Here is a 130,082-nt window from a genome sequence, read left to right on the forward strand (position 1 = left end):
ACGAGCATTGAAGGATATCTTCCAGACATCATCTGCCCCCACCTCAAACTTGTGCTACCCTGAGAGTCCCATAGGAGCCCAACAAACTGACATCAGGAACCTGGACTGGTGAGTTTTCTTTTTCCGGCAAAAAGGCTGGAATTAGTGCATAGGTCCCCCTTGGCTTGGGCGGGCACCTGACTGCAACAAATACGAACATCGACGGTTATCTACCAGACCCCAGCTGCCCCCACCTCAAAAATGTGCTGCCCTGAGAGTCCCATAGGAGCCCTACAAACTGACATCAGGAACCTGGACTGGTGAGTTTTCTTTCCCAGGGAAAAGGGCCGGAGTATGTGCTCAGGGATCCCTGGGCCTCAGCTTGCACCTGACTTCAAACAATCAAAACATCAAAGGATGTATCCAAGGACAAAGCTGACCCCACCTCAAACTTGCACTGCCCTGAGAGTCCCAATGGAGCCCAACAAATTGACATCAGGAATCTGGACTGCTGAGTTTTCTTTCCCAGGCAAAAAGGCTGGAATTAGCGCACAGGTCCCCCTGACCCCAGGTGGGCGGCTGACTGCAACAAATAGGAACATCGAAGAATATCTCCCAGATCGAAGCTGTCCTCACCTCAAACTTGTGCTGCCCTGACAGTGCCATGGGAGCAAGACAAACTGGCATCAGGAACCTGGACTGGTGAGTTTTCTTTCCCAAGGAAAAGGCTGGAGAATATGCCCAGGGGCCCCCGGCCCTGAGCTGCCACCTGACTGCAAAAACACCCAAACATCGAAGGATGTATCCCAGACCGAAGCTGTCCCCACCTCAAACGTGTCCTGCCCTGAGAGTCCCAAGGGAGCCCTACAAACTGACATCAACAACCTGGACTGGTGAGTTTTCTTTCCCAGGTAAAAGAGCTGGAATTTGCGCACAAGACCCTGTGGCCCTGGGCAGGCACCTCACTGCAACAAGGACGAACATCGAAGGATATCTCCCAGACCTCAGCTGCCACCACCTCAAACATGTGCTGCCCTGACAGTCCCAAGGGAGTCCTACAAACTGACATCAGGAACCTGGACTGGTGAGTTTTCTTTCCCAGGGAAAAGAGCCAGAGTAAGTGCCCAGGGGGTCCTGGCCCTGAGCTGGCGCCTGACTTCAAAACATCCAAACATCAAAGGATGCATCCCAGGACAAAGCTGTCCCCACCTCAGACTTGCACTGGCTTGAGAGTCCCAATGGAGCCCAACAAATTGACATCAGGAACCTGGACTGGTGAGTTTTCTTTCCCCGGCAAAAAGGCTGGAATAAGCACACAGGTCCCCCTGGCCCTGAGTGGGCACCTGACTGCATCAAATACGAACGCTGAAGAATATCTCCCAGACCCCAGCTGCCCCCACCTCAAACTTGTACTGCCCTGATAGTCCCAATGGAGCCCTACAAACTGACATCAGGAACCTGGACTGGTGAGTTTTCTTTCCCCGGCAAAAAGGCTGGAATTAGCGCACAGGTCCCCCTGGCTCTGGGCGGGCAGCTGACTGCATCAAATACGAACACTGAAGAATATCTCCCAGACCGAAGCTGTCCTCACCTCAAACTTGTCCTGCCCTGAAAGTCCAAAGGGAGTCTTACAAACTGACATCAAGAACCTGGACTGGTGTGTTTTCTTTCCCAGGGAAAAGAGCTGGAATTAGAGCACAGGACCCCCTGGCCTTGGGCAGGCCCTTGACCTCAACAAATAAGAGCATTGAAGTATATCTGCCAGACATCATCTGCCCCAACCTCAAACTTGTGCTGCCCTGACAGTCCCAAGGGTGTCCTACAAACTGACATCAGGAACCTGGACTGGTGAGTTTTCTTTCCCAGGGAAAAGGGCCGGAGTATGTGCTCAGGGATCCCTGGGCCTCAGCTTGCACCTGACTTCAAACAATCAAAACATCAAAGTATCTATCCAAGGACAAAGCTGACCCCACCTCAAACTTGCACTGCCCTGAGAGTCCCAATGGAGCCCAACAAATTGACATCAGGAATCTGGACTGCTGAGTTTTCTTTCCCAGGCAAAAAGGCTGGAATTAGCGCACAGGTCCCCCTGACCCCAGGTGGGCAGCTGACTGCAACAAATAGGAACATCGAAGAATATCTCCCAGACCGAAGCTGTCCCCACCTCAAACTTGTGCTGCCCTGACAGTGCCATGGGAGCACGACAAACTGGCATCAGGAACCTGGACTGGTGAGTTTTCTTTCCCAAGGAAAAGGCTGGAGAATATGCCCAGGGGCCCCCGGCCCTGAGCTGGCACCTGATTGCAAAAACTCCAAACATCGAAGGATGTATCCCAGACCGAAGCTGTCCCCACCTCATACGTGTCCTGCCCTGAGAGTCCCAAGGGAGCCCTACAAACTGACATCAGGAACCTGGACTGGTGAGTTTTCTTTCCCAGGGAAAAGAGCTGGAATTAGAGCACAAAACCCCCTGGCATTGGGCAGGCCCCTGATTGCAACAAATACGAGCATTGAAGGATATCTCCCAGACATCATCTGCCCCCACCTCAAACTTGTGCTGCCCTGAGAGTCCCATAGGAGCCCAACAAACTGACATCAGGAACCTGGACTGGTGAGTTTTCTTTTTCCGGCAAAAAGGCTGGAATTAGTGCATAGGTCCCCCTGGGCTTGGGCGGGCACCTGACTGCAACAAATACGAACATCGAAGGTTATCTACCAGACCCCAGCTGCCCCCAACTCAAAAATGTGCTGCCCTGAGAGTCCCATAGGAGCCCTACAAACTGACATCAGGAACCTGGACTGGTGAGTTTTCTTTCCCCGGCCAAAAGGCTGGAATTAGCGCACAGGTCCCCCTGGCCCTGGGCGGGTGGCTGACTGCATGAAATAGGAACGCTGAAGAATATCTCCCAGACCCCAGCTGCCACGACCTCAAACTTGTGCTGCCCTGATAGTCCCAAAGGAGCACTACAAACTGAAATCACGAACCTGGACTGGTGTGTTTTCTTTCCCAGGGAAAAGCGTTGGAATTAGAGCACATGAATCCCTGGCCCTGAGCTGGCACCTGACTGCAACAAATATGAATATCGAAGGATAACACCCAGACATCATCTGCCCCAACCTTAAATTTTGTGCTGCCCTGACAGTCCCAAGGGAGCCCTACAAACTGACATCAGGAACCTGGACTGGTGAGTTTTCTTTCCCAGGGAAAAGGGCCGGAGTATGTGCTCAGGGATCCCTGGGCCTGAGCTTGCACCTGACTTCAAACAATCAAAACATCAAAGGATGTATCCAAGGACAAAGCTGACCCCCCCTCAAACTTGCACTGCCCTGAGAGTCCCAATGGAGCCCAACAAATTGACATCAGGAATCTGGACTGCTGAGTTTTCTTTCCCAGGCAAAAAGGCTGGAATTAGCGCACAGGTCCCCCTGACCCCAGGTGGGCGGATGACTGCAACAAATAGGAACATCGAAGAATATCTCCCAGACCGAAGCTGTCTCCACCTCAAACTTGTGCTGCCCTGACAGTGCCATGGGAGCACGACAAACTGGCATCAGGAACCTGGACTGGTGAGTTTTCTTTCCCCGGCAAAAAGGCTGGAATAAGCACACAGGTCCCCCTGGCCCTGGGTGGGCACCTGACAGCATCAAATACGAACACTGAAGAATATCTCCCAGACCCCAGCTGCCCCCACCTCAAACTTGTACTGCCCTGATAGTCCCAATGGAGCCCTACAAACTGGCATCAGGAACCTGGACTGGTGAGTTTTCTTTCCCAAGGAAAAGGCTGGAGAATATGCCCAGGGGCCCCTGGCCCTGAGGTGGCACCTGACTGCAAAAACTCCAAACATCGAAGCATGTATCCCAGACAGAAGCTGTCCCCACCTCAAACGTGTCCTGCCCTGAGAGTCCCAAGGGAGCCCTAGAAACTGACATCAACAACCTGGACTGGTGAGTTTTCTTTCCCAGGGAAAAGAGCTGGAATTTGCGCACAAGACCCTGTGGCCCTGGGCAGGCACCTGACTGCAACAAGGACGAACATCGAAAGATAACTCCCAGACCTCAGCTGCCACCATCTCAAACTTGTGCTGCCCTGTTAGTCCCAAGGGAGTCCTACAAACTGACATCAGGAACCTGGACTGGTGAGTTTTCTTTCCCAGGGAAAAGAGCCAGAGTATGTGCCCAGGAGGACCTGGCCCTGAGCTGGCGCCTGACTTCAAAACATCCAAACATCAAAGGATGCATCCCAGGACAAAGCTGTCCCCACCTCAAACGTGTCCTGCCCTGAGAGTCCCAATGGAGCCCAACAAACTGACATCAGGAACCTGGACTGGTGAGTTTTCTTTTTCCGGCAAAAAGGCTGGAATTAGCGCACAGGTCCCCCTGGCCCTGGGCGGGTGGCTGACTGCATGAAATAGGAGCACTGAAGAATATCTCCCAGACCCCAGCTGCCACGACCTCAAACTTGTGCTGCCCTGATAGTCCCAGCGGAGCACTACAAACTGAAATCAAGAACCTGGACTGGTGTGTTTTCTGTCCCAGGGAAAAGCGCTGGTATTAGAGCACAGGACCCCCTGGCCCTGAGCTGGCGCCTGACTGCAACAAATACGAATATCGAAGGATAACACCCAGACATCATCTGCCCCAACCTTAAATTTTGTACTGCCCAGACAGTCCCAAGGGAACCCTACAAACTGACATCAGGAACCTGGACTGGTGAGTTTTCTTTCCCAGGGAAAAGGGCCGGAGTATGTGCTCAGGGATCCCTGGGCCTCAGCTTGCACCTGACTTCAAACAATCAAAACATCAAAGGATGTATCCAAGGACAAAGCTGACCCCACCTCAAACTTGCACTGCCCTGAGAGTCCCAATGGAGCCCAACAAATTGACATCAGGAATCTGGACTGCTGAGTTTTCTTTCCCAGGCAAAAAGCCTGGAATTAGCGCACAGGTCCCCCTGACCCCAGGTGGGCGGCTGACTGCAACAAATAGGAACATCGAAGAATATCTCCCAGACCGAAGCTGTCCTCACCTCAAACTTGTGCTGCCCTGACAGTGCCATGGGAGCAAGACAAACTGGCATCAGGAACCTGGACTGGTGAGTTTTCTTTCCCAAGGAAAAGGCTGGAGAATATGCCCAGGGGCCCCCGGCCCTGAGCTGCCACCTGACTGCAAACACACCCAAACATCGAAGGATGTATCCCAGACCAAAGCTGTCCCCACCTCAAACGTGTCCTGCCCTGAGAGTCCCAAGGGAGCCCTACAAACTGACATCAACAACCTGGACTGGTGAGTTTTCTTTCCCAGGGAAAAGAGCTGGAATTTGCGCACAAGACCCTGTGGCCCTGGGCAGGCACCTGACTGCAACAAGGACGAACATCGAAGGATATCTCCCAGACCTCAGCTGCCACCACCTCAAACATGTGCTGCCCTGACAGTCCCAAGGGAGTCCTACAAACTGACATCAGGAACCTGGACTGGTGAGTTTTCTTTCCCAGGGAAAAGAGCCAGAGTAAGTGCCCAGGGGGTCCTGGCCCTGAGCTGGCGCCTGACTTCAAAACATCCAAACATCAAAGGATGCATCCCAGGACAAAGCTGTCCCCACCTCAGACTTGCACTGGCTTGAGAGTCCCAATGGAGCCCAACAAATTGACATCAGGAACCTGGACTGGTGAGTTTTCTTTCCCCGGCAAAAAGGCTGGAATAAGCACACAGGTCCCCCTGGCCCTGAGTGGGCACCTGACTGCATCAAATACGAACGCTGAAGAATATCTCCCAGACCGCAGCTGCCCCCACCTCAAACTTGTACTGCCCTGATAGTCCCAATGGAGCCCTACAAACTGACATCAAGAACCTGGACTGGTGAGTTTTCTTTCCCCGGCAAAAAGGCTGGAATTAGCGCACAGGTCCCCCTGGCTCTGGGTGGGCAGCTGACTGCATCAAATACGAACACTGAAGAATATCTCCCAGACCGAAGCTGTCCTCACCTCAAACTTGTCCTGCCCTGAAAGTCCAAAGGGAGTCTTACAAACTGACATCAAGAACCTGGACTGGTGCGTTTTCTTTCCCAGGGAAAAGAGCTGGAATTAGAGCACAGGACCCCCTGGCCTTGGGCAGGCCCTTGACCTCAACAAATAAGAGCATTGAAGTATATCTGCCAGACATCATCTGCCCCAACCTCAAACTTGTGCTGCCCTGACAGTCCCAAGGGTGTCCTACAAACTGACATCAGGAACCTGGACTGGTGAGTTTTCTTTCCCAGGGAAAAGGGCCGGAGTATGTGCTCAGGGATCCCTGGGCCTCAGCTTGCACCTGACTTCAAACAATCAAAACATCAAAGTATCTATCCAAGGACAAAGCTGACCCCACCTCAAACTTGCACTGCCCTGAGAGTCCCAATGGAGCCCAACAAATTGACATCAGGAATCTGGACTGCTGAGTTTTCTTTCCCAGGCAAAAAGGCTGGAATTAGCGCACAGGTCCCCCTGACCCCAGGTGGGCGGCTGACTGCAACAAATAGGAACATCGAAGAATATCTCCCAGACCGAAGCTGTCCCCACCTCAAACTTGTGCTGCCCTGACAGTGCCATGGGAGCACGACAAACTGGCATCAGGAACCTGGACTGGTGAGTTTTCTTTCCCAAGGAATAGGCTGGAGAATATGCCCAGGGGCCCCTGGCCCTGAGCTGGCACCTGATTGCAAAAACTCCAAACATCGAAGGATGTATCCCAGACCGAAGCTGTCCCCACCTCAAACGTGTCCTGCCCTGAGAGTCCCAAGGGAGCCCTACAAACTGACATCAGGAACCTGGACTGGTGAGTTTTCTTTCCCAGGGAAAAGAGCTGGAATTAGAGCACAAAACCCCCTGGCATTGGGCAGGCCCCTGATTGCAACAAATACGAGCATTGAAGGATATCTCCCAGACATCATCTGCCCCCACCTCAAACTTGTGCTACCCTGAGAGTCCCATAGGAGCCCAACAAACTGACATCAGGAACCTGGACTGGTGAGTTTTCTTTTTCCGGCAAAAAGGCTGGAATTAGTGCATAGGTCCCCCTTGGCTTGGGCGGGCACCTGACTGCAACAAATACGAACATCGACGGTTATCTACCAGACCCCAGCTGCCCCCACCTCAAAAATGTGCTGCCCTGAGAGTCCCATAGGAGCCCTACAAACTGACATCAGGAACCTGGACTGGTGAGTTTTCTTTCCCAGGGAAAAGGGCCGGAGTATGTGCTCAGCGATCCCTGGGCCTCAGCTTGCACCTGACTTCAAACAATCAAAACATCAAAGGATGTATCCAAGGACAAAGCTGACCCCACCTTAAACTTGCACTGCCCTGAGAGTCCCAATGGAGCCCAACAAATTGACATCAGGAATCTGGACTGCTGAGTTTTCTTTCCCAGGCAAAAAGGCTGGAATTAGCGCACAGGTCCCCCTGACCCCAGGTGGGCGGCTGACTGCAACAAATAGGAACATCGAAGAATATCTCCCAGACCGAAGCTGTCCTCACCTCAAACTTGTGCTGCCCTGACAGTGCCATGGGAGCAAGACAAACTGGCATCAGGAACCTGGACTGGTGAGTTTTCTTTCCCAAGGAAAAGGCTGGAGAATATGCCCAGGGGCCCCCGGCCCTGAGCTGCCACCTGACTGCAAAAACACCCAAACATCGAAGGATGTATCCCAGACCGAAGCTGTCCCCACCTCAAACGTGTCCTGCCCTGAGAGTCCCAAGGGAGCCCTACAAACTGACATCAACAACCTGGACTGGTGAGTTTTCTTTCCCAGGTAAAAGAGCTGGAATTTGCGCACAAGACCCTGTGGCCCTGGGCAGGCACCTCACTGCAACAAGGACGAACATCGAAGGATATCTCCCAGACCTCAGCTGCCACCACCTCAAACATGTGCTGCCCTGACAGTCCCAAGGGAGTCCTACAAACTGACATCAGGAACCTGGACTGGTGAGTTTTCTTTCCCAGGGAAAAGAGCCAGAGTAAGTGCCCAGGGGGTCCTGGCCCTGAGCTGGCGCCTGACTTCAAAACATCCAAACATCAAAGGATGCATCCCAGGACAAAGCTGTCCCCACCTCAGACTTGCACTGGCTTGAGAGTCCCAATGGAGCCCAACAAATTGACATCAGGAACCTGGACTGGTGAGTTTTCTTTCCCCGGCAAAAAGGCTGGAATAAGCACACAGGTCCCCCTGGCCCTGAGTGGGCACCTGACTGCATCAAATACGAACGCTGAAGAATATCTCCCAGACCCCAGCTGCCCCCACCTCAAACTTGTACTGCCCTGATAGTCCCAATGGAGCCCTACAAACTGACATCAGGAACCTGGACTGGTGAGTTTTCTTTCCCCGGCAAAAAGGCTGGAATTAGCGCACAGGTCCCCCTGGCTCTGGGCGGGCAGCTGACTGCATCAAATACGAACACTGAAGAATATCTCCCAGACCGAAGCTGTCCTCACCTCAAACTTGTCCTGCCCTGAAAGTCCAAAGGGAGTCTTACAAACTGACATCAAGAACCTGGACTGGTGCGTTTTCTTTCCCAGGGAAAAGAGCTGGAATTAGAGCACAGGACCCCCTGGCCTTGGGCAGGCCCTTGACCTCAACAAATAAGAGCATTGAAGTATATCTGCCAGACATCATCTGCCCCAACCTCAAACTTGTGCTGCCCTGACAGTCCCAAGGGTGTCCTACAAACTGACATCAGGAACCTGGACTGGTGAGTTTTCTTTCCCAGGGAAAAGGGCCGGAGTATGTGCTCAGGGATCCCTGGGCCTCAGCTTGCACCTGACTTCAAACAATCAAAACATCAAAGTATCTATCCAAGGACAAAGCTGACCCCACCTCAAACTTGCACTGCCCTGAGAGTCCCAATGGAGCCCAACAAATTGACATCAGGAATCTGGACTGCTGAGTTTTCTTTCCCAGGCAAAAAGGCTGGAATTAGCGCACAGGTCCCCCTGACCCCAGGTGGGCGGCTGACTGCAACAAATAGGAACATCGAAGAATATCTCCCAGACCGAAGCTGTCCCCACCTCAAACTTGTGCTGCCCTGACAGTGCCATGGGAGCACGACAAACTGGCATCAGGAACCTGGACTGGTGAGTTTTCTTTCCCAAGGAATAGGCTGGAGAATATGCCCAGGGGCCCCTGGCCCTGAGCTGGCACCTGATTGCAAAAACTCCAAACATCGAAGGATGTATCCCAGACCGAAGCTGTCCCCACCTCAAACGTGTCCTGCCCTGAGAGTCCCAAGGGAGCCCTACAAACTGACATCAGGAACCTGGACTGGTGAGTTTTCTTTCCCAGGGAAAAGAGCTGGAATTAGAGCACAAAACCCCCTGGCATTGGGCAGGCCCCTGATTGCAACAAATACGAGCATTGAAGGATATCTCCCAGACATCATCTGCCCCCACCTCAAACTTGTGCTACCCTGAGAGTCCCATAGGAGCCCAACAAACTGACATCAGGAACCTGGACTGGTGTGCGGTGGTGTGTTTTTCTTTCATTTGATATTTGTTTAATATCTGTTTCCCCCCCCCAACCCCCCTTTCCCTGCCCCTTTCCCTAGAACCTTCCCTGTCATTCATTCTAGCCCCCTCCTCAGCTTCCAGATGTTAGTTCTGCCCTAAACTCCTCCCCTGCTATTCCCTCATTGGTTACTGTTCCTACACCCGTCCTCCTGAGTTCTGTATAAAACCTTTGCCCCCCCGCCCGCCGGGGTCTTGGGGCTCATGGAATAAAACCATCTCGTTCCCCCCCCAAGTCCCGTGTCGCCTTCGTCTGTCCCTGCGCGCCACGAACTGAAACTGCAGAGCTTGCGGGGGAAAGCGGCCGCCCGTTCTCTTCCCTCACCGCCCAGCACGGCTCGGAGTGCCGCGGCGAGGAGCGCATGCCGCGCCTCAACATATGGTAGCGAGAGGATGGTTCCCTCCTTCGTCTTGTAAAAAAAACGGGCAAATTTGTGGGGGCGCCCGCCTCACAGAAGAAGAAGGAAGGAAGAGGAACATCTACGGCCGTAAAAGCTCTGCCTGATGCTATGAGGAGCTGAGCGCCGAGCGAAAAAGATTGAGGCTCCGGGACCTCTTTGTTCTCGCCATCTTCCCGCCCGGGAGCAGCCGCGCTGCACGGGCAGCCGGGCTGCAGAGCTTTTTGGCGGGCAGACTTACCCGAGAACACAGAGGGCGGTTTTGGCAGCGGCTCGGGGGAGCCTGAAGAGGGGCTGACCGAGAAGAGGTTCATTCCTCGGTCAGCATCTGCAGCGAGACCACCGGAGGCTGATAGTAGCCGAAACCAAGGCTTCGGGGACGAGTCTTGGTTTAACGGGAACACCCAGGCTTCCGGAAGGGCCAAACCGAAAGAGAAGGAACATCCCCAGTTTTTAGCGCGACTTTTCCATCGAGTCGAGGAGAAGATTCAAGCCATCTCCGTCCGAGCCTGCAAGGTAAGGTAGGCTACACGGGGTGGGGGTCGCCCCGACAGGCGGCTGGGTCTGTCACTTTTTTTTTCTCGCGTTTTAACCCCCGTCTGCGCCCAGACTGGGGCTGTAGCCGTGCATGTCCCTGGCAAGCGGGTGGGTTTTCTTTTTCTGGGAGAAGCTAGCACTGAGTGCTATCCTTCGCCTAGTCTTCTGTGGGGACCTAGATTAGATCGCTTTTTCTTCTCCTCGAAAAAGTTGTCTTCTCTATCCTCCCCTCCCCATTCTGGGCTGGACGGAGGGGGTAGAAAAGACACCAGTAGGGATCAGCTAAGAAGACGACACGTTAGCTATAGGAGAGTTGTTAAAAGGGGCCCTTTACACCCACGCATTGCGCCGACATCCAGCTGCGTCGGGCGGCCCCCCCCCCCTCCTATAAATTTCCCCTTGTTGCTTCTGTGAAGCTCCCTATGCCCCCATCCCCTCGGACTTTCCTAAAACCCTTTCCTATCCTCCCTTGGGGATTGCTGTGGCCGAGCCGCCCCAAGTGCCCTGCCGGACACTGCTCAGGCCAAGTGCAGTGTGCCCGGCACCCCTCTCAAGATGGCGCTGGCCACGCCGCTCGGGACCCATTTCCCGCCTTGACCCTTCTTTTCCGCCCCTGGTTTCCCGCCAGTCCCATCTCTCCCCCAATAGCCCTGCACCGTCCCTGCACGAGGCTAGTCCCTGTTGGGGGAGGCGGGGTTGGATATTCCCCATCCTTCTTCGGGCTCGTCCTCCGGGGGGAGGGTCGGGAGGGATCTTCTCCCGAGGAAATGGAGCCGAAACCCGGGACTGAGGATCCGTCATTTTGTCTTCCCCCTGAAATGGCGGCGCCCCGGTCCACCCCTTACCGATACCCCCTGTTAATCATGGCAATCACTAATTAAGTGATTGTCTGATTCCCCTATCCTATTCCTTAATGTACCCTACCCAATACTCCTTTTTATTTAACTACGAATTCCTCTTTTTGCTTTTGATTATTTTTGAATAATCTGTTTGTTGAGTTATATTTTATAGAAAAAAAAAAAAATCATCCCAGTTAATTATTACTCAAGATATTATGCCCACCTCTCAAACGGACATTCAAATTGAACAAACCACATCGCTATCCGCTGACTCTGCTTTAAAACAAGCGCCGTTATCCGCTGACTCTGCTTTAAGAATTTAAGAAGCTGAACATCGCAAACGCCGCGACGCAGCAAATTCTAAATCAGATGAAGTCACAAATCCTGCTGTGCTTTGTACCCTTAATTTGGACTCTCATTTAAGACAATTTTATATACTCCAGATGAAGTTTTTATATGTTTCATATGTTATAATCACAATTAGTTTATCATTTTTTAATGTCTTTCAATTTATGTTTTTTTAATAATATGTAATGTTACAATTTGATTTTATATTAAGTTGTTTTGTTATAATTATAATTAATTCAGTCTTTTCTGATATTTTTTAACTTAAAGGCTGTGTTTAACCATTATTGCTACAGGAATCACTCAGCTACTATATCGCTTCAGGCTTGCTGCATTGCTGCGAAATTTAAAAATTTATTAGTTATATTTAGTTGATCTTTTATTATATTTAATTCCAATAATTCCATTTAATTATTTTATTCAAATTAGATAGTTATAATTTTAATCATTCTAATTAAATTTTTTAGTTTAATTTCTGTCAATTATTTCATTCTATTTCAATTATTTACATTATTTACATTATTTTAAATTGTTACTCAGAACAGCAAAACAGCAAGTTTTGTGCAGTCTTGTGTCTAATTTAAGCTGTTACTACTCTTCCTGCCCTATAAATGCAATAATGTGTCTTTCATGTCCTTTAAGTAATTTACAATGTTATCATATGATTTTATATTATTTGCATGTTTTATTAATTTGCTTAAACCACAAAATTCTCCTTCTTTTTGTAAAGTAAAAGAGGGAGATGCGGTGGTGTGTTTTTCTTTCATTTGATATTTGTTTAATATCTGTTTCCCCCCCCCAACCCCCCTTTCCCTGCCCCTTTCCCTAGAACCTTCCCTGTCATTCATTCTAGCCCCCTCCTCAGCTTCCAGATGTTAGTTCTGCCCTAAACTCCTCCCCTGCTATTCCCTCATTGGTTACTGTTCCTACACCCGTCCTCCTGAGTTCTGTATAAAACCTTTGCCCCCCCGCCCGCCGGGGTCTTGGGGCTCATGGAATAAAACCATCTCGTTCCCCCCCCAAGTCCCGTGTCGCCTTCGTCTGTCCCTGCGCGCCACGAACTGAAACTGCAGAGCTTGCGGGGGAAAGCGGCCGCCCGTTCTCTTCCCTCACCGCCCAGCACGGCTCGGAGTGCCGCGGCGAGGAGCGCATGCCGCGCCTCAACACTGGTGAGTTTTCTTTTTCCGGCAAAAAGGCTGGAATTAGTGCATAGGTCCCCCTTGGCTTGGGCGGGCACCTGACTGCAACAAATACGAACATCGACGGTTATCTACCAGACCCCAGCTGCCCCCACCTCAAAAATGTGCTGCCCTGAGAGTCCCATAGGAGCCCTACAAACTGACATCAGGAACCTGGACTGGTGAGTTTTCTTTCCCAGGGAAAAGGGCCGGAGTATGTGCTCAGGGATCCCTGGGCCTCAGCTTGCACCTGACTTCAAACAATCAAAACATCAAAGGATGTATCCAAGGACAAAGCTGACCCCACCTCAAACTTGCACTGCCCTGAGAGTCCCAATGGAGCCCAACAAATTGACATCAGGAATCTGGACTGCTGAGTTTTCTTTCCCAGGCAAAAAGGCTGGAATTAGCGCACAGGTCCCCCTGACCCCAGGTGGGCGGCTGACTGCAACAAATAGGAACATCGAAGAATATCTCCCAGACCGAAGCTGTCCTCACCTCAAACTTGTGCTGCCCTGACAGTGCCATGGGAGCAAGACAAACTGGCATCAGGAACCTGGACTGGTGAGTTTTCTTTCCCAAGGAAAAGGCTGGAGAATATGCCCAGGGGCCCCCGGCCCTGAGCTGCCACCTGACTGCAAAAACACCCAAACATCGAAGGATGTATCCCAGACCGAAGCTGTCCCCACCTCAAACGTGTCCTGCCCTGAGAGTCCCAAGGGAGCCCTACAAACTGACATCAACAACCTGGACTGGTGAGTTTTCTTTCCCAGGTAAAAGAGCTGGAATTTGCGCACAAGACCCTGTGGCCCTGGGCAGGCACCTCACTGCAACAAGGACGAACATCGAAGGATATCTCCCAGACCTCAGCTGCCACCACCTCAAACATGTGCTGCCCTGACAGTCCCAAGGGAGTCCTACAAACTGACATCAGGAACCTGGACTGGTGAGTTTTCTTTCCCAGGGAAAAGAGCCAGAGTAAGTGCCCAGGGGGTCCTGGCCCTGAGCTGGCGCCTGACTTCAAAACATCCAAACATCAAAGGATGCATCCCAGGACAAAGCTGTCCCCACCTCAGACTTGCACTGGCTTGAGAGTCCCAATGGAGCCCAACAAATTGACATCAGGAACCTGGACTGGTGAGTTTTCTTTCCCCGGCAAAAAGGCTGGAATAAGCACACAGGTCCCCCTGGCCCTGAGTGGGCACCTGACTGCATCAAATACGAACGCTGAAGAATATCTCCCAGACCCCAGCTGCCCCCACCTCAAACTTGTACTGCCCTGATAGTCCCAATGGAGCCCTACAAACTGACATCAGGAACCTGGACTGGTGAGTTTTCTTTCCCCGGCAAAAAGGCTGGAATTAGCGCACAGGTCCCCCTGGCTCTGGGCGGGCAGCTGACTGCATCAAATACGAACACTGAAGAATATCTCCCAGACCGAAGCTGTCCTCACCTCAAACTTGTCCTGCCCTGAAAGTCCAAAGGGAGTCTTACAAACTGACATCAAGAACCTGGACTGGTGTGTTTTCTTTCCCAGGGAAAAGAGCTGGAATTAGAGCACAGGACCCCCTGGCCTTGGGCAGGCCCTTGACCTCAACAAATAAGAGCATTGAAGTATATCTGCCAGACATCATCTGCCCCAACCTCAAACTTGTGCTGCCCTGACAGTCCCAAGGGTGTCCTACAAACTGACATCAGGAACCTGGACTGGTGAGTTTTCTTTCCCAGGGAAAAGGGCCGGAGTATGTGCTCAGGGATCCCTGGGCCTCAGCTTGCACCTGACTTCAAACAATCAAAACATCAAAGTATCTATCCAAGGACAAAGCTGACCCCACCTCAAACTTGCACTGCCCTGAGAGTCCCAATGGAGCCCAACAAATTGACATCAGGAATCTGGACTGCTGAGTTTTCTTTCCCAGGCAAAAAGGCTGGAATTAGCGCACAGGTCCCCCTGACCCCAGGTGGGCGGCTGACTGCAACAAATAGGAACATCGAAGAATATCTCCCAGACCGAAGCTGTCCCCACCTCAAACTTGTGCTGCCCTGACAGTGCCATGGGAGCACGACAAACTGGCATCAGGAACCTGGACTGGTGAGTTTTCTTTCCCAAGGAAAAGGCTGGAGAATATGCCCAGGGGCCCCCGGCCCTGAGCTGGCACCTGATTGCAAAAACTCCAAACATCGAAGGATGTATCCCAGACCGAAGCTGTCCCCACCTCATACGTGTCCTGCCCTGAGAGTCCCAAGGGAGCCCTACAAACTGACATCAGGAACCTGGACTGGTGAGTTTTCTTTCCCAGGGAAAAGAGCTGGAATTAGAGCACAAAACCCCCTGGCATTGGGCAGGCCCCTGATTGCAACAAATACGAGCATTGAAGGATATCTCCCAGACATCATCTGCCCCCACCTCAAACTTGTGCTGCCCTGAGAGTCCCATAGGAGCCCAACAAACTGACATCAGGAACCTGGACTGGTGAGTTTTCTTTTTCCGGCAAAAAGGCTGGAATTAGTGCATAGGTCCCCCTGGGCTTGGGCGGGCACCTGACTGCAACAAATACGAACATCGAAGGTTATCTACCAGACCCCAGCTGCCCCCAACTCAAAAATGTGCTGCCCTGAGAGTCCCATAGGAGCCCTACAAACTGACATCAGGAACCTGGACTGGTGAGTTTTCTTTCCCCGGCCAAAAGGCTGGAATTAGCGCACAGGTCCCCCTGGCCCTGGGCGGGTGGCTGACTGCATGAAATAGGAACGCTGAAGAATATCTCCCAGACCCCAGCTGCCACGACCTCAAACTTGTGCTGCCCTGATAGTCCCAAAGGAGCACTACAAACTGAAATCACGAACCTGGACTGGTGTGTTTTCTTTCCCAGGGAAAAGCGTTGGAATTAGAGCACATGAATCCCTGGCCCTGAGCTGGCACCTGACTGCAACAAATATGAATATCGAAGGATAACACCCAGACATCATCTGCCCCAACCTTAAATTTTGTGCTGCCCTGACAGTCCCAAGGGAGCCCTACAAACTGACATCAGGAACCTGGACTGGTGAGTTTTCTTTCCCAGGGAAAAGGGCCGGAGTATGTGCTCAGGGATCCCTGGGCCTGAGCTTGCACCTGACTTCAAACAATCAAAACATCAAAGGATGTATCCAAGGACAAAGCTGACCCCCCCTCAAACTTGCACTGCCCTGAGAGTCCCAATGGAGCCCAACAAATTGACATCAGGAATCTGGACTGCTGAGTTTTCTTTCCCAGGCAAAAAGGCTGGAATTAGCGCACAGGTCCCCCTGACCCCAGGTGGGCGGATGACTGCAACAAATAGGAACATCGAAGAATATCTCCCAGACCGAAGCTGTCTCCACCTCAAACTTGTGCTGCCCTGACAGTGCCATGGGAGCACGACAAACTGGCATCAGGAACCTGGACTGGTGAGTTTTCTTTCCCCGGCAAAAAGGCTGGAATAAGCACACAGGTCCCCCTGGCCCTGGGTGGGCACCTGACAGCATCAAATACGAACACTGAAGAATATCTCCCAGACCCCAGCTGCCCCCACCTCAAACTTGTACTGCCCTGATAGTCCCAATGGAGCCCTACAAACTGGCATCAGGAACCTGGACTGGTGAGTTTTCTTTCCCAAGGAAAAGGCTGGAGAATATGCCCAGGGGCCCCTGGCCCTGAGGTGGCACCTGACTGCAAAAACTCCAAACACTGAAGGATGTATCCCAGACCGAAGCTGTCCCCACCTCAAACGTGTCCTGCCCTGAGAGTCCCAAGGGAGCCCTACAAACTGACATCAGGAACCTGGACTGGTGCGTTTTCTTTCCCAGGGAAAAGAGCTGGAATTAGAGCACAAAACACCCTGGCATTGGGCAGGTCCCTGATTGCAACAAATGCGAGCATTGAAGGATATCTCCCAGACATCATCTGCCCCCACCTCAAACTTGTGCTGCCCTGACCATCCCAAGGGAGCACTACAAACTGACATCAGGAACCTGGACTGGTGAGTTTTCTTTCCCCGGCAAAAAGGCTGGAATTAGCGCACAGGTCCCCCTGGCTCTGGGCGGGCAGCTGACTGCATCAAATACGAACACTGAAGAATATCTCCCAGACCGAAGCTGTCCTCACCTCAAACTTGTCCTGCCCTGAAAGTCCAAAGGGAGTCTTACAAACTGACATCAAGAACCTGGACTGGTGCGTTTTCTTTCCCGGGGAAAAGAGCTGGAATTAGAGCACAGGACCCCCTGGCCTTGGGCAGGCCCTTGACCTCAACAAATAAGAGCATTGAAGTATATCTGCCAGACATCATCTGCCCCAACCTCAAACTTGTGCTGCCCTGACAGTCCCAAGGGTGTCCTACAAACTGACATCAGGAACCTGGACTGGTGAGTTTTCTTTCCCAGGGAAAAGGGCCGGAGTATGTGCTCAGGGATCCCTGGGCCTCAGCTTGCACCTGACTTCAAACAATCAAAACATCAAAGTATCTATCCAAGGACAAAGCTGACCCCACCTCAAACTTGCACTGCCCTGAGAGTCCCAATGGAGCCCAACAAATTGACATCAGGAATCTGGACTGCTGAGTTTTCTTTCCCAGGCAAAAAGCCTGGAATTAGCGCACAGGTCCCCCTGACCCCAGGTGGGCGGCTGACTGCAACAAATAGGAACATCGAAGAATATCTCCCAGACCGAAGCTGTCCCCACCTCAAACTTGTGCTGCCCTGACAGTGCCATGGGAGCACGACAAACTGGCATCAGGAACCTGGACTGGTGAGTTTTCTTTCCCAAGGAATAGGCTGGAGAATATGCCCAGGGGCCCCTGGCCCTGAGCTGGCACCTGATTGCAAAAACTCCAAACATCGAAGGATGTATCCCAGACCGAAGCTGTCCCCACCTCAAACGTGTCCTGCCCTGAGAGTCCCAAGGGAGCCCTACAAACTGACATCAGGAACCTGGACTGGTGAGTTTTCTTTCCCAGGGAAAAGAGCTGGAATTAGAGCACAAAACCCCCTGGCATTGGGCAGGCCCCTGATTGCAACAAATACGAGCATTGAAGGATATCTCCCAGACATCATCTGCCCCCACCTCAAACTTGTGCTACCCTGAGAGTCCCATAGGAGCCCAACAAACTGACATCAGGAACCTGGACTGGTGAGTTTTCTTTTTCCGGCAAAAAGGCTGGAATTAGTGCATAGGTCCCCCTGGGCTTGGGCGGGCACCTGACTGCAACAAATACGAACATCGACGGTTATCTACCAGACCCCAGCTGCCCCCACCTCAAAAATGTGCTGCCCTGAGAGTCCCATAGGAGCCCTACAAACTGACATCAGGAACCTGGACTGGTGAGTTTTCTTTCCCAGGGAAAAGGGCCGGAGTATGTGCTCAGGGATCCCTGGGCCTCAGCTTGCACCTGACTTCAAACAATCAAAACATCAAAGGATGTATCCAAGGACAAAGCTGACCCCACCTCAAACTTGCACTGCCCTGAGAGTCCCAATGGAGCCCAACAAATTGACATCAGGAATCTGGACTGCTGAGTTTTCTTTCCCAGGCAAAAAGGCTGGAATTAGCGCACAGGTCCCCCTGACCCCAGGTGGGTGGCTGACTGCAACAAATAGGAACATCGAAGAATATCTCCCAGACCGAAGCTGTCCTCACCTCAAACTTGTGCTGCCCTGACAGTGCCATGGGAGCAAGACAAACTGGCATCAGGAACCTGGACTGGTGAGTTTTCTTTCCCAAGGAAAAGGCTGGAGAATATGCCCAGGGGCCCCCGGCCCTGAGCTGCCACCTGACTGCAAAAACACCCAAACATCGAAGGATGTATCCCAGACCGAAGCTGTCCCCACCTCAAACGTGTCCTGCCCTGAGAGTCCCAAGGGAGCCCTACAAACTGACATCAACAACCTGGACTGGTGAGTTTTCTTTCCCAGGTAAAAGAGCTGGAATTTGCGCACAAGACCCTGTGGCCCTGGGCAGGCACCTGACTGCAACAAGGACGAACATCGAAGGATATCTCCCAGACCTCAGCTGCCACCACCTCAAACATGTGCTGCCCTGACAGTCCCAAGGGAGTCCTACAAACTGACATCAGGAACCTGGACTGGTGAGTTTTCTTTCCCAGGGAAAAGAGCCAGAGTAAGTGCCCAGGGGGTCCTGGCCCTGAGCTGGCGCCTGACTTCAAAACATCCAAACATCAAAGGATGCATCCCAGGACAAAGCTGTCCCCACCTCAGACTTGCACTGGCTTGAGAGTCCCAATGGAGCCCAACAAATTGACATCAGGAACCTGGACTGGTGAGTTTTCTTTCCCCGGCAAAAAGGCTGGAATAAGCACACAGGTCCCCCTGGCCCTGAGTGGGCACCTGACTGCATCAAATACGAACGCTGAAGAATATCTCCCAGACCCCAGCTGCCCCCACCTCAAACTTGTACTGCCCTGATAGTCCCAATGGAGCCCTACAAACTGACATCAGGAACCTGGACTGGTGAGTTTTCTTTCCCCGGCAAAAAGGCTGGAATTAGCGCACAGGTCCCCCTGGCTCTGGGCGGGCAGCTGACTGCATCAAATACGAACACTGAAGAATATCTCCCAGACCGAAGCTGTCCTCACCTCAAACTTGTCCTGCCCTGAAAGTCCAAAGGGAGTCTTACAAACTGACATCAAGAACCTGGACTGGTGTGTTTTCTTTCCCAGGGAAAAGAGCTGGAATTAGAGCACAGGACCCCCTGGCCTTGGGCAGGCCCTTGACCTCAACAAATAAGAGCATTGAAGTATATCTGCCAGACATCATCTGCCCCAACCTCAAACTTGTGCTGCCCTGACAGTCCCAAGGGTGTCCTACAAACTGACATCAGGAACCTGGACTGGTGAGTTTTCTTTCCCAGGGAAAAGGGCCGGAGTATGTGCTCAGGGATCCCTGGGCCTCAGCTTGCACCTGACTTCAAACAATCAAAACATCAAAGTATCTATCCAAGGACAAAGCTGACCCCACCTCAAACTTGCACTGCCCTGAGAGTCCCAATGGAGCCCAACAAATTGACATCAGGAATCTGGACTGCTGAGTTTTCTTTCCCAGGCAAAAAGGCTGGAATTAGCGCACAGGTCCCCCTGACCCCAGGTGGGCGGCTGACTGCAACAAATAGGAACATCGAAGAATATCTCCCAGACCGAAGCTGTCCCCACCTCAAACTTGTGCTGCCCTGACAGTGCCATGGGAGCACGACAAACTGGCATCAGGAACCTGGACTGGTGAGTTTTCTTTCCCAAGGAAAAGGCTGGAGAATATGCCCAGGGGCCCCCGGCCCTGAGCTGGCACCTGATTGCAAAAACTCCAAACATCGAAGGATGTATCCCAGACCGAAGCTGTCCCCACCTCATACGTGTCCTGCCCTGAGAGTCCCAAGGGAGCCCTACAAACTGACATCAGGAACCTGGACTGGTGAGTTTTCTTTCCCAGGGAAAAGAGCTGGAATTAGAGCACAAAACCCCCTGGCATTGGGCAGGCCCCTGATTGCAACAAATACGAGCATTGAAGGATATCTCCCAGACATCATCTGCCCCCACCTCAAACTTGTGCTACCCTGAGAGTCCCATAGGAGCCCAACAAACTGACATCAGGAACCTGGACTGGTGAGTTTTCTTTTTCCGGCAAAAAGGCTGGAATTAGTGCATAGGTCCCCCTTGGCTTGGGCGGGCACCTGACTGCAACAAATACGAACATCGACGGTTATCTACCAGACCCCAGCTGCCCCCACCTCAAAAATGTGCTGCCCTGAGAGTCCCATAGGAGCCCTACAAACTGACATCAGGAACCTGGACTGGTGAGTTTTCTTTCCCAGGGAAAAGGGCCGGAGTATGTGCTCAGGGATCCCTGGGCCTCAGCTTGCACCTGACTTCAAACAATCAAAACATCAAAGGATGTATCCAAGGACAAAGCTGACCCCACCTCAAACTTGCACTGCCCTGAGAGTCCCAATGGAGCCCAACAAATTGACATCAGGAATCTGGACTGCTGAGTTTTCTTTCCCAGGCAAAAAGGCTGGAATTAGCGCACAGGTCCCCCTGACCCCAGGTGGGCGGCTGACTGCAACAAATAGGAACATCGAAGAATATCTCCCAGACCGAAGCTGTCCTCACCTCAAACTTGTGCTGCCCTGACAGTGCCATGGGAGCAAGACAAACTGGCATCAGGAACCTGGACTGGTGAGTTTTCTTTCCCAAGGAAAAGGCTGGAGAATATGCCCAGGGGCCCCCGGCCCTGAGCTGCCACCTGACTGCAAAAACACCCAAACATCGAAGGATGTATCCCAGACCGAAGCTGTCCCCACCTCAAACGTGTCCTGCCCTGAGAGTCCCAAGGGAGCCCTACAAACTGACATCAACAACCTGGACTGGTGAGTTTTCTTTCCCAGGTAAAAGAGCTGGAATTTGCGCACAAGACCCTGTGGCCCTGGGCAGGCACCTCACTGCAACAAGGACGAACATCGAAGGATATCTCCCAGACCTCAGCTGCCACCACCTCAAACATGTGCTGCCCTGACAGTCCCAAGGGAGTCCTACAAACTGACATCAGGAACCTGGACTGGTGAGTTTTCTTTCCCAGGGAAAAGAGCCAGAGTAAGTGCCCAGGGGGTCCTGGCCCTGAGCTGGCGCCTGACTTCAAAACATCCAAACATCAAAGGATGCATCCCAGGACAAAGCTGTCCCCACCTCAGACTTGCACTGGCTTGAGAGTCCCAATGGAGCCCAACAAATTGACATCAGGAACCTGGACTGGTGAGTTTTCTTTCCCCGGCAAAAAGGCTGGAATAAGCACACAGGTCCCCCTGGCCCTGAGTGGGCACCTGACTGCATCAAATACGAACGCTGAAGAATATCTCCCAGACCCCAGCTGCCCCCACCTCAAACTTGTACTGCCCTGATAGTCCCAATGGAGCCCTACAAACTGACATCAGGAACCTGGACTGGTGAGTTTTCTTTCCCCGGCAAAAAGGCTGGAATTAGCGCACAGGTCCCCCTGGCTCTGGGCGGGCAGCTGACTGCATCAAATACGAACACTGAAGAATATCTCCCAGACCGAAGCTGTCCTCACCTCAAACTTGTCCTGCCCTGAAAGTCCAAAGGGAGTCTTACAAACTGACATCAAGAACCTGGACTGGTGTGTTTTCTTTCCCAGGGAAAAGAGCTGGAATTAGAGCACAGGACCCCCTGGCCTTGGGCAGGCCCTTGACCTCAACAAATAAGAGCATTGAAGTATATCTGCCAGACATCATCTGCCCCAACCTCAAACTTGTGCTGCCCTGACAGTCCCAAGGGTGTCCTACAAACTGACATCAGGAACCTGGACTGGTGAGTTTTCTTTCCCAGGGAAAAGGGCCGGAGTATGTGCTCAGGGATCCCTGGGCCTCAGCTTGCACCTGACTTCAAACAATCAAAACATCAAAGTATCTATCCAAGGACAAAGCTGACCCCACCTCAAACTTGCACTGCCCTGAGAGTCCCAATGGAGCCCAACAAATTGACATCAGGAATCTGGACTGCTGAGTTTTCTTTCCCAGGCAAAAAGGCTGGAATTAGCGCACAGGTCCCCCTGACCCCAGGTGGGCGGCTGACTGCAACAAATAGGAACATCGAAGAATATCTCCCAGACCGAAGCTGTCCCCACCTCAAACTTGTGCTGCCCTGACAGTGCCATGGGAGCACGACAAACTGGCATCAGGAACCTGGACTGGTGAGTTTTCTTTCCCAAGGAAAAGGCTGGAGAATATGCCCAGGGGCCCCCGGCCCTGAGCTGGCACCTGATTGCAAAAACTCCAAACATCGAAGGATGTATCCCAGACCGAAGCTGTCCCCACCTCATACGTGTCCTGCCCTGAGAGTCCCAAGGGAGCCCTACAAACTGACATCAGGAACCTGGACTGGTGAGTTTTCTTTCCCAGGGAAAAGAGCTGGAATTAGAGCACAAAACCCCCTGGCATTGGGCAGGCCCCTGATTGCAACAAATACGAGCATTGAAGGATATCTCCCAGACATCATCTGCCCCCACCTCAAACTTGTGCTGCCCTGAGAGTCCCATAGGAGCCCAACAAACTGACATCAGGAACCTGGACTGGTGAGTTTTCTTTTTCCGGCAAAAAGGCTGGAATTAGTGCATAGGTCCCCCTGGGCTTGGGCGGGCACCTGACTGCAACAAATACGAACATCGAAGGTTATCTACCAGACCCCAGCTGCCCCCAACTCAAAAATGTGCTGCCCTGAGAGTCCCATAGGAGCCCTACAAACTGACATCAGGAACCTGGACTGGTGAGTTTTCTTTCCCCGGCCAAAAGGCTGGAATTAGCGCACAGGTCCCCCTGGCCCTGGGCGGGTGGCTGACTGCATGAAATAGGAACGCTGAAGAATATCTCCCAGACCCCAGCTGCCACGACCTCAAACTTGTGCTGCCCTGATAGTCCCAAAGGAGCACTACAAACTGAAATCACGAACCTGGACTGGTGTGTTTTCTTTCCCAGGGAAAAGCGTTGGAATTAGAGCACATGAATCCCTGGCCCTGAGCTGGCACCTGACTGCAACAAATATGAATATCGAAGGATAACACCCAGACATCATCTGCCCCAACCTTAAATTTTGTGCTGCCCTGACAGTCCCAAGGGAGCCCTACAAACTGACATCAGGAACCTGGACTGGTGAGTTTTCTTTCCCAGGGAAAAGGGCCGGAGTATGTGCTCAGGGATCCCTGGGCCTGAGCTTGCACCTGACTTCAAACAATCAAAACATCAAAGGATGTATCCAAGGACAAAGCTGACCCCCCCTCAAACTTGCACTGCCCTGAGAGTCCCAATGGAGCCCAACAAATTGACATCAGGAATCTGGACTGCTGAGTTTTCTTTCCCAGGCAAAAAGGCTGGAATTAGCGCACAGGTCCCCCTGACCCCAGGTGGGCGGATGACTGCAACAAATAGGAACATCGAAGAATATCTCCCAGACCGAAGCTGTCTCCACCTCAAACTTGTGCTGCCCTGACAGTGCCATGGGAGCACGACAAACTGGCATCAGGAACCTGGACTGGTGAGTTTTCTTTCCCCGGCAAAAAGGCTGGAATAAGCACACAGGTCCCCCTGGCCCTGGGTGGGCACCTGACAGCATCAAATACGAACACTGAAGAATATCTCCCAGACCCCAGCTGCCCCCACCTCAAACTTGTACTGCCCTGATAGTCCCAATGGAGCCCTACAAACTGGCATCAGGAACCTGGACTGGTGAGTTTTCTTTCCCAAGGAAAAGGCTGGAGAATATGCCCAGGGGCCCCTGGCCCTGAGGTGGCACCTGACTGCAAAAACTCCAAACACTGAAGGATGTATCCCAGACCGAAGCTGTCCCCACCTCAAACGTGTCCTGCCCTGAGAGTCCCAAGGGAGCCCTACAAACTGACATCAGGAACCTGGACTGGTGCGTTTTCTTTCCCAGGGAAAAGAGCTGGAATTAGAGCACAAAACACCCTGGCATTGGGCAGGTCCCTGATTGCAACAAATGCGAGCATTGAAGGATATCTCCCAGACATCATCTGCCCCCACCTCAAACTTGTGCTGCCCTGACCATCCCAAGGGAGCACTACAAACTGACATCAGGAACCTGGACTGGTGAGTTTTCTTTCCCCGGCAAAAAGGCTGGAATTAGCGCACAGGTCCCCCTGGCTCTGGGCGGGCAGCTGACTGCATCAAATACGAACACTGAAGAATATCTCCCAGACCGAAGCTGTCCTCACCTCAAACTTGTCCTGCCCTGAAAGTCCAAAGGGAGTCTTACAAACTGACATCAAGAACCTGGACTGGTGTGTTTTCTTTCCCGGGGAAAAGAGCTGGAATTAGAGCACAGGACCCCCTGGCCTTGGGCAGGCCCTTGACCTCAACAAATAAGAGCATTGAAGTATATCTGCCAGACATCATCTGCCCCAACCTCAAACTTGTGCTGCCCTGACAGTCCCAAGGGTGTCCTACAAACTGACATCAGGAACCTGGACTGGTGAGTTTTCTTTCCCAGGGAAAAGGGCCGGAGTATGTGCTCAGGGATCCCTGGGCCTCAGCTTGCACCTGACTTCAAACAATCAAAACATCAAAGTATCTATCCAAGGACAAAGCTGACCCCACCTCAAACTTGCACTGCCCTGAGAGTCCCAATGGAGCCCAACAAATTGACATCAGGAATCTGGACTGCTGAGTTTTCTTTCCCAGGCAAAAAGGCTGGAATTAGCGCACAGGTCCCCCTGACCCCAGGTGGGCGGCTGACTGCAACAAATAGGAACATCGAAGAATATCTCCCAGACCGAAGCTGTCCCCACCTCAAACTTGTGCTGCCCTGACAGTGCCATGGGAGCACGACAAACTGGCATCAGGAACCTGGACTGGTGAGTTTTCTTTCCCAAGGAATAGGCTGGAGAATATGCCCAGGGGCCCCTGGCCCTGAGCTGGCACCTGATTGCAAAAACTCCAAACATCGAAGGATGTATCCCAGACCGAAGCTGTCCCCACCTCAAACGTGTCCTGCCCTGAGAGTCCCAAGGGAGCCCTACAAACTGACATCAGGAACCTGGACTGGTGAGTTTTCTTTCCCAGGGAAAAGAGCTGGAATTAGAGCACAAAACCCCCTGGCATTGGGCAGGCCCCTGATTGCAACAAATACGAGCATTGAAGGATATCTCCCAGACATCATCTGCCCCCACCTCAAACTTGTGCTACCCTGAGAGTCCCATAGGAGCCCAACAAACTGACATCAGGAACCTGGACTGGTGAGTTTTCTTTTTCCGGCAAAAAGGCTGGAATTAGTGCATAGGTCCCCCTGGGCTTGGGCGGGCACCTGACTGCAACAAATACGAACATCGACGGTTATCTACCAGACCCCAGCTGCCCCCACCTCAAAAATGTGCTGCCCTGAGAGTCCCATAGGAGCCCTACAAACTGACATCAGGAACCTGGACTGGTGAGTTTTCTTTCCCAGGGAAAAGGGCCGGAGTATGTGCTCAGGGATCCCTGGGCCTCAGCTTGCACCTGACTTCAAACAATCAAAACATCAAAGGATGTATCCAAGGACAAAGCTGACCCCACCTCAAACTTGCACTGCCCTGAGAGTCCCAATGGAGCCCAACAAATTGACATCAGGAATCTGGACTGCTGAGTTTTCTTTCCCAGGCAAAAAGGCTGGAATTAGCGCACAGGTCCCCCTGACCCCAGGTGGGTGGCTGACTGCAACAAATAGGAACATCGAAGAATATCTCCCAGACCGAAGCTGTCCTCACCTCAAACTTGTGCTGCCCTGACAGTGCCATGGGAGCAAGACAAACTGGCATCAGGAACCTGGACTGGTGAGTTTTCTTTCCCAAGGAAAAGGCTGGAGAATATGCCCAGGGGCCCCCGGCCCTGAGCTGCCACCTGACTGCAAAAACACCCAAACATCGAAGGATGTATCCCAGACCGAAGCTGTCCCCACCTCAAACGTGTCCTGCCCTGAGAGTCCCAAGGGAGCCCTACAAACTGACATCAACAACCTGGACTGGTGAGTTTTCTTTCCCAGGTAAAAGAGCTGGAATTTGCGCACAAGACCCTGTGGCCCTGGGCAGGCACCTGACTGCAACAAGGACGAACATCGAAGGATATCTCCCAGACCTCAGCTGCCACCACCTCAAACATGTGCTGCCCTGACAGTCCCAAGGGAGTCCTACAAACTGACATCAGGAACCTGGACTGGTGAGTTTTCTTTCCCAGGGAAAAGAGCCAGAGTAAGTGCCCAGGGGGTCCTGGCCCTGAGCTGGCGCCTGACTTCAAAACATCCAAACATCAAAGGATGCATCCCAGGACAAAGCTGTCCCCACCTCAGACTTGCACTGGCTTGAGAGTCCCAATGGAGCCCAACAAATTGACATCAGGAACCTGGACTGGTGAGTTTTCTTTCCCCGGCAAAAAGGCTGGAATAAGCACACAGGTCCCCCTGGCCCTGAGTGGGCACCTGACTGCATCAAATACGAACGCTGAAGAATATCTCCCAGACCCCAGCTGCCCCCACCTCAAACTTGTACTGCCCTGATAGTCCCAATGGAGCCCTACAAACTGACATCAGGAACCTGGACTGGTGAGTTTTCTTTCCCCGGCAAAAAGGCTGGAATTAGCGCACAGGTCCCCCTGGCTCTGGGCGGGCAGCTGACTGCATCAAATACGAACACTGAAGAATATCTCCCAGACCGAAGCTGTCCTCACCTCAAACTTGTCCTGCCCTGAAAGTCCAAAGGGAGTCTTACAAACTGACATCAAGAACCTGGACTGGTGTGTTTTCTTTCCCAGGGAAAAGAGCTGGAATTAGAGCACAGGACCCCCTGGCCTTGGGCAGGCCCTTGACCTCAACAAATAAGAGCATTGAAGTATATCTGCCAGACATCATCTGCCCCAACCTCAAACTTGTGCTGCCCTGACAGTCCCAAGGGTGTCCTACAAACTGACATCAGGAACCTGGACTGGTGAGTTTTCTTTCCCAGGGAAAAGGGCCGGAGTATGTGCTCAGGGATCCCTGGGCCTCAGCTTGCACCTGACTTCAAACAATCAAAACATCAAAGTATCTATCCAAGGACAAAGCTGACCCCACCTCAAACTTGCACTGCCCTGAGAGTCCCAATGGAGCCCAACAAATTGACATCAGGAATCTGGACTGCTGAGTTTTCTTTCCCAGGCAAAAAGGCTGGAATTAGCGCACAGGTCCCCCTGACCCCAGGTGGGCGGCTGACTGCAACAAATAGGAACATCGAAGAATATCTCCCAGACCGAAGCTGTCCCCACCTCAAACTTGTGCTGCCCTGACAGTGCCATGGGAGCACGACAAACTGGCATCAGGAACCTGGACTGGTGAGTTTTCTTTCCCAAGGAAAAGGCTGGAGAATATGCCCAGGGGCCCCCGGCCCTGAGCTGGCACCTGATTGCAAAAACTCCAAACATCGAAGGATGTATCCCAGACCGAAGCTGTCCCCACCTCATACGTGTCCTGCCCTGAGAGTCCCAAGGGAGCCCTACAAACTGACATCAGGAACCTGGACTGGTGAGTTTTCTTTCCCAGGGAAAAGAGCTGGAATTAGAGCACAAAACCCCCTGGCATTGGGCAGGCCCCTGATTGCAACAAATACGAGCATTGAAGGATATCTCCCAGACATCATCTGCCCCCACCTCAAACTTGTGCTGCCCTGAGAGTCCCATAGGAGCCCAACAAACTGACATCAGGAACCTGGACTGGTGAGTTTTCTTTTTCCGGCAAAAAGGCTGGAATTAGTGCATAGGTCCCCCTGGGCTTGGGCGGGCACCTGACTGCAACAAATACGAACATCGAAGGTTATCTACCAGACCCCAGCTGCCCCCAACTCAAAAATGTGCTGCCCTGAGAGTCCCATAGGAGCCCTACAAACTGACATCAGGAACCTGGACTGGTGTGTTTTCTTTCCCCGGCCAAAAGGCTGGAATTAGCGCACAGGTCCCCCTGGCCCTGGGCGGGTGGCTGACTGCATGAAATAGGAACGCTGAAGAATATCTCCCAGACCCCAGCTGCCACGACCTCAAACTTGTGCTGCCCTGATAGTCCCAAAGGAGCACTACAAACTGAAATCACGAACCTGGACTGGTGTGTTTTCTTTCCCAGGGAAAAGCGTTGGAATTAGAGCACATGAATCCCTGGCCCTGAGCTGGCACCTGACTGCAACAAATACGAATATCGAAGGATAACACCCAGACATCATCTGCCCCAACCTTAAATTTTGTGCTGCCCTGACAGTCCCAAGGGAGCCCTACAAACTGACATCAGGAACCTGGACTGGTGAGTTTTCTTTCCCAGGGAAAAGGGCCGGAGTATGTGCTCAGGGATCCCTGGGCCTGAGCTTGCACCTGACTTCAAACAATCAAAACATCAAAGGATGTATCCAAGGACAAAGCTGACCCCCCCTCAAACTTGCACTGCCCTGAGAGTCCCAATGGAGCCCAACAAATTGACATCAGGAATCTGGACTGCTGAGTTTTCTTTCCCAGGCAAAAAGGCTGGAATTAGCGCACAGGTCCCCCTGACCCCAGGTGGGCGGATGACTGCAACAAATAGGAACATCGAAGAATATCTCCCAGACCGAAGCTGTCTCCACCTCAAACTTGTGCTGCCCTGACAGTGCCATGGGAGCACGACAAACTGGCATCAGGAACCTGGACTGGTGAGTTTTCTTTCCCCGGCAAAAAGGCTGGAATAAGCACACAGGTCCCCCTGGCCCTGGGTGGGCACCTGACAGCATCAAATACGAACACTGAAGAATATCTCCCAGACCCCAGCTGCCCCCACCTCAAACTTGTACTGCCCTGATAGTCCCAATGGAGCCCTACAAACTGGCATCAGGAACCTGGACTGGTGAGTTTTCTTTCCCAAGGAAAAGGCTGGAGAATATGCCCAGGGGCCCCTGGCCCTGAGGTGGCACCTGACTGCAAAAACTCCAAACACTGAAGGATGTATCCCAGACCGAAGCTGTCCCCACCTCAAACGTGTCCTGCCCTGAGAGTCCCAAGGGAGCCCTACAAACTGACATCAGGAACCTGGACTGGTGCGTTTTCTTTCCCAGGGAAAAGAGCTGGAATTAGAGCACAAAACACCCTGGCATTGGGCAGGCCCCTGATTGCAACAAATGCGAGCATTGAAGGATATCTCCCAGACATCATCTGCCCCCACCTCAAACTTGTGCTGCCCTGACCATCCCAAGGGAGCACTACAAACTGACATCAGGAACCTGGACTGGTGAGTTTTCTTTCCCCGGCAAAAAGGCTGGAATTAGCGCACAGGTCCCCCTGGCTCTGGGCGGGCAGCTGACTGCATCAAATACGAACACTGAAGAATATCTCCCAGACCGAAGCTGTCCTCACCTCAAACTTGTCCTGCCCTGAAAGTCCAAAGGGAGTCTTACAAACTGACATCAAGAACCTGGACTGGTGTGTTTTCTTTCCCAGGGAAAAGAGCTGGAATTAGAGCACAGGACCCCCTGGCCTTGGGCAGGCCCTTGACCTCAACAAATAAGAGCATTGAAGTATATCTGCCAGACATCATCTGCCCCAACCTCAAACTTGTGCTGCCCTGACAGTCCCAAGGGTGTCCTACAAACTGACATCAGGAACCTGGACTGGTGAGTTTTCTTTCCCAGGGAAAAGGGCCGGAGTATGTGCTCAGGGATCCCTGGGCCTCAGCTTGCACCTGACTTCAAACAATCAAAACATCAAAGTATCTATCCAAGGACAAAGCTGACCCCACCTCAAACTTGCACTGCCCTGAGAGTCCCAATGGAGCCCAACAAATTGACATCAGGAATCTGGACTGCTGAGTTTTCTTTCCCAGGCAAAAAGGCTGGAATTAGCGCACAGGTCCCCCTGACCCCAGGTGGGCGGCTGACTGCAACAAATAGGAACATCGAAGAATATCTCCCAGACCGAAGCTGTCCCCACCTCAAACTTGTGCTGCCCTGACAGTGCCATGGGAGCACGACAAACTGGCATCAGGAACCTGGACTGGTGAGTTTTCTTTCCCAAGGAAAAGGCTGGAGAATATGCCCAGGGGCCCCCGGCCCTGAGCTGGCACCTGATTGCAAAAACTCCAAACATCGAAGGATGTATCCCAGACCGAAGCTGTCCCCACCTCATACGTGTCCTGCCCTGAGAGTCCCAAGGGAGCCCTACAAACTGACATCAGGAACCTGGACTGGTGAGTTTTCTTTCCCAGGGAAAAGAGCTGGAATTAGAGCACAAAACCCCCTGGCATTGGGCAGGCCCCTGATTGCAACAAATACGAGCATTGAAGGATATCTCCCAGACATCATCTGCCCCCACCTCAAACTTGTGCTACCCTGAGAGTCCCATAGGAGCCCAACAAACTGACATCAGGAACCTGGACTGGTGAGTTTTCTTTTTCCGGCAAAAAGGCTGGAATTAGTGCATAGGTCCCCCTTGGCTTGGGCGGGCACCTGACTGCAACAAATACGAACATCGACGGTTATCTACCAGACCCCAGCTGCCCCCACCTCAAAAATGTGCTGCCCTGAGAGTCCCATAGGAGCCCTACAAACTGACATCAGGAACCTGGACTGGTGAGTTTTCTTTCCCAGGGAAAAGGGCCGGAGTATGTGCTCAGGGATCCCTGGGCCTCAGCTTGCACCTGACTTCAAACAATCAAAACATCAAAGGATGTATCCAAGGACAAAGCTGACCCCACCTCAAACTTGCACTGCCCTGAGAGTCCCAATGGAGCCCAACAAATTGACATCAGGAATCTGGACTGCTGAGTTTTCTTTCCCAGGCAAAAAGGCTGGAATTAGCGCACAGGTCCCCCTGACCCCAGGTGGGCGGCTGACTGCAACAAATAGGAACATCGAAGAATATCTCCCAGACCGAAGCTGTCCTCACCTCAAACTTGTGCTGCCCTGACAGTGCCATGGGAGCAAGACAAACTGGCATCAGGAACCTGGACTGGTGAGTTTTCTTTCCCAAGGAAAAGGCTGGAGAATATGCCCAGGGGCCCCCGGCCCTGAGCTGCCACCTGACTGCAAAAACACCCAAACATCGAAGGATGTATCCCAGACCGAAGCTGTCCCCACCTCAAACGTGTCCTGCCCTGAGAGTCCCAAGGGAGCCCTACAAACTGACATCAACAACCTGGACTGGTGAGTTTTCTTTCCCAGGTAAAAGAGCTGGAATTTGCGCACAAGACCCTGTGGCCCTGGGCAGGCACCTCACTGCAACAAGGACGAACATCGAAGGATATCTCCCAGACCTCAGCTGCCACCACCTCAAACATGTGCTGCCCTGACAGTCCCAAGGGAGTCCTACAAACTGACATCAGGAACCTGGACTGGTGAGTTTTCTTTCCCAGGGAAAAGAGCCAGAGTAAGTGCCCAGGGGGTCCTGGCCCTGAGCTGGCGCCTGACTTCAAAACATCCAAACATCAAAGGATGCATCCCAGGACAAAGCTGTCCCCACCTCAGACTTGCACTGGCTTGAGAGTCCCAATGGAGCCCAACAAATTGACATCAGGAACCTGGACTGGTGAGTTTTCTTTCCCCGGCAAAAAGGCTGGAATAAGCACACAGGTCCCCCTGGCCCTGAGTGGGCACCTGACTGCATCAAATACGAACGCTGAAGAATATCTCCCAGACCCCAGCTGCCCCCACCTCAAACTTGTACTGCCCTGATAGTCCCAATGGAGCCCTACAAACTGACATCAGGAACCTGGACTGGTGAGTTTTCTTTCCCCGGCAAAAAGGCTGGAATTAGCGCACAGGTCCCCCTGGCTCTGGGCGGGCAGCTGACTGCATCAAATACGAACACTGAAGAATATCTCCCAGACCGAAGCTGTCCTCACCTCAAACTTGTCCTGCCCTGAAAGTCCAAAGGGAGTCTTACAAACTGACATCAAGAACCTGGACTGGTGTGTTTTCTTTCCCAGGGAAAAGAGCTGGAATTAGAGCACAGGACCCCCTGGCCTTGGGCAGGCCCTTGACCTCAACAAATAAGAGCATTGAAGTATATCTGCCAGACATCATCTGCCCCAACCTCAAACTTGTGCTGCCCTGACAGTCCCAAGGGTGTCCTACAAACTGACATCAGGAACCTGGACTGGTGAGTTTTCTTTCCCAGGGAAAAGGGCCGGAGTATGTGCTCAGGGATCCCTGGGCCTCAGCTTGCACCTGACTTCAAACAATCAAAACATCAAAGTATCTATCCAAGGACAAAGCTGACCCCACCTCAAACTTGCACTGCCCTGAGAGTCCCAATGGAGCCCAACAAATTGACATCAGGAATCTGGACTGCTGAGTTTTCTTTCCCAGGCAAAAAGGCTGGAATTAGCGCACAGGTCCCCCTGACCCCAGGTGGGCGGCTGACTGCAACAAATAGGAACATCGAAGAATATCTCCCAGACCGAAGCTGTCCCCACCTCAAACTTGTGCTGCCCTGACAGTGCCATGGGAGCACGACAAACTGGCATCAGGAACCTGGACTGGTGAGTTTTCTTTCCCAAGGAAAAGGCTGGAGAATATGCCCAGGGGCCCCCGGCCCTGAGCTGGCACCTGATTGCAAAAACTCCAAACATCGAAGGATGTATCCCAGACCGAAGCTGTCCCCACCTCATACGTGTCCTGCCCTGAGAGTCCCAAGGGAGCCCTACAAACTGACATCAGGAACCTGGACTGGTGAGTTTTCTTTCCCAGGGAAAAGAGCTGGAATTAGAGCACAAAACCCCCTGGCATTGGGCAGGCCCCTGATTGCAACAAATACGAGCATTGAAGGATATCTCCCAGACATCATCTGCCCCCACCTCAAACTTGTGCTGCCCTGAGAGTCCCATAGGAGCCCAACAAACTGACATCAGGAACCTGGACTGGTGAGTTTTCTTTTTCCGGCAAAAAGGCTGGAATTAGTGCATAGGTCCCCCTGGGCTTGGGCGGGCACCTGACTGCAACAAATACGAACATCGAAGGTTATCTACCAGACCCCAGCTGCCCCCAACTCAAAAATGTGCTGCCCTGAGAGTCCCATAGGAGCCCTACAAACTGACATCAGGAACCTGGACTGGTGAGTTTTCTTTCCCCGGCCAAAAGGCTGGAATTAGCGCACAGGTCCCCCTGGCCCTGGGCGGGTGGCTGACTGCATGAAATAGGAACGCTGAAGAATATCTCCCAGACCCCAGCTGCCACGACCTCAAACTTGTGCTGCCCTGATAGTCCCAAAGGAGCACTACAAACTGAAATCACGAACCTGGACTGGTGTGTTTTCTTTCCCAGGGAAAAGCGTTGGAATTAGAGCACATGAATCCCTGGCCCTGAGCTGGCACCTGACTGCAACAAATATGAATATCGAAGGATAACACCCAGACATCATCTGCCCCAACCTTAAATTTTGTGCTGCCCTGACAGTCCCAAGGGAGCCCTACAAACTGACATCAGGAACCTGGACTGGTGAGTTTTCTTTCCCAGGGAAAAGGGCCGGAGTATGTGCTCAGGGATCCCTGGGCCTGAGCTTGCACCTGACTTCAAACAATCAAAACATCAAAGGATGTATCCAAGGACAAAGCTGACCCCCCCTCAAACTTGCACTGCCCTGAGAGTCCCAATGGAGCCCAACAAATTGACATCAGGAATCTGGACTGCTGAGTTTTCTTTCCCAGGCAAAAAGGCTGGAATTAGCGCACAGGTCCCCCTGACCCCAGGTGGGCGGATGACTGCAACAAATAGGAACATCGAAGAATATCTCCCAGACCGAAGCTGTCTCCACCTCAAACTTGTGCTGCCCTGACAGTGCCATGGGAGCACGACAAACTGGCATCAGGAACCTGGACTGGTGAGTTTTCTTTCCCCGGCAAAAAGGCTGGAATAAGCACACAGGTCCCCCTGGCCCTGGGTGGGCACCTGACAGCATCAAATACGAACACTGAAGAATATCTCCCAGACCCCAGCTGCCCCCACCTCAAACTTGTACTGCCCTGATAGTCCCAATGGAGCCCTACAAACTGGCATCAGGAACCTGGACTGGTGAGTTTTCTTTCCCAAGGAAAAGGCTGGAGAATATGCCCAGGGGCCCCTGGCCCTGAGGTGGCACCTGACTGCAAAAACTCCAAACACTGAAGGATGTATCCCAGACCGAAGCTGTCCCCACCTCAAACGTGTCCTGCCCTGAGAGTCCCAAGGGAGCCCTACAAACTGACATCAGGAACCTGGACTGGTGCGTTTTCTTTCCCAGGGAAAAGAGCTGGAATTAGAGCACAAAACACCCTGGCATTGGGCAGGTCCCTGATTGCAACAAATGCGAGCATTGAAGGATATCTCCCAGACATCATCTGCCCCCACCTCAAACTTGTGCTGCCCTGACCATCCCAAGGGAGCACTACAAACTGACATCAGGAACCTGGACTGGTGAGTTTTCTTTCCCCGGCAAAAAGGCTGGAATTAGCGCACAGGTCCCCCTGGCTCTGGGCGGGCAGCTGACTGCATCAAATACGAACACTGAAGAATATCTCCCAGACCGAAGCTGTCCTCACCTCAAACTTGTCCTGCCCTGAAAGTCCAAAGGGAGTCTTACAAACTGACATCAAGAACCTGGACTGGTGTGTTTTCTTTCCCGGGGAAAAGAGCTGGAATTAGAGCACAGGACCCCCTGGCCTTGGGCAGGCCCTTGACCTCAACAAATAAGAGCATTGAAGTATATCTGCCAGACATCATCTGCCCCAACCTCAAACTTGTGCTGCCCTGACAGTCCCAAGGGTGTCCTACAAACTGACATCAGGAACCTGGACTGGTGAGTTTTCTTTCCCAGGGAAAAGGGCCGGAGTATGTGCTCAGGGATCCCTGGGCCTCAGCTTGCACCTGACTTCAAACAATCAAAACATCAAAGTATCTATCCAAGGACAAAGCTGACCCCACCTCAAACTTGCACTGCCCTGAGAGTCCCAATGGAGCCCAACAAATTGACATCAGGAATCTGGACTGCTGAGTTTTCTTTCCCAGGCAAAAAGGCTGGAATTAGCGCACAGGTCCCCCTGACCCCAGGTGGGCGGCTGACTGCAACAAATAGGAACATCGAAGAATATCTCCCAGACCGAAGCTGTCCCCACCTCAAACTTGTGCTGCCCTGACAGTGCCATGGGAGCACGACAAACTGGCATCAGGAACCTGGACTGGTGAGTTTTCTTTCCCAAGGAATAGGCTGGAGAATATGCCCAGGGGCCCCTGGCCCTGAGCTGGCACCTGATTGCAAAAACTCCAAACATCGAAGGATGTATCCCAGACCGAAGCTGTCCCCACCTCAAACGTGTCCTGCCCTGAGAGTCCCAAGGGAGCCCTACAAACTGACATCAGGAACCTGGACTGGTGAGTTTTCTTTCCCAGGGAAAAGAGCTGGAATTAGAGCACAAAACCCCCTGGCATTGGGCAGGCCCCTGATTGCAACAAATACGAGCATTGAAGGATATCTCCCAGACATCATCTGCCCCCACCTCAAACTTGTGCTACCCTGAGAGTCCCATAGGAGCCCAACAAACTGACATCAGGAACCTGGACTGGTGAGTTTTCTTTTTCCGGCAAAAAGGCTGGAATTAGTGCATAGGTCCCCCTGGGCTTGGGCGGGCACCTGACTGCAACAAATACGAACATCGACGGTTATCTACCAGACCCCAGCTGCCCCCACCTCAAAAATGTGCTGCCCTGAGAGTCCCATAGGAGCCCTACAAACTGACATCAGGAACCTGGACTGGTGAGTTTTCTTTCCCAGGGAAAAGGGCCGGAGTATGTGCTCAGGGATCCCTGGGCCTCAGCTTGCACCTGACTTCAAACAATCAAAACATCAAAGGATGTATCCAAGGACAAAGCTGACCCCACCTCAAACTTGCACTGCCCTGAGAGTCCCAATGGAGCCCAACAAATTGACATCAGGAATCTGGACTGCTGAGTTTTCTTTCCCAGGCAAAAAGGCTGGAATTAGCGCACAGGTCCCCCTGACCCCAGGTGGGTGGCTGACTGCAACAAATAGGAACATCGAAGAATATCTCCCAGACCGAAGCTGTCCTCACCTCAAACTTGTGCTGCCCTGACAGTGCCATGGGAGCAAGACAAACTGGCATCAGGAACCTGGACTGGTGAGTTTTCTTTCCCAAGGAAAAGGCTGGAGAATATGCCCAGGGGCCCCCGGCCCTGAGCTGCCACCTGACTGCAAAAACACCCAAACATCGAAGGATGTATCCCAGACCGAAGCTGTCCCCACCTCAAACGTGTCCTGCCCTGAGAGTCCCAAGGGAGCCCTACAAACTGACATCAACAACCTGGACTGGTGAGTTTTCTTTCCCAGGTAAAAGAGCTGGAATTTGCGCACAAGACCCTGTGGCCCTGGGCAGGCACCTGACTGCAACAAGGACGAACATCGAAGGATATCTCCCAGACCTCAGCTGCCACCACCTCAAACATGTGCTGCCCTGACAGTCCCAAGGGAGTCCTACAAACTGACATCAGGAACCTGGACTGGTGAGTTTTCTTTCCCAGGGAAAAGAGCCAGAGTAAGTGCCCAGGGGGTCCTGGCCCTGAGCTGGCGCCTGACTTCAAAACATCCAAACATCAAAGGATGCATCCCAGGACAAAGCTGTCCCCACCTCAGACTTGCACTGGCTTGAGAGTCCCAATGGAGCCCAACAAATTGACATCAGGAACCTGGACTGGTGAGTTTTCTTTCCCCGGCAAAAAGGCTGGAATAAGCACACAGGTCCCCCTGGCCCTGAGTGGGCACCTGACTGCATCAAATACGAACGCTGAAGAATATCTCCCAGACCCCAGCTGCCCCCACCTCAAACTTGTACTGCCCTGATAGTCCCAATGGAGCCCTACAAACTGACATCAGGAACCTGGACTGGTGAGTTTTCTTTCCCCGGCAAAAAGGCTGGAATTAGCGCACAGGTCCCCCTGGCTCTGGGCGGGCAGCTGACTGCATCAAATACGAACACTGAAGAATATCTCCCAGACCGAAGCTGTCCTCACCTCAAACTTGTCCTGCCCTGAAAGTCCAAAGGGAGTCTTACAAACTGACATCAAGAACCTGGACTGGTGTGTTTTCTTTCCCAGGGAAAAGAGCTGGAATTAGAGCACAGGACCCCCTGGCCTTGGGCAGGCCCTTGACCTCAACAAATAAGAGCATTGAAGTATATCTGCCAGACATCATCTGCCCCAACCTCAAACTTGTGCTGCCCTGACAGTCCCAAGGGTGTCCTACAAACTGACATCAGGAACCTGGACTGGTGAGTTTTCTTTCCCAGGGAAAAGGGCCGGAGTATGTGCTCAGGGATCCCTGGGCCTCAGCTTGCACCTGACTTCAAACAATCAAAACATCAAAGTATCTATCCAAGGACAAAGCTGACCCCACCTCAAACTTGCACTGCCCTGAGAGTCCCAATGGAGCCCAACAAATTGACATCAGGAATCTGGACTGCTGAGTTTTCTTTCCCAGGCAAAAAGGCTGGAATTAGCGCACAGGTCCCCCTGACCCCAGGTGGGCGGCTGACTGCAACAAATAGGAACATCGAAGAATATCTCCCAGACCGAAGCTGTCCCCACCTCAAACTTGTGCTGCCCTGACAGTGCCATGGGAGCACGACAAACTGGCATCAGGAACCTGGACTGGTGAGTTTTCTTTCCCAAGGAAAAGGCTGGAGAATATGCCCAGGGGCCCCCGGCCCTGAGCTGGCACCTGATTGCAAAAACTCCAAACATCGAAGGATGTATCCCAGACCGAAGCTGTCCCCACCTCATACGTGTCCTGCCCTGAGAGTCCCAAGGGAGCCCTACAAACTGACATCAGGAACCTGGACTGGTGAGTTTTCTTTCCCAGGGAAAAGAGCTGGAATTAGAGCACAAAACCCCCTGGCATTGGGCAGGCCCCTGATTGCAACAAATACGAGCATTGAAGGATATCTCCCAGACATCATCTGCCCCCACCTCAAACTTGTGCTGCCCTGAGAGTCCCATAGGAGCCCAACAAACTGACATCAGGAACCTGGACTGGTGAGTTTTCTTTTTCCGGCAAAAAGGCTGGAATTAGTGCATAGGTCCCCCTGGGCTTGGGCGGGCACCTGACTGCAACAAATACGAACATCGAAGGTTATCTACCAGACCCCAGCTGCCCCCAACTCAAAAATGTGCTGCCCTGAGAGTCCCATAGGAGCCCTACAAACTGACATCAGGAACCTGGACTGGTGTGTTTTCTTTCCCCGGCCAAAAGGCTGGAATTAGCGCACAGGTCCCCCTGGCCCTGGGCGGGTGGCTGACTGCATGAAATAGGAACGCTGAAGAATATCTCCCAGACCCCAGCTGCCACGACCTCAAACTTGTGCTGCCCTGATAGTCCCAAAGGAGCACTACAAACTGAAATCACGAACCTGGACTGGTGTGTTTTCTTTCCCAGGGAAAAGCGTTGGAATTAGAGCACATGAATCCCTGGCCCTGAGCTGGCACCTGACTGCAACAAATACGAATATCGAAGGATAACACCCAGACATCATCTGCCCCAACCTTAAATTTTGTGCTGCCCTGACAGTCCCAAGGGAGCCCTACAAACTGACATCAGGAACCTGGACTGGTGAGTTTTCTTTCCCAGGGAAAAGGGCCGGAGTATGTGCTCAGGGATCCCTGGGCCTGAGCTTGCACCTGACTTCAAACAATCAAAACATCAAAGGATGTATCCAAGGACAAAGCTGACCCCCCCTCAAACTTGCACTGCCCTGAGAGTCCCAATGGAGCCCAACAAATTGACATCAGGAATCTGGACTGCTGAGTTTTCTTTCCCAGGCAAAAAGGCTGGAATTAGCGCACAGGTCCCCCTGACCCCAGGTGGGCGGATGACTGCAACAAATAGGAACATCGAAGAATATCTCCCAGACCGAAGCTGTCTCCACCTCAAACTTGTGCTGCCCTGACAGTGCCATGGGAGCACGACAAACTGGCATCAGGAACCTGGACTGGTGAGTTTTCTTTCCCCGGCAAAAAGGCTGGAATAAGCACACAGGTCCCCCTGGCCCTGGGTGGGCACCTGACAGCATCAAATACGAACACTGAAGAATATCTCCCAGACCCCAGCTGCCCCCACCTCAAACTTGTACTGCCCTGATAGTCCCAATGGAGCCCTACAAACTGGCATCAGGAACCTGGACTGGTGAGTTTTCTTTCCCAAGGAAAAGGCTGGAGAATATGCCCAGGGGCCCCTGGCCCTGAGGTGGCACCTGACTGCAAAAACTCCAAACACTGAAGGATGTATCCCAGACCGAAGCTGTCCCCACCTCAAACGTGTCCTGCCCTGAGAGTCCCAAGGGAGCCCTACAAACTGACATCAGGAACCTGGACTGGTGCGTTTTCTTTCCCAGGGAAAAGAGCTGGAATTAGAGCACAAAACACCCTGGCATTGGGCAGGCCCCTGATTGCAACAAATGCGAGCATTGAAGGATATCTCCCAGACATCATCTGCCCCCACCTCAAACTTGTGCTGCCCTGACCATCCCAAGGGAGCACTACAAACTGACATCAGGAACCTGGACTGGTGAGTTTTCTTTCCCCGGCAAAAAGGCTGGAATTAGCGCACAGGTCCCCCTGGCTCTGGGCGGGCAGCTGACTGCATCAAATACGAACACTGAAGAATATCTCCCAGACCGAAGCTGTCCTCACCTCAAACTTGTCCTGCCCTGAAAGTCCAAAGGGAGTCTTACAAACTGACATCAAGAACCTGGACTGGTGTGTTTTCTTTCCCGGGGAAAAGAGCTGGAATTAGAGCACAGGACCCCCTGGCCTTGGGCAGGCCCTTGACCTCAACAAATAAGAGCATTGAAGTATATCTGCCAGACATCATCTGCCCCAACCTCAAACTTGTGCTGCCCTGACAGTCCCAAGGGTGTCCTACAAACTGACATCAGGAACCTGGACTGGTGAGTTTTCTTTCCCAGGGAAAAGGGCCGGAGTATGTGCTCAGGGATCCCTGGGCCTCAGCTTGCACCTGACTTCAAACAATCAAAACATCAAAGTATCTATCCAAGGACAAAGCTGACCCCACCTCAAACTTGCACTGCCCTGAGAGTCCCAATGGAGCCCAACAAATTGACATCAGGAATCTGGACTGCTGAGTTTTCTTTCCCAGGCAAAAAGGCTGGAATTAGCGCACAGGTCCCCCTGACCCCAGGTGGGCGGCTGACTGCAACAAATAGGAACATCGAAGAATATCTCCCAGACCGAAGCTGTCCCCACCTCAAACTTGTGCTGCCCTGACAGTGCCATGGGAGCACGACAAACTGGCATCAGGAACCTGGACTGGTGAGTTTTCTTTCCCAAGGAATAGGCTGGAGAATATGCCCAGGGGCCCCTGGCCCTGAGCTGGCACCTGATTGCAAAAACTCCAAACATCGAAGGATGTATCCCAGACCGAAGCTGTCCCCACCTCAAACGTGTCCTGCCCTGAGAGTCCCAAGGGAGCCCTACAAACTGACATCAGGAACCTGGACTGGTGAGTTTTCTTTCCCAGGGAAAAGAGCTGGAATTAGAGCACAAAACCCCCTGGCATTGGGCAGGCCCCTGATTGCAACAAATACGAGCATTGAAGGATATCTCCCAGACATCATCTGCCCCCACCTCAAACTTGTGCTACCCTGAGAGTCCCATAGGAGCCCAACAAACTGACATCAGGAACCTGGACTGGTGAGTTTTCTTTTTCCGGCAAAAAGGCTGGAATTAGTGCATAGGTCCCCCTGGGCTTGGGCGGGCACCTGACTGCAACAAATACGAACATCGACGGTTATCTACCAGACCCCAGCTGCCCCCACCTCAAAAATGTGCTGCCCTGAGAGTCCCATAGGAGCCCTACAAACTGACATCAGGAACCTGGACTGGTGAGTTTTCTTTCCCAGGGAAAAGGGCCGGAGTATGTGCTCAGGGATCCCTGGGCCTCAGCTTGCACCTGACTTCAAACAATCAAAACATCAAAGGATGTATCCAAGGACAAAGCTGACCCCACCTCAAACTTGCACTGCCCTGAGAGTCCCAATGGAGCCCAACAAATTGACATCAGGAATCTGGACTGCTGAGTTTTCTTTCCCAGGCAAAAAGGCTGGAATTAGCGCACAGGTCCCCCTGACCCCAGGTGGGTGGCTGACTGCAACAAATAGGAACATCGAAGAATATCTCCCAGACCGAAGCTGTCCTCACCTCAAACTTGTGCTGCCCTGACAGTGCCATGGGAGCAAGACAAACTGGCATCAGGAACCTGGACTGGTGAGTTTTCTTTCCCAAGGAAAAGGCTGGAGAATATGCCCAGGGGCCCCCGGCCCTGAGCTGCCACCTGACTGCAAAAACACCCAAACATCGAAGGATGTATCCCAGACCGAAGCTGTCCCCACCTCAAACGTGTCCTGCCCTGAGAGTCCCAAGGGAGCCCTACAAACTGACATCAACAACCTGGACTGGTGAGTTTTCTTTCCCAGGTAAAAGAGCTGGAATTTGCGCACAAGACCCTGTGGCCCTGGGCAGGCACCTGACTGCAACAAGGACGAACATCGAAGGATATCTCCCAGACCTCAGCTGCCACCACCTCAAACATGTGCTGCCCTGACAGTCCCAAGGGAGTCCTACAAACTGACATCAGGAACCTGGACTGGTGAGTTTTCTTTCCCAGGGAAAAGAGCCAGAGTAAGTGCCCAGGGGGTCCTGGCCCTGAGCTGGCGCCTGACTTCAAAACATCCAAACATCAAAGGATGCATCCCAGGACAAAGCTGTCCCCACCTCAGACTTGCACTGGCTTGAGAGTCCCAATGGAGCCCAACAAATTGACATCAGGAACCTGGACTGGTGAGTTTTCTTTCCCCGGCAAAAAGGCTGGAATAAGCACACAGGTCCCCCTGGCCCTGAGTGGGCACCTGACTGCATCAAATACGAACGCTGAAGAATATCTCCCAGACCCCAGCTGCCCCCACCTCAAACTTGTACTGCCCTGATAGTCCCAATGGAGCCCTACAAACTGACATCAGGAACCTGGACTGGTGAGTTTTCTTTCCCCGGCAAAAAGGCTGGAATTAGCGCACAGGTCCCCCTGGCTCTGGGCGGGCAGCTGACTGCATCAAATACGAACACTGAAGAATATCTCCCAGACCGAAGCTGTCCTCACCTCAAACTTGTCCTGCCCTGAAAGTCCAAAGGGAGTCTTACAAACTGACATCAAGAACCTGGACTGGTGTGTTTTCTTTCCCAGGGAAAAGAGCTGGAATTAGAGCACAGGACCCCCTGGCCTTGGGCAGGCCCTTGACCTCAACAAATAAGAGCATTGAAGTATATCTGCCAGACATCATCTGCCCCAACCTCAAACTTGTGCTGCCCTGACAGTCCCAAGGGTGTCCTACAAACTGACATCAGGAACCTGGACTGGTGAGTTTTCTTTCCCAGGGAAAAGGGCCGGAGTATGTGCTCAGGGATCCCTGGGCCTCAGCTTGCACCTGACTTCAAACAATCAAAACATCAAAGTATCTATCCAAGGACAAAGCTGACCCCACCTCAAACTTGCACTGCCCTGAGAGTCCCAATGGAGCCCAACAAATTGACATCAGGAATCTGGACTGCTGAGTTTTCTTTCCCAGGCAAAAAGGCTGGAATTAGCGCACAGGTCCCCCTGACCCCAGGTGGGCGGCTGACTGCAACAAATAGGAACATCGAAGAATATCTCCCAGACCGAAGCTGTCCCCACCTCAAACTTGTGCTGCCCTGACAGTGCCATGGGAGCACGACAAACTGGCATCAGGAACCTGGACTGGTGAGTTTTCTTTCCCAAGGAAAAGGCTGGAGAATATGCCCAGGGGCCCCCGGCCCTGAGCTGGCACCTGATTGCAAAAACTCCAAACATCGAAGGATGTATCCCAGACCGAAGCTGTCCCCACCTCATACGTGTCCTGCCCTGAGAGTCCCAAGGGAGCCCTACAAACTGACATCAGGAACCTGGACTGGTGAGTTTTCTTTCCCAGGGAAAAGAGCTGGAATTAGAGCACAAAACCCCCTGGCATTGGGCAGGCCCCTGATTGCAACAAATACGAGCATTGAAGGATATCTCCCAGACATCATCTGCCCCCACCTCAAACTTGTGCTGCCCTGAGAGTCCCATAGGAGCCCAACAAACTGACATCAGGAACCTGGACTGGTGAGTTTTCTTTTTCCGGCAAAAAGGCTGGAATTAGTGCATAGGTCCCCCTGGGCTTGGGCGGGCACCTGACTGCAACAAATACGAACATCGAAGGTTATCTACCAGACCCCAGCTGCCCCCAACTCAAAAATGTGCTGCCCTGAGAGTCCCATAGGAGCCCTACAAACTGACATCAGGAACCTGGACTGGTGTGTTTTCTTTCCCCGGCCAAAAGGCTGGAATTAGCGCACAGGTCCCCCTGGCCCTGGGCGGGTGGCTGACTGCATGAAATAGGAACGCTGAAGAATATCTCCCAGACCCCAGCTGCCACGACCTCAAACTTGTGCTGCCCTGATAGTCCCAAAGGAGCACTACAAACTGAAATCACGAACCTGGACTGGTGTGTTTTCTTTCCCAGGGAAAAGCGTTGGAATTAGAGCACATGAATCCCTGGCCCTGAGCTGGCACCTGACTGCAACAAATACGAATATCGAAGGATAACACCCAGACATCATCTGCCCCAACCTTAAATTTTGTGCTGCCCTGACAGTCCCAAGGGAGCCCTACAAACTGACATCAGGAACCTGGACTGGTGAGTTTTCTTTCCCAGGGAAAAGGGCCGGAGTATGTGCTCAGGGATCCCTGGGCCTGAGCTTGCACCTGACTTCAAACAATCAAAACATCAAAGGATGTATCCAAGGACAAAGCTGACCCCCCCTCAAACTTGCACTGCCCTGAGAGTCCCAATGGAGCCCAACAAATTGACATCAGGAATCTGGACTGCTGAGTTTTCTTTCCCAGGCAAAAAGGCTGGAATTAGCGCACAGGTCCCCCTGACCCCAGGTGGGCGGATGACTGCAACAAATAGGAACATCGAAGAATATCTCCCAGACCGAAGCTGTCTCCACCTCAAACTTGTGCTGCCCTGACAGTGCCATGGGAGCACGACAAACTGGCATCAGGAACCTGGACTGGTGAGTTTTCTTTCCCCGGCAAAAAGGCTGGAATAAGCACACAGGTCCCCCTGGCCCTGGGTGGGCACCTGACAGCATCAAATACGAACACTGAAGAATATCTCCCAGACCCCAGCTGCCCCCACCTCAAACTTGTACTGCCCTGATAGTCCCAATGGAGCCCTACAAACTGGCATCAGGAACCTGGACTGGTGAGTTTTCTTTCCCAAGGAAAAGGCTGGAGAATATGCCCAGGGGCCCCTGGCCCTGAGGTGGCACCTGACTGCAAAAACTCCAAACACTGAAGGATGTATCCCAGACCGAAGCTGTCCCCACCTCAAACGTGTCCTGCCCTGAGAGTCCCAAGGGAGCCCTACAAACTGACATCAGGAACCTGGACTGGTGCGTTTTCTTTCCCAGGGAAAAGAGCTGGAATTAGAGCACAAAACACCCTGGCATTGGGCAGGCCCCTGATTGCAACAAATGCGAGCATTGAAGGATATCTCCCAGACATCATCTGCCCCCACCTCAAACTTGTGCTGCCCTGACCATCCCAAGGGAGCACTACAAACTGACATCAGGAACCTGGACTGGTAAGTTTTCTTTCCTCAGACAAAAAGGCTGGAATTAGTGCATAGGTCCCCCTGGGCCTGGGCGGGCAGCTGACTGTATCAAATAAGAACACTGAAGAATATCTCCCAGACCCAAGCTGTCCTCACCTCAAACTTGTGCTGCCCTGAAAGTCCCAAGGGAGTCTTACAAACTGACATCAAGAACCTGGACTGGTGCATTTTCTTTCCCAGGCAAAAAGAGCTGGAATTAGAGCACAGGACCCCCTGGCCTTGGGCAGGCCCTTGACCTCAACAAATAAGAGCATTGAAGTATATCTGCCAGACATCATCTGCCCCAACCTCAAACTTGTGCTGCCCTGACAGTCCCAAGGGTGTCCTACAAACTGACATCAGGAACCTGGACTGGTGAGTTTTCTCTCCCAAGGAAAAGGCTGGAATTAGTACACAGGACCCCCTGGGCCTGGGCGGGCAGCTGACTGCTACAAATACAAACATCGAAGGTTATCTACCAGACCCCAGCGACCCCCACCTCAGACTTGTTCTGCCCTGATAGTCCCATAGGAGCCCTAAAAACTGACATCAGGAACCTGGACTGGTGAGTTTTCTTTCCCCGGCCAAAAGGCTGGAATTAGCGCACAGGTCCCCCTGGCCCTGGGCAGGTGGCTGACTGCATGAAATAAGAACACTGAAGAATATCTCCCAGACCCCAGCTGCCACGACCTCAAACTTGTGCTGCCCTGAAAGTCCCAAGGGAGTCTTACAAACTGACATCAAGAACCTGGACTGCTGCGTTTTCTTTCCCAGGGAAAAGAGCTGGAATTAGAGCACAGGAACCCCTGGCCTTGGGCAGGCCCTTGACCTCAACAAATAAGAGCATTGAAGTATATCTGCCAGACATCATCTGCCCCAGCCTCAAACTTGTGCTGCCCTGACAGTCCCAAGGGTGTCCTACAAACTGACATCAGGAACCTGGACTGGTGAGTTTTCTTTCCCAAGGAAAAGGCTGGAATTAGTACACAGGACCACCTGGGCCTGGGCGGGCAGCTGACTGCAACAAATACGAACATCGAAGGTTATCTAACAGACCCCAGCGGCCCCCACCTCAAACTTGTGCTGCCCTGACAGTCCCAAGGGAGCCCTACAAACTGACATCAGGAACCTGGACTGGTGAGTTTTCTTTCCCAGGGAAAAGGGCCGGAGTATGTGCTCAGGGATCCCTGGGCTTCAGCTTGCACCTGACTTCAAACAATCAAAACATCAAAGGATGTATCCAAGGACAAAGCTGACCCCCCCCCTCAAACTTGCACTGCCCTGAGAGTCCCAATGGAGCCCAACAAATTGACATCAGGAATCTGGACTGCTGAGTTTTCTTTCCCAGGCAAAAAGGCTGGAATTAGCGCACAGGTCCCCCTGACCCCAGGTGGGCGGCTGGCGGCAACAAATAGGAACATGGAAGAATATCTCCCAGACCGAAGCTGTCCTCACCGCAAACTTGTGCTGCCCTGACAGTGCCATGGGAGCACGACAAACTGGCATCAGGAACCTGGACTGGAGAGTTTTCTTTCCCAAGGAAAAGGCTGGAGAATATGCCCAGGGGCCCCCGGCCCTGAGCTGCCACCTGACTGCAAAAACACCCAAACATCGAAGGATGTATCCCAGACCGAAGCTGTCCCCACCTCAAACGTGTCCTGCCCTGAGAGTCCCAAGGGAGCCCAACAAACTGACATCAGGAACCTGGACTGGTTAGTTTTCTTTCCCAGGGAAAAGGCTGGAGAATGTGCCCAGGGGCCCCTGGCCCTGAGCTGGCGCCGGACTACAAAAACGCCAAACATCAAAGCATGTATGCCAGACCAAAGCTGTCTCCACCTCAAACTTGTGCTGCCCTGATTCTCCCAACAAAGCACTACAAACTGACATCAAGAACCTCGACTGGTGTGTTTTCTTTCCCAGGGAAAAGAGCTGGAATTAGAGCACAGGACCCCCTGGCCTTGGGCAGCCACCTGACTGCAACAAATACAAGCATTGAAGTATATCTGCCAGACCTCATCTGCCCTCACCTCAAACTTGTGCTGCCCTGACAGTCCCAAGGGAGCACTACAAACATACATCAGGAACCCGGACTGGTGAGTTTTCTTTCCCAGGGAAAAGAGCAAGAGTATATGCCCAGGGGGTCCTGGCCCTGAGCTTGTGCCTGACTTCAAGACATCCAAACATCAAAGGATGCATCCCAGGACAAAGCTGTCCCCACCTCAAACGTGTCCTGCCCTGAGAGTCCCAAGGGAGCCCTACAAACTGACATCAACAACCTGGACTGGTGAGTTTTCTTTCCCAGGGAAAAGAGCTGGAATTTGCGCACAAGACCCTGTGGCCCTGGGCAGGCACCTCACTGCAACAAGTACGAACATCAAAGGATATCTCCCAGACCTCAGTTGCCACCACCTCAAACTTGTGCTGCCCTCACAGTCCCAATGGAGCCCTACAAACTGACATCAGGAACCTGGACTGGTGTGTTTTCTTTCCCCAGGAAAATGGCTGAAATTATCGCACAGGTCCCCCTGGCCCTGGGCGGGTGTCTGACTGCATGAAATAGGAGCACTGAAGAATATCTCCCAGACCCCAGCTGCCACGACCTCAAACTTGTGCTGCCCTGATAGTCCCAACGGAGCACTACAAACTGAAATCAAGAACCTGGACTGGTGTGTTTTCTTTCCCAGGGAAAAGCGCTGGAATTAGAGCACATGACCCCCTGGCCCTGAGCTGGCACCTGACTGCAACAAATACGAATATCGAAGGATAACACCCAGACATCATTTGCCCCAACCTTAAATTTTGTGCCGCCCTGACAGTCCCAAGGGAGCCCTACAAACTGACATCAGGAACCTGGACTGGTGAGTTTTCTTTCCCCGGCCAAAAGGCTGGAAATAGCGCACAGGTCCCCTGGGCCCGGGGCGGGTGGCTGACTGCATGAAATAGGAACACTGAAGAATACCTCCCAGACCCCAGCTGCCACGACCTCAAACTTGTGCTGCCCTGATAGTCCCAACGGAGCACTACAAACTGACATCAGGAACCTGGACTGGTAAGTTTTCTTTCCTCAGACAAAAAGGCTGGAATTAGTGCCTAGGTCCCCCAGGGCCTGGGCGGGCAGCTGACTGCAACAAATACGAACATCGAAGGTTATCTACCAGACCCCAGCTGCCCCCACCTCAAACTTGTGCTGCCCTGATAGTCCCAACAGAGCACTACAAACTGAAATCAAGAACCTGGACTGGTGTGTTTTCTTTCCCAGGGAAAAGCGCTAGAATTATAGCACAGGACCCCCTGGCCCTGAGCTGGCACCTGACTGCAACAAATACGAATATCGAAGGATAACACCCAGACGTCATCTGCCCCAACCTTAAACTTTGTGCTGCCCTGACAGTCCCAAGGGAGCCCTACAAACTGACATCAGGAACCTGGACTGGTGAGTTTTCTTTCCCAGGGAAAAGGGCCGGAGTATGTGCTCAGGGATCCCTGGGCCTCAGCTTGCACCTGACTTCAAACAATCAAAACATCAAAGGATGTATCCAAGGACAAAGCGGACCCCACCTCAAACTTGCACTGCCCTGAGAGTCCCAATGGAGCCCAACAAATTGACATCAGAAATCTGGACTGCTGAGTTTTCTTTCCCAGGCAAAAAGGCTGGAATTAGCGCACAGGTCCCCCTGACCCCAGGTGGGCGGCTGACTGCAACAAATAGGAACATCGAAGAATATCTCCCAGACCGAAGCTGTCCCCACCTCAAACTTGTGCTGCCCTGACAGTGCCATGGGAGCACGACAAACTGGCATCAGGAACCTGGACTGGTGAGTTTTCTTTCCCAAGGAAAAGGCTGGAGAATATGCCCAGGGGCCTCCAGCCCTGAGCTGGCACCTGACTGCAAAAACACCCAAACATCGAAGGATGTATCCCAGACCGAAGCTGTCCCCACCTCAAACGTGTCCTGCCCTGAGAGTCCCAAGGGAGCCCTACAAACTGACATCAACAACCTGGACTGGTGAGATTTCTTTCCCAGGGAAAAGAGCTGGAATTTGCGCACAAGACCCTGTGGCCCTGGGCAGGCACCTCACTGCAACAAGTACGAACATCAAAGGATATCTCCCAGACCTCAGTTGCCACCACCTCAAACTTGTGCTGCCCTCACAGTCCCAATGGAGCCCTACAAACTGACATCAGGAACCTGGACTGGTGCGTTTTCTTTCCCAGGGAAAAGAGCTGGAATTAGAGCACAGGACCCCCTGGCCTTGGGCAGCCACCTGACTGCAACAAATACAAGCATTGAAGTATATCTGCCAGACCTCATCTGCCCCCACCTCAAATTTGTGCTGCCCTGACAGTCCCAAGGGAGCACTACAAACTGACATCAGGAACCTGGACTGGTAAATTTTCTTTCCTCAGACAAAAAGGCTGGAATTAGAGCACAGGTCCCCCTGGCCCTGGGTGGGCAGCTGACTGCATCAAATACGAACACTGAAGAATATCTCCCAGACCAAAGCTGTCCCCACTTCAAACTTGTGCTGCCCTGACAGTGCCATGGGAGCACGATAAACTGGCATCAGGAACCTGGACTGGTGAGTTTTCTTTCCCAAGGAAAAGGCTGGAGAATATGCCCAGGGGCCCCCGGCACTGAGCTGCCACCTGACTGCAAAAACTCCAAACATCGAAGGATGTATCCCAGACCGAAGCTGTCCCCACCTCAAACGTGTCCTGCCCTGAGAGTCCCAAGGGAGCCCTAAAAACTGACATCAGGAACCTGAACTGGTGAGTTTTCTTTCCCCCGGAAAATGGCTGAAATTATCGCTCAGGTCCCCCTGGCCCTGGGCGGGTGGCTGACTGCATGAAATAGGAACACTGAAGAATACCTCCCAGACCCCAGCTGCCACGACCTCAAACTTGTGCTGCCCTGATAGTCCCAACGGAGCACTACAAACTGACATCAGGAACCTGGACTGGTGAGTTTTCTTTCCCAGGGAAAAGCGCTGGAATTAGAGCACATGACCCCCTTGCCCTGAGCTGGCACCTGACTGCAACAAATACGAATATCGAAGGATAACACCCAGACATCATCTGCCCCAACCTTAAATTTTGTGCCGCCCTGACAGTCCCAAGGGAGCCCTAAAAACTGACATCAGGAACCTGGACTGGTGAGTTTTCTTTCCCCGGCCAAAAGGCTGGAAATAGCGCACAGGTCCCCTGGGCCCTGGGCGGGTGGCTGACTGCATGAAATAGGAACACTGAAGAATACCTCCCAGACCCCAGCTGCCACGACCTCAAACTTGTGCTGCCCTGATAGTCCCAACGGAGCACTACAAACTGACATCAGGAACCTGGACTGGTGAGTTTTCTTTCCCAGGGAAAAGAGCTGGAATTAGAGCACAAAACCCCCTGGCATTGGGCAGGCCCTTGACTGCAACAAATACGAGCATTGAAGGATATCTCCCAGACATCATCTGCCCCCACCTCAAACTTGTGCTGCCCTGACCGTCCCAAGGGAGCACTACAAACTGACATCAGGAACCTGGACTGGTAAGTTTTCTTTCCTCAGACAAAAAGGCTGGAATTAGTGCCTAAGTCCCCCTGGGCCTGGGCGGGCGGCTGACTGCAACAAATACGAACATCGAAGGTTATCTACCAGACCCCAGCTGCCCCCACCTCAAATTTGTGCTGCCCTGATAGTCCCAACGGAGCACTACAAACTGAAATCAAGAACCTGGACTGGTGTGTTTTCTTTCCCAGGGAAAAGCGCTAGAATTAGAGCACAGGACCCCCTGGCCCTGAGCTGGCACCTGACTGCAACAAATACGAATATCGAAGGATAACACCCAGACGTCATCTGCCCCAACCTTAAATTTTGTGCTGCCCTGACAGTCCCAAGGGAGCCCTACAAACTGACATCAGGAACCTGGACTGGTGAGTTTTCTTTCCCAGGGAAAAGGGCTGGAGTATGTGCTCAGGGATCCCTGGGCCTCAGCTTGCACCTGACTTCAAACAATCAAAACATCAAAGGATGTATCCAAGGACAAAGCTGACCCCACCTCAAACTTGCACTGCCCTGAGAGTCCCAATGGAGCCCAACAAATTGACATCAGAAATCTGGACTGCTGAGTTTTCTTTCCCAGGCAAAAAGGCCGGAATTAGCGCACAGGTCCCCCTGACCCCAGGTGGGCGGCTGGCGGCAACAAATAGGAACATCGAAGAATATCTCCCAGACCGAAGCTGTCCCCACCGCAAACTTGTGCTGCCCTGACAGTGCCATGGGAGCACGACAAACTGGCATCAGGAACCTGGACTGGTGAGTTTTCTTTCCCAAGGAAAAGGCTGGAGAATATGCCCAGGGGCCCCCGGCCCTCAGCTGGCACCTGACTGCAAAAACTCCAAACATCAAAGGATGTATCCCAGACCGAAGCTGTCCCCACCTCAAACGTGTCCTGCCCTGAGAGTCCCAAGGGAGCCCTACAAACTGACATCAACAACCTGGACTGGTGAGATTTCTTTCCCAGGGAAAAGAGCTGGAATTTGCGCACAAGACCCTGTGGCCCTGGGCAGGCACCTCACTGCAACAAGGACGAACTTTGAAGGGTATCTCCCAGAACCCAGCTGCCACCACCTCAAACTTGCGCTGCCCTGACAGTCCTAAGGGAGTCCTACAACCTGACATCAGGAACCTGGAATGGTGAGTTTTCTTTCCCAGGGAAAAGAACCAGAGTAAGTGCCCAGGGCGTCCTGGCCCTGAGCTAGCGCCTGACTTCAAAACATTCAAACATCAAAGGATGCATCCCAGGACAAAGCTGTCCCCACCTCAAACGTGTCCTGCCCTTAGAGTCCCAATGGAGCCCAACAAACTGACATCAGGAACCTGGACTGGTGAGTTTTCTTTCCCCGGCAAAAAGGCTGGAATTAGCGCACAGGTCCCCCTGGCCCTGGGTGGGCACCGGACTACATCAAATACAAACACTAAAGAATATCTCCCAGACACCAGCTGCCCCCACCTCAAACTTGTACTGCCCTGATAGTCCCAATGGAGCCGTACAAACTGACATCAGGAACCTGGACTGGTGAGTTTTCTTTCCCAGGGAAAAGGCTGGAGACTGTGCCCAGGGGCCCCTGGCCCTTAAGTGGCGCCGGACTACAAAAATGCCAAACATCAAAGGTTTATGCCAGACTGAAGCTGTCACCAACTCAAACTTGTGCTGCCCTGATACTCCCAAAAAAGCACTACAAGCTGACATCAACAACCTGGACTGGTGAGTTTTCTTTCCCAGGGAAAAGAGCTGGAATTAGAGCACAGGACGCCCTGGCCTTGGGCAGGTGCCTGACTGCAACAAATACGAGCATTGAAGGATATCTCCCAGACATCATCTGCCCCATCCTCTATCTTGTGCTTCCCTGACCGTCCCAAGGGAGCACTACAAACTGACATCAGGAACCTGGACTGGTGAGTTTTCTTTTTCCGGCAAAAAGGCTGGAATTAGCACATAGGTCCCCCTGGCCCTGGGCGGGTGGCTGACTGCATCAATTACGAACACTGAAGAATATCTCCCAGACCCCAGCTGCCCCCACCTCTAACTTGTGCTGTCCTAATAGTCCCAACGGAGCACTACAAACTGACATCAAGAACCTGGACTGGGGCATTTTCTTTCCCAGGGAAAAGAGCTGGAATTAGAGCACAAGACCCCCTGGCATGGGGCAGGCCATTGACTGCAACAAATACGAGCATTGAAGTATATCTGCCAGACATCATCTGCCCCCAGCTCAAACTAGTGCTGCCCTGACAGTCCCAAGGGAGTCTTAAAAACTGACATCAAGAACCTGGACTGGTGTGTTTTCTTTCCCCGGCAAAAAGGCTGGAATTAGTGCACAGGACCCCCTGGGCCTGGGCAGGCCCCTGACTGCAACAAATACGAACATTGAAGGTTATCTACCAGACCCCAGCTGCCGCCACCTCAAACTTGTGCTGCCCTGACAGTCCCATAGGAGCACTACAAACTGACATCAGGAACCTGGACTGGTGAGTTTTCTTTCCCCGGCCAAAAGGCTGGAATTAGCGCACAGGTCCCCCTGGCCCTGGGCGGGTGGCTGACTGCATGAAATAGGAACACTGAAGAATATCTCTCAGACCCCAGCTGCCACGACCTCAAACTTGTGCTGCCCTGATAGTCCCAACGGAGCACTACAAACTGACGTCAAGAACCTGGACTGGTGTGTTTTCTTTCCCAGGGAGAAGCGCTGGAATTAGAGCACAGGACCCCCTGGCCCTGAGCTGGCACCTGACTGCAACAAATACGAATATCGAAGGATAACACCCAGACATCATCTGCCCCAACCTTAAACTTTGTGCTGCCCTGAGAGTCCCAAGGGAGCCCTACAAACTGACATCAAGAACCTGGACTGGTGAGTTTTCTTTCCCAGGGAAAAGGGCCTGAGTATGTGCTCAGGGATCCCTGGGCCTGAGCTTGCACCTGACTTCAAACAATCAAAACATCAAAGGATGTATCCAAGGACAAAGCTGACCCCACCTCAAACTTGCACTGCCCTGAGAGTCCCAATGGAGCCCAACAAATTGACATCAGAAATCTGGACTGCTGAGTTTTCTTTCCCCGGCAAAAAGGCTGGAATTAGCGCACAGGTCCCCCTGACCCCAGGTGGGCGGCTGGCTGCAACAAATAGGAACATCGAAGAATATCTCCCAGACCAAAGCTGTCCTCATCGCAAACTTGTGCTGCCCTGACAGTGCCATGGGAGCACGACAAACTGGCATCAGGAACCTGGACTGGTGAGTTTTCTTTCCCAAGGAAAAGGCTGGAGAATATGCCCAGGGGCCCCCGGCCCTGAGCTGGCACCTGACTGCAAAACTTTCAAACATTGAAGGTTGTATCCCAGACCGAAGCTGTCCCCACCTCAAACGTGTCCTGCCCTGAGAGTCCCAAGGGAGCCCTACAAACTGACATCAACAACCTGGACTGGTGAGTTTTCTTTCCCAGGTAAAAGAGCTGGAATTTGCGCACAAGACCCTGTGGCCCTGGGCAGGCACCTCACTGCAACAAGGACGAACATTGAAGGGTATCTCCCAGACCCCAGCTGCCAGCACCTCAAACTTGTGCTGCCCTGACTGTCCCAAGGGAGTCCTACAAACTGACATCAGGAACTTGGACTGGTTAGTTTTCTTTACCAGGGAAAAAGGCTGGAGAATGTGCCCAGGGGCCCCTGGCCCTGAGCTGGCGCTGGACTACAAAAACGCCAAATATCAAAGGATGTATGCCAGACCAAACCTGTCTCCACCTCAAACTTGTGCTGCCCTGATAGTCCCAAGGGAGCACTACAGACTGACATCAACAACCTGGACTGGTCATCTTTCTTTCCCAGGGAAAAGAGCCTGAATTAGAGCACAGGACCCCATGGCCTTGGGCAGGCGCCTGACTGCAACAAATAAGAACATCAAAGGATATCACCCAGATACCATCTGCCGCAACCTCTAACTTGTGCTGCCCTGACAGTCCCAAGGGAGAACTACAAGCTGACATCAGGAACCTGGACTGGTGTGTTTTCTTTCCCAGGTTAAAGAGCTGGACATTGCGCATAAGACCCTGTGGCCCTGGGCAGACACCTGAATACAACAAGTACGAATATCAAAGGATATCTCCCAGACCCCAGCTGCCACCACCTCAAACTTGTGCTGCCCTGACTGTCCCAAGGGAGTCCTACAAACTGACATCAGGAACCTGGACTGGTGAGTTTTCTTTCCCAGGGAAAAGGCTGGAGACTTTGCCCAGGGGTCCCTGGGCCTGAGCTTGCACCTGACTTCAAACAATCAAAACATCAAAGGATGTATCCAAGGTCAAAGCGGACCCCACCTCAAACTTGCACTGCCCTGAGAGTCCCAATGGAGCCCAACAAATTGACATCAGGAATCTGGACTGGTGAGTTTTCTTTCCCCGGCAAAAAGGCTGGAATAAGCACATAGGTCCCCCTGGCCCTGGGCGGGTGGCTGACTGCATCAATTACGAACACTGAAGAATATCTCCCAGACCCCAGCTGCCCCCACCTCTAACTTGTGCTGTCCTAATAGTCCCAACGGAGCACTACAAACTGACATCAAGAACCTGGACTGGGGCATTTTCTTTCCCAGGGAAAAGAGCTGGAATTAGAGCACAAGACCCCCTGGCATGGGGCAGGCCATTGACTGCAACAAATACGAGCATTGAAGTATATCTGCCAGACATCATCTGCCCCCAGCTCAAACTAGTGCTGCCCTGACAGTCCCAAGGGAGTCTTAAAAACTGACATCAAGAACCTGGACTGGTGTGTTTTCTTTCCCCGGCAAAAAGGCTGGAATTAGTGCACAGGACCCCCTGGGCCTGGGCAGGCCCCTGACTGCAACAAATACGAACATTGAAGGTTATCTACCAGACCCCAGCTGCCGCCACCTCAAACTTGTGCTGCCCTGACAGTCCCATAGGAGCACTACAAACTGACATCAGGAACCTGGACTGGTGAGTTTTCTTTCCCCGGCCAAAAGGCTGGAATTAGCGCACAGGTCCCCCTGGCCCTGGGCGGGTGGCTGACTGCATGAAATAGGAACACTGAAGAATATCTCTCAGACCCCAGCTGCCACGACCTCAAACTTGTGCTGCCCTGATAGTCCCAACGGAGCACTACAAACTGACGTCAAGAACCTGGACTGGTGTGTTTTCTTTCCCAGGGAGAAGCGCTGGAATTAGAGCACAGGACCCCCTGGCCCTGAGCTGGCACCTGACTGCAACAAATACGAATATCGAAGGATAACACCCAGACATCATCTGCCCCAACCTTAAACTTTGTGCTGCCCTGAGAGTCCCAAGGGAGCCCTACAAACTGACATCAAGAACCTGGACTGGTGAGTTTTCTTTCCCAGGGAAAAGGGCCTGAGTATGTGCTCAGGGATCCCTGGGCCTGAGCTTGCACCTGACTTCAAACAATCAAAACATCAAAGGATGTATCCAAGGACAAAGCTGACCCCACCTCAAACTTGCACTGCCCTGAGAGTCCCAATGGAGCCCAACAAATTGACATCAGAAATCTGGACTGCTGAGTTTTCTTTCCCCGGCAAAAAGGCTGGAATTAGCGCACAGGTCCCCCTGACCCCAGGTGGGCGGCTGGCTGCAACAAATAGGAACATCGAAGAATATCTCCCAGACCAAAGCTGTCCTCATCGCAAACTTGTGCTGCCCTGACAGTGCCATGGGAGCACGACAAACTGGCATCAGGAACCTGGACTGGTGAGTTTTCTTTCCCAAGGAAAAGGCTGGAGAATATGCCCAGGGGCCCCCGGCCCTGAGCTGGCACCTGACTGCAAAACTTTCAAACATTGAAGGTTGTATCCCAGACCGAAGCTGTCCCCACCTCAAACGTGTCCTGCCCTGAGAGTCCCAAGGGAGCCCTACAAACTGACATCAACAACCTGGACTGGTGAGTTTTCTTTCCCAGGTAAAAGAGCTGGAATTTGCGCACAAGACCCTGTGGCCCTGGGCAGGCACCTCACTGCAACAAGGACGAACATTGAAGGGTATCTCCCAGACCCCAGCTGCCAGCACCTCAAACTTGTGCTGCCCTGACTGTCCCAAGGGAGTCCTACAAACTGACATCAGGAACTTGGACTGGTTAGTTTTCTTTACCAGGGAAAAAGGCTGGAGAATGTGCCCAGGGGCCCCTGGCCCTGAGCTGGCGCTGGACTACAAAAACGCCAAATATCAAAGGATGTATGCCAGACCAAACCTGTCTCCACCTCAAACTTGTGCTGCCCTGATAGTCCCAAGGGAGCACTACAGACTGACATCAACAACCTGGACTGGTCATCTTTCTTTCCCAGGGAAAAGAGCCTGAATTAGAGCACAGGACCCCATGGCCTTGGGCAGGCGCCTGACTGCAACAAATAAGAACATCAAAGGATATCACCCAGATACCATCTGCCGCAACCTCTAACTTGTGCTGCCCTGACAGTCCCAAGGGAGAACTACAAGCTGACATCAGGAACCTGGACTGGTGTGTTTTCTTTCCCAGGTTAAAGAGCTGGACATTGCGCATAAGACCCTGTGGCCCTGGGCAGACACCTGAATACAACAAGTACGAATATCAAAGGATATCTCCCAGACCCCAGCTGCCACCACCTCAAACTTGTGCTGCCCTGACTGTCCCAAGGGAGTCCTACAAACTGACATCAGGAACCTGGACTGGTGAGTTTTCTTTCCCAGGGAAAAGGCTGGAGACTTTGCCCAGGGGTCCCTGGGCCTGAGCTTGCACCTGACTTCAAACAATCAAAACATCAAAGGATGTATCCAAGGTCAAAGCGGACCCCACCTCAAACTTGCACTGCCCTGAGAGTCCCAATGGAGCCCAACAAATTGACATCAGGAATCTGGACTGGTGAGTTTTCTTTCCCCGGCAAAAAGGCTGGAATTAGCGCACATGTCCCTCTGACCCCAGGTGGGCGGCTGACTGCAACGAATAGGAACATCGAAGAATATCTCCCAGACAGAAGCTGTCCCCACCTCAAACGTGTCCTGCCCTGAGAGTCCCAAGGGAGCCTACAAACTGACATCAACAACCTGGACTGGTGAGTTTTCTTTCCCAGGGAAAAGAGCTGGAATTTGCTTACAAGACCCTGTGGCCCTGGGCAGGCACCTCACTGCAACAAGTACGAACATCGAAGGATATCTCCCAGACCCCAGCTGCCACCACCTCAAACTTGTGCTGCCCTGACTGTCCCAAGGGAGTACTACAAACTGACATCAGGAACTTGGACTGGTTAGTTTTCTTTCCCAGGGAAAAAGGCTGGAGAATGTGCCCAGGGGCCTCTGGCCCTGAGCTGGCGCCGGACTACAAAAACGCCAAATATCAAAGGATGTATGCCAGACCAAAGCTGTCTCCACCTCAAACTTGTACTGCCCTGATAGCCCCAACGGAGCACTACAAACTGACATCAGGAACCTGGACTGGTGAGTTTTCTTTCCTCAAGAAAAGAGCTGGAATTAGAGCACAGGACCCCTTGCCTTTGGGCAGGCGCCTGACTGCAACAAATAAGAACATCAAAGGATATCACCCAGACACCATCTGCCCCAACCTCAAACTTACACTGCCCTGATAGTCCCAGGGGAGAACTACAAACTGACATCAGGAACCTGGACTGGTGAGTTTTCTTTCCCAGGGAAAAGAGGCAGAGTATGTGCCCAGGGGGTCCTGGCCCTGAGCTAGCACCTGACTTCAAAACATCCAAACATCAAAGGATGCATCCCAGGAGAAAGCTGTCCCCACCTCAAACTTGCAGTGCTCAGAGATTCCCAATGGAGCCCAACAAACTGACATCAGGAACCTGGACTGGTGAGTTTTCTTTCCCAGGGAAAAGGGCCAGAGTATGTGCTCAGGGATCCCTGGGCCTGAGCTTGCACCTGACTTCAAACAATCAAAACATCAAAGGATGTATCCAAGGACAAAGCTGACCCCACCTCTAACTTGCACTGCCCTGACAGTCCCAAGGGGGCCCTACAAACTGACATCAGGAACCTGGACTGGTGTCGTGGTTAGACACGGAAAGAGAATTTTTTCCGGAAAGAAGAGGTCAATTTAGATATTGACCAATTGAATGTAGACACGCCTCTGAGAACACAGAGGGGTTGAAAGCAGAATTCCCAGGGGAACTCACTCCTTGGTTCCAGTCAGCGTGTAGTGCAAACCTCCCCTGCCCAGCAATGAGCTGGGTGGGGGAGGGGAAGCCCCCATGGCCTGAAAGGTAGGCCCCAAGGGTGGTGGAAGGACTGGAACCGGGCTGGCCCCTGCAGATGGAAGGGTGGAAGAAATCTGGGATGTCTCCATTCCCCCCCCCCCCCCCAGAGGGAGAGAGAAAGCCGCAAGGAAGGAGGAGCGGGGGGAGCTGCAAGGCAAGGTGCCCAGTCACGTGGGAGTTGCTGGATGTCCGGGCATCGAGACATCCTGGGAGTTCGGACTTTTAACCCTTCCTTGAGAAATGAAAGCTTTGTGAATTTTCCTTTCCCCTCCTCGGTTTGAAAGAGAGGAAGAGGGACACCTTGGACCCTGGGATGTTGGAAGGAGGAATTCTGGATGGGAGGGGGACAAGGAGTGACTTTTGGCTGGACTTTTCCGTGTTAGCCACAACCTGAACCAATCTTCTCCTCTGAGAGAGACTGTGTTTTGGGAGGATGCCAGTGAGTCAAGAGACCTGCTTCAGCTGGGAAAAAGACAAAATTGGAGTGAACAGAGAAAAGGTTAGGGGGTTTGTGGTGGCGCCCCCTTGTCCTGGAAAGGAAAGAGAAGAGAAGAAGATCTCTGTTCTTGAGCCCTCGGCCCCAGGAGAAAATGGAGGGGGACTGTGGTCCCAAACAATGAAAAACTGAACTGTTGTTTTCTCCCCTCTTGGCAGGGCATCCTTGATAGGAAAAATCCTAAAGGCAGTCTGTCCATCCATGCATTTGGTGGTGAGAGCACTGTGCATGGAAAGGAGAAGGGTCACCATGGCAAACTTTTTCTCCGGGCAGTGCCATGTGTGACATGGAAACACAGGATGTGGAGCTGTGTTTCTTGGAGGGGGGGGTCTGTGGCACAGGAGAGACTCTGTTCCCTCGATGGACTGAGTATCAATTGCTTGGAGGGTGGAAACCTGATTGGGGTCCAGATTGTGTCTCACTGTGGTTTGTTGGAGTTGGGTGGTGGGGGGAGGAATGTTTTGCAAGGTTTTCATTTGATCTTTGTGTGGGTTTTTTTTCCCTTCTTTAGTTTTCACTTTTCTTTAGTAGTAGTAATTTAATAAAGTTTTTTTTTTTTTCTGTTCTTAAGCTTGGGCCTGCTTTGCTCTGTTCTAGATTCCACTTCACAGCATTCAGGGGAGGGATCACATTTTCATGGGGGCACTGGCATTGTGCCAGAATCAAACCATGACATTTGGTTCCCTGACCGGGAAAAGATAATATAAGATAAGATAAGATAAGATGGTGATACGGTGAATGCTGTGAAATGGGACCAGGAGGAATAAGAGCAAAGCATGTGTTGGGTTTTGAGATTAATTGGGGTGGAGATTTAGTGTAAGTTGCTGTTTTACGTAGAATGTGTTGAATGTAATTTTGATAATGTTTTTTTTTTTTTGTAATCTGTGTTCTCAGAGACGAAGGGTGGAATGTCGTGGTTTGACACAGAAAGAGAATTTTTTCCGGAAAGAAGAGGTCAATTTAGATATTGACCAATTGAAAGTAGACACGCCTCTGAGAACACAGAGGGGTTGAAAGCAGAATTCCCAGGGGAACTCGCTCTCTTTGGTTCCGGTCAGCGTGCAGTGCAGACCTTCCCCCGCCCAGCAACGAGCTGGGTGGGGGAGGGGAAGCCCCCATGGCCTGAAAGGTAGGCCCCAAGGGTGGTGGAAGGACTGGAACCGGGCTGGCCCCTGCAGATGGAAGGGTGGAAGAAATCTGGGATGTCTCCATTCCCCCCCCCCCCCCAGAGTTCCTCTCCCAAGAGGGAGAGAGAAAGCCGCAAGGAAGGAGGAGCGGGGGGAGCTGCAAGGCAAGGTGCCCAGTCACGTGGGAGTTGCTGGATGTCCGGGCATCGAGACATCCTGGGAGTTCGGACTTTTAACCCTTCCTTGAGAAATGAAAGCTTTGTGAATTTTCCTTTCCCCTCCTCGGTTTGAAAGAGAGGAAGAGGGACACCTTGGACCCTGGGATGTTGGAAGGAGGAATTCTGGATGGGAGGGGGACAAGGAGTGACTTTTGGCTGGACTTTTCCGTGTTAGCCACAACCTGAACCAATCTTCTCCTCTGAGAGAGACTGTGTTTTGGGAGGATGCCAGTGAGTCAAGAGACCTGCTTCAGCTGGGAAAAAGACAAAATTGGAGTGAACAGAGAAAAGGTTAGGGGGTTTGTGGTGGCGCCCCCTTGTCCTGGAAAGGAAAGAGAAGAGAAGAAGATCTCTGTTCTTGAGCCCTCGGCCCCAGGAGAAAATGGAGGGGGACTGTGGTCCCAAACAATGAAAAACTGAACTGTTGTTTTCTCCCCTCTTGGCAGGGCATCCTTGATAGGAAAAATCCTAAAGGCAGTCTGTCCATCCATGCATTTGGTGGTGAGAGCACTGTGCATGGAAAGGAGAAGGGTCACCATGGCAAACTTTTTCTCCGGGCGGTGCCATGTGTGACATGGAAACACAGGATGTGGAGCTGTGTTTCTTGGAGGGGGGGGTCTGTGGCACAGGAGAGACTCTGTTCCCTCGATGGACTGAGTATCGATTGTTTGGAGGGCGGAAACCTGATTGGGGTCCAGATTGTGTCTCCCTGTGGTTTGTTGGAGTTGGGTGGTGGGAGGAAAGTTTTGCAAGGTTTTAATTTGATCTTTGTGTGGTTTTTTTTTCCCTTCTTTAGTTTTCTCTTTTCTTTAGTAGTAGTAGTTTAATAAAGTTTTTTTTTTTTTCTGTTCTTAAGCTTGGGCCTGCTTTGCTCTGTTCTAGATTCCACTTCACAGCATTCAGGGGAGGGATCACATTTTCATGGGGGCACTGGCATTGTGCCAGTGTCAAACCATGACAACTGGTGAGTTTTCTTTCCCAGGCAAAAAGGCTGGAATTTGCACACAGGTGCCCCTGGCCCTGGGTGGGCAGCTGACTGCATCAAATACGAACACTGAAGAATATCTCCCAGACCCCAGCTGCCCCCACCTCTAACTTGTGCTGCCCTGATAGTCCCAATGGAGCCCTACAAACTGACATCAACAACCTGGACTGGTGAGTTTTCTTTCCCAGGGAAAAGAGCTGGAATTAGAGCACAGGACTCCCTGGCCTTGGGCAGGCCCCTGACTGCAACAAATACGAATATCGAAGGATATCACCCAAACACCATCTCCCCCAACTTCAAACTGCTGCTGCCCTGACAGTGCCAAGGGAGACCTACAAACTGACATGAGGAAGCTGGACTGGTGAGTTTTCTTTCCCAGGCAAAAAGGCTGGATTTAGCGCACAGGACCCCCTGGGCCTGGGTGGGCAGCTGACTGCATCAAATACGAACACTGAAGAATATCTCCCAGACCCCAGCTGCCCCCACCTCTAACTTGTGCTGCCCTGATAGTCCCAATGGAGCCCTACAAACTGACATCAACAACCTGGACTGGTGAGTTTTCTTTCCCAGGGAAAAGAGCTGGAATTAGAGCACAGGACTCCCTGGCCTTGGGCAGGCCCCTGACTGCAACAAATACGAATATCGAAGGATATCACCCAGACACCATCTCCCCCAACTTCAAACTGCTGCTGCCCTGACAGTGCCAAGGGAGACCTACAAACTGACATGAGGAAGCTGGACTGGTGAGTTTTCTTTCCCAGGCAAAAAGGCTGGATTTAGCGCACAGGACTCCCTGGGCCTGGGTGGGCAGCTGACTGCATCAAATACGAACACTGAAGAATATCTCCCAGACCCCAGCTGCCCCCACCTCAAACTTGTGCTGCCCTGATAGTCCCAATAGAGCCCTACAAACTGACATCAGGAACCTGAACTGGTGAGTTTTCTTTCCCAGGAAAAATGGCTGGAATTAGCGCACAAGACCCCCTGGCCCTCGGTGGGCAGCTGACTGCAACAAATACGAACACCGAAGGTTATCTACCAGACCCCAGCTGCCACGACCTCAAACTTGTGCTGCCCTGATAGTCCCATGGGAGTCCTACAAACTGACACCAGGAACCTCGACTGGTGAGATTTCTTTCCCAGGGTAAAGGCTGGAGAATATGCCCAGGGGCCCCTGGCCCTGAGCTGGTGCCTGACTACAAAAACTCCAAACATCGAAGGATGTATCCCAGACCGAAGCTGTCCCCACCTCAAACTTTTGCTGCCCTGATAGTCCCAGGGGAGTCCTACAAACTGACATCAGGAACCTGGACTGGTGAGTTTTCTTTCCCAGGGAAAAGGACTGCTGTTTGTGCTTATGGCCCTGTGGCCACCACTGGACCTCCTGAAATTCCAAATGGGATGCCAGATGCCTCCCACACCAAAGCTGCCCCCGGCTCATGGCCTGACTGCTCTTGCCATGGTCCTGGGTGGCCCCGGGGTCTCAGTCTGGAATATCCCGTGGCTCTGGGATGACTTTGGCTCCCTTTCTCTCCTTTTCCACGGCAGATCTCTCCCAGGTGCCCCTGAGTCCTCCCAGCTGCCCCAGTTCCCTCCCAGTGTGCCACCCAACATTCCTGCTTCCCTCTTGATTTCCCCAGTGTCCCTCCCAGTGCTCCCATAGCAAGTACAGGACGCAGTAGAAGCAGTTCTGTCACTGCTTGTAGCCCTTACTGCCACCACGGGAAGGCTCTGAGGGTTCTCGGGGATGGTGGGGAGGAATGCGGGGGTCCCAGGGGTGTCACTCTGGGGTCTGGAGGTCCCAGATGGATTCTGGGAGGGGGGCATGGAGTGTTCAAGGGGGTCTCTCAATGGTCACATGGGGGAGGGGTCCCAGGGGCATCCCAGGGGGTCCTGGGGACCACTGGGGGGTACCAGAGATCCCTTAGGATTCCTGGGGATCATTCAGCGAGTCCCAGAGGGTTCAAGGTAGGTCCCTGGGGGATCTTTCTGGGGGGTCCCAGAGAGTTTTGAAGGGTCCCAGGGGTCAGGGGGATTTCCCAATTAAGATCTGGGGGGGAAGGGGGAGTCCCTCAGGGGCTGGTGGAGGGAGGACAACTTAGCATCACCAAACATGTTATGTCTATCTCCCCATACAATCTAGAGCCCAACTACACCCTGCATTACAAATTTCAAGTCCCCAGGACTTGTGCTATTACAGGCTATGCAGCAGGGCAGAGCAGCTCTGGGACAAATATGTGCAGACACCCGTGACACAAGACAGGACCTGACAAACCAGGGGCCAGGACAGGGAGAGAGAGCTTTTGAGGAGAAGAAAGGACCAAGAGACCCAAAGAACACAGAGTGCACCAGAGACAAGTGACAGGACACACACCGGAACTGCTCTGCCCTGAGCACCTCAGCACTGAGATCAAAACAGACACTTTTCCTTTAGGTGGCCTAAGGGGACACTCCTTGGACATCCCCATCTCCAAAACTGACTCAAAAACACCCCCTGGGGAGTCCCAACCCAGCACCTCTCTTCCATTCCCTCTGTGCGTTGTAGCCCTCCACTTATCTTGCGCATATCTGGGGATGCAAATCCCCATCAGGTGCAGAACGAGGCCTCCTGCCTGTCTGGGAAGTTCCAGTTGTCACCACGCTGTTATCTCTTGCTCTGCCAAGAGAAAGAAAACCAAACATCAGTGCACTACCTTAACAGCACATGCTGCAGAACCTGACAATTCTACTACTCGCCATCTCCCAAGAAGTCTCGGGCCACACACCTCAGGCGCGCTTGGATTCTGACACCGTCATCTCAAGGTACACCTAGGTTAAGGGCAGACAAGGTGACATGGCATTGCTCCAACTTGAGTGTACCCTCGATCCTCTTCCCTGCCTCACCACAACTCCTCGGCCATTCCTGTGGGTTACCAGGAGGGGACCTTGAAATGCAAAATTGGAAGGCTCTGTCACAGGGTCCTGTAATTCTTCCGGCAAGATCACACGTGCATGAAACCTGGTCCATCAGCCAGTTGGAGACAGAGGTATGAGTACTCCAAGGGGATTCCCTAAAGCACACAAACAACAATGGATGCTTAGAGTTCCACCAAAAACTAAAAGCTGAGCAAGAACAACTGCTTTGGTCCACTGCTCACCTGGCACACTTGGCCTTGACTGCTGCTATCTGCCTGGACCTCCTAAAAATAAAGGCAAAGAACACTGCTGTAACACGGTCACCATTTAGGCTGCCCCTGCAAATGCAAACAATGACTGACCTGCTCATGGGAAAACTCTCACCCAGGATTGGGGCCATCTGCCACAGATTTGAACTGTCAGCATCTGAAAGGAAGTTAGGACTGGTGTCAAACGGCTGCAGGAGAACCTAGCATCACCAAACATGTTATGTCTATCTCCCCATACAATCTAGAGCACAACTACACCCTGCATTACAAATTTCAAGTCCCCAGGACTTGTGCCTATTACAGGCTAAGCAGCAGGGCAGAGCAGCTGCGGGACAAATACCTGCAGCCACCCATGACACAGGACAGGGAGAGAAAGCTTTTGAGGAGAAGAAAGGACTGAGAGACCCAAAGAACACAGAGTGCACCAGAGACAAGTGACAGGACACACACAGGAACTGCTCTGCCCTGAGCACCTCAGCACTGTGATCAAAACAGACACTTTTCCTTTAGGTGGCCTAAGGAGACGCTTCTTGCACATCCCCGCTCCCAAAGCTGATTCAAAAGGCCCTCCCAGCACCCCGCTTTCACCCCCTCTGTGGGTCTTAGCCCTCCACTTATCTCTCAGGCATCTGGGCATGAGAATCCACGTCGCGTGGCAATGGAGGCAGCCTCGCCTGTGGGGAATGTCCTATGGTCACCGGGCTGTGGTCCCATGCTCAGCTACAATCGAGAACACCAAACATCACTGCACGATCTCAGCCGCACAGCAGCCACAACTCAGCAATTCTGCTGCTCACCATTATTCTCCTGAGAACGCCAGGCTCCTCAGGCCGCACGCTTCGCCCACGCCCTCCTGGCAGGGTCTGCCTGCCTGAAGAGCAGGCGAGGTGGTGGCGTTCCCAAAACTTGAGTGGACCCTGGTCCCCCTCACTAGTAGTTCCCCGACTTACAGCAACTCCTCGGCCGCTCCTGAGGCTCCCTGGTGCCACCTTCAAGTGACAAAGATCAAGGCTTCCTCTCAGAGCTGTGTGCCGCTCCCCGAATTCCCACGAGAGTGAAGGAGTGGCTCTGCGGCCGCTTGCAGGGGGATCTCGCTGGTACACGAGTGGACTGCCTAACGCACACAAACATGAATGGATACTGAGAGTTGCAGCAGAGACACTACAGCTGCAGGCACACAAATTCATAAATAAACAAACTAACAAAATAAAAAAAATCTACCAAAATATTAATTTTGTTTACCCAATATCCAAATAGATTAACAGAGACACCCTGTCCTATCCCCTCAATAAGACCTCTTAATCTATGCCAAACAAATCCTTAAAACTAAGAAAACCCTGCCTGTATCGAAATAAAACCAAAATAAAAGTCTTGTAAACGTTATAAATTCATTAACCTAACACATCAGAACCATAAAAATATTAAACTTTTATGAACACCAGTACACACTACCCTCATTTCAATGTATAAAAGTAAAGCTATTCCTATTACTAACCTAACACAAATATCACAAAATATAGCAGTAAGAAAAGGAAAAAAAAATAAACCTCACTAAAAATAAAATATAAAATTTTTCTTTTAAGCCAAAAAAAAAAAAAAATCATACATTCTAAACAGGAACTTCCTCAAAATCAAGTATTTCAATAAACCCAAAAAACTCTAACATATTTCAAATAACTACTAAAAAGCCAAGAAACATAAAACAATTAAGCAACCCACCACAACTATCTAAAACTACCTACAATAAACCTTCTTTTAAAAAACCCAACAAATCCTCCTTACCACCTCAACAATACATCACCAGCAACACCAAACAACTCAAAATACCATAACTCCCATCCAAAAAATGCTCTATAAACTGAAACACTAAAACTCATCTAAAAAACCCACTCACCCTTCAACAACCTCCTCTAACCTACACACAAATCTAAAACCAATAAGAATTAACTATAAACTATCATACCTTAAATAACTCCACCATTAAACACTACTGTACTAGACTTATCAAAACTCCAATACAAACTAAAATCAAAAACCACAAAATAACACACCACTGTTAACATTACCAATATTTTTCTCCATTCCTCTAACAACTGAATACAAACCTCGATTTACCTTCATTTGAAAAACATACAATACACCTACAACCAACTACTCCAAAAATAAAAACACAATCCTACCATCTAGCATAAATTCATCCAAATGAAACTTAAAAAAAATAAAACTCCAAAACAACTGTAATAATCCAACAACATTAGATGAAAAGTATAACAAAAATATTTTTTAAAATCATCCAAATTCTTCTAAAAGATTATTACACCACAAAAAATAAAAAAAGCAAAATCAAAAAGCCTACTGAAAAGCTTACTAAAAATAAAATAGCAAAAGAAACATCAAATTCCCACCAATCTCATCAAAAAAAGTCAGAATGGCTCCACGAGTTAACAAAAAAACCCCAACCTATAAGAAATTAACTGTTATCATACAGGGCATCCATATAAAAAATCTCAATCGTTCTAAAACCTTAAAAATAATTACAAATTAACCCCAAAATAAAAACTTTAATCTCTAACAAAAGAAACCCAAAAACAAACAACAGAAACTAAAAATACACCACCATAGAACCAACTACCAGCAAAAAAAACCCCACACGACACGCTTTTCTCTAACAGTTGTTAGTGAGGCACATCACAAAAATGAAACAAAAATAAAAAATAGCCTTATAGAACCCCAGAAAACAAATCACAAAACCCACTAGAAAAAGAAGTCCAACCAACTTACTAAACTTCAAACCATACAACAGACCCTGAAAGCTGCTAAAAATGAAAACCATATCTCTACACTAACTCAAAGAGTAACCAGTACTCTGCTAAGTTAGCTTTAAAAACCAAAGTAATAAACGATATTAAAAAATCTAAACCACTAGACAATAAAAAGCACCCAAATAAAAAACTACCTAAAAAAATCCACCGTATAAATACACAAGTTCCTAAAAAAAACACTAATAAAAAGCAACCAACAACTACATCAAACTAAAGCAAAAACTCAAATAAATAAACTGAAATTAACAACAAAAAAAATTATTCCTAGCTCAATAAACCCATAATGCCTCAATCCACCAAAATACAAATACCACCTAGAAATAAACACGTCACCTAAACATAAATGTAACCATAAACGATATCTCCCAAATTACCGGTAACAATAAAACATCCACGACAATTAAACAAACCAAATGAATAAAACCTTGGTAAGAGAATTAACAAAAATGCAATTCTCAATATTAAAAAAAACTCACTAATTAACTACAGGACACTACCTCAAACCCACCAAAACTAACACTACATACTCGCGCTAAAAAAAGCCACCACAACCTAATTAAAAACCAACCCTGTACTTCATGCTACGACCCATAAAAACCATTGTAAGCCTTAAAAAAACATATCCTTTAAGAAGATAACAGCAATTATATTTTTATATTATAAAACCAACCAAAAAAAAATCCAACATATCGCACAAAAAAAAAAAAAATCCAACAACAAACTCAATCCAAAAAAACCCTTATCACAGCACCTGAACCAAGAACCGTAACAACCAACAAGTACACCGTGACCTTTCTCATACACCAAAGACGAACAAAAGAAAACGACCCAATAAACTCCTCAGGAGCACCTCAAAACCAGCGCAGCGAGGGAGGCTGGAAGATGCGAAGCCGCGCTCCCGGCCCCGGGCGCAGCGCGGCTCCGGCAGGAAAGCGGTTCCTCCGGCAGGCAGGGGCGGCGCCATGCCGGGAGACCCCCGCCTGCTGCCCCCGGCCCGGCGGGGCCGGCACCGGGCCCGGGGGGCCCCGGCGGCGCCCGAGCCCCGCGCCCGGAGCGGACGGAGCGGCGGCACCGGCCGGCACCGGCGCGGCGCCCGCGCCGCCTCCCCCGCCCGCCGGCCCGGCCAAAGCTCCGCTCGGCTCCGCACGGCTCGCACCGGCGCGGCTCCGGCGGGCCCACGGCAGCCCAGCCGCGCCCAGCTCCCCTTCCGCCCCGGCCAGCCCCGGCACTGCCGGCAGGGCTCCGCGCCGGACCCTTCGCTGCCGGGCCGGAGGGTAGAAGAAGCGCCCCTAATGCAGAGGCACAGCCCGATCCCCGCCCTGCCAGCGCTGCCACGGCTGCAGCTCCCTTCCTCTGAAGCCCCGACACTGACGCCACGCTCTGGCGCTCACCTCACCCCAACAAGGGAAAAGAAATGTGGGATCCCCTTCAACTGCGTCCCCTAGAAGAGCAGGAAAGAAGCGGCTTGCCTCAAATGATGGCAAAAAGGGGCTTCTTACCTCAATCCAAACCCCTTAAAAGGCGGGACCACAGGACTGCCCCCTCCAATTCAACCTCAGGATGACGAAATTTCAAGGGAAAGGAGAAAAGTCCCGGCTAAAAAGGCGCACCGGCTCACCTGCTCGGCTGCTGCTTCTCGGCACAAAGGTTTGTCCCTCGGCTCCTCCTTTGAGCAATGCTCCACGTATCCAGGTGATCCCCCGGACCCTGTCTGAAGCGCTCACCGTCCTTCCAGGAGACAGCCCCGGGAACCCCCCATAAACTCCTCTTCTCCAGCAGCTTCGTGCAAAACCGATGGGAGGAAAACCCCCTAAATCAGCCGCCGGAGGAGCCGCCCCCTCCTCATCATCCTCACAGCTCACACCTGGGGCTGCTCTGAGCCCTCATCATCCTCACAGCTCACACCTGGGGCCTGCTCTGAGCCCTCATCATCCTAACAGCTCACACCTGCCGCTGTTTCCACTCTCCAACAGCGTCTCTCCGTCTCCAACACACAGCCCACTTCTCACAGATACAGATTCAACAGAAATCTGCTACGGCTGTCGGCTTTTCTTAATCCACCTGGTTAAACAATTAAAACACATACATGCACTGATGGTGATTGAAAGAAAGCTTTCCCCTGGAGAAAACAGTCCTTTTGCTGGCACACTTTGCTACACCTTCGGAAAAAGCAGAATCAGCACCAACTCCTAAGACCCCTGCCGAGGAACCCAGCCCTGCCTGGGACACCCAAAGCTGCAGACCTCGAAAAAGGAGGGGAAAAGTCAAGCTTGGAGTGGAAAAAGAGGACAGAAGTACAGCAGCCTTTAAAAATGCCTGCACGGAGCAATAGTGGGAACCAGAGACATTTATTCTTTCCTTGCTTTCTGTGATGACATAAATAGGAAGTAAAAACACGTTAAACAAAAGGCAGAGCTAGGATTTTACAGGTCTTTATTTTGGCAGGCTGCATGACAAACGCCTCTTCCGGGACTGCGACACGTTTGGGGGAATGGCAGAGAACGGAGGCAAAAGGTGCCGGGAGCCCTTTCTGTTCCCTTCAGCCCCTGCAGCTGCTCCGCTGGTTTCAGGGCACTCGCTTGGTTCGTTCCTAGAGAAAAACGATAGGGCATGATTTTCAGAACTACTGCTCATCCCCAGTCGGAGTTTCCTACATTCCTGCATACAAATGAGTGGATCGAGAGAGGGCTTCTTTCCAAATGAGTTTAGCCATAGCTTCCTATTCTTTACCAATAGCTGTGAAAACGAAACACTTGCCAGGTTTTAGTATTCTACACACACCCCTCCCAGGGAATTTTGGGGCAGCTTTGGGTCCCTCTGCGGGACGGCACCCAGCGTGACCCGCCCCCCTCATTCGCCACCCACCCGCTCCTCCACCGCAGTGTGCGTCCCTCTCCTGGGGACCTTGGGGTGCCCCAAATGACATCAGAGCCCCGAGGCTTCAGCCCCTAACCCTGACCCCCGAAGAAAGCACAGGACGAGTCCAACTGCCCCGAACAGCAGCCCAGCACTCCCTTCCAGCCCTTCCCACACCTCCATCCCCCCAGAAAGGGACTCCGCCGCAACAAGGAAGGGGGGGCAGCCCCCAGAAGGCTCGAAGCTCCCGCCCCGCCTCGCTGTCGCGGGCCAGGGGCAGAAAGAGGGAGCGGCAGAGGCGGCGGGGACGCGGCACGGCCGGCACGGCACAGAGCGGGGGCCGCTCGCAGCGCGATGCCGGCGGAGCCGCAGGTCCGGCAGCGCCGGGGCGGGGTCCGAGCGGCGCGGGGGATCCGCCGAGAGCCCCGGCCCCGTGCGGGGACTCCCGCAAGGCCCGGGGGGCGCCGGGCTCCGGCCCTCGGGGCTTTATTCTCCGGCGCCCCGAGCCCCGCGGCTGCGGGGGAAAGAAGCGAAGGGGCGACGGGAAGAGAGGAGGGAGAGCGGGACATGCGAAAGGGCGGGGAGGGAGGTCGGGCTGCGGAGGAAAGCGGGCGGGGAAGGGAAAGGCCGGCAGATGAGGAAGAGGGACGGGGCACAGAGGAGGGAGAGAGGGGGAATGGAACGGAGCAGCGGGGCAGGGACAGGACAGGAAGGATCCGGGTTTGGGGGGGACAAGGAAACGGGGGAAAGAGAGGTGACTGAGGGGAATACGGGCAGGAGCATGGAGCGGGAGAGAGAGGGACAGGAGGGGATCCTCCCAGCGCCCCGGCTCCGCCCCGGCGCCCCGCCCCGCCCCGCCCGGGCTGCTGCGCTCGGCAGAGCTCGGCTCCGTTCGGCTGGACTCGGCTCCTCGGCCAGCTTCGGCTACTTTCGGCCACGCTCGGCTATTTCCGGCCGCATTCGCCTCCATTCGCCTCTTCGGCAAAGCTCGGCTCGCCTCGGCTGAACTCGGCAGAGCTCGGCTCCGCTCGCCTCCTCGGCCCCTTTCGGCCGCTTTCGCCCACGCTCGCCTAGTCCCGCCCGCGCCCGCCTCCATTCGCCCATTCCCACAGCTCGGCTCCCTCCGCCCGGCCCCGGCTCCCTCCGGCTCACACATTTCCTCAGGGCACCTCATTCCACGGCACACAAACTGCAGCCCCTAAAGGCTTGCAGCTCTTTCAACACACACACTTGTAACTCAGCTCTCGGGACAGAGCTGATGGCCCCTTTAGGACAAGAATAGTTACATCTAAAAGCAATTCCCTCATTTTGCATCTCCTTTTAATTTAACCCCCCCCCCCAAAATCCCATCCATATCACAAGGAATGTGCAGTTCTGGTTCCCCCACCCTCAGTACCCTATTTGTACAAAGGACCTGGGTGCAGCACACACTCGGGATTCAACTGAATAAAGCCCAGCTTCAATAATCAGAACAACTGACATTTGTTTGCAAATTAGGTGCAGTTTTGTACGGTGCTGCGTACCCTCGGAGCCGAGTCGAGGAAAAAGAGCTACAGCACTGGAACCCAAGTTTTAGTAGCCAAGTCATCTATAACTTGTGCCATAAAGTAAACCAAGGATAACTACAGTATTATCTGCTGAAGTTCTCCACTGTGGGTTTCGGGTACAGCAGCACGTGCTTTACTCCCAGCAAAAGCTGCTCAGGTTGGGGGAGCCAGGAAGCCAAGTCTCTCTACTTTGTCTGAACACCATCTTCCAGGAAGGTACTGCTTCCTCTCTCCCAGGCTCCTTTCAGCAAAGTGGCAAATACAGAATCCGGTGCCACAGGAGGCTCTTGGCTTACCTCCTTGTTGTTTTCAAACTGTTTAAAGCGAAACAAAAAGCATAAGAGAAAAACAGTGATAAGTATGAAACAAAAATCTCTTCAGCCACCTTTGTTTTGAGATGAGCTCTGAACTGAAGCTCTGGAAACACTGGCGTGCAGTCCTGCTAGAACAGAGCTGTCCAGCAGGTTCCCCAGGGGCATCAGGAGTGTTCACACTGCTGAGCTGAGAAAAACTCACCAAACCCAGCCCAGGGGCCTGTGATCCTCCACCCACCTGGGGGAACTCCAGGTGCTGTAAACAGAGGCCACAGCGCACACCAGGCTCTGCTGTGCCCGGTGAGGAGTCTCTGTATGAGCCCTGAGCCCTGGTATCGCCTCCCAAACACCACAGAGACCTCTTGTGCCATCAGAGAAAAGCCCTGGAGCAAACATGTGTCCCCAGCAGGATCAACAAGAGATGCAGAATTACCTCCTCAATAAAAATGCTGTTTCTGATGGAAATGTAACCTCTGTCGACTGCGAGGATTTTATAGGAATACTGGCTCAAGAATTCAGCGACTTCAGGGACTCCATACCACAGGTTCCTGGGACTGCTTGGGCATCCAGAGTCTATAGTATCAGTTAAACTGGTAGAGCTGAGGATACTTAGCAGCTTTCAGGGACTCGGGATCTTTGTCACAGAGCTGGAGCGTCAAGCAGGGAGCAAGGGGTTCTCTCGGAGAGTGCAGGAGGTCAGTGAAAACAGCACCAAGGTCCTCCACGACATCTGCTCCTAGAAAAGCCAAATAAATTAAACTATTGACATGAGCACGGACACTGGGACAACCTTCCTTACTTTGGGCCTTGCCAGCAGCCCACAGAGCCTCATGGAGAAAAGAACTGAACAAGATCAAAAAGTGTTCCTAGTGAACTATACACGTGCTCCTGGCCGCTGAGGTACCTGAAAAACCCTCCAGACATCATCAGCTCTTGCTGAAGCAAATAATCCACATTCGCTGTGTTGTGCCAAAAACACGCCCGGCCCTTAACAGGGAGAGACCCTGCCAGGCACCGCCTCAGAGAAGAACCAAGCTAACACCCAGCCAACATGTGCAAATTAAGCAGAATTTTCTGTCAGAACTGGGACTTTCAGCACCCCCCAGGTGCTACTCGACTGCCACATACACACAGAGGGCTTTGTGAGGTGCTCTGGGGTTGGCCAATCCTGCTCCAAGCCCTGCTGATGCCCCTGTGATTTTAACGCTGTCCTCAAGGAGGTGGTAGAACCTCGCAATATTTGCCCTTGGAGCTTAATTTCTGAAGTTTTCCTTGGGAAACGCATCCACTTCCTACTTAACAATGCAGTCCCCTCTCCCTGCTCTCGGGAAGAGCTGCCCACAGGCACGAGAATCACCTTCCTCTCCTGATCGCCACGCTCTGCCCTTAAAACGCTGTGTTACTGAGGCCAACTACTTCCAGACCAAGACTGTCCATGCAGGGACAGTGCCCCTTTTCTTTAGAAGGTAACATGAGGGAAGGTAACAGGACCTCGCAGCCAGCAAGAGGATGGGAGAAGAAGCTGTGCTATCAGCAAGTACCAGTGCTCCAAATGCAGGGAGCGCCATGCAGCCCCGTCTCTGCCAGGAAAGGCTCATGGAGCAGAAGAATGAGCACACGGGCTGCCTCTCAATCTCCTGGCAGGAAGCTTCTCTACTCCCCTTGTGCCTGGACACAAAGCTTTGGGCAGTAAGAAGGGAGAGGCACGGTGGCACCCGTTCAGGGACGAGCCAAGCTACGGCACACCCTGCCCTGGTTCAGTGCTGGGAACTGACGGTGAGCTGGCTACAAAAACCACAGGAAAGATCATGTTTGACCCCATGCAGCTTTTCTCTTAGAAATCACTTTAGACACTCTTCTTGTGACTAGCGCTCAGTGAATCCTACCGGGACAGAATGGGATGTGCTGCAGCAGCAACCCTGACCATGGCGTGGCTGTCCCTGCTACCTGCACGGACACAGCTTGGCCACGGAGAGAAAATCTTTTGTGCCAGGAATATTTACCAGTGCCAGGTGCTGGTAAGCACTGCTCAGGGTGCTGCTGGCACCTGGGATGGCTCAAAGCTCCATGGTTTGTGGCAACAGCCAAAAAGCACATGCCACTTCCTGAGGACCTCCACCTGTAGTATCCTGGGCAATTCAAAACCCACTATTCCCTTGTGCCTTTGTCTACCTGGAGTCATTCAGGGAAATGAAAATACACTAACTGAATTAAGAAGAGAAAACTGTTAAGATACATTATTCTTAGGCCTCTGATGGAGAATTGAAGCACCATCAATTGCCTTCCTTCCTGCTCCTTTAATTTGCAGAATGAGTGTCCATACAGACTTCTAATGAGGTTTAATTCATCTTCCTTAAAGGTAGCTTAGTTTAACTTCCTTCTATTCCTCCTCTAGACAACTTATGAATTACACTATTAAAGCACCCTGACTCAAAGGATTCTTGCACTGTGGGAACACTTCCTGCTCAGAGTTTTTCAACAGTTAAAATCTCTGTGCTATCTTTTATGCCAGATTTAGTCAACTAGCCTAAATGGGTCCACAAAAGACATCTGCATGGATGAATGCAATTAGGTAAAATCTTCTCCTTCTCCTACTCAACAGAGTTATAGGGCCTGCAACAACATGCTAATTCAAGTTAAGAATGATTCTAGTGACTTCACTGTAGTTTGATAAGTATTAAGGATTTGCCTAGCAATGTGCTTGTACTGATTTTAATAAACTTTTTTCATCACTAGAGGCAAATTCCAGGAGACATTTATTTTAATTTAACTAACTCTACCTGAAGACATACCTTTGGTTAAGTAACCAGTATCCTTCACAGAACTGACTTACCTAAAGTGAGGTACTCTTAAATTGCTGTAATACCCAAAAGGAATCTACACACTGCAAAATGCCTTCAAGAATAATTGTGTTTAATTGGTATGGAGAAAGTTATGGTTGTGTTCTGAAAAACCATTCTTCTGCTAAAGATGAGGGACAAGATGCACATTTAAATTACTATGACACGGTGTGAATGAGACAGGGTCACATATATCAAAGGAAAACTACATCATTTTATGTTGCTTTCCTGTTTTTCCACTGCTTAGGTTTACAAAACTGGCAACACAATGTGTTGTCAAATATGTTGAGAGCTAGTTTTGGAGAGTACTCGATCTGAAAATAAATTCTCTTTTTAGGTGGCAATTGACTTCCACTGTCCTTAGTTACAAAGAGGGTCCACAGGAGTGTAGAACTTTTGAGGTCTGTGCTGCAGAAGCATGGGCTATGTTGCAGTTACTGCTGAACCACGCTCTGCCCTTAAAACGCTGTGTTACTGAAGCCAACTACTTCCAGGACCAAGACTATGCAGGGACAGTGTCCCTTCTCTTTAGGGTCAGGGAAAAAGGGCAGAAGCACCTACAGAGCTTCAATGCCCCTCTTGAGCACAAAGCACCGTGAATCTGCACCTCCTTCTGCTTGCAGGGAAGATAATAAAATGCCTCAAGGTAAAAAATGATAAATGGTAAAAAATTATTGCAAGAGGGCAGAAATGATGCCACTTTCACTCCACTGCTAGAAACGACACATAAAACATTAAAAAAACCCGTACCTGTTCCATTTTCAGACTGAAACAACAGCATATTCCTGGCTTCTAATGCAGCAGGGACAACAGCACTGAAGGGAAATGTTTGGATAATCACATCTTCATTCAAAGAGAACCCAATTTCTTCATCTAAGCCATCACTGCCCTCCATCAGAACAGCCAGCACATCCACGACATCTAATAAGTGAAGGAAAAAATGTAAGCAGAGGATCCAGACTAACTGGGAAAACAACAGAGGTAAAATGCAACATTCCAGGAACACAAAGTATCTTTTTAGTTTCCCCCCAAAAAACCAAAACCAAACCAAACAAACAAAAAACCCCACCAAAATGGAAACATTTTATACGGCCCCCTTGAGGACTTTCTTGGGTTGTTACTGATGTTTGGAGGGGTGTAAGGGCAGTTAACACTTGTGTTTGTGATGCTTTTGCTTGCTTTTGTAACTTTTCCTTTAGTATTTTAATAGTTTTAACTAAAAATGTTTGTGGCTTTGTTGGTATAGTAGTTATCTGTTTTAGTGTATTTTTTATAGTTTAATTAGTTTTTAATGTATTTAGTATACTTCTTGTAGAAGTATTACAATTTTGTAAAGCATACTGCTTTAATAATTAATTAATAATTTAATGATTTACGTATAAACGTATAAATATATATTTAACGTATAAATATATAAATATATTATGTATAAACTTAGGCACTCTAGTTTTTTTTTACTGCTGTTGTTGCTTTATTAATAAATGCTTTAAAAGTTTTTTGGTTTTTTTTTTTGCTTAATTTTTATATATGCTGGTAAATTTCTTGGGTCTTTTACTTTATCTATAGCTTGTTGAGTTAGTTGCATTGCCTTTTGACATTTTTTAGGTTTTAGCATAGCTTGTGCCTTAGTGCGAAAACATGGTCTTAAGCTTATCAATTTATCTATAGTTACTTTGTGAAGAGGATCTTTAGGCTGCTTTTGCATAGCTACAGCTTTATTAACTTCTGCTTGCTAGTGTGCACTAAATAAAAGTTTCTGATGCGGTGAGAAAATAAGTTTAGCAAGACTTTTAGAATTTTTTGGTAACAATATATTAGTACTCTAAATATAATTTAGTATTTGCTGAGTTGGTTTATTAGTTACTCTAAATTGACTCACTGTAGCTTGCAACTGTGACAACAATTTTTTAATCTAACGGTGTAATTTGAGCTGGTAACCTTTTGCTCGCTTGCTGCTGAAAAATTATAGGATAAGCTAAGTCGGCTGCTAGTTCTAAAGTTTGCTTATTCTCTTTGTTTAGTTTTTCTTTTGTTAGAGTTGCCTAAACTTCTTTTTGCTCTCTGGCCAGAGCCTTTGTTAGGTCAGACTTTGCCTTAGGGGGTGATTTACTGACAGACAAACTCTGACAAACCGGTGATCTCTGTTTGGGGGGGCTGGAGGAGCCGTGGGCTCACAACGCGACTCTGTTTCCGTGTCCTCAGGCACGGGTCGCAATGGAGGTAACTCCACTGTAGACACAGCAGGTGGCATGGAAATACTAGGTAATTAATTTTCTCTGCTATAACTTTTATTCTTCTCTAGTGTGACGTTGCTTGTGCAGCAGCTTTTTTTTCTGCCTGATGTTGTAATAACTCATTGTGAACTACCTTTTACAACTTTTTTAGCTTTTTGGCTGCCTTATCATCATCTAAAATGTCTTCTTATAGTTTATCTTTAAACTTACGCCACTTAGACAACTTATGTACTGTATGAGGATTTATAAAGAACCCCTTAGCATACCTATATGTTAATAACCTTGGCAGATCTTTATGTAAATCAATGTTTTTCATCTGCCTTTTCTGCAAGAATGCAGTAAATAAATCATATGCTGCTTGCCTCTCCATACCTCTATTGTCAGCGCTGTTGCAGCCCTCCGAGGTCGTCGGCAGCACGTATCGGCCAGGCTTGCCTCTGCAGTCACCTGGGGCACGGTGCACTCTATTTCAATTCAGCACTTTTGCCGTCCTGGCTGCATCAGGACCTGAACTCTTTTTCATCACTCCACCGTGGCGCCTATCACGTCGAGGTCACCATTTTTGGGGAAAAATAACGGGAGAAAAGCCCATTCTATAATGCCAACAAGTTTCAGTTTATTCTAAGTACGCATGTACAGTTATACCCGTTATAATGAAGCTCATGCATATTGCAAAACTTAGGCTCCTCATTGGTGTCTCTAGAACAGGTCAAGCTCGCCTTTGGGGCTTTCTCTGCTTGCTTTGTTTTCCCTTACACTTATCTCTTTGCTGACCGTTCTGCTGCTGGGAACCAGCTCACCCAAGGACGTGTGATATTGTTGCTACATCCGCTATTGCTGCACTCTGCAATTTTCAGCTACCGCTTCACTAACTGCAAGTAGTCATGGCCTCTCTCCCGAAGCCACTCATCCACAAAACTCTCCACACATCGATCCGAATTTTTGGGCACTTTTCCCTTTTTTTTTTTTTTTTTTTTTTGCTTTTTCCCCATTTTTTGCCTTTCCCGCATTTTTGGGCTCCTAAACCGTTTCTTTGTGCGATTTTCCCACATTTTCTGATCTTTTTCCCACTTTTCGGCTCTTTCGCCGACTTTGGTCACTCCCCCCCAATTTCCGAGCTCCCCGATCCCATTTTCGCCCATTCTTCCCTAATTTTTGGGCTCTTTACCCATTTTTGGTCACTTCCCCCCCGTTTCCGCGTTCCCCCATCCCGATTCCGGGCTCCTTGTCCCGCTTTTTGGCTTTTTTTTCCCGTTTTTTACCTTTTTTTCCCCTTTTTCTGGACTCTCGCATGTCATATTTCCCGCGTCCGGTCCCTCATGGCGGCCGCGCACGCGCAGGAGCGACCACAGGGACGGTCCATAGAGATGAATGGGAGGTCCTCCAGGAGCATAGAGACGAGCCGGAAGTTCCATGAAACCATAGAGACGAACAGAAAGTCCTCCAGAAACCATAGAGATGAACCGGAAGTTCCATAAGATCATAGAGACGAACATGAAGTCCTCCAAAAACCATAGAGATGAGCCGGAAGTTCCAAGAAACGATAGAGACTAAGCGGAAGTTTTCCAGAAACCATGGAGATTAACCGGAAATTCCACAACACCATTGAGACGAACAAGAAGTCCTCAAAAACAATAGAGATGAACCGTTGTCGTACGGACGGCAGCCGGCGCGGGACAACAAGCCACAACGCGATTTCGTACGGACGGCGACCGGTGCGGGACAGAAATCCGCAACGCTTGGTGGCATGGACGGCGGCAGGCGCGGGACAGAAAGCTGCCCTCGCCGCTGCCATCCTTCTCCGGCGCCGCCGCGGAGCCGCCTTCAGCTCTCCCCTCACTCACAGACACCGCCCCGCTCGCCGCTCGCTGCCGCCCCTCGCCCTTCCCGCCCCGTCTCGGTGGTTTTGGGGCCGCTCTGGCTCCTCCCGCCCCGTCTCGGTGGTTTTGCCGGGCGCTGGCTGGGGGCCTGCAGTACCGCCCTGTGTCCACAAGGCGGCAGCACTGCCGCCCGCCACCGTCGGGGGCCGCCGCTCGCCTCGGGGCCGCGGGGCGGGGCCGGCGGCAAAAAAGAACGGGCGCCGTCCCCTGCGGAACGTCCTCGGTAGCAAATGCCCCGAAACATCCCGCGCGGAAAAGAACGCAAACAAAAAAACCCCTGCCTCTAACCCAACAAGAACCAAAAGAAAAAACCTTTTCTTTTAAACTGCATTTCAATGTATTTTGTTTTTATATTTTTAATATTTATATACACATTCATATTTATAATTCGGATTTAAAGGCTGACAGGGGAGGGAAGAGGGACGGTGGACAGAGGAGGGAGAGAGGAGGAAAGGAACGGAGCAGCGGGGCAGGGACAGGACAGGAAGGATCCGGGTTTGGGGGGGACAAGGAAACGGGGGAAAGAGAGATAACCGAGGGGAATACGGGCAGGAGCACGGAGAAGGAGGGAGAGGGACAGGAGTGGGATCCCTCCCAGCGCCCCGGCTCCGCCCCGGCGCCCCGCCCTGCCCGGGCTGCTGCGCTCGGCAGAGCTCGGCTCCGTTCGGCTGGACTCGGCTCCTCGGCCAGCTTCGGCTACTTTCGGCCACGCTCGGCTATTTCCGGCCGCATTCGCCTCCATTCGCCTCTTCGGCAAAGCTCGGCTCGCCTCGGCTGAACTCGGCAGAGCTCGGCTCCGCTCGCCTCCTCGGCCCCTTTCGGCCGCTTTCGCCCACGCTCGCCTAGTCCCGCCCGCGCCCGCCTCCATTCGCCCATTCCCACAGCTCGGCTCCCTCCGCCCGGCCCCGGCTCCCTCCGGCTCACACATTTCCTCAGGGCACCTCATTCCACGGCACACAAACTGCAGCCCCTAAAGGCTTGCAGCTCTTTCAACACACACACTTGTAACTCAGCTCTCGGGACAGAGCTGATGGCCCCTTTAGGACAAGAATAGTTACATCTAAAAGCAATTCCCTCATTTTGCATCTCCTTTTAATTTAACCCCCCCCCCCAAAATCCCATCCATATCACAAGGAATGTGCAGTTCTGGTTCCCCCACCCTCAGTACCCTATTTGTACAAAGGACCTGGGTGCAGCACACACTCCGGATTCAACTCAATAAAGCCCAGCTTCAATAATCAGAATAACTGACATTTGTTTACAAATTAGGTATAATTTTGTACGGTGCTGCGTACCCTCGGAGCCGAGTCGAGGAAAAAGAGCTACAGCACTGGAACCTAAGTTTTAGCAGCCAAGTCATCTGTAACTTGTGCCATAAAGTAAACCAACGATAACTACATTATTATCTGCAGAAGTTCTCCACTGTGGGTTTCGGGTACAGCAGCACGTGCTTTACTCCCAGCAAAAGCTGCTCAGGTTGGGGGAGCCAGGAAGCCAAGTCTCTCCACTTTGTCTGAACACCATCTTCCAGGAAGGTACTGCTTCCTCTCTCCCAGGCTCCCTTCAACAAAGTGGCAAATACAGAATCCGGTGCCACAGGAGGCTCTTGGCTGACCTCCTTGTGGTTTTCAAACTGTTTAAAGCGAAACAAAAAGCATAAGAGAAAAACAGTGATAAGTATGAAACAAAAATCTCTTCAGCCACCTTTGTTTTGAGATGAGCCCTGAACTGAATCTCTGGAAACACTGGCATGCAGTCCTGCTAGAACAGAGCTGCCCAGCAGGTTCCCCAGGGGCGTCTGGAGTGTTCACACTGCTGAGCTTAGAAAAACTCACCAAACCCAGCCCAGGGGCCTGTGATCCTCCACCCACCTGGGGGAACTCCAGGTGCTGTAAACAGAGGCCACAGCGCACACCAGGCTCTGCTGTGCCCGGTGAGGAGTCTCTGTATGAGCCCTGAGCCCTGGTATCGCCTCCCAAACACCACAGAGACCTCTTGTGCCATCAGAGAAAAGCCCTGGAGCAAACATGTGTCCCCAGCAGGATCAACAAGAGATGCAGAATTACCTCCTCAATAAAAACGCTGTTTCTGATGGAAATGTAACCTCTGTCGACTGCGAGGATTTTATAGGAATACTGGCTCAAGAATTCAGCGACTTCAGGGACTCCATACCACAGGTTCCTGGGACTGCTTGGGCATCCAGAGTCTATAGTATCGGTTAAACTGGTAGAGCTGAGGATACTTAGCAGCTTTCAGGGACTCGGGATCTTTGTCACAGAGCTGGAGCGTCAAGCAGAGAGCAAGGGGTTCTCTCAGAGAGTGCAGGAGGTCAGTGAAAACAGCACCAAGGTCCTCCACGACATCTGCTCCTAGAAAAGCCAAATAAATTAAACTATTGACATGAGCACGGACACTGGGACAACCTTCCTTACTTTGGGCCTTGCCAGCAGCCCACAGAGCCTCATGGAGAAAAGAACTGAACAAGATCAAAAAGTGTTCCTAGTGAACTATACACGTGCTCCTGGCTGCTGAGGTGCCTGAAAAACCCTCCAGACATCATCAGCTCTTGCTGAAGCAAATAATCCACCTTTGCTGTGTTGTGCCAAAAACACAGCCGTCTCTTAACAGGGACGGACCCTGCCAGGCACCGCCTCAGAGAAGAACCGAGCTGTACTGGGGGCACACACCCAGCCAACGTGTACAAGTTAAGCAGAATTTTCTGTCAGAACTGGGACTTTCAGCACCCCCCAGGTGCTACTCGACTGCCACATACACACAGAGGGCTTTGTGAGGCGCTCTGGGGTTGGCCAGTCCTGCTCCAAGCTCTGCTGATGCCCCTGTGGTTTTAACGCTGTCCTCAAGGAGGTGGTAGAACCTCGCAGTATTTGCCCTTGGAGCTTAATTTCTGAAGTTTCCCTTGGGAAATGCATCCACTTCCTACTTAACAATGCAGTCCCCTCTCCCTGATCTCGGGAAGAGCTGCCCACAGGCACGAGAATCACCTTCCTCTCCTGATCGCCACGCTCTGCCCTTAAAACGCTGTGTTACTGAGGCCAACTACTTCCAGACCAAGACTGTCCATGCAGGGACAGTGTCCCTTCTCTTTAGGGTCAGGGAAAAAGGGCAGACGCACCTACAGAGCTTCAATGCCCCTCTTGAGCACAAAACACTGTGAATCTGCACCTCCTTCTGCTTGCAGGGAAGATAATAAAATGCCTCAAGGTAAAAAATGATAAATGGTAAAAAATTATTGCAAGAGGGCAGAAATGATGCCACTTTCACTCCACTGCTGGAAATGACACATAAAACATTAAAAAAACCCCTGTACCTGTTCCATTTTCAGACTAAAGCAACAGTATATTCCTGGCTGCTAATGCAGCAGGGACAACAGCACTGAAGTGAAATGTTTGGATAATCATATCTTCATTTTAAGAGAACCCAATTTCTTCATCTAAGTCATCACTGCCCTCCATCAGAACAGCCAGCACATCCACGACATCTAATAAGTGAAGGAAAAAATGTAAGCAGAGGATCCAGACTTACTGGGAAAATAACAGACGTAGAATGCAACATTCCAGGAACACAAGGTATCTTTCTAGTTCTCAAAAAAAAAAAAAACCAAACCAAAACCGAACAAAACAAACACAAAAAGCCCTCAAAAAAATAAATAAAACCAACAAAAAAAACCCAATCAAAAAACCCAAAGGCACATTTGTCAGGCAATACAATGTTAGGGGCAGCACAAAAATCACAGCTGTACTTCACTCTGGCTTTCAATGCTGCTTTCCAGCACAGGTTGCCCAGAGAAGCTGTGGCTGCCCCCGGATACCTAGAAGTGTCCAAGGCCAGGCTGGACAGGGCTTAGAGCATCCTGGGATGGTGGAAGGTGTCCCTGCCCATGGCAGGGGGTGGAACGGGACGAGCTTTAAAAAAAGGAGCCTTCCCATCCAAACCCTTCTGCGATTCCATGATTCTATGAGCAGCCCCAGGCAGAAGGACTAGATTTCCATTGTGGTTCGAAAATGCTGTTGCAAGAGCACGAAGAGAGATTTCAAATACCGTTAAAGTGGCACAACCACATCAAAAATTACGTTTGGGGGTAAAGTGGCAACTCTGCAATTCCAGCTTCTGATACCAAGGACACATGGAGGGCTGAATCCTGGAGGTCCTTACAGGACAGGATTTCTAGAGTTATCCATCCCCAGTTTGCTGCTTAGGGTTAGAAAACGTAGCCCCAAGTCTTGGAATTCTGTTCTTAGAGGGGTTACCACATACCATCAGCGTGAGAGACGGGGATGCTGATGTTTGATCCGAGTCCTGTAGCAACCTGGAGCACGCTGGCGTCCCGAACCAGGTCTGCTGCCTTGTCCGTGTAGGGGTAGGGCTTTGTCCTCAGCCTTCAGCAGGATCTGTCAGCAAAGGTGGAGAGAAAAGTAGAGTGCACCGGCTCCCAAGTGTGGGGGAACCATGTGCTGCTAAGGAAGACCACATGCTGAAAGTGGTTGGAAGCCGGGTAGGTTTTGGGAAGACAAATTCCATACTACTTCTGCAGGATTCTGTCTACAGTTCCTGCTCTACAAACCAAATACATGAAACGACAACAAACAAAAAAAAAACCACATTAAATTATCAACAACGAAATAATTATTTCTACCTCAATAACCCCATAATGCCTCAAACCATTCCAAGGAGGGCAGCAGGAGGGGCGGGCAAAGCCAGGGCCCTGCCGGGCTCCCCTCGCTGCTGCCATCCTTCTCTGGTGCTGCCACCGAGCCGCCTTCAGCCCAAAACCCACCCAAAAATACCCCAAAATCGTCCTAAAAATACCCACAAAAAACCCACCCAAAAATACCCAAACCCTCCTAAAAATACTCAAAAAACTCACCATAAAATGCCCCAAAACAGCCCAAAACCCTCCCAAGAATACCCCAAAAAATCCACCCAAAAATACCCTAAAACCCACCAAAAAATACCCCAAAGCCCTCTCAAGAATACCCGAAAACCCTGCCCAAAACCACCCTGAAACCCCAAATTAACCACTCTGAGCTCCCCATACCCCAAAATTTCCTCCCCAAACCCCAAAATTCCCCCCCAACCCCCAAAATTCACTTCTGGGTCTCGTCCTTGGTGTCCGGCGGCTGATGGGGCCCCCCCAGGCCCGAGGGCGGTGCCCCCAAACCCGGGGGGAGTTCGGGGTCCGAGTCGGGGTCGTCCTCATGAGCCACCAGCCTGGGGACCCAAAAACCGGGGGGAACCCCAAATCAGGGGGGGGACCCAAAATCGGGGGGGTTCCTGGGGGATTCTGGAAGGTTTTTAGGGCATCCCAGGAGGAATTTTGGGGTGTCAGGGGGTTTTTGGGGTCCCAGGAGGAATTTCAGGGATCCTAAAGGGAAATTTGGAGGTCCCAGGGGGTGTTTTGGGGCCCCAAAAGGAATTTTGGGCATCCCGGGGGGGGCTTTTGGAGTCCTGGGGAGAATTTTAGGGGTCTCAGGGGGTTTTTGGGAGAAACTTTGGGGGTTCTGAGTAGAATTTTGGGGGCCCCAGGGGTGGTTTTGGGGTTCCGAAGGGAATTTTGGGGGGTTCCAGGGGGATTTTTGGGGCTCCTGAAGGGAATTTTTGGGTTTCCGAGGCTGTTTTTGGGGGTCCCGGGGCTGTTTTTGGGGCATCCCGCTGGGGTTTTTTGGGGGTCCCGGGAGTGTTTTTGGGGTCCCCCCCTCACCAGTCCATGGCCGGTTCCACTCCCCGGTTCCCGGTCAGTGCCAGCGCCTGCACCCTGAGGGACCGGGGGGCTCCCGGTTATTTTTGGGGGGGTCCCGGGGGGTTTTTTGGGGGTCCCGGAGAAATTTTAGGGGGCCCGCGTCCCCTCCGGCTGCTCCCGCCCGCCCTCCCCCGCTGTCCCCGGCCCTCCCCCGATGTCCCACCGGTGCCGCCGCCCTCACGCACGCCAAGCCCCGAATCCCATCTCCAGCAGCGCCTCCAGAGCCCGCCCGGACCCAGTCCCGGTCCCACCGCCGGCCGCCATCACGGCGGCGCCGGGCTCGCGTCACGTGGGGGACGGCGGCCGGCGAGGATCAGAAAGCACAAACCATTCTGGTACGGACGGCGACCGAAGAGGGACAAAAAGCCTCAAAGTGTTGCGGTATGGACGGCGGTCGGCGAGGGACAGAAAGCCCTCCCCTCACTCACAGACACCGCCCCGCTCGCCGCTCGCTCCCGCCCCTCGCCCTTCCCGCCCCGGCACCCAGCGGCGAAGGGCAGGGCGCGGGCTGGGGGGCTGCAGTACCGCCCTCTGTCCACAAGGCGGCAGCACTGCCACCCGCCACACCCGGGGGCCGCCGCTCTCCCGGAGGGGAGGCAGGCGGAAAAGAGCGGCGGCGATCGAGCCCCTTGGAAAAAAAATCCTTAGAAATAAATGGCCCAAAAAACCCCGCACAGAAATTAAAAGACCCTGCCTCGAACCAAATAACGCCCCCTCCGCCCCAAAAGCCCTTTCTTTTTAACCTATACATATTTCCACGTTGGTTTTGTTTATTTCTAGCTTTACGGCAGGGAGGCGGTGGGACAGCACGGGAGGGGACGGGACGGGCGCCCCGCGCGGCATGGCAGAGGCAGGGGCCGCGCCCAGGATGGCGGCCGCTGCAGGAGCCGGGCAGAGAGAGGCGAATCTGCCGATGCCGGTCGGCGCCTGCTCGAAATCCGACCGCCCGCGGAGCCACTGAGCCCACAGCCCGTGTGCACGGCAGTGGAACGGCCGCGGAAAATCCCGCCGGGCCACGCCGGCGTCAGGGTGGTGTTCAAGCAGAGCAGTCGACAGACACGGCTCCCGGATGTTCGCATCCTTTTCTTTGCGCCCTCTCGAGAAGGTCAAGCGAGCCCGCGCCAAGGCGTTCGCAAGAAGCCGGGCCGTGGGGACCTTGACGGAGAGAGGCGTTTTGCCGGTGCCTGTCGGCTCCCGCCAAAAACCCGCACGGTCGCGGTGCTGCTGACCCCACAGCCCATATGCACGGCATCGGAACCGCCGCGGAAAATCCCGTCGGGGGGCGCCGGCGGTGCGGGCAATTCAGGCAGTGTAGAAAACAGACACGGGTCCTCGAATTTCAATGTCCTCCTTTTCGCGCCCTCTCGAGAAGGTCAAGCGAGTCCGCGCCAAGCCACTCCCAAGATGGCGGCCGCGGGCGGCGGGCTGCAGTACCGCTCTCTGCCCACACGGCGGCAGCACTGCACCGTCCCCTCCGGAAAAGCCTCGGCAGCGAATGCCCCGAAACATCCCGCGTGGACAAGAACGCCAACAAAAAAAACCCTGCCTCTGACCCGATAGGAACCGAAAGAAAAAGCCTTTCCTCTTAAACTGCATTTCAATCGATTTTATTTTTATATTTTTCATATTTACATTCACATTCGGATTTGTAATGGATATTGATGGAAATTTTTTTTTATGATTTCTGACATTTATTCGTGTTCCATTTTGTTACATTTTATATTTTTATACATTGCTTACATATTTCTATAGTTAGATTTCTATATCTAAAAGGTTCATATTGCTTAAAATAAACCCCTGCCTCGATCCAAGTAAAAAACTTTTTTAAAAACCCTTTATTTAAGCTCCATTTAGATGTATCTCTATTTTTCGCATTTATATTCAAATTTATATTTTAAATGTAGATTGATGTATGGTGTTATTTATAGTCTATCTCTTCCTAATACTTATTTTTAATTCTATTTTATATTTTTATATACATACCAGTATACATTGATTATATATTTCCATATTTAGAATGATAACAAAATAAAATGCATATTAATATTTTTTCCATTAAAACCCTGCCTCTAAACAAATAAAAACAAAAAAGCCCTTTCTATAAAAGATGCTTGAATATTTATATTTTTTTTTCATCATTATAGTCACAGTTGAATTTTTACTTTATATTGATTTATAAATATATATCATATATATAATAAGATAGCAAGATAGAATTTTAATAATAATTTATCTATTTCGTACATACCGCTAATACTTATATTTACTTACCTTTGAATTTTTATATAGATCTTAACGTATTTAGAATATATTTCTATACAAAGATTTCTAATTTCATTTTATTTCTATTCATAATTTTTATAATAAGATCCCTACCTACTACCAAATAGAAAAGAAAAATCCCCTTTATTTTAAGCTATATTTAAATATTTCTATATTTCTACTTTTGATTTTTACAAGTATTTATCTATTCTATCACAACATATTGAGGTACTATATTTCGATATATAATATTTATGACATGTAATGTGTTATAATAAGACACATACAGTAAAATGTGCATTATGTACTGTATTAATTCCTATTGTTTTATAATATTCATATATCCACATATATTAATTATACATTTCTATATGGATATTTATGTATATAATCGATATTTATATGTATATAAACATATAAAATACTCTACATCAAACAATATAATACCTAATAGTAATGGATAGCATTATTTATGTTACATGTTTAATTTGTTTTCCGTTTATATTTAAAATTGAAGTTTTATATTCCCATTTTCATATTTATGCATTTGTTTTGTTTCATTAGAGTTATAGTTAAAACACTGCAGTTATAATCTAATTCCTAAAAATAAAATGCCAAAACAAACAGCATCAAATTCCCACCAATACCGTCCAAAAAATTCAGAAAGGCTCCACCAGCCAACCAACTACCAGCAAAAATACCCGCACTACACTCCTTTCACTAGCAGCTCTTATCACGTCACAAAAACGAAACAACCGTTTTAAAAAAGACCGATAGAAACCCACACAGCAAATCACAAAAACCACTAAAAAGGAAAAAAAAAAAAAAAAAAGCCAACTAACTTACCGTACTCCAACCCATACAAGAGACCCCCAACGTTTCTAAAAAAAATAATAACCAAAACTCTATCACTACACTAACTCATAAAGAGAACACAGTGCTCCATAAAATTAACTAAAAAGCCCCACCAAATAATTACAGCTATTAAAAAATCGGAACCACGAAAAAACAAAAAAATCACCACCCAAATAAAATAAATACCTAAAGAGATCCACCATGGAAATGCCCATGTTCCCAAAAATAAAACTAATAAAAAAACAACAACCAAATACATCAAGCTACAAAAAAAAAAAAAAAAATTATATTAACAACAACAAAATAAGTATTCCTAACTCAAGAAACAAATATTGCCTAAAACCATCAAAACACAAATACCACCTAGAAAAAAACACGTCGCCAAAAGAGAAACGTAACCACAAACAATATCTCCCAAGTTCTCTGCAACAATGAAACATACACGGCAATCAAATAAGCCAAATGAATGAAACCCCTATAATATAATAAATAAGAATGCACTCATCAATATTAAAAAAAAAACTCACCGATTAACTCCAGGACACTCCCTCAAGCCCACCAAAACAAACACTATGCACTCGCGCTAATAAAAGCCTCCACAACCGAATTAAAAAACGACCCTCTACTTCATGCTACGACCCAGAAAAAACAGTGTAAACCTTTAGAAACACATCCTTTAAAAACATAAGAACCGATCAAAAAGAAATCCAACAACACTCAACCCAAAAAAAAACCTTGTCTCGAGCACCCGAAGCAAGAACCGTAACAACCAAGAAGCGCCCGGGGCCCTTCTCCTACAGCGACGCCGATCAAAAGCCAGCGATCCCAGGAGCTCCTCAGGAGCGCCTCAAAAGCAGCGCAGCGAGGGAGGCTGGAAGATGCGGAGCCGCGCTCCCGGCCCCGGGCGCAGCGCGGCTCCGGCAGGAAAGCGGCTCCTCCGGCAGGCAGAGGCGGCGCCGCGCCGGCAGACCCCCGCCCGCTGCCCCCGGCCCGGCGGGGCCGGCACCGGGCCCGGGGGGCCCCGGCGGCGCCCGAGCCCCGCGCCCGGAGCGGACGGAGCGGCGGCACCGGCCGGCACCGGCCCCGCCCGCGCCGCCTCCCCCGCCCGCCGGCCCGGCCAAAGCTCCGCTCGGTTCCGCACGGCTCGCGCCGGCGCGGCTCCGGCGGGCCCGCGGCAGCCCAGCCGCGCCCAGCTCCCCTTCCGCCCCGGCCGGCCCCGGCACTGCCGGCAGGGCTCCGCGCCGGACCCTTCGCTGCCGGGCCGGGGGCAGAAGAAGCGCCCCGAATGCAGCGTCACAGCCCGATCCCCGCCCTGCCAGCGCTGCCACGGCTGCAGCTCCCTTCCTCTGAAACGCCGACACTGACGCCACGCTCCGGCGCGCACCTCACCCCAACAAGGGCACGGAAACGTGCGCTCCCCTTCAACTGCGTCCCCTAGAAGGGCAGAAAAGAAGCGGCTTGCCTCAAATGATGGCAAAAGGGGGCTTCTTACCTCAATCCAAACCCCTTAAAAGGCGGGACCACAGGACTGCCCCCTCCGATTCAACCTCAGGATGACGAAATCTCAAAGAGAAAGGGGAAAAGTCCCCGCTACAAAGGCGCACCGGCTCACCTGCTTGGCTGCTGCTTCTCGGCACAAAGGTTTGTCCCTCGGCTCCTCCTTTGAGCAATGCTCCACGTTTCCAGGTGGGGATCCAGGTGATCCCCCGGACCCTGTCCGAAGCGCTCACCGTCCTTCCAGGAGACAGCCCCGGGAGCCCCCCATAAACTCCTCTTCTCCAGCAGCTTCGTGCAAAACCGATGTGAGGAAAACCCCCTAAATCAGCCGCCGGAGGAGCCGCCCCCTCCTCATCATCCTCACAGCTCACACCTGGGGCTGCTCTGAGCCCTCATCATCCTCACAGCTCACACCTGGGGCCTGCTCTGAGCCCTCATCATCCTAACAGCTCACACCTGCCGCTGTTTCCACTCTCCAACAGCGTCTCTCCGTCTCCAACACACAGCCCACTTCTCACAGATACAGATTCAACAGAAATCTGCTACGGCTGTCGGCTTTTCTTAATCCACCTGGTTAAACAATTAAAACACATACATGCACTGATGGTGATTGAAAGAAAGCTTTCCCCTGGAGAAAACAGTCCTTTTGCTGGCACACTTTGCTACACCTTCGGAAAAAGCAGAATCAGCACCAACTCCTAAGACCCCTGCCGAGGAACCCAGCCCTGCCTGGGACACCCAAAGCTGCAGACCTCGAAAAAGGAGGGGAAAAGTCAAGCTTGGAGTGGAAAAAGAGGACAGAAGTACAGCAGCCTTTAAAAATGCCTGCACGGAGCAATAGTGGGAACCAGACACATTTATTCTTTCCTTGCTTTCTGTGATGACATAAATAGGAAGTAAAAACACGTTAAACAAAAGGCAGAGCTAGGATTTTACAGGTCTTTATTTTGGCAGGCTGCATGACAAACGCCTCTTCCGGGACTGCGACACGTTTGGGGGAATGGCAGAGAACGGAGGCAAAAGGTGCCGGGAGCCCTTTCTGTTCCCTTCAGCCCCTGCAGCTGCTCCGCTGGTTTCAGGGCACTCGCTTGGTTCGTTCCTAGAGAAAAACGATAGGGCATGATTTTCAGAACTACTGCTCATCCCCAGTCGGAGTTTCCTACATTCCTGCATACAAATGAGTGGATCGAGAGAGGGCTTCTTTCCAAATGAGTTTAGCCATAGCTTCCTATTCTTTACCAATAGCTGTGAAAACGAAACACTTGCCAGGTTTTAGTATTCTACACACACCCCTCCCAGGGAATTTTGGGGCAGCTTTGGGTCCCTCTGCGGGACGGCACCCAGCGTGACCCGCCCCCCTCATTCGCCACCCACCCGCTCCTCCACCGCAGTGTGCGTCCCTCTCCTGGGGACCTTGGGGTGCCCCAAATGACATCAGAGCCCCGAGGCTTCAGCCCCTAACCCTGACCCCCGAAGAAAGCACAGGACGAGTCCAACTGCCCCGAACAGCAGCCCAGCACTCCCTTCCAGCCCTTCCCACACCTCCATCCCCCCAGAAAGGGACTCCGCCGCAACAAGGAAGGGGGGGCAGCCCCCAGAAGGCTCGAAGCTCCCGCCCCGCCTCGCTGTCGCGGGCCAGGGGCAGAAAGAGGGAGCGGCAGAGGCGGCGGGGACGCGGCACGGCCGGCACGGCACAGAGCGGGGGCCGCTCGCAGCGCGATGCCGGCGGAGCCGCAGGTCCGGCAGCGCCGGGGCGGGGTCCGAGCGGCGCGGGGGATCCGCCGAGAGCCCCGGCCCCGTGCGGGGACTCCCGCAAGGCCCGGGGGGCGCCGGGCTCCGGCCCTCGGGGCTTTATTCTCCGGCGCCCCGAGCCCCGCGGCTGCGGGGGAAAGAAGCGAAGGGGCGACGGGAAGAGAGGAGGGAGAGCGGGACATGCGAAAGGGCGGGGAGGGAGGTCGGGCTGCGGAGGAAAGCGGGCGGGGAAGGGAAAGGCCGGCAGATGAGGAAGAGGGACGGGGCACAGAGGAGGGAGAGAGGGGGAATGGAACGGAGCAGCGGGGCAGGGACAGGACAGGAAGGATCCGGGTTTGGGGGGGACAAGGAAACGGGGGAAAGAGAGGTGACTGAGGGGAATACGGGCAGGAGCATGGAGCGGGAGAGAGAGGGACAGGAGGGGATCCTCCCAGCGCCCCGGCTCCGCCCCGGCGCCCCGCCCCGCCCCGCCCGGGCTGCTGCGCTCGGCAGAGCTCGGCTCCGTTCGGCTGGACTCGGCTCCTCGGCCAGCTTCGGCTACTTTCGGCCACGCTCGGCTATTTCCGGCCGCATTCGCCTCCATTCGCCTCTTCGGCAAAGCTCGGCTCGCCTCGGCTGAACTCGGCAGAGCTCGGCTCCGCTCGCCTCCTCGGCCCCTTTCGGCCGCTTTCGCCCACGCTCGCCTAGTCCCGCCCGCGCCCGCCTCCATTCGCCCATTCCCACAGCTCGGCTCCCTCCGCCCGGCCCCGGCTCCCTCCGGCTCACACATTTCCTCAGGGCACCTCATTCCACGGCACACAAACTGCAGCCCCTAAAGGCTTGCAGCTCTTTCAACACACACACTTGTAACTCAGCTCTCGGGACAGAGCTGATGGCCCCTTTAGGACAAGAATAGTTACATCTAAAAGCAATTCCCTCATTTTGCATCTCCTTTTAATTTAACCCCCCCCCCCAAAATCCCATCCATATCACAAGGAATGTGCAGTTCTGGTTCCCCCACCCTCAGTACCCTATTTGTACAAAGGACCTGGGTGCAGCACACACTCGGGATTCAACTGAATAAAGCCCAGCTTCAATAATCAGAACAACTGACATTTGTTTGCAAATTAGGTGCAGTTTTGTACGGTGCTGCGTACCCTCGGAGCCGAGTCGAGGAAAAAGAGCTACAGCACTGGAACCCAAGTTTTAGTAGCCAAGTCATCTATAACTTGTGCCATAAAGTAAACCAAGGATAACTACAGTATTATCTGCTGAAGTTCTCCACTGTGGGTTTCGGGTACAGCAGCACGTGCTTTACTCCCAGCAAAAGCTGCTCAGGTTGGGGGAGCCAGGAAGCCAAGTCTCTCTACTTTGTCTGAACACCATCTTCCAGGAAGGTACTGCTTCCTCTCTCCCAGGCTCCTTTCAGCAAAGTGGCAAATACAGAATCCGGTGCCACAGGAGGCTCTTGGCTTACCTCCTTGTTGTTTTCAAACTGTTTAAAGCGAAACAAAAAGCATAAGAGAAAAACAGTGATAAGTATGAAACAAAAATCTCTTCAGCCACCTTTGTTTTGAGATGAGCTCTGAACTGAAGCTCTGGAAACACTGGCGTGCAGTCCTGCTAGAACAGAGCTGTCCAGCAGGTTCCCCAGGGGCATCAGGAGTGTTCACACTGCTGAGCTGAGAAAAACTCACCAAACCCAGCCCAGGGGCCTGTGATCCTCCACCCACCTGGGGGAACTCCAGGTGCTGTAAACAGAGGCCACAGCGCACACCAGGCTCTGCTGTGCCCGGTGAGGAGTCTCTGTATGAGCCCTGAGCCCTGGTATCGCCTCCCAAACACCACAGAGACCTCTTGTGCCATCAGAGAAAAGCCCTGGAGCAAACATGTGTCCCCAGCAGGATCAACAAGAGATGCAGAATTACCTCCTCAATAAAAATGCTGTTTCTGATGGAAATGTAACCTCTGTCGACTGCGAGGATTTTATAGGAATACTGGCTCAAGAATTCAGCGACTTCAGGGACTCCATACCACAGGTTCCTGGGACTGCTTGGGCATCCAGAGTCTATAGTATCGGTTAAACTGGTAGAGCTGAGGATACTTAGCAGCTTTCAGGGACTCGGGATCTTTGTCACAGAGCTGGAGCGTCAAGCAGGGAGCAAGGGGTTCTCTCGGAGAGTGCAGGAGGTCAGTGAAAACAGCACCAAGGTCCTCCACGACATCTGCTCCTAGAAAAGCCAAATAAATTAAACTATTGACATGAGCACGGACACTGGGACAACCTTCCTTACTTTGGGCCTTGCCAGCAGCCCACAGAGCCTCATGGAGAAAAGAACTGAACAAGATCAAAAAGTGTTCCTAGTGAACTATACACGTGCTCCTGGCCGCTGAGGTACCTGAAAAACCCTCCAGACATCATCAGCTCTTGCTGAAGCAAATAATCCACATTCGCTGTGTTGTGCCAAAAACACGCCCGGCCCTTAACAGGGAGAGACCCTGCCAGGCACCGCCTCAGAGAAGAACCAAGCTAACACCCAGCCAACATGTGCAAATTAAGCAGAATTTTCTGTCAGAACTGGGACTTTCAGCACCCCCCAGGTGCTACTCGACTGCCACATACACACAGAGGGCTTTGTGAGGTGCTCTGGGGTTGGCCAATCCTGCTCCAAGCCCTGCTGATGCCCCTGTGATTTTAACGCTGTCCTCAAGGAGGTGGTAGAACCTCGCAATATTTGCCCTTGGAGCTTAATTTCTGAAGTTTTCCTTGGGAAACGCATCCACTTCCTACTTAACAATGCAGTCCCCTCTCCCTGCTCTCGGGAAGAGCTGCCCACAGGCACGAGAATCACCTTCCTCTCCTGATCGCCACGCTCTGCCCTTAAAACGCTGTGTTACTGAGGCCAACTACTTCCAGACCAAGACTGTCCATGCAGGGACAGTGCCCCTTTTCTTTAGAAGGTAACATGAGGGAAGGTAACAGGACCTCGCAGCCAGCAAGAGGATGGGAGAAGAAGCTGTGCTATCAGCAAGTACCAGTGCTCCAAATGCAGGGAGCGCCATGCAGCCCCGTCTCTGCCAGGAAAGGCTCATGGAGCAGAAGAATGAGCACACGGGCTGCCTCTCAATCTCCTGGCAGGAAGCTTCTCTACTCCCCTTGTGCCTGGACACAAAGCTTTGGGCAGTAAGAAGGGAGAGGCACGGTGGCACCCGTTCAGGGACGAGCCAAGCTACGGCACACCCTGCCCTGGTTCAGTGCTGGGAACTGACGGTGAGCTGGCTACAAAAACCACAGGAAAGATCATGTTTGACCCCATGCAGCTTTTCTCTTAGAAATCACTTTAGACACTCTTCTTGTGACTAGCGCTCAGTGAATCCTACCGGGACAGAATGGGATGTGCTGCAGCAGCAACCCTGACCATGGCGTGGCTGTCCCTGCTACCTGCACGGACACAGCTTGGCCACGGAGAGAAAATCTTTTGTGCCAGGAATATTTACCAGTGCCAGGTGCTGGTAAGCACTGCTCAGGGTGCTGCTGGCACCTGGGATGGCTCAAAGCTCCATGGTTTGTGGCAACAGCCAAAAAGCACATGCCACTTCCTGAGGACCTCCACCTGTAGTATCCTGGGCAATTCAAAACCCACTATTCCCTTGTGCCTTTGTCTACCTGGAGTCATTCAGGGAAATGAAAATACACTAACTGAATTAAGAAGAGAAAACTGTTAAGATACATTATTCTTAGGCCTCTGATGGAGAATTGAAGCACCATCAATTGCCTTCCTTCCTGCTCCTTTAATTTGCAGAATGAGTGTCCATACAGACTTCTAATGAGGTTTAATTCATCTTCCTTAAAGGTAGCTTAGTTTAACTTCCTTCTATTCCTCCTCTAGACAACTTATGAATTACACTATTAAAGCACCCTGACTCAAAGGATTCTTGCACTGTGGGAACACTTCCTGCTCAGAGTTTTTCAACAGTTAAAATCTCTGTGCTATCTTTTATGCCAGATTTAGTCAACTAGCCTAAATGGGTCCACAAAAGACATCTGCATGGATGAATGCAATTAGGTAAAATCTTCTCCTTCTCCTACTCAACAGAGTTATAGGGCCTGCAACAACATGCTAATTCAAGTTAAGAATGATTCTAGTGACTTCACTGTAGTTTGATAAGTATTAAGGATTTGCCTAGCAATGTGCTTGTACTGATTTTAATAAACTTTTTTCATCACTAGAGGCAAATTCCAGGAGACATTTATTTTAATTTAACTAACTCTACCTGAAGACATACCTTTGGTTAAGTAACCAGTATCCTTCACAGAACTGACTTACCTAAAGTGAGGTACTCTTAAATTGCTGTAATACCCAAAAGGAATCTACACACTGCAAAATGCCTTCAAGAATAATTGTGTTTAATTGGTATGGAGAAAGTTATGGTTGTGTTCTGAAAAACCATTCTTCTGCTAAAGATGAGGGACAAGATGCACATTTAAATTACTATGACACGGTGTGAATGAGACAGGGTCACATATATCAAAGGAAAACTACATCATTTTATGTTGCTTTCCTGTTTTTCCACTGCTTAGGTTTACAAAACTGGCAACACAATGTGTTGTCAAATATGTTGAGAGCTAGTTTTGGAGAGTACTCGATCTGAAAATAAATTCTCTTTTTAGGTGGCAATTGACTTCCACTGTCCTTAGTTACAAAGAGGGTCCACAGGAGTGTAGAACTTTTGAGGTCTGTGCTGCAGAAGCATGGGCTATGTTGCAGTTACTGCTGAACCACGCTCTGCCCTTAAAACGCTGTGTTACTGAAGCCAACTACTTCCAGGACCAAGACTATGCAGGGACAGTGTCCCTTCTCTTTAGGGTCAGGGAAAAAGGGCAGAAGCACCTACAGAGCTTCAATGCCCCTCTTGAGCACAAAGCACCGTGAATCTGCACCTCCTTCTGCTTGCAGGGAAGATAATAAAATGCCTCAAGGTAAAAAATGATAAATGGTAAAAAATTATTGCAAGAGGGCAGAAATGATGCCACTTTCACTCCACTGCTAGAAACGACACATAAAACATTAAAAAAACCCTGTACCTGTTCCATTTTCAGACTGAAACAACAGCATATTCCTGGCTTCTAATGCAGCAGGGACAACAGCACTGAAGGGAAATGTTTGGATAATCACATCTTCATTCAAAGAGAACCCAATTTCTTCATCTAAGCCATCACTGCCCTCCATCAGAACAGCCAGCACATCCACGACATCTAATAAGTGAAGGAAAAAATGTAAGCAGAGGATCCAGACTAACTGGGAAAACAACAGAGGTAAAATGCAACATTCCAGGAACACAAAGTATCTTTTTAGTTTCCCCCCAAAAAACCAAAACCAAACCAAACAAACAAAAAACCCCACCAAAATGGAAACATTTTATACGGCCCCCTTGAGGACTTTCTTGGGTTGTTACTGATGTTTGGAGGGGTGTAAGGGCAGTTAACACTTGTGTTTGTGATGCTTTTGCTTGCTTTTGTAACTTTTCCTTTAGTATTTTAATAGTTTTAACTAAAAATGTTTGTGGCTTTGTTGGTATAGTAGTTATCTGTTTTAGTGTATTTTTTATAGTTTAATTAGTTTTTAATGTATTTAGTATACTTCTTGTAGAAGTATTACAATTTTGTAAAGCATACTGCTTTAATAATTAATTAATAATTTAATGATTTACGTATAAACGTATAAATATATATTTAACGTATAAATATATAAATATATTATGTATAAACTTAGGCACTCTAGTTTTTTTTTACTGCTGTTGTTGCTTTATTAATAAATGCTTTAAAAGTTTTTTGGTTTTTTTTTTTGCTTAATTTTTATATATGCTGGTAAATTTCTTGGGTCTTTTACTTTATCTATAGCTTGTTGAGTTAGTTGCATTGCCTTTTGACATTTTTTAGGTTTTAGCATAGCTTGTGCCTTAGTGCGAAAACATGGTCTTAAGCTTATCAATTTATCTATAGTTACTTTGTGAAGAGGATCTTTAGGCTGCTTTTGCATAGCTACAGCTTTATTAACTTCTGCTTGCTAGTGTGCACTAAATAAAAGTTTCTGATGCGGTGAGAAAATAAGTTTAGCAAGACTTTTAGAATTTTTTGGTAACAATATATTAGTACTCTAAATATAATTTAGTATTTGCTGAGTTGGTTTATTAGTTACTCTAAATTGACTCACTGTAGCTTGCAACTGTGACAACAATTTTTTAATCTAACGGTGTAATTTGAGCTGGTAACCTTTTGCTCGCTTGCTGCTGAAAAATTATAGGATAAGCTAAGTCGGCTGCTAGTTCTAAAGTTTGCTTATTCTCTTTGTTTAGTTTTTCTTTTGTTAGAGTTGCCTAAACTTCTTTTTGCTCTCTGGCCAGAGCCTTTGTTAGGTCAGACTTTGCCTTAGGGGGTGATTTACTGACAGACAAACTCTGACAAACCGGTGATCTCTGTTTGGGGGGGCTGGAGGAGCCGTGGGCTCACAACGCGACTCTGTTTCCGTGTCCTCAGGCACGGGTCGCAATGGAGGTAACTCCACTGTAGACACAGCAGGTGGCATGGAAATACTAGGTAATTAATTTTCTCTGCTATAACTTTTATTCTTCTCTAGTGTGACGTTGCTTGTGCAGCAGCTTTTTTTTCTGCCTGATGTTGTAATAACTCATTGTGAACTACCTTTTACAACTTTTTTAGCTTTTTGGCTGCCTTATCATCATCTAAAATGTCTTCTTATAGTTTATCTTTAAACTTACGCCACTTAGACAACTTATGTACTGTATGAGGATTTATAAAGAACCCCTTAGCATACCTATATGTTAATAACCTTGGCAGATCTTTATGTAAATCAATGTTTTTCATCTGCCTTTTCTGCAAGAATGCAGTAAATAAATCATATGCTGCTTGCCTCTCCATACCTCTATTGTCAGCGCTGTTGCAGCCCTCCGAGGTCGTCGGCAGCACGTATCGGCCAGGCTTGCCTCTGCAGTCACCTGGGGCACGGTGCACTCTATTTCAATTCAGCACTTTTGCCGTCCTGGCTGCATCAGGACCTGAACTCTTTTTCATCACTCCACCGTGGCGCCTATCACGTCGAGGTCACCATTTTTGGGGAAAAATAACGGGAGAAAAGCCCATTCTATAATGCCAACAAGTTTCAGTTTATTCTAAGTACGCATGTACAGTTATACCCGTTATAATGAAGCTCATGCATATTGCAAAACTTAGGCTCCTCATTGGTGTCTCTAGAACAGGTCAAGCTCGCCTTTGGGGCTTTCTCTGCTTGCTTTGTTTTCCCTTACACTTATCTCTTTGCTGACCGTTCTGCTGCTGGGAACCAGCTCACCCAAGGACGTGTGATATTGTTGCTACATCCGCTATTGCTGCACTCTGCAATTTTCAGCTACCGCTTCACTAACTGCAAGTAGTCATGGCCTCTCTCCCGAAGCCACTCATCCACAAAACTCTCCACACATCGATCCGAATTTTTGGGCACTTTTCCCTTTTTTTTTTTTTTTTTTTTTTGCTTTTTCCCCATTTTTTGCCTTTCCCGCATTTTTGGGCTCCTAAACCGTTTCTTTGTGCGATTTTCCCACATTTTCTGATCTTTTTCCCACTTTTCGGCTCTTTCGCCGACTTTGGTCACTCCCCCCCAATTTCCGAGCTCCCCGATCCCATTTTCGCCCATTCTTCCCTAATTTTTGGGCTCTTTACCCATTTTTGGTCACTTCCCCCCCGTTTCCGCGTTCCCCCATCCCGATTCCGGGCTCCTTGTCCCGCTTTTTGGCTTTTTTTTCCCGTTTTTTACCTTTTTTTCCCCTTTTTCTGGACTCTCGCATGTCATATTTCCCGCGTCCGGTCCCTCATGGCGGCCGCGCACGCGCAGGAGCGACCACAGGGACGGTCCATAGAGATGAATGGGAGGTCCTCCAGGAGCATAGAGACGAGCCGGAAGTTCCATGAAACCATAGAGACGAACAGAAAGTCCTCCAGAAACCATAGAGATGAACCGGAAGTTCCATAAGATCATAGAGACGAACATGAAGTCCTCCAAAAACCATAGAGATGAGCCGGAAGTTCCAAGAAACGATAGAGACTAAGCGGAAGTTTTCCAGAAACCATGGAGATTAACCGGAAATTCCACAACACCATTGAGACGAACAAGAAGTCCTCAAAAACAATAGAGATGAACCGTTGTCGTACGGACGGCAGCCGGCGCGGGACAACAAGCCACAACGCGATTTCGTACGGACGGCGACCGGTGCGGGACAGAAATCCGCAACGCTTGGTGGCATGGACGGCGGCAGGCGCGGGACAGAAAGCTGCCCTCGCCGCTGCCATCCTTCTCCGGCGCCGCCGCGGAGCCGCCTTCAGCTCTCCCCTCACTCACAGACACCGCCCCGCTCGCCGCTCGCTGCCGCCCCTCGCCCTTCCCGCCCCGTCTCGGTGGTTTTGGGGCCGCTCTGGCTCCTCCCGCCCCGTCTCGGTGGTTTTGCCGGGCGCTGGCTGGGGGCCTGCAGTACCGCCCTGTGTCCACAAGGCGGCAGCACTGCGGCCCGCCACCGTCGGGGGCCGCCGCTCGCCTCGGGGCCGCGGGGCGGGGCCGGCGGCAAAAAAGAACGGGCGCCGTCCCCTGCGGAACGTCCTCGGTAGCAAATGCCCCGAAACATCCCGCGCGGAAAAGAACGCAAACAAAAAAACCCCTGCCTCTAACCCAACAAGAACCAAAAGAAAAAACCTTTTCTTTTAAACTGCATTTCAATGTATTTTGTTTTTATATTTTTAATATTTATATACACATTCATATTTATAATTCGGATTTAAAGGCTGACAGGGGAGGGAAGAGGGACGGTGGACAGAGGAGGGAGAGAGGAGGAAAGGAACGGAGCAGCGGGGCAGGGACAGGACAGGAAGGATCCGGGTTTGGGGGGGACAAGGAAACGGGGGAAAGAGAGATAACCGAGGGGAATACGGGCAGGAGCACGGAGAAGGAGGGAGAGGGACAGGAGTGGGATCCCTCCCAGCGCCCCGGCTCCGCCCCGGCGCCCCGCCCTGCCCGGGCTGCTGCGCTCGGCAGAGCTCGGCTCCGTTCGGCTGGACTCGGCTCCTCGGCCAGCTTCGGCTACTTTCGGCCACGCTCGGCTATTTCCGGCCGCATTCGCCTCCATTCGCCTCTTCGGCAAAGCTCGGCTCGCCTCGGCTGAACTCGGCAGAGCTCGGCTCCGCTCGCCTCCTCGGCCCCTTTCGGCCGCTTTCGCCCACGCTCGCCTAGTCCCGCCCGCGCCCGCCTCCATTCGCCCATTCCCACAGCTCGGCTCCCTCCGCCCGGCCCCGGCTCCCTCCGGCTCACACATTTCCTCAGGGCACCTCATTCCACGGCACACAAACTGCAGCCCCTAAAGGCTTGCAGCTCTTTCAACACACACACTTGTAACTCAGCTCTCGGGACAGAGCTGATGGCCCCTTTAGGACAAGAATAGTTACATCTAAAAGCAATTCCCTCATTTTGCATCTCCTTTTAATTTAACCCCCCCCCCCCAAAATCCCATCCATATCACAAGGAATGTGCAGTTCTGGTTCCCCCACCCTCAGTACCCTATTTGTACAAAGGACCTGGGTGCAGCACACACTCCGGATTCAACTCAATAAAGCCCAGCTTCAATAATCAGAATAACTGACATTTGTTTACAAATTAGGTATAATTTTGTACGGTGCTGCGTACCCTCGGAGCCGAGTCGAGGAAAAAGAGCTACAGCACTGGAACCTAAGTTTTAGCAGCCAAGTCATCTGTAACTTGTGCCATAAAGTAAACCAACGATAACTACATTATTATCTGCAGAAGTTCTCCACTGTGGGTTTCGGGTACAGCAGCACGTGCTTTACTCCCAGCAAAAGCTGCTCAGGTTGGGGGAGCCAGGAAGCCAAGTCTCTCCACTTTGTCTGAACACCATCTTCCAGGAAGGTACTGCTTCCTCTCTCCCAGGCTCCCTTCAACAAAGTGGCAAATACAGAATCCGGTGCCACAGGAGGCTCTTGGCTGACCTCCTTGTGGTTTTCAAACTGTTTAAAGCGAAACAAAAAGCATAAGAGAAAAACAGCGATAAGTATGAAACAAAAATCTCTTCAGCCACCTTTGTTTTGAGATGAGCCCTGAACTGAATCTCTGGAAACACTGGCATGCAGTCCTGCTAGAACAGAGCTGCCCAGCAGGTTCCCCAGGGGCGTCTGGAGTGTTCACACTGCTGAGCTTAGAAAAACTCACCAAACCCAGCCCAGGGGCCTGTGATCCTCCACCCACCTGGGGGAACTCCAGGTGCTGTAAACAGAGGCCACAGCGCACACCAGGCTCTGCTGTGCCCGGTGAGGAGTCTCTGTATGAGCCCTGAGCCCTGGTATCGCCTCCCAAACACCACAGAGACCTCTTGTGCCATCAGAGAAAAGCCCTGGAGCAAACATGTGTCCCCAGCAGGATCAACAAGAGATGCAGAATTACCTCCTCAATAAAAATGCTGTTTCTGATGGAAATGTAACCTCTGTCGACTGCGAGGATTTTATAGGAATACTGGCTCAAGAATTCAGCGACTTCAGGGACTCCATACCACAGGTTCCTGGGACTGCTTGGGCATCCAGAGTCTATAGTATCGGTTAAACTGGTAGAGCTGAGGATACTTAGCAGCTTTCAGGGACTCGGGATCTTTGTCACAGAGCTGGAGCGTCAAGCAGGGAGCAAGGGGTTCTCTCAGAGAGTGCAGGAGGTCAGTGAAAACAGCACCAAGGTCCTCCACGACATCTGCTCCTAGAAAAGCCAAATAAATTAAACTATTGACATGAGCACGGACACTGGGACAACCTTCCTTACTTTGGGCCTTGCCAGCAGCCCACAGAGCCTCATGGAGAAAAGAACTGAACAAGATCAAAAAGTGTTCCTAGTGAACTATACACGTGCTCCTGGCTGCTGAGGTGCCTGAAAAACCCTCCAGACATCATCAGCTCTTGCTGAAGCAAATAATCCACCTTTGCTGTGTTGTGCCAAAAACACAGCCGTCTCTTAACAGGGACGGACCCTGCCAGGCACCGCCTCAGAGAAGAACCGAGCTGTACTGGGGGCACACACCCAGCCAACGTGTACAAGTTAAGCAGAATTTTCTGTCAGAACTGGGACTTTCAGCACCCCCCAGGTGCTACTCGACTGCCACATACACACAGAGGGCTTTGTGAGGCGCTCTGGGGTTGGCCAGTCCTGCTCCAAGCTCTGCTGATGCCCCTGTGGTTTTAACGCTGTCCTCAAGGAGGTGGTAGAACCTCGCAGTATTTGCCCTTGGAGCTTAATTTCTGAAGTTTCCCTTGGGAAATGCATCCACTTCCTACTTAACAATGCAGTCCCCTCTCCCTGATCTCGGGAAGAGCTGCCCACAGGCACGAGAATCACCTTCCTCTCCTGATCGCCACGCTCTGCCCTTAAAACGCTGTGTTACTGAGGCCAACTACTTCCAGACCAAGACTGTCCATGCAGGGACAGTGTCCCTTCTCTTTAGGGTCAGGGAAAAAGGGCAGACGCACCTACAGAGCTTCAATGCCCCTCTTGAGCACAAAACACTGTGAATCTGCACCTCCTTCTGCTTGCAGGGAAGATAATAAAATGCCTCAAGGTAAAAAATGATAAATGGTAAAAAATTATTGCAAGAGGGCAGAAATGATGCCACTTTCACTCCACTGCTGGAAATGACACATAAAACATTAAAAAAACCCCTGTACCTGTTCCATTTTCAGACTAAAGCAACAGTATATTCCTGGCTGCTAATGCAGCAGGGACAACAGCACTGAAGTGAAATGTTTGGATAATCATATCTTCATTTTAAGAGAACCCAATTTCTTCATCTAAGCCATCACTGCCCTCCATCAGAACAGCCAGCACATCCACGACATCTAATAAGTGAAGGAAAAAATGTAAGCAGAGGATCCAGACTTACTGGGAAAATAACAGACGTAGAATGCAACATTCCAGGAACACAAGGTATCTTTCTAGTTCTCAAAAAAAAAAAAAACCAAACCAAAACCGAACAAAACAAACACAAAAAGCCCTCAAAAAAATAAATAAAACCAACAAAAAAAACCCAATCAAAAAACCCAAAGGCACATTTGTCAGGCAATACAATGTTAGGGGCAGCACAAAAATCACAGCTGTACTTCACTCTGGCTTTCAATGCTGCTTTCCAGCACAGGTTGCCCAGAGAAGCTGTGGCTGCCCCCGGATACCTAGAAGTGTCCAAGGCCAGGCTGGACAGGGCTTAGAGCATCCTGGGATGGTGGAAGGTGTCCCTGCCCATGGCAGGGGGTGGAACGGGACGAGCTTTAAAAAAAGGAGCCTTCCCATCCAAACCCTTCTGCGATTCCATGATTCTATGAGCAGCCCCAGGCAGAAGGACTAGATTTCCATTGTGGTTCGAAAATGCTGTTGCAAGAGCACGAAGAGAGATTTCAAATACCGTTAAAGTGGCACAACCACATCAAAAATTACGTTTGGGGGTAAAGTGGCAACTCTGCAATTCCAGCTTCTGATACCAAGGACACATGGAGGGCTGAATCCTGGAGGTCCTTACAGGACAGGATTTCTAGAGTTATCCATCCCCAGTTTGCTGCTTAGGGTTAGAAAACGTAGCCCCAAGTCTTGGAATTCTGTTCTTAGAGGGGTTACCACATACCATCAGCGTGAGAGACGGGGATGCTGATGTTTGATCCGAGTCCTGTAGCAACCTGGAGCACGCTGGCGTCCCGAACCAGGTCTGCTGCCTTGTCCGTGTAGGGGTAGGGCTTTGTCCTCAGCCTTCAGCAGGATCTGTCAGCAAAGGTGGAGAGAAAAGTAGAGTGCACCGGCTCCCAAGTGTGGGGGAACCATGTGCTGCTAAGGAAGACCACATGCTGAAAGTGGTTGGAAGCCGGGTAGGTTTTGGGAAGACAAATTCCATACTACTTCTGCAGGATTCTGTCTACAGTTCCTGCTCTACAAACCAAATACATGAAACGACAACAAACAAAAAAAAAACCACATTAAATTATCAACAACGAAATAATTATTTCTACCTCAATAACCCCATAATGCCTCAAACCATTCCAAGGAGGGCAGCAGGAGGGGCGGGCAAAGCCAGGGCCCTGCCGGGCTCCCCTCGCTGCTGCCATCCTTCTCTGGTGCTGCCACCGAGCCGCCTTCAGCCCAAAACCCACCCAAAAATACCCCAAAATCGTCCTAAAAATACCCACAAAAAACCCACCCAAAAATACCCAAACCCTCCTAAAAATACTCAAAAAACTCACCATAAAATGCCCCAAAACAGCCCAAAACCCTCCCAAGAATACCCCAAAAAATCCACCCAAAAATACCCTAAAACCCACCAAAAAATACCCCAAAGCCCTCTCAAGAATACCCGAAAACCCTGCCCAAAACCACCCTGAAACCCCAAATTAACCACTCTGAGCTCCCCATACCCCAAAATTTCCTCCCCAAACCCCAAAATTCCCCCCCAACCCCCAAAATTCACTTCTGGGTCTCGTCCTTGGTGTCCGGCGGCTGATGGGGCCCCCCCAGGCCCGAGGGCGGTGCCCCCAAACCCGGGGGGAGTTCGGGGTCCGAGTCGGGGTCGTCCTCATGAGCCACCAGCCTGGGGACCCAAAAACCGGGGGGAACCCCAAATCAGGGGGGGGACCCAAAATCGGGGGGGTTCCTGGGGGATTCTGGAAGGTTTTTAGGGCATCCCAGGAGGAATTTTGGGGTGTCAGGGGGTTTTTGGGGTCCCAGGAGGAATTTCAGGGATCCTAAAGGGAAATTTGGAGGTCCCAGGGGGTGTTTTGGGGCCCCAAAAGGAATTTTGGGCATCCCGGGGGGGGCTTTTGGAGTCCTGGGGAGAATTTTAGGGGTCTCAGGGGGTTTTTGGGAGAAACTTTGGGGGTTCTGAGTAGAATTTTGGGGGCCCCAGGGGTGGTTTTGGGGTTCCGAAGGGAATTTTGGGGGGTTCCAGGGGGATTTTTGGGGCTCCTGAAGGGAATTTTTGGGTTTCCGAGGCTGTTTTTGGGGGTCCCGGGGCTGTTTTTGGGGCATCCCGCTGGGGTTTTTTGGGGGTCCCGGGAGTGTTTTTGGGGTCCCCCCCTCACCAGTCCATGGCCGGTTCCACTCCCCGGTTCCCGGTCAGTGCCAGCGCCTGCACCCTGAGGGACCGGGGGGCTCCCGGTTATTTTTGGGGGGGTCCCGGGGGGTTTTTTGGGGGTCCCGGAGAAATTTTAGGGGGCCCGCGTCCCCTCCGGCTGCTCCCGCCCGCCCTCCCCCGCTGTCCCCGGCCCTCCTCCGATGTCCCACCGGTGCCGCCGCCCTCACGCACGCCAAGCCCCGAATCCCATCTCCAGCAGCGCCTCCAGAGCCCGCCCGGACCCAGTCCCGGTCCCACCGCCGGCCGCCATCACGGCGGCGCCGGGCTCGCGTCACGTGGGGGACGGCGGCCGGCGAGGATCAGAAAGCACAAACCATTCTGGTACGGACGGCGACCGAAGAGGGACAAAAAGCCTCAAAGTGTTGCGGTATGGACGGCGGTCGGCGAGGGACAGAAAGCCCTCCCCTCACTCACAGACACCGCCCCGCTCGCCGCTCGCTCCCGCCCCTCGCCCTTCCCGCCCCGGCACCCAGCGGCGAAGGGCAGGGCGCGGGCTGGGGGGCTGCAGTACCGCCCTCTGTCCACAAGGCGGCAGCACTGCCACCCGCCACACCCGGGGGCCGCCGCTCTCCCGGAGGGGAGGCAGGCGGAAAAGAGCGGCGGCGATCGAGCCCCTTGGAAAAAAAATCCTTAGAAATAAATGGCCCAAAAAACCCCGCACAGAAATTAAAAGACCCTGCCTCGAACCAAATAACGCCCCCTCCGCCCCAAAAGCCCTTTCTTTTTAACCTATACATATTTCCACGTTGGTTTTGTTTATTTCTAGCTTTACGGCAGGGAGGCGGTGGGACAGCACGGGAGGGGACGGGACGGGCGCCCCGCGCGGCATGGCAGAGGCAGGGGCCGCGCCCAGGATGGCGGCCGCTGCAGGAGCCGGGCAGAGAGAGGCGAATCTGCCGATGCCGGTCGGCGCCTGCTCGAAATCCGACCGCCCGCGGAGCCACTGAGCCCACAGCCCGTGTGCACGGCAGTGGAACGGCCGCGGAAAATCCCGCCGGGCCACGCCGGCGTCAGGGTGGTGTTCAAGCAGAGCAGTCGACAGACACGGCTCCCGGATGTTCGCATCCTTTTCTTTGCGCCCTCTCGAGAAGGTCAAGCGAGCCCGCGCCAAGGCGTTCGCAAGAAGCCGGGCCGTGGGGACCTTGACGGAGAGAGGCGTTTTGCCGGTGCCTGTCGGCTCCCGCCAAAAACCCGCACGGTCGCGGTGCTGCTGACCCCACAGCCCATATGCACGGCATCGGAACCGCCGCGGAAAATCCCGTCGGGGGGCGCCGGCGGTGCGGGCAATTCAGGCAGTGTAGAAAACAGACACGGGTCCTCGAATTTCAATGTCCTCCTTTTCGCGCCCTCTCGAGAAGGTCAAGCGAGTCCGCGCCAAGCCACTCCCAAGATGGCGGCCGCGGGCGGCGGGCTGCAGTACCGCTCTCTGCCCACACGGCGGCAGCACTGCACCGTCCCCTCCGGAAAAGCCTCGGCAGCGAATGCCCCGAAACATCCCGCGTGGACAAGAACGCCAACAAAAAAAACCCTGCCTCTGACCCGATAGGAACCGAAAGAAAAAGCCTTTCCTCTTAAACTGCATTTCAATCGATTTTATTTTTATATTTTTCATATTTACATTCACATTCGGATTTGTAATGGATATTGATGGAAATTTTTTTTTATGATTTCTGACATTTATTCGTGTTCCATTTTGTTACATTTTATATTTTTATACATTGCTTACATATTTCTATAGTTAGATTTCTATATCTAAAAGGTTCATATTGCTTAAAATAAACCCCTGCCTCGATCCAAGTAAAAAACTTTTTTAAAAACCCTTTATTTAAGCTCCATTTAGATGTATCTCTATTTTTCGCATTTATATTCAAATTTATATTTTAAATGTAGATTGATGTATGGTGTTATTTATAGTCTATCTCTTCCTAATACTTATTTTTAATTCTATTTTATATTTTTATATACATACCAGTATACATTGATTATATATTTCCATATTTAGAATGATAACAAAATAAAATGCATATTAATATTTTTTCCATTAAAACCCTGCCTCTAAACAAATAAAAACAAAAAAGCCCTTTCTATAAAAGATGCTTGAATATTTATATTTTTTTTTCATCATTATAGTCACAGTTGAATTTTTACTTTATATTGATTTATAAATATATATCATATATATAATAAGATAGCAAGATAGAATTTTAATAATAATTTATCTATTTCGTACATACCGCTAATACTTATATTTACTTACCTTTGAATTTTTATATAGATCTTAACGTATTTAGAATATATTTCTATACAAAGATTTCTAATTTCATTTTATTTCTATTCATAATTTTTATAATAAGATCCCTACCTACTACCAAATAGAAAAGAAAAATCCCCTTTATTTTAAGCTATATTTAAATATTTCTATATTTCTACTTTTGATTTTTACAAGTATTTATCTATTCTATCACAACATATTGAGGTACTATATTTCGATATATAATATTTATGACATGTAATGTGTTATAATAAGACACATACAGTAAAATGTGCATTATGTACTGTATTAATTCCTATTGTTTTATAATATTCATATATCCACATATATTAATTATACATTTCTATATGGATATTTATGTATATAATCGATATTTATATGTATATAAACATATAAAATACTCTACATCAAACAATATAATACCTAATAGTAATGGATAGCATTATTTATGTTACATGTTTAATTTGTTTTCCGTTTATATTTAAAATTGAAGTTTTATATTCCCATTTTCATATTTATGCATTTGTTTTGTTTCATTAGAGTTATAGTTAAAACACTGCAGTTATAATCTAATTCCTAAAAATAAAATGCCAAAACAAACAGCATCAAATTCCCACCAATACCGTCCAAAAAATTCAGAAAGGCTCCACCAGCCAACCAACTACCAGCAAAAATACCCGCACTACACTCCTTTCACTAGCAGCTCTTATCACGTCACAAAAACGAAACAACCGTTTTAAAAAAGACCGATAGAAACCCACACAGCAAATCACAAAAACCACTAAAAAGGAAAAAAAAAAAAAAAAAGCCAACTAACTTACCGTACTCCAACCCATACAAGAGACCCCCAACGTTTCTAAAAAAAATAATAACCAAAACTCTATCACTACACTAACTCATAAAGAGAACACAGTGCTCCATAAAATTAACTAAAAAGCCCCACCAAATAATTACAGCTATTAAAAAATCGGAACCACGAAAAAACAAAAAAATCACCACCCAAATAAAATAAATACCTAAAGAGATCCACCATGGAAATGCCCATGTTCCCAAAAATAAAACTAATAAAAAAACAACAACCAAATACATCAAGCTACAAAAAAAAAAAAAAAAATTATATTAACAACAACAAAATAAGTATTCCTAACTCAAGAAACAAATATTGCCTAAAACCATCAAAACACAAATACCACCTAGAAAAAAACACGTCGCCAAAAGAGAAACGTAACCACAAACAATATCTCCCAAGTTCTCTGCAACAATGAAACATACACGGCAATCAAATAAGCCAAATGAATGAAACCCCTATAATATAATAAATAAGAATGCACTCATCAATATTAAAAAAAAAACTCACCGATTAACTCCAGGACACTCCCTCAAGCCCACCAAAACAAACACTATGCACTCGCGCTAATAAAAGCCTCCACAACCGAATTAAAAAACGACCCTCTACTTCATGCTACGACCCAGAAAAAACAGTGTAAACCTTTAGAAACACATCCTTTAAAAACATAAGAACCGATCAAAAAGAAATCCAACAACACTCAACCCAAAAAAAAACCTTGTCTCGAGCACCCGAAGCAAGAACCGTAACAACCAAGAAGCGCCCGGGGCCCTTCTCCTACAGCGACGCCGATCAAAAGCCAGCGATCCCAGGAGCTCCTCAGGAGCGCCTCAAAAGCAGCGCAGCGAGGGAGGCTGGAAGATGCGGAGCCGCGCTCCCGGCCCCGGGCGCAGCGCGGCTCCGGCAGGAAAGCGGCTCCTCCGGCAGGCAGAGGCGGCGCCGCGCCGGCAGACCCCCGCCCGCTGCCCCCGGCCCGGCGGGGCCGGCACCGGGCCCGGGGGGCCCCGGCGGCGCCCGAGCCCCGCGCCCGGAGCGGACGGAGCGGCGGCACCGGCCGGCACCGGCCCCGCCCGCGCCGCCTCCCCCGCCCGCCGGCCCGGCCAAAGCTCCGCTCGGTTCCGCACGGCTCGCGCCGGCGCGGCTCCGGCGGGCCCGCGGCAGCCCAGCCGCGCCCAGCTCCCCTTCCGCCCCGGCCGGCCCCGGCACTGCCGGCAGGGCTCCGCGCCGGACCCTTCGCTGCCGGGCCGGGGGCAGAAGAAGCGCCCCGAATGCAGCGTCACAGCCCGATCCCCGCCCTGCCAGCGCTGCCACGGCTGCAGCTCCCTTCCTCTGAAACGCCGACACTGACGCCACGCTCCGGCGCGCACCTCACCCCAACAAGGGCACGGAAACGTGCGCTCCCCTTCAACTGCGTCCCCTAGAAGGGCAGAAAAGAAGCGGCTTGCCTCAAATGATGGCAAAAGGGGGCTTCTTACCTCAATCCAAACCCCTTAAAAGGCGGGACCACAGGACTGCCCCCTCCGATTCAACCTCAGGATGACGAAATCTCAAAGAGAAAGGGGAAAAGTCCCCGCTACAAAGGCGCACCGGCTCACCTGCTTGGCTGCTGCTTCTCGGCACAAAGGTTTGTCCCTCGGCTCCTCCTTTGAGCAATGCTCCACGTTTCCAGGTGGGGATCCAGGTGATCCCCCGGACCCTGTCCGAAGCGCTCACCGTCCTTCCAGGAGACAGCCCCGGGAGCCCCCCATAAACTCCTCTTCTCCAGCAGCTCCGTGCAAAAGCGATGTGAGGAAAACCCCCTAAATCAGCCCCCAGAGGAGCCGGCCCCTCCTCATCATCCTCACAGCTCACACCTGGGGCTGTTCTGAGCCCTCCTCATCATCCTCACAGCTCACACCTGGGGCTGCTCTGAGCCCTCATCATCCTCACAGCTCAAACCTGCCGCTGTTGCCACCCTCCAACAGCGTCTCTCCGTCTCCAGCACACAGCCCACTTCTCACAGACACAGATCCAACAGAAATCTGCTACGGGCGTCGGCGTTTTTTAATCCATCTGGTTACACGATTAAAACACATACATGCACTGATGGTGATTGAAAGAAAGCTTTCCCCTGGAGAAAATAGTCCTTTTGCTAGCACACTTTGATACACCTTCGCAAAAAGCAGAATCAGCACCAACTCCTAAGACCCCTGCCGAGGAACCCAGCCCTGCTCGGGGCACCCAAAGCAGCAGACCTCGAAAAAGGAGAGGAAAAGTAAAGCTTGGAGTGGAAAAAGAGAACAGAAGTACAGCAGCCTTTAAAAATGCCTGCACGGAGCAATAGTGGGAACCACTCACATTTCTTCTTTCCTTGCTTTCTGTGATGACATAAATAGGAAGTAAGAACACATTAAACAAAAGGCAGAGCTAGGATTTTACAGGTCTTTATTTTGGCAGGCTGCATGATAAACGCCTCTTCCGGGGCTGCGACACGTTTGGGGGAATGGCAGAGAACGGAGGCAAAAGGTGCCGGGGAGCCCTTTCTGTTCCCTTCAGCCCCTGCAGCTGATCCGCTGGTTTCAGGGCACTTGCTTGGCTCATTCCTAGAGAAAAAGGCTAGGGCATGATTTTCAGAACTACTGCCCATCCCCAGTCAGTTTCCTACGTTCCTGCATACAAATGAGTGGATCAAGAGAGGGCTTCTTTCCAAATGAGTTTAGCCATAGATTCCTCTTCTTCACCAATAGCTGTGAAAACGAAACACTTGCCAGGTTTTAGTATTCTACACACACCCCTCCCAGGGAATTTTGGGGCAGCTTTGGGTCCCTCTGCGGGACGGCACCCAGCGTGACCCGCCCCCCTCATTCGCCACCCACCCGCTCCCGCACCGCAGTGTGCGTCCCTCTCCTAGGGACCTTGGGGTGCCCCAAATGACATCAGTCATCAGTCTCTTCAGTCTCTAGCCTCTAACTCTGTCTTCAGCCTCTAACCCTGACCCCCGAAGAAGGCACAGGACGAGTCCAACTGCCCCGAACAGCAGCCCAGCACTCCCTTCCAGCCCTTCCCACACCTCCATCCCCCCAGAAAGGGACTCCGCCGCAACAAGGAAGGGGGGGCAGCCCCCAGAAGGCTCGAAGCTCCCGCCCCGCCTCGCTGTCGCGGGCCAGGGGCAGAAAGAGGGAGCGGCAGAGGCGGCGGGGACGCGGCACGGCCGGCACGGCACAGAGCGGGGGCCGCTCGCAGCGCGATGCCGGCGGAGCCGCAGGTCCGGCAGCGCCGGGGCGGGGTCCGAGCGGCGCGGGGGATCCGCCGAGAGCCCCGGCCCCGTGCGGGGACTCCCGCAAGGCCCGGGGGGCGCCGGGCTCCGGCCCTCGGGGCTTTATTCTCCGGCGCCCCGAGCCCCGCGGCTGCGGGGGAAAGAAGCGAAGGGGCGACGGGAAGAGAGGAGGGAGAGCGGGACATGCGAAAGGGCGGGGAGGGAGGTCGGGCTGCGGAGGAAAGCGGGCGGGGAAGGGAAAGGCCGGCAGGGCAGCAAGAGGGACGGGCCACAGAGGAGGGAGAGAGGGGGAATGGAACGGAGCAGCGGGGCAGGGACAGGAGAGGGAGGAGTGGGGGGGGATCGCGTTTGCAGGAAGAGGAGGAATGGGTTTAGGGGAGAAAAATTGAGAGAAGGAAGTGTTATAAACGAGAGTTTATTTTAGCCAGATTAAAAAATAAAAATAATTTTATTAGCGGTCAAATTCTATCTAGCCAGCCACACAGAAAGGACAGAGCCGAGCCCGGGGTCGACCCTGGGTGTGCAACAAGGAGTCAGCCTCAGCAGAGGTTTTCCCCTATGCCCACACACCTCCATCCTGGCACAGGCGGTTTTTATAGGGAAAATTCTGCCTGAGGCCAAGGTTTTAGCAATCAGTCCTTTCTTCTATTTGGAGTCCATATGTTAATAAGGATTTCTTTTTGGTGATGAGTAGAAAAATTCAATGTTGGGTGTTTACGGGAAGGCTTCATTCACATGGATCTGTCTGAGTATTTCCATGATATCCATCTTGGACGATCAGCACAGACGATCAGCAGACAATGGCCCATCTCCCGGCCGAGCCACATCTGTTACTTGTAAATCAGTTTCCAGTATACACTCAAGTCTTACCTACAAAAAGGGGGAGGAGGGGGGGAGGAACTAATACAACGGGCATGATTTAACAAGCATCCAATATTACATATTTCATACAAGGAATGGCGCGAATTATATTTACTATATTTATTATATTTACTACACATAACAGAAGGAAGGGTAGAGGTTGGGACGGGAGGGGAGGCTGAAAGGGGATGAGAAGGAAAGGCGGGAAGAGAAATAAGGCGAATACGAGCAGAAGGAAGAAAGAGTAGAAGGGGGCACGGGAGGGGAGGCCGAAAGGGAAGCGAAAGCAGTCGGCTTTGGGGAGGAGAGGAAAAGGGGGGAAAGGCAGAGAAATAAGGAGAATACGAGCAGAAGGAAGGGCGGGGGGGGAAGGAGAGAGGGCCGATGCTGCGGAGCCCGGACAGAATCTATGGGTCCCCAACGCGCTCAGAGGGAGCAAATGGCGGTTGGGGAGATTCCCGGCACTTAGATAACCTTGGCCCCGCGCAGCCGCCCTGCGGTCCCGCGCACCTGAGCCAGCGCCGGGCCCCGCACCTGAAGCTCCGCCCCGGCCCGCCGGGATGGAGGCGGGGCCATCGCTCCCGGCCCGCCGGGATGGATCAGGGGGGTGCCGGCCGGGGTCCCGGGCGGTGATCGGGGGTGCCGGTTCGGCTCCCGGCGGTGCCGGCCGGGGGTCCCGAGCGGTGCCGCCTCTGCCCCGGCGGGCGGGGTCTGGGTCTCTCTCGGGCCGGAGCACCGGGGCGGCGCTGGGGCCGGGATCGGGACCGGGACCGCCGCGGACGGCGGGAGCCGCTCTGGGACGGGCACCCGCGCCGAGCCGGCGGCGGCGGCGATTTCCCGGTGCTGACTGAAGCCGGCCGGGGTGTGGGGACCCCCGTGCCGCCCCAGCACCCCCAAACCCCGCCACTCCCCGCCGTGCCAGGGAATTTTCTTTCTTCCAGTGCAGGCCGAGACATTTCTATGAGAAAACTCAAAACTCAAGGGTACGGGGTCTGAGGGGAAAGAAGAGATTCTGGTATACATTCAAAATGCATTGTGAAAAATAACATGGAACAGCTCATTTCCTCTCCCAGCCCGGTTTCTGTGTGACCGTCTGTGATTCCAGCTGCTCCGCTGGGATTGGCAGCCTGTGGGACTGTAATGACTTGCCAGGTGCTCAGCACGACAGAACATAACGGGAGAACTCCCCGGCTCTGGCAGCGGAGCCTCTCGGCAGTGTCCCGAAAGCCCCGCAGTGCCAGCATCTCTGCATGGAAGCTGAGGGGCTCCAGCGCAGCCCCTCTGCAGCGTTCCTCTGGAGCTGGCACTGCCCAGCGCCCCTGACCAGGGTTTGGGGTCCCTGCACAGCCCCCGGCGCAGCCCCCTGGCTTCTTCCAGCTCCCTTCAGCCAGGATGATTTTCTCGGGGGTAGGAGCACCCAAAGCCAGCGGAACTGGCCTCAGCCACTTTCTGTGGGATCTCTCCTCTTCCTTCCTCACCAAATTTCCACTGTCAAAGCCCAGCTTGAGGCTCAGCTCCCCATCCCCTCAATGTCTCCAAGGAATTGGGCTTGGATTTCCCAATCCAGTAGGGCAGAAATGCTCTTGTCCTTACTGGATATCCTAATAGCAGTAATTGGTTAAAAAATAATTGAAATAAATTAAAGGAATGAAGAGAATCTAAATAAGAGCTGCCAGCTCCAACTAAAAGATGCTCAAAGCCCTTATCAATAATTTGCTTTAATTAACCAACTCAAAAAAAGTAATTAACACCACATTGATACAGTATGATTCTTTTAAATGGAGTTTTAGATAAATACTGTAGAATGTAAAAAGCTTTGTAAACCCAGAAACTCTTTCGAGATAGACAGGGCACAGCTGCGGAGAGTCTTAGGTAGTTTAGGGGAAAAACCCCAAAGTTTTCATTCTTTAGCATTTTCCACCCTGTTGTCACTGACAGCAAACATGGCTTCAGCCTCAGGAAGACACGGAGAGTCAGGGATTTTACAGATCCTGCTCTCACCTCAGCCTTTCAGCAGGTAGAGTCTGCAGGGAGAGGGAAGAAAAAGGGTCAGAATGGACAGCCTACTTCCAGAAAACCATCACCATTCATAAAGCAGTAAGCAGAGCTGTAAGAACTTCCCCAAAGGTTCATTTTCCTGTGGACTGAGGGCTCTAAGTTGAAGCACAGGCTGGACCTGCCATGGACAGACTACGGGAACCCCAGAAGTAAAAACCACTGGGCCAATTCCATAAAACACTACAAAATCAGGCTCCTAGGATGTGGCCATCTCTTCTCTCATCTGATGGTGGAAGCACAAGTAATGATCTACCCTCCTGTGGTGTTTTTTGGGATCTGCAGTGAACTGCAGGGGGAAAACAACAAAGCCTGAGTATTTTGCACGACTGGAACAGAAAAGTGGGGAAGAGGGATGCAGAGGCACTCCTGGGGTGATAACTGGGATCCAGCCTCTCCACACCAATGGAAGCAGAGACTGAGTGACAGAGCCTTTGGGACCAATTTGCTGGGAATTCATAAGAAAACGGATAAGTTTTATTTTGGTGTCCTAGTTTAGGGCAAATTTGGGGAAAACCCTCTGGGAAGAGCCCCCAGAAAACAAACCCCCACGGCCCCTCCCCACCCACCTGGTTCAGGAAAAAATTTTCTCTCAGAGAAGTGGAAAAGAACCTGTTTATTCAATGAACAAAGCACTCCCCAGCACCAAAAAAATTAACAACACCAGATGACAACAAAACTCTTTCACCACTCTGAAGAGATGAACAAATCCTGAAAGTCTTTCCTGGGAGTCGTTGCCCGGGTCTGGACGCTGGGGATTTCTCTCCAGCACTGGGGATGGCTGCTGCAGATCACAAAATGCAGGCTTCCAGTGTTCCTTGGTGTCTCCCAGATCCCAGTCTGGAGCAGGTTGGATGGTATTCAGGAAGAGGAAAGGAAAAGAGACAGTCCAGGGAAAGAATTGGACTGCTTAGCTAAACTAACTAGGAAGTAAAGGCAAAAGCAGAAGCAAGAAAAGCAAGCAAATGTTTTTTGAATTAAGAAGATAACACTACACTCAACTGGAGAAGAAAAAAGTGAGATCTGTTAAATTTTCCTAAGCCAGGCAAAAAAGAAAGCCAAATCAAACCAAAATAAAAACTTAACATAATAATGAAAAAAAAAACATATCAAGCATATTTCAAGAGAGTTTAAATTGGAATGAAGTGACTTACTTAGAAAGCTTGAAAAGCTGCAATGCTGCAAAAATCTAATGCTGCAAAAAAAGCCTTTTCTTACATCACATTTTCTCCCTGAACTTGCAAAAAAACCCCGCCAAACTAACAATTCACCCCATATCGTTCTTGAGTCATTCCTGTCTTTGAGCACGAGACAAACTAAAGCTATGGAGACAAGAAAAATATAAGTGACTTAATGCTGGTTCTTTCAAAATTACAGAATCACAGGGAGGTTTTTCCTTAGCTTAGCTCAGCAGATACTGAATAGCAGGGAAGTCAGGAGATAAATGTTTTGCTTTCAGAGACAAAAATTTAAATAAATATTTACATTAAATCAGAAATCAACAGATTGTCTGATCAGAAGTCTTTATTAAGAAAAAAAGCCCTGGGGTATCCTCTTAAGGAACATAAAAGGAACTCCTTGGCTGGGACACAGCCTCGGTCAGCGCTGCTTCCATGGCTCTCAGCTCTTTCCCAGTCCTTGCAATGTTCCCAGAGATCCCAGAGGATGGCAGGGCCAAGGCTCACATTCGCCTTCTCCGGCAGCTCAGCATGTATTTCCTGTCACACTTGCCTGTGCAGAGCAGCCACGCATGACTCGACAGTGCTCAGCCTTGTCTCCAGAGCTTTGAGTATCACATCCACCTGCAAAATAGCCAGGAAGAGATTCTGGCTTACACACAGGATTTGACAACACAAAGAGCACATGTGGATGTTAAAAAGGGCTCAAATCTCATCTCACACCACCGATTCTTTTCATTCGATTCTTTCCCTGCTGCTCTCATACTTTGAAAGCTCACCCAACTCTAACATTCACTGTCCACACAGTGGACAATTTTCCAGCCTCGGTGTCAGAGCAACACACTCAGCTTAGCTGGACAACTTCCTTACACTATTTGCTCCCAGCTCTTTCTACCTGCAGTCACAAGATTTTAGTAGAGCAAAACATCAACTTGATTTATGATTTTAGATTTCAATACAAAGCTACAGCAAAAGCAGTAAGTCAATTTGCACGAAAGGCAAGAAGAAACATGACTAAAAGTTAAGTGAAGATCTGTAGAAGTGAATCAGAACTAACTAGAAAAAACATACCAAATTACTGAGACATAAATAGGAACCTAATGCTGTGCTTGATAAACAGAAAATGCTAATTACCATAAAAATGGAAGGAAAAGTTACTGAAAATCTTGAATAACTCAAGATACCAATGACATGCTACAATGCACTGAATTACTCTGGGTGAAATAAGCTGTTCCAAATAAAGTGTTGAAGAACATTAAGGTTTCACAGAGGTGATTTAGACAAAGAATGGTATGAGGTTAAATCTCACCTTTTCCAGCACCTCCTGCAAGACAGCTCGACTTTCAAGAGTAAGCGGTTCCTCATGAATAAGAGCTTGCTTTGCTGGGGTTCCTAGAACATAGCTGAGATGCCACAGTTTAGATCATGCACTTCTCACTCTGAAGCCAAAAATCCAGACACGGCACTCCTCCAGAACCCTGAGAGGCAGCCATGGATTCTGAAGCTGCAGGATGCAGTGAAAAATTGCACAGACACCAGGAACAGTGCAGCGCTGGCTGGGAGAAGCAGCATTATTCTCCAAGAAAAGTGCATTCTGCACCCAGGTTAGTGCTGTAGAGAATTTTACTGCCATGCCATTTTACTGCCAAAAAATAAGGTATCACAGCTGTAGAATTAAGAAAAAAACCCAAACGCACTGTGCAGAGCACAAGGGTGAACATCCACAGCAATACAGCAAAATAAATGTGAACTTCAGAAAAAAACAGAGGCATTAAAACTAGTTTGGGTGAACACTGTCCATTAGAACAATGCTTGCATAAAAGAACATTGGCATAAAGCTGTGATTCACTATATACTTACTGAAGAACACCTTAAGACCACTTTTCAGTGCTATAAACTGACTAAACCCATGCACACTTTCATTTTCTAGACAGATTTTAAGAGGGCTGAGTGAGAGTGTCAAGCACATACTCAGCTGTCAGATTTGCCTTTGCCCACCTATTATAGTTTGACATAGAAGTGAGTGTTCTCTAAAAGTTGGAGTCAAATTAATCAGTCATCAAGTTTAGATATTAACACTTAAAGTGACCACTAAAAGCATTAGACACGCCTCTGAGAACACAGGGGGTTAAAAGCAAAGAACTCCCAAGAGAACTCTCTCTTCTGTTCCAGTCCACCACGAGTAGAGAGGGGAAGCCATGCCACCAGTAACTGAAGCAGATCAGAGACCCAGAAAAAGAAAGATGGGTGAGGAGAATGAAACCAAACCAGCTGCCCCACAAGACATAAAGGTAAAAAAGCCACTAAAATGTCCCAAGCAAACTCCCAGAGAGAGAGAGAGAGAGAAAAAGAAAGAGCCCGTTCCACCTAAAAATTTAACATCATGTGCCAGCAGTACACCACAAAGAAAACAAAAATAAGAGAAAAGCAAGTGCCCAGCCATAAGAGTTTAGCAGCCTACTGTAAGATCTCACCCGTCCTGGGAGCTTAATACTTTTAACCCTTTCCTGAAAAAAAAAAACTTTACAAAACCTTACTCCTCCTTAATCTAAAAGAAAAGAGATAGCCTAAGACCGAAATGTCAGAAGAAAATGAGGGAAGAAGGCTAAGTAGAAAGAAATACTAGAGTAGCCTTAGCTAGACTTTTCTTGTATTGCCATAGACTAAAACAATTTTCTCCTACAAGACAGAGACTGCATTTTTAAGAGGATAAAATTACTTAAGCTAAAAATGTACAAGAGTAAAGTAAACAAAGAAAAAAAGTTAAAGAGGGTATAGCAGAACCCTATAGCTTCAAAAAAAAATATTATCTCTGTTCTTGAGACCCTCAGCCCCAGAGAAGGAAAAAATGGTGGGGACTGTTATCCCAAAAAGAAAAAACTGTTACTCTTTTAGTCCTTAGCAAAACATCCTTAAAAATAAACCCTATAAGCAGCTTCAGTCCATGCACAGTGGTGGGAGCACTGTGACATGGAAGGGAAAGTGTCACAACAGCAAATTTTCTCCAGACAGTACCATGTGTGACACAGAAACACAAGAAGTTACAATTGTGTTTCTTAGAGATCTATAACACAAGACAAACTCGTCTCTCCCTTGATAAACTAAAAATTAATTATCTAAAGAATAGTAACTTAATCAAGAATCCAGAGTTGTGTCTCACTGTGTTTTAGTAGAAATTGAGTAGAATGTTTAAAAGGTTTTCATCCTAAATTCTGTGTATTCCTTTTATTGTAGTTGTAAAATAATAAAGTTTTCTCCTTTGTTTTTAAGCTCAAGCCTGCTCTGCTCTGTTCCTAATCACATCTCACAGCATTCAGTTAAAAAACGTAAATTTTCATTAAAGCGCTGACATTGTGCCAGTGTCAAACCATAATGCCACCTTAGCAAGGACAGAGCAGTGCAGGTTGGACACGCCCCAAGTTCTGCCTGAGCCCCTCTGGCCACACTTCCTGCTGATAATCCGACCCCTAAGGACTCCAGACAGGCCTATCTGGGGCTTGGTTTGGGCACTCCTCTGATCAAATGAGAAGGACCCTTCCCGTGCCCTGGACCTGGTGATATTTTCTTGGCTGGAATGCAATTTCTCATACAAACGGCAGTTCCTCACAGCTGAGCACTCTGATGCCAACAGCAGCAACACAGAAAACCACTCTGGGACAGAGCAGCAGGAAAAGCTCCCTCGAGACTTCCCAGAGATATGACAGGAGCACCCTCAGTGTGATGCCTGGTGAGTGAAGTGGAACTGGCAGGCTGACCCACAAACATTCTGTCTTTACCTGTCAATGGAGTCAATACTGAAACAGAACAAATCTCTCTTATAGTCGAGGTTCCTTGAGGTGCACCTGTAGATGCTGCCAAGTGTCGTTGAGCAGCCAGAGCAGAATAAGGTTTCTACCATGCTGTAAGAAATAACATTTATTTAGAAGAAAATAAAAGGAAAACTTCTCCCCATCCTTTTTCTTAAAAAAAAAAAAAAAAACACACACACAAAAAAAAAAGCCTCCCTATGCATTAGAATTTTTTTAGGTATTCATTCTTGCTTTACACATTGTAAATTATGAGCATTCATCTTTCAGCCTGAATTTGCAATAGCTCCTCAGGCTGACTGACCTCAGGAAGACCATCAGAATCACTAAATGGTGGTCGGGACATTAAAGCTCATCCCATTCCACCCCCTGCTGTGGGCAGGGATACCTTCCAATGTCCCAGGCTGCTCCCAGCCCCAGTGTCCAGCCTGGCCTGGGACACTGCCAGGGATCCAGAGGCAGCCACAGCTGCTCTGGGCAACCTGAACCAGGGCCTGCCCACCCTCACAGGGAAAAACTTCCTCTGATATTTCATCTAAACCTGCCTTCCTTCATCCTAATGCCATTCCCCTTGCCAATGGCTCTGTGTCCCTGTGAGAAATCCCTCTGCCTTAGGCCACAAGCGCTTGTACAGAGCACCCCACATAAGAGTTCCAGGGGCTCTGGGGGCCCACGAGCACCCCGGGGCCTTGGTCGGGCTTGTCCTCAGCGCCTTCCCCGCGAAGCCCCGGCGGTGCCCGGCGCTGTGCCCGGCCAGGACCGGCCCTCACCATCCGCACTCGCCGGGCAGCTTGGAGACCTTCCGCTCTGGGTCCACGGCGACGCTGGCGGCCGCACCTGCAGCGGGAGAGAGGGAGGGAAGGAGGGATGGCAGGAGGGATGGCAGAGGGACGGCGGGGACACGCCGGGGCGGCGGGGCCGGCACTCACTACGCAGCAGGATGCAGCCGGTCTCCTCGTCGTTGGACACCCAGCTCGAGGTGTCGCCCACGGGCCGCCTGCAGCCGGTGCACATGAACACCATGGGCATGGGGGCCGCGTCCGCCCGCCGCTCTCGCTTCTGCCGCTCGGCCCGGCCGCCGCCCGGCTCCAGCAGCGACAGCGAGTACTCCAGCTCCGGGCAGAGCGCCATCGGGTCCTGCCCGCCCGCCGAGGGACCGGCAGCGGCCCCCAGCATCGCCTTCGAATGGCCCGCCGAGGAAGCGGCAGTGACGGCGGACATCGACCCGGAACCGCCCCCGCGCCGCCCGCCCCGCTCGCCGGGGCTGCCCCGGAACCGCTCCCCGGGGCCCGCCCGCGCCGCCCGTGCGGCGTTCGGACCTCGTAAGGGCACGGAACTACGACAAAGGGTGTGGTTATTCCGGTACATCGGTTTTGTATGAGGCGATTTATCAGGTCGCACCTAAGTCAGGGATCCCCCCCTGAGCTGGAAGGGACCCCCAGGGACCATCCAGTGCCACCCTTGCCCTGCCCAGACACCAGCAGTCCCACCCTGGGCATCCCTGGCAGCGCTTTCCAAAGGCTCCTGCAGTTCTGGCAGCCTCGGGGCCGTGCCCGTGCCCCGGGGAGCCTGAGCAGTGCCAGCCCCTCTGGGGAAGAGCCTTTCCTGATCGCCAACCTAAACCCCTCCGGATCCAGCTCCAGCTCTTCTCTGGGTCCTGTCCTGCTCACGGGCAGCAGAGACCGGAGCTGCAGCTCCCGGTGAGCTCTGACCTCAGTCTCCTCCAGGCTGAAGAGGCCAAGTGTCCTCAGCCACTCCTGGCGTGACCCCTCCAGACCCCAGTCCTTTCCATCCAGATACATTCAGGAATGTTTTCCAGCCCGGCTGTGCTCGGGAGCTCCCAGGAACAGTGCACTGCTCGAAAAGAAGGGTCTGTGATCCAGCTGGCACTTGTCCAACCTGTCCCTAAGTTACAGGGCACCCATCTCAGTTTAAAACATCCTGAGAAATAACATGAGTGACCGGCAAGAAGCGAGGATTGCGTTTTCAGGGCTCCTCGTACATCTCTGTCATACATTAACACTCATTGCCACGAAATGTTTTCAGTCCCAAGGCAGCCCTTGAGCTGCAGGACCCCAGAGTGATTGGCACAGACACCAGTTGTGCAATTGTCTTTCTGAGGGCGCTGCAGTGCTGCGAAGCAAAGTAGTGGGTCAGAGTTCTGAGCTGGCTTAAAAGGCACCACTGACATGGCTAACAGAACAAACTCCTCGGAGTATTTCTGGTCTTATGAATATTACTGGGATTACATAGATCCAATTCCAGTAGATGGAAGCAAGTTGAAGGTTAATAAATGTAAGTATTGTGGAGTGGTAGGTGCTAATCTTACACAGGGAAAATGTTGGGTACCTTGTCTCACTGACCTGGTTTTGTTTTCTGCAACAGAGTCCATGCCAGTGCCTGGTTTGTGTGAATATGTGTTTGCCTTCAGGCTGGATAATTACTAACAAACACTCTGGGCTTTATCTTACAGTATTTGAAGCTATAAGACTGCTGACACTAATTCTTCTTTACAAGGACAGATTTTTTTTTTTTTTTTTTTGGTCATTTGCTAAGGGGAAATTTGATGACTTGCAAATCTGTAGTGCGGCGTGCTGGTTATCTGTGTGCTACTGTCACCAAAGTTCACTGAAAGAGCAGAGGTTTTCATAAAAATACTGTGTTTTCATCTTGAGACAAGGCTGACATTGCAATGGGTAAACATTCAGACTTTTAGTAAAGGAAATATATGTTTCCACTAGCCAGGAACAATAAGCTGCAAACCTATTCTTTGACCTTTCCTCCTTTGATTTAGTGCTGCTGAACTAATAAAGTAATAGTATCCATTATTGTGCAAATGCTTTGCTGCTGCGGAAACCGATTCTGCTGGGCTTTGCAGTTTATTTCCAAAGGATATGAAGTAGCATTCACCAATCTGACCTTGCCATAGCTCATTCCATTTCACACCTGGCTTTGCACAGTGAAACAGCAGTGTCTTGTTATGGCTACTTGTAGTGGCAAATGATTTTGGTTTTTCTAATGTAACTGCACTGATTAGGTTTTGCTAAAATAAAATGACAAGCTGTGTCCCAGCGGATTAACCGAGGGTGATGGGTGGGCTGACAAAGACCAAGGGAGAGCAGGCAGGGTGTGTTGGAGTCACTTGGCTGCAGACAGTGCTTTCCCTTGATTTCTGTCAAGCCTCTGCCTGTGGTTGTATCTTCAGTTCATTAACAAAGTTACAGGGTTTACTCATTGCTCTTTAGTTTACTGAAGATGGCTGTAACTGTTCAGATGTGGATTCACAGACTAAAATTGTTTTTCCCAAGGTTACTACAGCGAAATTATTATCTGTTCCCAGAAATTGCGATTGCCTTTCAGAATCTTGTCTCTCTCACTAAAAATGCAAGAAACTGCCTTTCTGATGGTGGAGGTTGAATTCTGTGTTAGGAGCTGCTTGTCCTTCTCTTGCCTGAACAGCAGTAGGAAAAAGGAGAAACTTACTCTGCACCCCCTCTAGAAAAGTTTTTCTGTGCATTCAGATCAGCTGAGGGTTTATTGCCTCCAAACTTAGAGCGCCTCACCTTAAAGAAAGTGGTGTGAATATCCAGATCCTTCTGTAAAGAAAATCTTGCTCTCTAATGTTGCAGAGCAACATTTGGTGGTGCTGGGACCAGGAAAATTATGAGCAGCTCCTCTGATTCTCTCAATTTTAAAGTTAGGGCAGATGATTACCCCCAAATTCAACTAGAGAAACCCCAAACTGCTTAGCTAAGCTAGATGTAAGTCTTTGGCATGTGGCTGGCATAGCAAAACCCAAAAATCAGGAATAAACCTTCCCCCATTTTCTCCTTAATAACATTTTACTATCATTTGGATCACCCAGTGCGTAACAGAGATGGTATTTGTGTTGTGGCACTTCCCTCCTTGATACAGTATTTTAATTCTGCTGCCTGTTTTCTTGAAATTTATAGAAACTGTGCTTCTGAGACAAGATGCTCACCCTCTGTTAATTTAAATTTGTTGACAGTTTTATGGAGGAAATTACCCCATATGTGCCTAAGAGTGATCTCATCAGCCTTATTTCCATTAAAAAGCAGGGTAAACTGATTTTGTATTGACTTTTTAGTCCCACTTGTTCTGACACCCCCCCCCCCCCCGAGAAATAGAGAAGTTTACCACCTTTCAGGCATTTTTGTACTCTAAGAAGATGAAAATAGACATTTTTTCCATGTCAGCAGCCTAGGAGGAATAGAGAGTGCATCCTCTTGGTACTATTATTCTTCCTTCTCCAAATACCAGTGGGAGATCAGCAGGTTACAAGTTCTAATGAAAACACCAAGGGAAATAATTCCCAACAGCTGGTTGGGATTTTTTTGTTGTTTTGAGTAAAGGCACCAGTCAAGCAATGAATATAGTTTGTCTTTGTATATTTACATTCTTATTCCCTGAGAAGCTGCTGCTGGGATTATCGGCTCCATGTGCTCAGGGCCATTGCTGGGGCAGCCCCAGGGAATTACACAGTTCCATAACACTGCAATGGGGTTGCAGTTCCCTTGTTCACTTTTGCCTGCTAGGTTTTGGGTTTTTTTTAATGTGAAACACAGACCTGAATCTCTGCACTTCTTTTCCTCTATGTGTGGCTAGTTCCTGAAACTTTTTGAGACTGAATTTGTCTCATAAAAATGAAGGTAAACCCAGATGAAAAGTTTTCTATTTGTAATGTTGTGCATCTCTCTCAATTTTCTACAAAAATAATGAAAAATCTTAATTGGCCCATGATCTAATAGGCTATTTATAAGCACTCACACACATATGCACAAAATGTGATGGCAAAATTTAGCAATAGGAAAGTTTTTATAGATTGGTAAAATACGAAAATACATTATTCCAGTTAAAGAAAAAAAACCCACACCAAACAAAAGCAAACAAGCAAAAACCAATTAATTGCAGAATTTAAACCTAGGAAATCTTGATTCAAGCTCCACCCGAGCCCTGAAGCCAATTTATTTGGCTTCGGTGAATTCCATAACATCTATTATAATTGTTTGTAAAAGAAAAAGCCAAAATAGCTCTGACAGGGAATTCTATAAATCCAAACTCTTAATTTCTGTCCCAATGGTGTGGAACACTTCAAAACTCTGGGCTTTTCAAAATGTCCCTGGGTAAAGGAAGAATAAAACAAGCTGCCCTCCCCACTGATATTTTTCAGTAGCCCAGCCTAAACTCCTGTTTCTGATGAGGGAACAGCTGGGCCAGCTCTAGTTTTGGGTTTAAAAGGAGCTGGGCTCATTCCCTTAATCTATTTGTGGCTTTGATGCCAACACAGACTGAACTTTTTTCACAAAGAAGCACTCAATCAAACATACTGGACCTGTTTCAAAGAACACAATGTTTTCTGTACTTGCAGAGGGAAGATTTATTTTGTCTTGGTCAATATTTGTCTTGGAGTCAATGACCCTTCTTTTTCCACCTCATCTGAAGTAAGCCACCAGCTGTGAATGTAGGGCAGAGCACCCAAACTTCCCAAGGACACCACCAGCACCACAGTGACACCAGGAAGGAGCGTTTTTGAACCAGTGGCCAAAGGTGCTGTGGGGGCAGGAGCAGATCCGTCCCCTCCCTCAAGTGAGCCCAAGGCTCAGGCAATAAAATCAGCACAGCACTGAAGCCTCCATGAAAGAGCAGCTCCCTTTGCTCCCCCAGCCACCTCACACTCCCTCTAAACTGGCTGTGGACACACTTTGGCACTGCCAGCCCTCTTGTTCCTGAAATAAACCATGTGCTCCTGGCAAAGCAGGCAGCATCTTGCCCTCTTCTATGGTGGCTGCAGGGGCACTGCAGCTGAACAGGGCAAGGGGCACATTCTCTTCCACTGCACTGATGTGCTGGGAGGGGCACAGGCACTTGGCAACAAACTCCCCTTGCAATTTCTCTTGGTATAAACTGCTCTCAAGGCTGGAATTCCCTTCCTGGGGGCCTCTCCTGAAAGATCCTGCAGAATTAGGCAGTAACCACTCAGGCTTTCTGCACTATGGTTATGTAAAAGGAGCCATGTTCCAACATCTGCACCAGATGTTGCCACCAGAACACTCTCTGGAGGCTTTTCCCAGCCCTTCCCTCATCCCTGCTGCCATACCCTGTTAGGAGGTTCCCAAGACCTTTAACAAATTGGCACTTGGAGTCCTCTCTCTGAAAGGAGAAACGGAATGATTCAAACGGCACACCTTTATTAGAGATGATAAACCATCTCACTGTGTTTTATTTCTGCCATGCAGAATGCACATGACAGAATTACTCTGCTGTGCCCACAGACTCCATCGTCATTGCCTTTTGGGTCGGCCTTGCTGCGTTCGTGATGTTTCTTTTCCTTGTTTTGCTGTGTATGTCCTGCTCCGGATCAACGCCAGCAAAGTAAGTATAACCAGAGATGAAGTAGATACTGGTGTGAAAAAATAACCTGTAGGAAACATTCACTGCCTCCAGTGACGCAGCAATGACACATAACGTTTATAACTGCACAGAGGGGACACTTCTGTCAGTATTTGGTCGGAGTGTCTCCTGACCCACTGCTCCTCCTTTTATCATCAGAAAATTCAGCTCAGCAGGCTGGTCAGAGATTCAGGATTAGGTCAGAAACAAGCAGAGGGAAGGGAAACAGCAGTCAAAGGGAGCACTAATATTCTCATTTATTGGCACCTAGGGCCTCTGGTATGCTCACAAAGGGTAATAAAAACAATTTTAAAAAGGCAGTTTGCTCAAATAAACCACAAGGCAGGAGTCGGACTAACAACACAATAGACATGGAAATGGATGTGAAGTTGCAGGGTAACAGAGGCATGTTACCAAGAATTTACTGTTCCTAAAAAAGTGGCAGGAGAAGTCTGTGTACTTGAAAATCTCAGAGTGCTTGCAAGACTTAAACAAAATATTCATTTTAAAGTTTTTTTCACTTTTTCATCATGTTACTGAGCAAAATACTTGGCTTTAAAATACACATATTTATCCTTCATGTATTTAATTTTGGCCATCAAAGGAGCCACTGTGGCTCTAGACAAGGCAAGTCTAGAAATGTTTTCTGGAGTGCCCAGAAATCATTAATGAAAAAAAAAACAAGTGTTCAGTAAGATTTATTTAGGCTTTGAAACCATCCTATGTTATCATTTTTCTAGGCTTGAGACATATTGTGAGAAAACAATTTTAGGACTGAAGAAACTATTAAACCCAGTCACACACAAAACTTGTCCTTTTTGCTTGAGTTCTGTTTGTTTTTTAAGCCTCACTTCCCCCAGTTCCAGCACTGAAACCCAGTGGAGTGCTTGAAAGGAGCCACTAGTGTAAACTTGCATCCCCTGCCCTGTCATCCTCTGCTGTGTCCCCCACCCACTGCCCTTGGCATGACAATCATCCAGTATCTCTGTGGAAACCTCACGTCTCTTTTCTTACGATAATCCCGAGACACTCACCCAACAAACGCACGCTCACATCACCGGTCAGGGCTGGAGAACTTTTGCCTTCACCGTTTCTCTGCTCATCCATCTCTGTCAAGCCCAGGGACATGCAGGACCTCCTGTGCTCTCCCAGCTCACCCACCAGCAGTCCTGGGACCACTGATTTCAAACCCAGCTGCCTGCCAAGGCAGCTGATGATCACACTGCTGGGATGCAGAGCATTAACATTTGCTTCAATTATGTGTATTAACATCCAAAATGTCACAGAAAAATAAGGGCTAGTGGCCAGAGATGGTTCCTGGCCAAGGCTGGAACTTCACACAGTGGAAAGAGGACAGGGCCAGCTCCCTCCAGGTGTCCCTGGAGGGATGCACTTCACTGGAGGCTGTGTGTTTCTGATATCCATGCACAACACAATTCTTCTGGCTATTACCTTTCTACCAGATGGTATAATGTTGGAGAGATACCCAAGCTGGATGCCCAGAAAATTGGAAGATCTGCATGCCTCATCCCTCATCCCTGTTTCTTGTTCTAAGAGAGGCTCAGTCCAGGGCCCCGGGGCTCCCTGCTGGCTCCAGATAGATATCCTACCATAAGGAACTCCATTCAGTATTTGGATGTGGTGCATGAGCACCCTCATAGTAGAGATGTGCAGCTGCCTTCATCCTTCCAATCACACCTCCCTCAGAAAATGGTATCAGACATTGTCACTGCACTTGTCTTTGTCCAAATCCACAGAGTCTGGAATTAGCTTCCCTGTTCTTTGAAAGATTTTTTCAGTTGTGTCTTAGCTTCAGTTCAGTGATTTTGCCTGGGCTGAGGTCAGTCACAGCACTGCCTAAGAGTGACTTGCCCTGACCAGGTGGGTCTCTGGGTACTGGGGCACTGGAACTCTGAATTTATAGTTCCATTCATTACTTCTTTCATCTGTCAGTATCTGGGTTGGTGTACCAGCAGACCCACAGTTTGTTGGTAAAGACTATCTTCTTCTCATTCCTTTCAGCACGATGATGAACAGGAACACAGGGTCGGGCAGGAGCTCATTAGGCACTGACTGCACTCACGATAATTAACGGTCACAAGAGCACCCAGGGCAGATCCTGGTGCAAGGACGGAGTACTTGCCAGCAGAATGCATTGGAAGAACTGTGCAAATCCAGCAGTTTAAAGTTTGGGAATGCTGTGGGACATGCTTAATATGTCAGAAATATTTTTTTAAAGAAAGCCCCCAGGAAGTGGTGGAAGAAAATAATAAATAATATTGCCTACTCACTGTCAGTGTCTTTGCCTTTTGTGATGTCAGCTGGTTCCATGGGGGTAAATTAACTTCAGGAAGAACTTTTCCTGCTGTCCTTGCTCATGTGTTGGAATTCAGCAGAATCCTTGTTACTTTACACATCAGGAAATACAAGTTCAGCAGAATTTCAGTTTGGCTGAGCTCATCTAGGTTCGGCTGGGTTTGGCTAAACACAGTTTGGTTGGGCTGAGGACGGGTCGGTTCAGCTGAGCTCATCTCAGTTCAGCCAAATGCATTCAGTTTGCTCAGGCACTGCATGTTTGCAGATCTGCACTGGCATGCTCAACTACTCTCATGGCCACATTTCAGAACAATGTACCAGATTTCCCAGAGAAATCTGGGTATAATCACTGAGCAGAAAATCCTCTGGGCTTTAGTTCCATCTGTCAACCTGTTCCAAGCAGAGGGAAGGTGGGCTTTTGTCGCACATCACAATGGATTGGGGCTTTTTTGTTATTAAAAAATGGGTAATAAAAATAAACCAGGTCTGACATAAATGTCTTGAAGTGCCATTCAAGCTTTTTAACCCAAGAAGACTGTCCTGATTCCCGAGTCCAGTCTTCTATTCATACTGGTTTTGGTATCATGAAACCAACCAGGCTCTCCAAGAAACAGTAAATCATGGTGCTGTCTCCTGGTTCTTTGCAATTACACCCCAGTGTAGGAAGCTCTGCAGCCTTTTTTCCCCATTCTGTATTAGGGAGAGGGTGGATATTAAGCACACACACATGCACAAACAGTCTTTTTGGTTCTTCAAAATGATAAAAATGCCTGTAAATAAAAATTACATAAGTAATATTGTCTCTCAAACTGTTCAAGAAAAGGGAAATTGGAGCGTTAATGTGCCACTGTGAGATGTTGAATCAAATCTTCCCCCTGAGTTTGCACCCAGTAATAAAATACTGATTATTTTTGACCAAACAATGTAGGTCTATATGAGAACAGCTCAGGAGGCTCTCACGGCGATGAGGACAGAGCAGAGCAGAATGTTAAAGGTTAAGTGTTAGTCCCCTGAATTAATGCCCTGATGGAGCCAAGTGTTTTTGCAAAGAGATGGAATGGTTTCTTCCCCTTGTTTCAAGTGTCTGAGTCATCCTGTAACTCAATCTGCACTAGTGCAGATCAATCTGACACGGGTAACATATCTGGCTCCTGTGCTCCAAGCCCCATGTCTCCAATGTAAATGGAAGTCAGGAATACAGAAACAGCTGTGGAAAAAAGAGAAGACAAAAATCAGAACAGATATTCTTCTATCTCCCCACAGGATTACCAAGCCAAGCTGCTTGCTACCTCCAGGACTGTTTTAAAAGAGTTCCCTAACTCTTTTCCTAGCTGGAAAATCTGGAGTGACTTTGCCCATGCAAAGCCAACAATCCTACTCACAAGAAGGAACAAACCAGTTTCCTGTTAAATAAAGCACTTGGAAATAC

At 50.6% G+C, this 130,082-nt stretch overlaps 4 protein-coding genes across 18 annotated transcripts in view; all 4 read right to left on the reverse strand.

The window, feature by feature from the left end:
- Positions 1-70,070: 70,070 nt before the first annotated feature.
- LOC144248239 (uncharacterized) lies at positions 70,071-78,701 on the reverse strand. Its single transcript, XM_085561861.1, has 5 exons — positions 77,818-78,701; positions 75,962-76,132; positions 72,805-73,107; positions 70,688-72,371; positions 70,071-70,244 (listed from the first exon to the last, which is right to left on the reverse strand). Exons 4-5 carry the CDS (start codon positions 71,682-71,684, stop codon positions 70,078-70,080), a joined length of 1,164 nt encoding a protein of 387 aa, XP_085417987.1. The 5' UTR covers positions 71,685-72,371; positions 72,805-73,107; positions 75,962-76,132; positions 77,818-78,701; the 3' UTR covers positions 70,071-70,077.
- A 1,877-nt stretch (positions 78,702-80,578) lies between these two features.
- LOC144248236 (uncharacterized) lies at positions 80,579-105,928 on the reverse strand. Of its 9 annotated transcripts, none has more exons than XM_085561851.1 (12): positions 105,801-105,928; positions 105,599-105,652; positions 104,989-105,108; positions 104,155-104,288; positions 93,357-93,659; positions 91,240-92,923; positions 89,813-90,796; positions 85,045-85,098; positions 84,435-84,554; positions 83,601-83,734; positions 81,392-81,694; positions 80,579-80,958 (listed from the first exon to the last, which is right to left on the reverse strand). In XM_085561851.1, the coding sequence occupies exons 6-7, from the start codon at positions 92,234-92,236 to the stop codon at positions 90,630-90,632; spliced, it is 1,164 nt and encodes a 387-aa protein (XP_085417977.1). In that variant the 5' UTR covers positions 92,237-92,923; positions 93,357-93,659; positions 104,155-104,288; positions 104,989-105,108; positions 105,599-105,652; positions 105,801-105,928; the 3' UTR covers positions 80,579-80,958; positions 81,392-81,694; positions 83,601-83,734; positions 84,435-84,554; positions 85,045-85,098; positions 89,813-90,629. The 9 variants fall into 9 exon arrangements, with proteins under 9 accessions (XP_085417977.1, XP_085417970.1, XP_085417950.1 ...); XM_085561844.1 differs by having other exon boundaries at positions 103,208-104,288; XM_085561824.1 differs by lacking the exons at positions 104,155-104,288; positions 104,989-105,108; positions 105,599-105,652; positions 105,801-105,928 and adding exons at positions 82,654-82,824; positions 96,515-96,685; positions 98,371-98,537; positions 99,261-99,334.
- Positions 105,929-115,543: 9,615 nt separating this feature from the next.
- On the reverse strand, positions 115,544-121,153 carry MIS18A (MIS18 kinetochore protein A). 2 transcript variants are annotated; one of them, XM_021538976.4, is made up of 6 exons: positions 120,856-121,153; positions 120,697-120,763; positions 119,897-120,019; positions 117,430-117,523; positions 116,674-116,744; positions 115,544-115,782 (listed from the first exon to the last, which is right to left on the reverse strand). In XM_021538976.4, the coding sequence occupies exons 1-6, from the start codon at positions 121,145-121,147 to the stop codon at positions 115,734-115,736; spliced, it is 696 nt and encodes a 231-aa protein (XP_021394651.3). In that variant the 5' UTR covers positions 121,148-121,153; the 3' UTR covers positions 115,544-115,733. The 2 variants fall into 2 exon arrangements, with proteins under 2 accessions (XP_021394651.3, XP_077646310.2); XM_077790184.2 differs by lacking the exon at positions 115,544-115,782 and having other exon boundaries at positions 116,449-116,744.
- A 4,965-nt stretch (positions 121,154-126,118) lies between these two features.
- LOC110475109 (uncharacterized) overlaps positions 126,119-130,082 on the reverse strand; it is an 8,253-nt gene continuing 4,289 nt past the window's right edge. For 2 of the 6 annotated variants that reach the window (XM_077790175.2, XM_085561884.1), the window contains one exon: positions 126,570-129,860. The gene's annotated coding sequence lies outside the window, so the exon portion shown is untranslated. The other 4 variants (XM_085561902.1, XM_085561894.1, XM_085561883.1 and 1 more) reach the window with 4 other exon arrangements.

The sequence above is a fragment of the Lonchura striata genome, chromosome 2, assembly GCF_050655825.1.
Source record: "Lonchura striata isolate lonStrDom1 chromosome 2, ASM5065582v1, whole genome shotgun sequence".
Taxonomy (NCBI): domain Eukaryota; kingdom Metazoa; phylum Chordata; class Aves; order Passeriformes; family Estrildidae; genus Lonchura; species Lonchura striata.

Bases quoted from the DNA above. Each gene is read 5' to 3' on its own strand.
- LOC144248239 (XM_085561861.1), bottom strand. From the start codon at position 71,684: ATGAGGTGCCCTGAGGAAATGTGTGAGCCGGAGGGAGCCGGGGCCGGG. The intron at 70,245-70,687 runs GTGTGGGAAGGG...GTTTTTCTCTAG, and splicing joins CCCTTTCTGGGGGGATGGAG to GAACGAACCAAGCGAGTGCC.
- LOC144248236 (XM_085561851.1), bottom strand. From the start codon at position 92,236: ATGAGGTGCCCTGAGGAAATGTGTGAGCCGGAGGGAGCCGGGGCCGGG. The intron at 90,797-91,239 runs GTGTGGGAAGGG...GTTTTTCTCTAG, and splicing joins CCCTTTCTGGGGGGATGGAG to GAACGAACCAAGCGAGTGCC.
- MIS18A (XM_021538976.4), bottom strand. From the start codon at position 121,147: ATGTCCGCCGTCACTGCCGCTTCCTCGGCGGGCCATTCGAAGGCGATG. The intron at 117,524-119,896 runs GTAAAGACAGAA...GTGGCATCTCAG, and splicing joins AGTATTGACTCCATTGACAG to CTATGTTCTAGGAACCCCAG. The intron at 116,745-117,429 runs GTGAGATTTAAC...GCTATTTTGCAG, and splicing joins TGCAGGAGGTGCTGGAAAAG to GTGGATGTGATACTCAAAGC.